The sequence below is a fragment of the Emys orbicularis genome, chromosome 12 (genome assembly GCF_028017835.1).
Source record: "Emys orbicularis isolate rEmyOrb1 chromosome 12, rEmyOrb1.hap1, whole genome shotgun sequence".
NCBI lineage: Eukaryota > Metazoa > Chordata > Testudines > Emydidae > Emys > Emys orbicularis.
The window spans coordinates 11153382-11297560 of NC_088694.1; the positions used below are offsets into that span (position 1 = coordinate 11153382).

The 144179-nt window shown below is 43.0% G+C and overlaps 3 protein-coding genes across 7 annotated transcripts; 1 reads left to right on the top strand and 2 right to left on the bottom strand.

The window, feature by feature from the left end:
• Window positions 1-12145: 12145 nt before the first annotated feature.
• On the top strand, window positions 12146-71784 carry LOC135886927 (piezo-type mechanosensitive ion channel component 2-like). The gene is made up of 49 exons (XM_065414702.1): window positions 12146-12342; window positions 13451-13637; window positions 14170-14368; window positions 14937-15150; window positions 15864-16026; window positions 16394-16486; window positions 17492-17606; window positions 18269-18384; window positions 19527-19790; window positions 21189-21294; window positions 21804-21985; window positions 22467-22615; window positions 25165-25338; window positions 26714-26755; window positions 27342-27374; window positions 28037-28140; window positions 28963-29126; window positions 30527-30736; window positions 32081-32179; window positions 32951-33151; window positions 34328-34532; window positions 36552-36653; window positions 36796-36961; window positions 38013-38256; window positions 39704-39804; window positions 40935-40938; window positions 41403-41554; window positions 42840-42929; window positions 45427-45542; window positions 47655-47815; window positions 48386-48497; window positions 48943-49014; window positions 51311-51477; window positions 53203-53390; window positions 55572-55796; window positions 56913-57171; window positions 57592-57780; window positions 58380-58578; window positions 59019-59148; window positions 59343-59490; window positions 61168-61382; window positions 62146-62304; window positions 64007-64154; window positions 65705-65893; window positions 66263-66355; window positions 67484-67653; window positions 69493-69572; window positions 69953-70181; window positions 71529-71784. Exons 1-49 carry the CDS (start codon window positions 12146-12148, stop codon window positions 71782-71784), a joined length of 7581 nt encoding a protein of 2526 aa, XP_065270774.1.
• Window positions 71785-73266: 1482 nt separating this feature from the next.
• Window positions 73267-94119, bottom strand: NPEPL1 (aminopeptidase like 1). The gene is made up of 12 exons (XM_065414442.1): window positions 93934-94119; window positions 91142-91327; window positions 89215-89385; window positions 86643-86732; window positions 85716-85797; window positions 85400-85542; window positions 84302-84379; window positions 80089-80189; window positions 78368-78491; window positions 76450-76626; window positions 75341-75451; window positions 73267-74097 (listed from the first exon to the last, which is right to left on the bottom strand). Exons 1-12 carry the CDS (start codon window positions 94081-94083, stop codon window positions 73939-73941), a joined length of 1572 nt encoding a protein of 523 aa, XP_065270514.1. The 5' UTR covers window positions 94084-94119; the 3' UTR covers window positions 73267-73938.
• Window positions 94120-101780: 7661 nt separating this feature from the next.
• On the bottom strand, window positions 101781-119777 carry STX16 (syntaxin 16). Of its 5 annotated transcripts, none has more exons than XM_065414591.1 (9): window positions 119697-119777; window positions 115154-115165; window positions 111114-111221; window positions 110156-110296; window positions 109189-109351; window positions 107879-107970; window positions 106237-106380; window positions 105381-105461; window positions 101781-102297 (listed from the first exon to the last, which is right to left on the bottom strand). In XM_065414591.1, exons 1-9 carry the CDS (start codon window positions 119775-119777, stop codon window positions 102193-102195), a joined length of 927 nt encoding a protein of 308 aa, XP_065270663.1. In that variant the 3' UTR covers window positions 101781-102192. The 5 variants fall into 5 exon arrangements, with proteins under 5 accessions (XP_065270663.1, XP_065270662.1, XP_065270661.1 ...); XM_065414590.1 differs by having other exon boundaries at window positions 119646-119777; XM_065414589.1 differs by having other exon boundaries at window positions 119643-119777.
• Window positions 119778-144179: the final 24402 nt, after the last annotated feature.

A 144179-nucleotide genomic window follows, 5' to 3' on the forward strand; every position in this document is an offset into this window, starting at 1 on the left:
GGGGTTGCATAGATAAAAAATGAAGGCAATAGTTTTTAGAAACTGCAGGGCACGTAAGGGCTGACATCTATATTTTAGACTATATTATCCGGTCATCAGTTTAGCTGTCTCTTTATCTCTACATAATACGAGATCCTTTATTTTCCATGCCATTTTAAAATTTGCTTTCCTTTCTATGATGTCAATTACATCTTAAGTGCTGAGTTTCCTGTGCTGGCAAAGGAGGACTTGATGAGCTTTACTGTTTTGCTGATAGTCATTTACCTCCACTGCCATTATCAAAATGTTTCTTCCGACAGCTGGTGCCAAGGAGCTATCCCCATGTAATGATCTTTCCAGAAGGATTTAAAGGTAGAACACTGTTAACTACTAGGCAGTCTCCATGTGAAACAGACAAGTTTATAGGATTGAATATAGTCTTTAGAGTAGAGCAACTTTGGAGTTAAAGTACATAAACAGATACGTGCATTCAGTTTGGAAATAGTCTCCTAACTGACACATTCATGCAAATAGAACTTCAGAAATACCTGAAAGGGATTGATGCCCTGCAGAGACACTGACAACAAATGGAAGAGGGGAGGGATCAGCAAGGAAACCTACCTTATTGAGGTCAGAGCATGTAGGGATGCAGTGAGAAAGGCCAAAAGCCGTGTAGAGTTGGACCTCGCGAGGGGAATTAAATCCAATAGTAAGAGGTTTTATAGCCATATAAATAGGAAGAAAACAAAGAAAGAGGAAGTGGGACCCCTGAAGAATGTAGATGGAGTGGAGATTAAGGATAATCTAGGCATGGCACAATATCTAAATGAATATTTTGCGTCGGTCTTTAATAAGGCTAATGAAGGGCTTAGGAATAGAGGGAGCAGGACAGAGGGGAATAAAGGAGGGGCGATTGACATTACAGTATCAGAGGTGGAAGCCAAACTTGACCAGCTAAATGGGACTAAATCGGGCGGACCGGATGATCTTCATCCTAGAATATTGAAGGAACTGGCGCGAGAAATAGCAAGCCCCTTAGCGATAATTTTTAATGAATCTGTAAACTCGGGGGTGGTACCGTTGGACTGGAAAATAGCTAATGTGGTTCCTATTTTCAAGAAGGGGGAAAAAAGTGACCCGGGTAACTACAGGCCTGTTAGTTTAACTTCTGTAGTATGCAAGGTCTTGGAAAAAATTTTGAAGGAGAAAGTAGTTAAGGACCTTGAGGTGAATGGCAATTGGGACAAATTACAACATGGGTTTACAAAAGGCAGATCGTGCCAAACCAACCTGATCTCCTTCTTTGAGAAAGTAACAGACCTTCTAGATAAAGGAAATGCGGTGGATCTAATATACCTCGATTTTAGTAAAGCGTTTGATACTGTGCCGCATGAGGAATTATTGGTTAAATTAGAAAAGATGGGGATCGATATGAAAATCCAGAGGTGGATAAAGAACTGGTTAAAGGGGAGACTGCAGCGGGTAGTACTGAAAGGAGAACTGTCAGGTTGGAGGGAGGTCACCAGTGGGGTTCCTCAAGGTTCGGTTTTGGGTCCGATTTTATTTAATCTCTTCATTACTGACCTCGGAACCGAATGTAGGAGTGGGCTGATAAAGTTTGCGGATGACACAAAGTTGGGAGGTATTGCCAATTCGGCGAAGGATCGGGATATTCTGCAGGGAGACTTGGATGACCTTGTAAATTGGAGTAATATTAATAGGATGAGATTTAATAGTGAGAAGTGTAAGGTGATGCATTTAGGGATGACTAACAAGAATTTTAGTTATAAGCTGGGGACGCATCGGTTGGAAGTGACGGAGGAGGAGAAGGACCTCGGAGTCCTGGTTGATCGCAGGATGACTATGAGTCGGCAATGTGACGTGGCTGTGAAAAAAGCTAATGCGGTCTTGGGATGCGTTAGGCGAGGTATTTCTAGTAGGGACAAGGAGGTGCTGCTTCCGTTATACAAGGCGCTGGTGAGACCTCATTTGGAGTACTGTGTGCAGTTCTGGTCTCCTATGTTTAAAAAGGATGAACTCAAACTGGAACGGGTACAGAGAAGGGCCACTAGGATGATCCGAGGAATGGAAAACCTTTCCTATGAAAGGAGACTCGAGGAGCTCGGTTTGTTTAGCCTAACCAAAAGAAGGCTGAGGGGGGATATGATTGCTCTCTTTAAATATATCAAAGGGATAAATACCAAGGAGGGAGAGGAATTATTTCAGCTCAGTACTAATGTGGACACGAGAACAAATGGATATAAACTGTCCGTGGGGAAGTTTAGGCTTGAAATTAGACGAAGGTTTCTAACCGTCAGAGGGGTGAAATTTTGGAACAGCCTTCCGAGGGAAACGGTGGGGGCGAAAGAGCTCTCTGGCTTCAAGATTAGGCTAGATAAGTTTATGGAGGGAATGGTTTGATGGGATAACGTGATTTTAGTCAATTAGGCATTAACGTGCCATCGCTGGTAAAATGAGGGTCCGGCTGTAGAATCTTGCCTGTATGCTCGGGGTTCTACTGATCGCCATATTTGGGGTCGGGAAGGAATTTTCCTCCAGGGTAGATTGGCAGAGGCCCTGGAGGTTTTTTGCCTTCCTCCGCAGCATAGGGCAGGGGTCGCAGCCTGGAGGATTCTCTGCGTCTTGAAGTCTTTAAATCACGATCTGGAGACTTCAACAGCTGAGTTAAGGGAAAGTGGGTGGGTCAGCTTTTGTGGCCTGCATCATGCGGGAGGTCAGACTAGATGACCATATTGGTCCCTTCTGACCTTAAAGTCTATGAGTCTATGAGTCTATGAACCCCCACCCCCCAGCCTAGATTATGCAATTAAGGCACCAGTCCCTTATCTAAAGCCATTAGAGAGTGGGGATAATGTGCATATGCAGAGCACTGGAAGGAACTCCGGGTGGCTTTGTGACTCAGGGTACAATCTGGCCACCTGTATTATTTGCTGACTAGTACAAACACGTCACAGCCTTCTGGATGGTCTCTGTAAAGGGAGTTCTGTTTTACCATGTGATTAATTCTCTTTTTAAGCTAAATATAATGTTAATGTCCTATAAAGGGGCCATGCACACCCAGTGCCAATCTCAAAATGGCTTATAATTGCTTTTTTGGTGGAAGCGTGAATTATCTTTAGCAGCTTTGAGGCCACAGAAGAATTCTTCAGTTGACTTAGCTGCCACCTCTTGAGGAAGTGGATTACCTACGAGAACCCCTCCTGTCACTGAAGTGTCACAGTGGTGCAGGGGCAGCACTGCAGCTGCACTGCTGTAGTGTTTTAAGTGTAGACAAGTCTTCAGAGTCTACGCCAGGGGTAGTCAATTATTTTTTGTGAAGGTCCACATTTCTGGGTCAAGATCTAATCAAGGTCCAGACTCCAGAGAAAATAAACAACAACAACAACAATAATGATAATAATAAGTAAATAAAAAGATTTCAGGGTCTGTTCAAAAGCATCTGGTGATCTGGATTTGGCCCATAGTCTGCCTATTGACTACCCCTTGTCTAAGCGATGCAAATTGGCATAGCTCCATTGAAGTCAATGGAGGAATGCCAAATGCTAGTAAGTGAGGATCTGGATCATTGCATTGTGCACCTATTTCTCACAAGGGTGTGTGTTATTTTTAGGGCTGTCGGTTAATCACAGTTAACTCACGCGATTAATTCAAAAAAATTAATTGCGATTAATCGCCGTTTTAATCGCACTGTGAATCAATAGAATACCAATTGAAATGTATTAAATATTTTGGATGTTTTTCTACATTTTCATATGTATTGTATTCTGTGTTGTAATTGAAATCAAAGTGTATATTCTTTTTTATTACAAATATTTGCAGTGTAAAAATGATAAACAAAAGATATAGTATTTTTCAATTCATACAAGTACTGTAGGGCAATCTCTTTGTCGTGAAAGTGCAACTTACAAATGTAGATTTTTTTGTTACATAACTGCACTCAAAAACAAAACAATGTAAAACTTCAGAGCCTACAAGTCCACTCAGTCCTACTTCTTGTTCACCCAATCGCTAAGACAAACAAGTTTGCTTACATTTACAGGAGATAATGCTGCCCTTTTCTTATTTACAATGTCACCAGAAAGGGAGAACAGGCATTTGATTGGCACTTTTGTAGCTGGCATTGCAAGGTATTTACGTGCCAGATATGCTAAACATTCGTATGCCCCTTCGTGCTTCGGCCACCATTCCAGAGGACATGCTTCCATGCTGATGATGCTCGTTAAAAAAATAATGCATTAATTAAATTTTTGACTGAACTCATTGGGGGAGAATTGTATATCCCCTGCTCTGTTTTACCCACATTCTGCCGTATATTTCATGTTATAGCAGTCTCGGATGACCACCCAGCACATGTTGTTCATTTTAAGAACACTTTCACTGCAGATTTGACAAAACGCAAAGAAGGTACCAATGTGAGATTTCTAAAGATAGCTACAGCACTCGACCCGAGGTTTAAGAATCTGAAGTGCCTTCCGAAATCTGAGAGGGACGAGGTGTGGAGCATGCTTTCAGAAATCTTAAAAGAGCAACATTCTGATGCGGAAATTACAGAACCCGAACCACCAAAAAAGATAATCAATCTTCTGCTGGTGGCATCTGACGCAGATAATGAAAATGAACATGCATCAGTCCGCAATGCTTTGGATTGTTATCAAGCAGAATCTGTCATCAGCATGGACGCATGTCCTCTGGAATGGTGGTTGAAGCATGAAGGGACATACGAATCTGCAGCACATCTGGCACGTAAATATCTTGCGATGCCGGCTACACCACTGCCATGAGAACGCCTGTTCTCACTTTCAGGTGACATTGTAAACAAGAAGCGGGCAGCATTATCTCCTGCAAATGTAAACAAACTTGTTTTCTGATCCATTGGCTGAATAAGAAGTAGGACTGAGTGGACTTGCAGGCTCTAAAATGTTACATTGTTTTATTTTTGAATGCTGGTTTTTTTGTACATAATTCTACATTTGTAAATTCAACTTTCATGATAAAGAGATTGCACTACAGTACTTGTATTAGGTGAACTGAAAAATACTATTTCTTTTGTTTTTTTACTGTGCAAATAATTGTAATCAAAAATAAATATAAAGTGAGCACTGTACACTTTTATTTGAAAATGTAGAAAACATCCAAAATATTTAAATAAATGGTATTCTAGTATTGTTTAACAGTGTGATTAATCACGATTAATTTTTTTTATCGCTTGATAGCCCTAGTTATTTTCACAGCCTATGAAGCAATACATCAAAGTTAGAGAATAATCTAGTGTTAAATCAATGGAACAACAGCAAAGCTAGAGAAGCAGGAAGAAATGCTGACTGAAAATTGCTATCATATAAAATTAATGTCATCATATTTACTAAACTATTGTGATTTTCAAAGAAAACGATGGCCAAAACACACAGATCTCACCCAAACCTAAGACATACGTTAGTCCAGATACACTGACTGCTTTTTATAAATATTGCTAATGATTCGCTTATGTTGTCTTCTTTCTTGGATATTCTTCAACATTTGAGGAAGATGTAGAGATTGACATCAAGATCAAGACAATGTCAGCACCATATTCATAGAAAAGTAGGGCTAGAAGGCACCTTGAGAGGTCATCAAGTCCAGTCCCCTGCACTGAGGCAGGACCAAGAAAACCTAGATTATTCCTAACAGGTGTTTGTCCAACCCTGTTCTTAAAAAACTCCAATGATGGGGATTCCACAACCTCCCTGGGAAGCCTATTCCAGAGCTTAACTACACTTATAGTTAAAAAGTTTTTCCTAATATCTAAACGAAATCTCCTTTACTGCAGATTAAGCCCATATTGTAACCACAGACATGGGTGGCTCATGAACCAGTGGCTGGGGGAGGCTAGCCCCAGCCCGGCCTCTTCTGCATGCCCTGGAACCCAGAGCCCCCCCACCGCAGCTGCTGGCTCCCACCCCAGGCTGGCTAGCGCCCTCAGCGCCCCCCCCCCCCCCCCCGCAGCCCCAGAGTACCAGAAGGGAGAGCGCACAGCAGCAGCACTACAGGCTCCCCAGCACTGGGAAGGCGGGTGGCATGGCCCCAGTCCCTGGAGCCCAGTGGCACCGTCGAAGCGGGGTCCTGGGGATGGAGTGTGGGTGGGGCAGTGGCACCGCCTCCCCCAGCCTCCCCTACCGGCTGCCCGTGACCACAGAGCATGAGCATTAGAGAGGATCAGTCCTATACAAACATACAGGAGGAGACAATCCTTACCTTGAAGAGCTTGTAATCTAAATAGACAAGACAAACCGTAAGAGAGAAGCAATGTATAAGGAGAACAGAGATATTTCTCTTCTCCACTGACCGGGTGCTACAGCTGATCACATCATCACTCTTCCTCACCTCACAGAATAGATCAGATGATGCTCTAGATACTGAAAGTATTTTTTTTTATCATAGAAACCTTTAATGAAGCAAAATTCTCCAATGTTACATGATGAGGGTTCATATTCTTCAACTTTTAGTATGCCTTTTCAGTTTTCTCTCTGCTGGCTTCTTATCTTCTGTTCCTGACTCTTGGACAGGTAGCCATTTCAGAGGATTGGCAGCTTCTTTGCTCACCAGATGAGAAGTATGTTTTCAACTGTGGATTCTTCTGGAGATGACAAGCTGGAATAAGGAGGTCAAACAAGCATGACACTGAGGCCTTTCCAAGGAGTACTGTATTTTCTGAAACAGATGCATTATGGGGCTGTTCTGAGACAGACAGTGTATCACACCAAGCTCCGGTAAGGGAGTTCATATATTGTTAGTGAATATGACAAGAGCATTTTGGACAGCCCAGTGGCAGCTTCTTCATTGCCATGTGGAGACTTGGATTGCATTTCCATCTACTTGTCTCACTTCCCAAGAATCCCATGCAGGCAGCGAACTCAGTCCCTGGGGAGGGGCAGGTGTTGTTCAGTAGCAACTCCTCTGCATGATTAAAGAAGCCACATTGACAGAGATGGTTGGAAGATGGGGGCGCAGCGGAAAAGAGAAAGAAGGCTGGGGAGAGGGATGCTAAGGGCTGCAAAGGGCTCTTGGGAGGGAAGAGTTCTAATCTTTAAAATAAGCGGAAAAAGTCCTGGGAAATCACCTGCAATGTAATTACTCCAAAGCCTTTTATTTCTAGAGCAACTATGAGAGCCCAAATCACTTTACCCAGAGCTCACAAAGTAACCCCTCATTGAAATACAGTCATGTCTTGCAGCCATCTTAGGCCAGCAACACTCTATTTCAATCTTTAGGCTTGGAAGTGACAAATAAATTCCGCAAGTGAAACTGCAGGGGAATTTAGGTCTCCTGAACAAATGAGTGTTAGCTAAGTGTTTGTGAGATAATTAGCCCTTTAGTCACTGGGCATGTATGCCCATGACCTAAGTTAAGATCCATGGACCAAATACTATCCTGCTGAAAACTCAGACTGAAATCACTGGAGCTTAATTTCTGCTCAAAGACCTGATCTTTGATCTCAAAGACTCCCACTGACTTTAATGGGCATTGGATCAGGCTCCAAGTGAATTGCTGCGTTCCCGATGTCTAGAAATGTACAGCCTCAGTGAAAAATGTTACAATGTTGCAACTAATATTGTAATTTATACTTGTTTTTAAACAAACCGGAGATAGAGCTGTATAAAAAAATATGTGCTGTATTGTAAAACATTTGGATTTCTGCTTAGACCTCTCTGTACCTTTGAAATCTCTTTCCTTGACTAACTACGCTTTTTGCTAAGCATATACAAGGAGGTACTTTATTCTACAATATACAATTGGTTGTATTTGGCTTGTAATCCAGGTTAAACTTTCAATGGCTACTGGCAATTCAGCAGGTTTGGGGGAAAAATTCCTAATTGCAGTTTAGAGGATAGTTTCTAGTCTGACTACCTATTAGGACCTGGAAAGCAACAAGCAAGGAGACTTTGGAAAGAAAGATCAATGTAGCTCTGACAGCCAAGTTTAAGAATACTTGTTCAGCACTAAAGAGAAAAAGGCCAGATTAAAGTGGGAAAGAAAGAAGGGATCAATAGTTCCCATCTCAGAGAAAAATGAGGATTACTGGACAAGTCCCTGATCTTAGCCTTCTGGTTGCTGTAACAATTTCTTACTCAGAAATCGATTGCCTCGCTGATCACATTTTTAATGCAGTTTTGTAAGGTTTTGGGTTTACATTTAAAAAGGACAAACAGAAAGGGATAGAAGTCAGAAAAGGCTTATTGTAAGGTCACTCCTTTTCTCAGACAACATAGGCCACCAGTGTTGAACCAGAGTTTGTGGATGCCTCCCAGTTCCCGGCAACACCCTGAGGAGAGAAGAGCATGGCGAATAATTTAGCCTGTGGGCTGCTTTTTAGATTAGTTTTGCCATTTTCCTTGATAGCAGGTAAGAAAATTTCCATTCATGTTTAAAGAGTAATGTATCAAGATGGTATGAAAAGTGGGCAAAATTTATCTTTGATGTAATTCCATGGAGGACATTAAATCTAGACCAGGGATGAAACTGGCCAAATTCATTTAAAATTCAACCAAAAACAGTATGAGAACTAAAAGAAAGAAGTTTTAACAAGTTGGTTTTAGAGAACTCATTTGGCTATAATTTGAACGAGAGATACTATATAAAATACAATTGTATTGTATTGGATAGAACATCACATACTTCAGGTGGGGAAGAATACTAGGCAACCACTTATTTATAGTGTGGGATTATTAATTTACAGAAGATGGAAAACACATTACATTTTCCTGCATCTTGTATTCAAGTGCTATGGTGGTAAGTAATACATGTGTGTATGTTTCGGGACATCTTGGAAGATGTTCTCTCTATTCTCCAAAATATCTTCCTGATGGATAATACTTTTAGAGAAAATTGTTTTGCAATGAAGGATCACTACCAAAATATCATGGCCCCTGCTTTGAGGGGCACTCGGATTAAATCCTGTTTTGCTCAGTTGATAGGTCTGCTTTTTTAGTGAAGGTCTGCTTAGTGTATTCTTCTAATGAAGGCCCTGATTATAAAATGTGAATTGATAAAATTGCAGTATATTATTATAATTTAATTTATCCATTTATAATTTAATTTATCCTCCTGAGATCTTATTGTTTTTGTACAGCTACTATATCTCTTAAGTTTTAATCATATAACACTATCCTGGCAAAAACGCATGGACAAAATATTTTCTTTCATTGTTCTACTCTACTAGTCAATTTCATACACAGGTTCCAATTCAGATAGCTTTGTCTTTACGGCATGAGGCAAACCTGCTCTCCTAAATTCATATTTTCTTATCGTGGCTTGATTTCTTATTGTTGTACATTTTTGTTTTAAAAAACACTTTGTATTTAATGTACTCAGTAATATTTTACACTTACAGCGAGAGAGACTACATTTAGGAAATTTAGCGTATAATAGTACAAGTTTATATTAGAGTTAACTGATCATAAAAATATATCAGCTAAAGATTAATTGCAGCTTTATCCTACTTCCTCTATAAGTAAGCAATCCTGGAAAATAGAAGCCTGCAACTACATTACTGTTTTTATAATATTTACTACATATAAAATTTGTCTGGATTATACATTTCTTTGTAGGGTTTATAATCTAGGTTTCTTTTCCAAATACAATGCTTGAAAGGTGAATTTCCATAGCAAAAATATTTTGCATTGCAAAGCTGGCCAATTTGTTGTTGTTGTTTTTTAATCTGGTAATATTAGTTTTATAGCTGATTAAATGAATTGCACATTTTCAATGGTTTGCATGTGTTATTGACAATTTACTTGAAATAGAGGTTTGAGGTCAATACAGATTTTAAAGTTTAGTGGTCCATTCCCAAACTCTTTCATAAGACAAGGGTCCCTTTGATTTCAGTGCAAGCTGTTATAAGAAGTGCAGGATTATATGCTGTGTTTCTAGACAGAGGGGTACATGGGAATAGTTATAGCTCCTCTCCTCAAAAAAACCCTTCATTAAAGTCAAGCATGCTTCAAGCCCATTTCTCATCAATACAATCACAATACAATACAAAAATCTTAAAAATCCCTAGCAAAGGAAAAATTTGCATCCAAACCACCCCTAACTCTAGATTCACAACCACATACTCATCCATATTCCCCTCCTACTTGCCACCACAACATATTCCCTGCCAATACAAACCTATACCTACCCACAGTTCATACATCTGATTACTTATGATTAAATCTTTATCCTAAGAGTGACTGCTGTAAGTGTGGTAAGGATAATCATTTTTCATACATTATAAAGACATTTAATCTGCACTATGACAACAGGCCACAACAGAGCCTTAATTACGGAATGGTACTGATTCATGTGATAATTCAAGTGATCATCACTTTGATCGTAGAGCATGTTTTATCCCTTTCCAGGACCCTTCATATCTACCACGAATACTCATATGGCTTCCATTAGCAAGCTATCTGAGCAACAAACAGTCTTGAATGTATTTATCCTCACAATACCCCTGTTAGGTAGGGCAGTGTTATTATGCCCATTTTACAGATAAGGAATTAAAGCAGAGACTAAGTGAGTTGCTCAAGGTCACACAGGAAGTCTGTGGCAGAGTAGGGAACTGCTGAGTCCCAGGCTAGTGTCCTAGCCACTGGAACATCCTCTATCTTTCCCCCTGTGTTTGTCTCTTTACACTGTAAGCACTTTAGGAATGGGAGTGTATCTTGCTATATGTCTGCAGAGCACCTAGGATATTGTGGGTCCACGAGAATAGTAATAAAGAAGAAAAATGAATCTGAGAATGATTCACTGAAGAGATAACAAGGGGTAAAAAATAAAATCAAAGCAGCAAGAGGCAGAGCAAAATAGCAGAATACATAGTCATGGCTCTTGTACCGAAGAATGGAGTAGTCTTATGGTTAGAAGTTAGAGGGAATGAGCGATAGCTTTGAAATAAAATATCGAAATTCCGCTACTGATCCAGTGTTAATGACACATACATACATAGTCTTCGTTTTTATTCCCAATTTTGTCTCAGTTAAAGTCACGTTTGATTATTTCACAGCGATATCATTCAGATACAATGGATTGTCTCTGGCCTATCTCATCTTTCTACTGCTTATTCCACTGTTCCCCAAGCCTACAGCTGTCACAATGAAAGGTAGGGGACCGCCTTCAAATTCTAGACTATGAATATTGTGTTCAGACAAATTAAATTAACTGAATAAGTAAATTCCACTATGTAGAATTCTATAGAGGCACATTGTGCTAAGATCTTATTTACTTCCTTTATTTGATGTAGAAAGAGCGTAGCTGCAGTTGTACATCTTTCTATTTGTTAGCCCTGCGGGCTGGCCCCAATCACTGGCCTTGGGCTGGCGGATGTTTGGTCTTTCTGTGGGTGGAACTGTTTTTGTCAGTGCAGTTGGGAAGGGCAGGGAGCTGTTGCCCCATGCATTGTATCCATCTGATTTAGTCTGTTAGCTCTTACGGCAGGGACCTTGGCTTGTCACCTGTTTTGTAGGATACTTGGTGCGCTATTGTAACAAAGCCAGCATTTTATTTTTCAGGAGGCACACGGCAGCTCCTTAGAGCGATAAATTACACCAGCTTCACTTTCCTTGTGATCCAAGTGGCGTTTCAAATTGCATTCTACTACCTGCCACCTAATGGTAAATTTGATTCCACTGCAATAATTTATCCTATGGTAAAGAGCCCAAGGAATTCATCTACGGGAGCAGAATGCCACCATTAGAGATGGACCTGCATCCAATTACCCGTGAGCTATAAAGGATTTTGATTGATCTCAACTTCTCCTCTGACTGCATTTCTACTCTGGGCTGAAACAAACCCTGGGTTCAAAGGTTGCCGTTCAGATACCGCTCGCATTGCTCCTAAAGCTGCCCCTAATGCATTTAAACATTCGCTTCAATCCCACTGAAATCCCACAATTGCTAGTCCCCTTCGGAAATCTTGGCCCACATGCTTTACATGTGCAGACGAAGCATTTTGCAGGAATGTTCTTTGGAAGTATTTTGAAACTCTTTAAATGTAAAATAGATTAGATTCCTGTCACCCCAGTTTTGTTGCCGTATAAAGTGATCCATATCAATGAATCTTGGTTTGGGGTGTTATACTGCACTCACTGAAGACAATAGCAAAAGCCCTCCCTATTTTAGTGTTCTGCATGGTATGCAGTATTTCCGCCGTCTATAGATTTACTTTCCAGAAGGATGCAGGCAGGAAAGTGAGACACAAGCCTATTGATGAGAATGAATGTTTGGGTTTGGAAACATTAGGGAATCAGTTTATAAACAGGCCTCTTTGTTCTTTTCTAGTAGGCTATGGATGGGAGGACGTGCTTGGTCATTTTGGAATTCTAAGGTAGGATATCAGTTGCTGTCTCTTCTTTTAAGATATAGACACTGAAAATTGAATGCTTAATAATAATATCACAGATTTGTTTAGGTCTGTAAGAAAGCGCCAAATTATACATGAGAACACCTGGTATTGCAGGGAATTACAATCCTTCTGCAAGCTATGTGAGTACATCTTGAAGGGGAGAATTAATTCTTTAGGGTAAGGACCGTGTATTTATCACATGTTTGTACAGTACCTAGCACACAGAGGACCTGAGTCTGACTGAGGCCTTTAAGTCCTATTGTATTATAATTAAAAATAAGAGCAATATCTATTTTAGTGGTTGATTTAGCAAGTATGGTCAATTAAATATACACTTAGATGTTGCAGATGGGGTTGTCTGTTAATATGGGAGATCTCTCTTTTTTTGCTGATCTGAAAGAGCTGTAAAAACCTTTCTATCCTATTGGTGTGGGAAAAAAATCCATTAAATTTTTTTTAGAGGTCTCCACTTTGCCAGGCTTGACAGTTTGCTCTGAAAAAAATACACTACAAATTCTAAAGCCATTTGAACCAGAGATGCAGACTAAATGAACATGAAACACACATCACCGGAGCTGGTAATTTTGACAGTGTTCTAAAGCTGATTGTTCAGTGACCTGTTGACTTTGTATTTAAAATTGTTTTTATTGATTTTTGTTATCAGAGTATCAACAATTCTTTTCTTAACATTACAAACGTTATAAGCTGTGTTTATAATAAAACTCTTACTTTGCTCACATTCTGTTAAATATTAAGAGATTTGAAGATTATATTTTTTCATTTCAGCAGATGTTCAATGCCAATCGTGGGAAAAAAGACATCTTAAAAAATTCTGCTCAGTATCTGAGTGTAATATTACCTGCTATTTAATAATGTGGTATTGTTCTCTGCTGTGGAATACAGAAACTACAATAAAGCAAATTGCAATAGGATAACCAAGTGCACTTCATTCTTAGGTCATTTTTTTAATGCACAGATGCATTTCTGGGATTAGTTTTCCGGTTAATTATTACAGGAACATTTGGAAAAATTAGACTGTCATTTCTGAGCACTAGCCTTATGTTTCACTCGTGTGCTTTCCACTCTGCAGGCTCAGCAAAGTTGATGCTGGAAATATCATCCGCCTCCTGGTTCCTGACATTGGAATGCTTTTCATTGGCTTCATGGTTATAAGGCTTTGTAAAAAACAGGTGAAACCTCATCTTCCCAAAATGCGGCTTCATTCTGAAGACCAGGAGCAGGATGAGGACGAGGACGATGATGATGAGGAGGAGATGGTATGTTCAGCATCCTCTTACATGAATTAAGACTTCAGCAGGCTAAACCATTGGACATTTTCAGATGGGGCAAAATGAATTGGGCTGTGTGTGTGGGAGCCACATGGGCACTGGATTACATTCACTTACAGAAACAAAACCCGATGACTGCTCCATAGTGGGACCGCTGTGCAGGAAACTAAAGAAACAATTCCACTCCCTAAGCCAGTGGAGTGAGTCCTACCTTATGTACACAGACATGAGATTTGCTTTCTCCCTATTCATGACTGTCTGTCTAGTCTGATGAGATCACAGGAACAAGTGTTCACACCTCAGACTGTATGGTTTCAGTGAAGTATTTAGGGACTTAAATGTGCCATGATCATTATTTTTTCAATAGGATTTTGTGCCTAATTCTGCACTGCAGCAGATCCATGCTGTAAAACATAATCGTCTTAATGACTGAGATGGCGCAGTCAAGGAGTTTCGGATCCGTCTAGCAACAGCTTGGTTTTCATGCTCAGATCTTGCTTAGTCATTCTTGTTTCCACAGGACTATGAAACAGAAACAGGGGACAGTGACGAGGAAGAGACCGACTGTTTATCTGAAGAGGATTTGGGAAAAGAAGGTGACCGAAAACCAGATTTCATTCAGAAAGTCACTGCGTTCCTAGCAGGCTTGAAAATCATATTTGAAGCCATCCTGACAAGTGCTGGAAAGGTGGTAGCAACTCTTCTATTAGGCTTAGCAGGTAAGAAAGTTAAAGCAGGAGGTTAAAAGGAGGTAAGAGTCTCCATCCCATAAACAAAGCATGAAAAACAAGACAAGCAGCTAGAAGCAATCCTCTTCATCACCCAACTGTTCTTGCTGGTTATTTGCTGTTGCCCAATTATTTTTTGTTTGATCTATGCCTTGTTGTGTTGTTGTCAGCCTTTATTGTCATAGGTTATTGTTGCAAAATTGTAATCACTTATGGGGCAGAATTTCCTTTTCAGAGCTGCAGGGAGACCTTTACACAGCTGTTCATTGGAGGTTGGAGAGGGGAATTTGTCTGCAATGGGCAAGTCCCTTGGCCCACGGAAAACTGTGAGGGTCTCACTTTCTTTTCTAGTTAGTTAAGATGGTTGAAGGCATCACCTAAGACTGTGTTCTGGTTGCTTAATTTTTATTCATATGGAAATTAATCAATGGCACTTTCACAGTGGCTTCTCTTACTAGTTGGGGTCACTGTCCATCAATTGAGGAGCCACTTTGGCCTGATCTGTGTATCCTGTTTGCTGTGGAACAGAAGCCCTTTCATGGCCTGTTTCCCCCCCTAGGTATAATTTTGCCTTCTGTGACTTCTGCAATCTACTTTTTCACCTTCCTGGGCCTGTGCTCCTGGTGGGCTTGTCATCGTCCCATTACCGTGGTCACCTTCAGCAGTTTGTGTGTGATGATGGCTATCTTCAGTGCAGGTCACCTTGCTGCCCTTTACCTGTACCAGTTGCCATACTTTCAGGACCTGGTTCCTCCTGATGACATTTATGCCAGGTAAAGACGTCAACTTCCATACAGAAAAGGATAGGGTTAATACTTTAAAATAAACTGATTTAAAGGCAGAATTGAAATATATACATATGATCCTAAGTTGACCCATTGAGACAGTATAAAAACAAGTAATATATCAACATTTCCCAAGAAGAGAGATTTGTAGGGAACACATTTGCTTTTAAGCTTTTAGGACTTCCATTACTTTGTTGTTGCCTAGTACCTTTTATCGGAGGAGTTCATGGCAATTTATAAACATTAAGCCACAAGTCTTCTGTGCTTTATCATCATCTCCATTTTATAAATGGAGGAGTTGAGGCTAAATAACTTTCTCAAAGTCACACAGGAAAACTGTGGCCGGAGAATAGAATCGAATCCAGAAAAATCCTGGCCCAACTGAAGTCAAAATGGGAGTTTTGCTATTGACCTCAATGGGCCAGGAGGTCACCCAAGGACTCATGCCCAGTCGCCTTCTCTAACCCCTAGAGTGCATCAGGAATTTGTCATTGTCTCTTTAATAATTACTGTGAGTTGCAAATAAAGGCAGTTTGACAGAACAATAAAAATGAGGATGATCAGTGAGATCTTATTTTTAGTAGTAAAGTATTTAGTATTATTTGACACTGTTCTGAAAAATTCTTAATATAAAAACAGCAATAGTAAAAATTATAGATGACAACCAGTGCTAGCACTGTCTCCAACTTTTGTTTCTCCAGGCTCCTGGGGATGGTGGCGCTCATCAAGACAAACAGCACAGAAACCTGGAAGCTGCAGATTCATTCTGGATTAAGCTGGCCTGTGTTTTTAAATCCTCTTTTGCTGCTTGTATTATATTATTCACTGGTCATGTTGCTTCAGCAGTGGGCTCTGAGTCCTAAGGTAATGCATGGGTCAAAGTGCAGAATGGATAAGACAGATCACAAATGGCACCATAATTAAATACAGCCACATTCAGGAGAGAAATCAAGAAAAAAATCTGTCTTTCCACATGATTTCTCCATTTCCCCCCTGGAATTTATGAGGGAGGCCTGGCAGGAAGTTCTTTAAATATTCATCGCTCTTGTCCTGTGCATTGCACAAACGTGAAAATAGGCCATGTCTGCTGTTCCAGTTCCCACCTGGATCGTGTCCATGGAATATTATAAGGGTGATGGCCTGTAACAGTGCAGTAACAATTGTATTGGATGGTATATAGCTGTGTTCGGAGGTGGTGTGACAGCTGTGTGTTATATTTCCTTTAATACAGGAATGTAAAGAGGGCATCCAGTCGCCACTGGAAAAGCAGAGTAAGTTGGAGCTGGACACCATGCTCTGGATGGCAAAGAATGAGAAGAAAAAGGTAATGGCTATCTTAAGAAGGTTCCTGCAACTGCAACTGTTACAGGGGATATTAACGGTTCAGAACAGGCCCATCATTTGGGTTTTGTAGGAAGGGCCAACATTTTCATGAGTGAATGCTTAAAGGTAGGCCCTTAATTCCGTAATTAGGCACCTAAATAAGTGGCTGGATTTCTGAAACCCAAGAGGTCCCATAGACACCACATTCAGTGCAGTCACTCCACTTCACTGTTTTCTTGGTGCACTCTGGAAACCAGCTGTGACATTTACAAGGCTAGCTGCATCTCTGTCCCCTTTCTGGTCTCTGAGTACATTCCCACAGGTGTCAGGCCTTGTGCCTTTTCCTAACCCAGCATGGAATATTGCAATTCTTCCACTCTGAGGCTGGGCCCTGGGATACAGTACCCTATGTATCAACTGTGCTTACATGGTTACGTGAATTCTGACTGAATTTGGGCCCCTGCGGTTCTTCCCTTTGGGAGTTTGACTAGTGGTGAACACTGTGCTCAGACAGCCTTCTGAAAACCACGTATTGTTTATTCTAACAACAGGAACAAAGGATTTTAACCAAACAAACAGTCCACATTCATCTCTTACTTAAAAACGTATCTCCCCCAATGGTAATCTATGCAGGTGTAACTTCTTCAGATACCTCACTGTGCCTCCATCTTATTCTGGTTCTCCCAAATAGCCTCCCACTTTTGACCTCCTATGTTTGCAGGACTTTTCCTGTCCTGGCTTTTTCTCTTAAAAACTCTCAGCTGTTTGCTGCGAAGTGGCTTATCTTGAGCCATTCTTTCCCTTCTTGCTTGTTTACCCCCTGCCAATCTCCTGTTAGTCCCCAATATAGTCATACAATAAACATCCCAATAGCCAGGTCAACATACAGTATTCATCAATTACAGAGCAGCTCCAAATCTGTCACACCAGCATCCTAGACTCATGCATGGCACAGTGTCTGTAGAAAAGCGAGGCAGGAGAGACACTATTCTATTTCCTTTTCTAGGTGGCTTATTTTTCAAATGGAAGCTGGCAGGACACGCCCCTTTTACAGTGTGAACATGGCAGGAGCCTCACAGCCAGTGCTGACCCCAGTGAAGGACACAGCACTCCTGTATCAGGTACTGTACATCTGAGAGTGATGTTTGCATCATTGCATGAAAAAGCATGACACACAAACCACAAAGTGTAGTAGGCATCTAGCATCTTGGAAAGCAGGCAGCACCAAGAAGAACAGGAAAGAAAGAATTTGATGTCATTTTGCATTTGTCATATGCACAGCATCTCCCAGTACATTTTTCTGATCAAGGTTATACAGGTAGACCAGGCTCCTCCTTCTATGGTTGGCTCTGTCACTGCCATCTTGGAAAACTAGCTAATTTTTGAATGAGGTGTGGAACGCAGCATCCTCGGTGGGTGAGGCCAAGGAATCTTGTGCATTATATGATACCTGCAGCAAGGCAAAACCTGCAGGTAAATGAGTTTGAGTTACAGGGAGTTATATTTACATATGTAAAGCAAGAAATTATCTCCATCCATTTAACATTGATCATTTCGGAGGTATATTTTCTACACAGTATCTATGGAGGTATGGTCAACTCCTTCCAAAGTTCAGGGGAGTTGCGCACATACCCCCTTAAGTGCAGTCACAAAACACACACGCCTAAGACAAAACTTCTAATGGATACAGAATAGCATCAATTCTCAATGTAAGGGCTCAGCTGTGTACTAGAGACCCTTCAATCACCTTCATCTGTATCTATACACTTTACATTTCTTACAGACGATAGCACCTGCCCTGAAAACGCAGACGCTGATGGGGATGGCACTAGCAGTATGGCAGTACTGGGGCAGTTCATTATGAATCAAAGTTATGTCAGTGCACTGATTGCCATGATGGTAAGATATGGAGTTGATGGGACTCTTTTTTGTACCTTCGTGTCATTTTCTGGTTTCCATTAGCCTTCCTAAAGAGTTTGTTATAGCGTGGAATACATTCATTGGTGTGGGGAGGAAAACGTTGTATAGTGCCTCAAAACCTTGTAAGAAACGGATTCACTGCTTTTTTCTAGGGCAGTGGTTCCCAAACTTGTTCCGCCGCTTGTGCAGGGAAAGCCCCTGGTGGGCCCGGCCGGTTTGTTTACCTGCCGCGTCCGCAGGTCCGGCCGATCGCGGCTCCCACTGGCCGCGGTTCGCTGCTCCAGGCCAATGGGAACTGCTGGAAGTGGCGGCCAGTACGTCCTCGACCCGCGCAGTTTCCAGCAGCTCCCATTGGCCTGGAGCAGCGAACTGCGGCCATTGGGAGCTGCGATCGACCGAACCTGCGGATGCGGCAGGTAAACAAACTGGCCCGGCCCACCAGGGCTTTCCCTGTACAAGCGGTGGAACAAGTTTGGGAACCACTGCTCTAGGGCAAGACTTCATATTCTGCACTACTTTCATGAGGTCCAACAAAATTCTGCATATATTGTGGAATGTGTTGTAGAATGAGAAATGGTGAATAGATCAGAACTGCCCATTGCAGAGTAAAATGTTAGCAAGGAGTGATCAGAATCCAGTCATTGCTGTATCTGCTACATAGTAAATCCACAGCAAGTTCACTTTTAGAGCAAGCTCTGAGAATATGCTCCCCTTGCCATTGCAATGAAGAACACTAATAGAAAAAGCATATCTGGTAATAAGAAATCCTATCTACTCTGATTTTGTAATGGACAGCGCACTTTGGGCTATATTTTCAGCTAATCTCAAACTGGCCTACAGTTTTGTGTCTACTTTTGCACAGATGGGAGCATGTGCCTGTGTTATGCATAGAGAACCTGCACCTGGGTGTAAATCAGGCTGTTGGTTGTCCAGCTGCTTGATAGAGGGACATGAAATAGAAATATGTTCACTGTTGTGGCCATAGGTGCATGTGCCAAAGTGGAGGTCAAAATTAAAGACTGAAGCTGGTAATATGGCTCTTGCTTTTCAGCTATCCCTGATTTTGGCTTCATTAAGATTTAAACAGCAGCATTCTTTCACTTAGACGTATCTGTTTGCAGGTTTGGAGCATCACCCACAACAGCTGGCTGACTTTTGTTCTGCTGATTTGGTCTTGTATCATTTGGATGGTTCGTGACCGGCGTCGTTATGCCATGCGTAGCTCTCCGTTCCTTGCCATCTATGGGAATATCCTGGTGATCCTCAATTTCTTTGTAGGCTTCAATATTTCACAAGAAGAACTGTTTCCTGAAATTCCAACCTCCGTGCTCACTGACTTTGATTTAAAACCATACTCTTTGCCATGTGTGCACCTTGGTGTTAAGGTACGGACTTAGTGTTTTCTCATTTAATTGCGAGGCTAGTAACACAGAGGACACAGGAAAGAATCAAGAAAATACATATTTATAAGTTGCACTTCCATTTTGGGGAAAAAATTAGAGATCATGATCAGGGACCAAATGAGAAAGACTCACAGCCTGGACAGAGATAGTCACAAGAGATTTATCCAGTGTGGTCATCATATACTTATCAAACCCAATTCATTTCTTTGAAAGAATGGCAATGAAAGCAGAGGCCTAATGAAGTTGACTTAATTTGCTTGGACTTTTATGAGGCTTTGATTCAGCACAGTGTGCCTGGTTACCAAGAGATGGGTCGGAGCCACAAAATTTGGAACCAGATATATATCTGAAGTTGCTGAAAGGTTCAGGGTGTTCAGATTTGGGGTTTGGGTTCAGTGCATTATACAGATTGAGGCCAGCTGCAAAATTCAGATCTGGGTCCAAACTCTCCCAGAGTTTAGGGGTTTGAACCAGGCTCATCTCTAGCCTGTGGAGATGGGTTAATATTCAGTTGGTTAAAAATGGACTTTGTAAGAGAGGCCAAGAAGTGATGGCAAATAGTTAAGATCAAGTACGTGTAAGAGAAAACAGAGGTGAACCAGAATCCTCATGAATTAATAAATCTTCACAGGGAGGTTTTATTTTCTCTTTATATACTTCACCTCAGGAATTGTGTAGTTTTTATACCAGAGTTGGGGAGGAAGAACATTTGGGCAGGGCTGGCTCCAGGGTTTTTGCCGCCCCAAGCAGGAAAAAAAAACAAAAAACCCCCGCAGCAATCGCGATCAGCTCTACCGCTGCCACTTCAGTCTTCGGCGGCAATTTGGTGGCCGGTCCTTCGCTCCGAGAGGGAGTGAGGGACCCGCCACGGAATTGCCGCCGAAGAGCCGGACGTGCCACCCCCCTCTGTTGGCCGCCCCAAGCACCTGCTTGCTGAGCTGGTGCCTGGAGCTGGCCCTGCATTTGGGATAGTGTCACACAAGCCACATTTTGCCTTCTGCCTAAGCCAAACTCATTAAGTTGGCAACAAATAAACCAACAATGTTTTCACTACAAAAGTTGGTTTGCAAAGGATTATTCTCAGTTTGTACTGCAATAGTGCCTGGGATCATCCCCACTGTGCGAGGCGCTGAACAAACACATAATAAAAGATAGGTGTGGCCCCTAAGACCTTGCAACCTAGACTCTGCTCCTTAGTTATAATTTAAACATATGGAAAATTTAAGCACCGGGCCAGCCTTTCTTTTCATTGTGCTACTATTTTTCCACCTCATTTGGACAGAGAATTAGGAATCCATACTCCTAGGGAGAGGAGTTATTTGCATTTCTATGTGGGTTCTTTCCATGAAAAAGTAAGGCACAGCTGTGGTTTAATTGCAGATCTTTTATGCATTCACATTCTGGCTATTGCTAAGGCAGCATATGATCAAAAGACATATGGAGCAGAAGCAAGAAACTCTCACAGAAGTGACAGTGGATGCGAACGGTAAGAAAACGTAACACTATATCATCAGACCACCCTGATACTCCATCTGCCTGTTGTGGTTCTTGCTCCCCATCACCATTGTTCCTATGAGTCACCATTATAGGGGATACCAAATCTCTCAATGTATTAGGTCATTTAACAAGAACGCTTAAGGCCAGGAAGCCATTGCAATATTATTACTATATTAGCAATATATGATATTGCTATATTATTTATTTGTCTTACTTTAGCATCTTTGCTTACTTTAGCCCAAGTCCTGCGCCAGGACCCCACAGTGCTAGGTGCTGTACAAACACAGAACAAAAAGACGGTCCCTGTCCCAAAAATCTAAGTATATGACACAGTTACAATCTAAGTCTGTGACATAGTTTAACATGGGACATTAAACACATTAGGATCGATATTTGCTAGCCGAGGAATGGGAAAAGATAATAGAGGTATTAGAATGTTACAATAACCAAGCACATTCTAGTGTCACACCTGACAGATTTGCATTGCTCTTATTACAGAAAGGGAAATCCCGCACAATCCTCTGCTGGAAATCTTTGGCTCTCTGATTAAAGGAATGCTGGTTAAATACTGGATCTATTTCTGCGCTGCCATGTTTTTCATTGTCAGTTTCAATGGCAAAGTAGTGATCTACAAAATACTGTACATTGTGCTCTTTCTGTTCTGTGTAGCTTTATATCAGGTAAGCAAACTGGAATTTAAAGTGCTCACACTCTCCACTTTGTTTCCTTCAGGGCAGATCCACAGCTGGTGCAAATTGTCATAGCTCGATTGACTTCAATGCAGCTATGACAATTTGCACCAGCTATGGATTTGCCCTTTTGTATCCTGCTTTGCCATCTGTATGGTTATCTTGATACAGCTGCTGGCCTATATTTTATCCTTAGTCTATGAAGCTTCTCATTTGCTATGGCTACCATTCAATTTGAATTGAAGTGACTGTCTCAGATAGAATAAGATATCCAAGCTGCTCACTTTGTTGGGAAACCTCTCTCTCACACACACACACTCTCTCTCTCTGTCAAATGTTCCAGACTCATCAACAGAAGTTCTCAGTTTGGCATTTTGGATAGGAGAGGGGATTTGACCTAGCTGTCAGTGGGCCGTCTTCAGTTTACTTAACAAACTGAGGTTCATCTAACCTGAGATGCATTTGGTTTCAGGTTCACTATGAGTGGTGGAGACGAATTCTGAAGTATTTTTGGCTCACTGTTGTCTCTTATTCAATGGTGGTCCTCATTGCTGTGTATGCCTACCAGTTTAAAACCATTTCTGGGTTCTTGCTCCTGACTTTGGGACTGTCAGAGGAGGGGTAAGGACTCTGATTATATTTTAAAGAAATGAAACAAAAGTATCCTCCTGGAAATCCTATTTCACTTGTTTTATCTAGGAATCTATGTTATTATTTATATGTATCATGGCAGCACTTTGAGGCATCAACCCTAGATTAGGGCCCACTGTACTAGGTAGTATACAAACATACCAAGCAACAGTCCCTGCCCCAAAGACCTTACAGTCCAATAGACAAGACAGAGATTATAGACCAGACTGTGATATGCTCACCCACCCTGAATAGTGCCCTATACCACAAGTAGTGCTATTGACATTAATGGACTTTTGCCAATGAGGATCTGACTCAGAATCTGCTCACCTGCATTAAGCATGACGATGACCATGATGGGGAAAAATGATAATTTGTTGGTTCATCCAAAAATTACTCACCCCAGGTAAGATGAGAAGAGGAATTTTTCAAGGCTGAAGGAATCATTGTCACAGTGTAGACTGGTTATTCAGGTACCCTTATTCCAAATGCCACCTTACTCCATAAGGATAGCTACTGATTTCAATGGAACTCAAAGTAAGTGTGAGTCACACAACATGAGTAAAGATATCAGTATCTGGCTCTTGAATCACTGTAGACACACTATGTGTCCCCCACCACAACAGTTACATGAAGCCACTAAAAGCTATTGCTAACAGTGGCTGGTTCTTAACTCTCCATCATCAGGTGTAGCTGCTGCCTTAGTTTCCCTTCAGGATCAGTACCTGATGGGTGTGGACATTTTAGCCATTTGGCCAAGCTTACAAGGCCACCCCTTGCAGGATATCCAAAGTCCCAAGTAAACAACTGGGCAGCCTGGCCGCAAGAGTTCACTATACACACTGCCTCCTCATCAAGTTTCTTCACCCAGGCATTTCCACCCTAGAGACTGATGTACAAAGCCATAAACAAAGAAAAGAAGGCCCAAAATACACAGTCCCTGGGTGGATCCCTGGCTACTTGGTCACAGGCTCCCTCAGCTGACGTGGGGAATGTGGGGCTTCCTTCCTCCCCCTCCCCCCCAGCAGGAAGACACAACACAGGTCACTTCACCCAGGAGAAGAAAACTCTAGGCAAAGCCCTAAATTAACTCCTTTGCCCAAGGTTTTCATCTTTACCCAGCCCCAAGACCTCTTTCTCGGATACCTTTGCTCACTTCCTAGGTCTCTCCTGGAGAAATCCACCAGCAGCTACCACTCTTCTCAAAACCTCTCTGGGACGAGGGACAAAAGGGTTTATAAACCAGGTCCTCTTTCCCAGCATGCCTTGCAGGCGCGTAGGCCTGTTTTTAAAGGGCTCATATACGCTGTTGCACTGATCACCCTTTCAATCATCATTCCCACCCCATCACTCCTTTATAGCGCAATTAAATTACAACCTCCCCCCTCACATCCTGTGAGCCCATCCCATCCCCATCGGCCTGATTCCAAAGCCTATGGAAAGACTCCCTTTGACTTCAGCAAGCTTTGGATTAGGGCCTAAATGCCTGTGAAGGTTAGTAAGTGTGTGCCTGGAATGTCAGTAAGTTTGGGCTGTGTTGTATTAGTTAATGATTGTAGCCACACTGAAGTGCATGGATGAAAGGATTAGTATGGATCCAGTCCTACAAGGTGCTGAGTGCCTCCTCTGATTTCAGTGTGAGCTGGGGTACCTCAGCACTTCCCTTGATAAAGCCCAATAAATTCACAGCATTATTATGAAGTTAATAGTGCAGTGAGGGTGCGTTACCCTATTCCCCTTGTAGGGCTGTGCAAGAGCTCCCAGTGGTTTCTGTATTTTCAATGATGTGGCTAAGGCAGCAGGATGTGGGATATAACCCAAACAAACCACAACGGGTGACTTGCCGAAATACAGACCCCAGGCTTGCTTGAGGGACTCATCAGCTTTTTTTCTTTTGGGAATTATCGCTGATGTTAGATTGAAAATATTGTAGCCAGCGTTTCTGGAAAGACTCTGTACTTTGTTTAGTTAAATATTTTGAGGGTTTTCATAGTAATTGTAGCCACATGGTGGTAGATTTTCTAAGATCAATGGAGTTTATTCCCCCCCCCCCCCAAAAAGTGGGCCTTGGATCTTTCCTGAGGTTAGAGAAAGAGAGAGAGCAGGAAGGAAATTTGGGAATAACGTTCTGTGCTTGAAAAAAGACAACGGGGTTCTTTATGTGATCTCAAGATAACATTGAAAATAAAGGGGTGTATCTCTGTAAATGAAGTGTAGTCAGTAGCCCCTGCCATGACTTCAGAGTCCAGGGCAGAATTTAGGGAGACCATGACTGGTAGCACAAGGCTCCATCAATCATCTGGAATCTTGAGAGAACGATATGGTCTCTCTGCATCCAAAAAGCCTCAATGAAGAATCCCCTTGATGCTCATTAAAACTGAGCTCAGTCTATTCTCTACAGTGAGGGACACTACAGTAGCTCCATATAACTAGCTACCTCACTATATTCTAGAGTAACCTTTTTCAGTATCCTTACTAGAAATTTGTCCCTTAGTTTATAAGGGTGACCTGTGAAAGGCTTTTTCCTTTTTCCTTGACAGGTTAAAAGACCTGGGTCTTGACCAGTATGACACGGTAGAACTGTTTGCTAAGATTCTGCTTCCTTCCACTTTTCTCCTGGCCTGCATCCTTCAGCTTCGTTACTTTAGTGAGGATTTTCTGAAGATCACTGACCTGAGTAATATTCCCATCAAGCATGAATGTACTTCTGGCAGGTATGTGAACAGACCTGCACATTGGTAAACGGCAAAGCATGTCCCTACCGAAGAGTTATCAGCTAGAAAATGAGACTTGAAAGTGCTTTACATTTTATATATTTACAAGAATTTGTATTGGTTTTCTGATGCACATGGAGGAACAAAGGCACTTTTATAGAGAAGTTCGGCCTGCAATTACAGCATGTCTAATTGGTGCATAAATTTATTATGGCTGCACATATAAAATGGCACCTCCAGAAACAAATACTTAATTGTGATAATTTGTCCTGCACTTACTCAGCTGGGGGAATTTCACATACAAACTAGTCACATATATGCATGTGCAATTACTATGCCTTGCTTATTTGAAATCTGGTCTTTTAAACATAATAGGCCAAATTTTCAAAGCCAGGCAAAATGGTTGTGCTCATAAACAGGTGTGCAAATAGTGCACCAGTAATCCCACTTTTGCATTCAAAAATTCCTCTTTCCATACAAAATTGTGAGGCTTTCTGGGTGCATTGGTATGGAAACGTTGTGTTTTGGTTTGAAAATTTGCCTCAAAATAAGAGTCAGAAAGAACAGAACAACATAACTTTTCCTTAATTTCCAAAATATTAGCAGGAAAGGATTTAAATTGCTTAATATTTACAAGGCATTTTAATGGAAATCTTATTACTTGTGGAAATCCATGAATATGTTACTTTCCCTTAATGAATTGTAATGACTTCTATTATACCTAAAACATTCCATTTTGATTTTGCTGATTTTCTTTGGATAATATATATTGTATTGGGTTTTTTCCCTGAACGGAGGGGATGGGGATAATAGAAATATGCCAATATATATGATAAATATATAAAGAGCCTGCTCCTGCTCCCACTGAAATCCCTGTTAGTTTTGTTATTGATTTCAATGGGAGCAACACTAATCACATAAACTCATCTTCAGTAGAGGACACACTGAACCATTACCATGTAGCATGCAACATAGTAAATGTTCCTAATAGAGAAAGGGCCCAATTTTCAATCTTGGGTGCCTAAAACCCTAATCCTGCATTAGGCCATGCCGGCATGGAGCCCCATGCCCATGGAGGATTCCCATAAATGCAAAAAAGATCCTTGAAACACATGTGTTAGGTGCCTATGTGTTAGTTTGAGCACCCAGAAGCACAAATGCATTCCCTGATTTAGCAACCCAGCTTTGAAAATTGGACTCTGTATAATGCCGGAAATATTGGTCTGATCTTATTTTTGGAGGGGTTTTTGGAAAGGAAGGTACTAGCACTGAACCTCATTGTGATGCAGAAGATAATGTGGGAGGATGAGGCACATCCTGTCAGCCATGTGCTAAAGAGAACATATGTTGACATTATGCTATATTTTTTCCCTAGTAAAAAGAAAACGGAAACTCAGGTGTATCTCCTGGCCGACATGTGAGTTCATTTAATTTCTTCACCCTTTTCCAAACATTTTCTTTTTAACTATATCCAACACCATTATTTTGATTGTACTTCGTTTTGCTGTAGGACAACACACAATGGAGCTCAGCAAGGATAGTAAAATATGGCACTGATGGAGAGGAGAAGGAGAAATAGGGAGGAGGCCACCAATAACCTTCCCATACATGTCCTGGACAACATTTTCTTTCCTGGATTGTAGGGTAGTATTCTGTGTGCAAGTTAGCTGCTTTCCTCACTCAAGGTGGATGCATTGTAGTTAGTGCAGTGTAGGTGCAAAACACTTGTTTAGTGTGTCAAATTCTCTCTAATGGTTCTCCCCAGCAAGGATAATCACTTGCTGCTCTCTGTTAGCTGCTTACTGATAGCTTGAGTGGTAGCTGCGGAAGGTGTTGGGTTTGATTCCTATTAATAACCAGGGATGCTGTATGAACATGGCCATATATTGTGAATTGCTTTGGGCCTGTTGGGATGAAAGGCTCCATAAATCTGTAAGTTGTAGAAAACTAGACAGATACAATCCAATATTTGACGTTATATTTTTCCTGCTTTTAATTTTCAGGCTTAAAGAAAATATTTGGAAACTGCAAAACAGGTGAGAATGAAATGACATTGAGGAATGCATTTCTCTGTATGCTTCATTGGAGTCTACTCTGCTCTTGATGCCTGGATGACACATAGGCGTAACTCGGATTAGGAGTAAATGGATTTACTCATGTTACTTCTCCATGAATTTATAGTAGAACCAACTAGTATATTTTGTACTTAGAAATCGGACATTGGGAACACTTGTTTTAGATATGCAGCACTGTCATAGCATGTCTAAGAAAATATTGGAGACAGATTAAAAAAAAAAAATGGATTTACATGAAATTTGTTTGCTTTACTTTAGACCCCAGGCTCACAACACAGTCGTATTCTTTACAAACATAATAGGGTGGGATTTTCAAACTCGCTCAGCTTTGGTCCAATTCTGCTCCTGTTAAATTCAGTGGGAGATCTACCACTGATTTTAATCAGAGCAGAGCCAGGCAAACCATGAGCTCATTTGAAAATCCCACCCGTAAATTATACATATATCACAGGTGTATACCTCCACTTTGTATTCTGTTCCCTTTCAGTCTAGTTGCAGGCAATTAAATAATGGATCACAAACTGTGTAATATCAGAATATGTCTAACTCTCTTTAACACCACAAGGTAAAGGGATCAATGTCTAAGTTGTCTGGCATTAGCAACTTTCTTGTGTTCCCAACAGGCTGGCAGCCAATGAACTGCATGGTGAAAATCAAACCACCTCGGACAAGATAGAGAATACAACAGTGTATGAAACCATGGGAGCGGCTCAGCAGGAGAAATCAGGTGATGATATGTAGCTCCTTGCAGCATTGGTTGAATGATTTTTTTTTTTTTTACATGGAGCAAAGCCAATACTATGTAGTTTACAGAAGCTCCTCGAATTACGCAAGCGTTATGTTCCGGAACATTTTGCGTAAGTCAGGAACGTATCTCCGACAATTACGCAAAAAAAAAAAAAAAAAAAAAAAGCTTACGGAACTTTTTCCGTAAGTCCGGATTTCTGTAAATCAGGTTTGCGTAACCGGGGAGCATCTGTACTGGCAAGTGCTTGAGTATTCTTATTCTAGGGGTTGATGTCAGGCACTGTAGGTGTATAGCAGTGGGAATCTTGCCCAAGGGCTGACCATACTTGCAGTCCTTGTCCTCCCTAAACACAAAGGTGGTAGGAATCAATAATGATTAGTAAGTATGGAGATATAAAGCATGGTGGATATATAGTTTTTTTTGGATCTACGCCCCAAATACAATTTTGCTTTATTCTTTATTCCTAACCTGACTTTGCTCTAGCAGGAACTGTGAGGCAGTGGAATTCACAGCTTATTTCTTAAAGCTTAATTATGCCAATACAAAATAGTCACCAAAGCCGGAGGAAGGAATAGCACTCCATGTATGAGCTATTGTTGACCTCTTTAATCCCATATTTCTCCACCACAATACTGGCGCCCCTGAACTCTTCCTTCCTTCCGCTGATGTGGAGGATGAAGACATAGCTGACAAGTTATTTGACAAAGCAGTAAAAATAGCTAAGGATTTCTATTTCTCTGTCTCCGAAATAATCTCTAAAAGTTATTTTAAAGCACTAATCCAGCACTTTTCTTTTCTTAGTGGGAGAGCCTAATAAATGGTGCCTGGTCATCGACAAGTTGACTTCTCTTCTCCTGCAGCTTTTGGAAAAGTTTCATAAAACTCAGGTGTTAGCCTGGAGAGTCCTAGAGCTGCACATCCTTAAAATTGTCTCCACTTGGGTCATCTGGATCACTCTCCAGGAGGTGGGTGAATAGTATGAAGAACCTGAAAATATCATTTGTTTTCTGCAAACTCCTTTCCTGGTGCTACAAGAGACTCAGATCTCCGCCATGGCCAGTTATGTTCGTATTTTAGGCCAGTAACTGTAATCCTCTAAGTACATAGAAATGTATATTAGTGGGCGTTCCCGCTTTTAATGAGGTTTACACACTCTGCATGTTGTCCAAACTGAGCAGCTTCCTGGGGTTTTGTTTTATTGTTAAGTCAAGCAACCAAACAAACATAAACCTCAATCTAAACGATCTCTGCAAGCTGGCTTTGTTTAGGGTTTTCCATCCAACACCTCTCCCCCATTCCCTAGTTTCCTCTGCTTTTTGAAAGGCTCTAAACACTTTTATATATTCTGGATGGACCTGGCTGAATCGACTTGCTGCTATAATTCCAATGCACCTTCATAAAGGCTTCATATATATGTAGAGTCCTAGAGTCTGCCAACCTGCTACAAGGTTAATGCACCAGCCTGCACACTGCCTCCAAGATCTCCTGGGGAGTGCAGCCAGCATGCCACCTTAAAGAAGGTGTAGCATGAACTCTCATCTGACAACGAACAGCTCTGCTAATTGCTTTGGTGGATGATGCAGAACCATGGCCTCACTTCGACCCTATTCTTCCCTGCCCTTTAGTTAAGCTGTGTAGTCCTTGAATTCAGGAAAGCACAGGGACTGCTATTGTGCCTAGATGTGGGGCAGCATCGGACTTGTTTTAGAAATTTTATCATGATGTGATATGGCATAATAGAGCCTACTTGGTTTTCTTCTCAGTTTGCTAAGCAAAGTTTCCTTTCCTCCCTGCAGCCATCAGAATAAACCTTAGTTGAAACTTAGGTGGCGCATGTAATTCAGACCCAAGATTTCATAATTAAATACATGTGCAAATGGCTAGTTAGACAGGGCTTCACCAGAACCCAAATTGTTCCTGTTTGTTGCTGTTAAGATTCAGGTTTTCATAAATGTTTTTCATGAATCTATCTGCGCAAACTGTAGACATCTAATTTTACAGAGCGAGGAAACTACATAACAGTGACCTAAATGTCACTTAGTCTCTTGCAAGGTAAAAAGTCATCCTTAAATATCAGGAAGAGAAAAATGTAAATAAAATCATATCACTTACTACATTTATAATAGGTCCTTTCCTGATGGGCAGAAAAGACAAGATTTTCTAATCAGCAGCGTTACTTGCCATCCCAAACCATCAGGGCATATTTTTTCCTCAAATAGTCTTTTGCTTTATCTAATAGTTTATCTGTTATTCTGTACTGTGTTGTTGCAAATACCACAAGCTGAACTCCTCAACCCACAAACACACCAGCAAAGAGGTAAGTTACAGTGAAACAACTCTGATTTTTTTCCTGCAATGACTTTAGGTATCTTTGATGAATTACCCTTTCTTCGTCCTTTGGGTGTTTGCCCTGCCCTATCCCAAGCTCCGCCCTCATGCATCAAAGATCTGCACAGTTTGGTCCTGTGTGATGGTTATCTGTAAAATGATGTACCAGCTGAAATTCGTCAGGCCGCATGACTACTCCTCAAACTGTATGCAGGTGAGCACTCTAGAGCACTCAGGTCCTGATTCTGCAAACACTCAGGACATATCTTGAGTGAGCAAAAGCGAACCTCCCAGCCTGGGTCGACAGACTCACTCTGGCCCTCTAAAAATAGCTGTATAGATGGTGCTTTGATGTTGCATCTCAGACTAGAGTTCGGGCTCTGAAGCCTAGGGAGGGGGTGGGACTCTTAGTGCATCACACTCAGCAAAGTTCTGTGAACAGCCAGCAAGCAGTGTCCTTCCTCTGGAAATTTCCACTACATTCATCTGATGAAGTGGGTATTCACCCATGAAAGCTTATGCTCCAATATGTCTGTTAGTCTATAAGGTGCCACAGGACTCTTTGTCGCTTTTTACAGATCCAGACTAACACGGCTACCCCTCTGATATTTGAATAATGTGCAACTTCCACATCAAGACAAGATTTAACATAGACCTGGGAATGCAATTCTCTCAGCCAAAGCTTTCCCGAGAAGCTTTTGTAGGTTTGCATTTGATAAACACCTGTGCAATGTGAAAGGGAATGGAAAGTTTTGAAACTTGCTTGTTGAAAGATAGTAAAGAACGGGGGCTATTGCAGATAAACAGAGACCTTCCTTTTGTGGGCACAATTCATACCTACAGTTTTCACATCCGCAAAATTGGTGGGTTAAATTTTTGTGCTGGCAAAAGAATTAGGGTCTCCAATATTACAGCAGGATGGATAGCTACCTGATTTGTATTTGAGCTTCAAACTGATGGCAAATTGAGGCAAAAAGAAGTTACTTGCCCATGGCCACACAGCAAGTAGCAGACCCAGGATTCATGAGTCCTGACTGAGGGCATGTCTACATGAATATTTCATGTGTGGCAACCTGGGATGTAAATCTACTGTGCTCCAATGTGCCATGCACAGACGGCGCATGTGGAACCTGCTGCATATTAAACATACCCTGTTTCATTACCAGGTCAAAGTACTCTAGGGAACTTGATTTCCTTTACTCAATTACTTCTCTCATGTTACTTATTGGGCACAAAGAAATGAATTGTCAGTAGGCTTATAAAATTAAAAGATGGCTATGCATATAGGAGCGTTGCCAAGCAAGAAATATACCAAGCACTCTTGAGTGAAATTTCTGGCATAGAAAATCATCAATGCCTACCACAAAAAAGTAAATTAGACGGCATTTGTTCTATTTGTGTGCACATTACATTCTGGATATAAATTGGTAGAAATAAAAAATTTTTTAAACACAGTAGGGGAGCTACTAGGACTTGCGCTTACCCCTATTATTGAAGGAGTTAGTTTCTGAGAGTGTATTTCAGACAAACATGCTTCATTCCATAGGGGCTGTACCAGAACAGAACCTACTATCATGACAGCCTGGATGAGCTGTTGCAGAAATCAGTGTTGTACGTCGCTCCTGTTGATCCCGCCGATTGGTGTGGAGGGTTACGGAAGTGCGGTGACAATGTTTTACCCTGCCTGAAGGTAGGATTCTTATTGTGCTGTCTTCTGACACTATTACTAAATAGAGTAACAGGGGTAGTCAGCAGCTTCACTCAGCACAAACCCTCTGCTGCTATGTCAGATTTTGACATGCACAAGCAGAAAGAGGAGCTTGAAATAGGAAGAGGGAGCAACACGGGGATTTGAAAATTTCTTTAAAATAAATCTTGGTTAGATCTTAATGAGAAGATGTGATTAAAAAACGGTGACAGGGTAAATGGAAGAGAGAGAAGATCTACCAAAGAAAATTAGAAGGTTTTCTCAGCCATTCTTCTGTACTTGGTTTTCTTCTCATTCTGCTTCAGCAGCTTATGAGACACCAGTAAACATTCTCCATACCGTCAAGCGTCATTATTGTTTGTCTCAAGGAACATCTTATCCCTTGAAATTGCCACTGGTCTGAATCCAGTATAGCTACTACTCCAGTATTATGGGAGAGAAGTCCATGGGAGAATCTTTCCCAAGTCACCAGGTTGCAATGTTCCAGGAGAGAAAAGAAGCATTTATCATTCATTTCTCATAGCCTTATTATTCTCATGAGACACTTTTATAGTGCTGTAAATGTACATGGCACTTCACAGAACATAGCAAAGGCAGAACCCTTTGCATCCAATGTAACAGACAAGACACAGCTCAGAACAACAGTTTAGTAAGCTTCATTTGTCCTGCCGTTTGCCTTTCTCAGTGCGGGTTGCTCAATATTGCATTTAGGATGCCATTAACATCTGGTGCCATTTCATTCTGCCCTTGCAGAACCATCTCACCATCTTGGCATTAATGGTGATAGAAGTGACTGTGTATCACCACCAGCTCTTTTACCGGACTCAAAACCAGCTGATGCCACCTGTTACAGGGATCATTTCTGATACCATCACCCGAGAGCACCTGGATGATGGGTTACTCAGCTGCATCAAATACTTTATCAACTATAGTTTCTACAAGTTTGGACTAGAGGTGAGCAAATATCGGGGAGAACAATCCTCTTTGGACTTGGTCCCCAGCAATAGCTCATTGAGGCATTAAGAAGCCTGTGGAAAACACACACAAACAGAGAATCTAAATTCCCTTCTGGTGTAAACAAGCACAACTCCATTGACTCCCCCTAGAAAATGTGTTCCCATACAGCTATGGGCAGCAATGATCAGTGAGATCAGATTTGCGCAGATGCTGAGCTCTTAGGGGTTGATTCATTTCCCTGGTTGAAGTGGGTTGCAGTTTGAAGCCTCCCCTGCCCAGGTCGCCACACCAGAGAGCAGATTACAGTATCAGGGATTCAGTTTGGGGAGGGCAGCTTTAAAATCCAGGCTGCCTGCCACTTATGGCCTGGTCTTCATGGGCTTATCATGCTCCCTTTCGGGGTGGCAGCGGCTGGCTCTTGTGCCCTGGTGGAGTGCTGTGCTCCCTCTCCCAGAGGATAAGGAGGGGGAAGTTCAGCAGAAAGTTTTTATTGCTGCCATAAGCAGGTCCTTTTTTTTTTGCCTGCTGATGATGTAGCATGATGTAGCACTGTAGCATGAGGTGAATGCATTGTTTTGTGGGTACGTCCCCTTCCCCAGCCTTTGAAAATCTGGCCCTTGTAGTCAGAGTCATTCTCTTCACTACATGAGATTCTCTCAGTGTTTCCCGTCATAGCATTGGTTCAGGGGAAGTCACCCTTGTGGAAGGAAAGGCAGAATTTTCCTCTTCGTATTTTATTCCCTAGCAACCAACTCTCCTTTCTTTAATCTATTAACTTTGACTATGGCCTGGTCTACATGGGAAAGTTTTACTAGTACAGTTAAACCGCTATAGTTATATGGGTATAACTCTCATGTAGACACTCTTATTCTGGAATGAGTGCCCTTTTCAGATTAGTTTAAACTCCTTCTCAAGCGACGTAAGAAACTGAAAAAAGCCTCTCTTATCCCAGAGTAAGAGTGTCCACATGGCAGGGCTATACTGCTAAAATTATATTGGTTTAAATTCACATCTTAGCTGATACCAGTACGACTTTCCCACACAGCCAAGAGCTAATGCTCCCCGCAGTGGTGACCTTTGAAAAATTAAGCGGTCAGGAGGGCTTTCCGAGCAACCCTGGGCTTTGACGGACAGCGTCGCCACCCGGCTCACTGGAACATTCCATTCTTTCAGGTGTGTCTCATCATGGCCGTGAATGTCATTAAGCAGCGTATGGATTTCTATGCCCTTCTCCACGGCTGCTGGCTGATCTACCTGCTGCACCGCCGCCGAAGGAAAGCAGTGGCTGAGGTCTGGCTGAGATACTGCTCTTTCCTTGCCAGTGTCATGACCTTTCAGTATTTGCTATGCATTGGCCTCCCTCCTGCTTTCTGCAAAGGTAAATGCAACACAGTGCCTTGTCTGAGTGGGGGTTTGAGTGAACACATAGAAAAGCCCCCAGCAGTCACTGTTAACCTGGAAGAGGACTGGCCAAAACATGACTGGTGAGGGCTGTTGAGCCATATCCCATCCAGCTCTGCAAGGAGAAGAGAACATACCGGGACACCGAAAGGGGAAAGTCCCTGATGATGGTGTGTAAGCTAGTGGGGATGTTCTACCAACCCGGGAATGGAAATAACACTCCAAGCCTCAGTCCTCTAAAGTCCTTTCCTCAGGGCTTGTTTATTATCTGCCCCCAAAACAACAGCAAATCAACTGAAAACCACTGGGCAATAATCCCTGGAGGCTACCGCCCACTCGGAGGGGAGACCCATCCTTTCCTCTTAGTTCTCTTGTGGTCCAGCTTACCTTTTCTTTTAGGCTCCACCACAAGCATCCAGTGACCAGACTTTTTAAACCTATGTAAGCTGAAGCACCTTTACCTGGTCAGGTGACCCCAAAAAACTTACCCAAACATTGTATTAGTATTATGATGATTATTAATACATCCCTGTAAAATTGTGTCTCTTGTCTGTAGCTTTTCTCTCTCGCTCTTTTCCTCTCTATGGTTTTTCCCTTCAAAAGGCTACAGTCACATTAGGATGACTGGCTTGGTTTCACCTCCTAGCATAGGTGACACCCCATGTGCTCTCCCTGCACTATGAGAATCAGAAGAGCCAAGTCATTCCATGATTCCAGAGACACCAGGTACAGCCAAGGGACTGGAGGGGAGGGGGCAGCCAGGAAACGGCAGAGAAACAGATGAGGTGAGGTATTTCAGGAGGACCAAATAGCTGTAAATCACTGGCTGGGTTCAGCTGGCTCTGAGCTACAACAAGCATAGGTCAGAGAACACACTGGAATAGACCAGGACAATTCCATCTCTATTCAATCCCAAGCCCAATTGCTATGTGGTAAACTGCATGCCAGTAATAACACTACAAAGATGTTAGGTTCTGGTCCAGCTCCCATTAAAGTCAGTTGAAAGATTCTCTCACGGGATGCATTACTCACCACCAGGCTGTCGCCTCCTCATGATCATTCTGGGGATTAGCTCGAGGCTGATCCACCCTGTCCACAGCTTGCACACCATCACTCCATCCCTGCTTCCACCTACAACCCCTCCCTCAACTGCCGGAACTGCAGTATCCTCTTCATGGCTCAGCCCTTTGGCCATGTCACTATCCATGTTCCCCCCTTCCGGGGGTTAGTGTCTCAGTTCAATGATCATGCCACTTCCCCAGTGGCGACTGGGGGGGACACGGGCCCACCCACTACTCCGGGTCCCAGCCCAAGGACCCTGTATATAGCAGCTTCCTGCAGCACCTCTAGTTCTTCTAATCGCTGCTACGATCCCCTGGACCACTTCTCCGTGGCCCCAGCATCTTCTTTGCCCTTACTGCAGGGCACTCAGCTGTTCAGTCCCTGTAGCCAATCAGGAGCTGTCTCTTGCTCCCTCAGTTCCCTGCCAGCAACTGACCTGTCCGTGGTGCTGGCTTTCTTTCAGCCTGTTAGGGACACAGTCCTCATCCTTTGGGCTCCCAGCAGCAACTGACCTTTATTCTGCCCTGCAGCTCCTTTTATGTGACCCTGCTGGGCCCTGATTGGCTGTTCCTTGCAGCCTCTCTCCTATTGACTGTGCCCCATGCAGTCTCTCTAGGCCTCTTTTAACACTTCACATGCCGGTGTGGGGTGGACACCCTGTCACAGATTCCCACTGAATTCTTCAGAGGGTTGATTCAACTCACATTGGAGAACTCACGGCATCAACACTAGTTGTTTCAGCACTGACGAGAGCTTGCTTTTATTGGTAGCAATAGTGCCAACCCTGTGCTATCAGGAGGATGTGCTGTTATCCAGACATGTGCCATTTCCCTTGAGAAATGCCGGTGCGCTTCAACTTGAACATTTCTAGGCTGTAAACTCAGAAATTAGCTTAAAATGTTTTGTGTGATGAAAAGAACCCCTTTGCCAACAGATTATCCGTGGAGAACCTCTCGCTGGACAATCCATTCCAATCTGATTAAGTGGCTCTATCTGCCTGATTTTGCCAAGAAACCTGATGCCAGTTTTCTCCTGTGTAAGTATCAATCATCCAGGGCAGTATTTTACTGTCTGAAATTCCTACTGCTAACTACTAATCATTGTCACCATAATATTAAACATAATCAGAATAGTTTTGTCTGAAGCTGCTAAGAAGCTGTTTTCCTGTCTCCTCCCAGATGACTTCCTGCTTCTGCTTTTTGCCTCCCTGCAATGGCAGGTATTCAAAGATGAGAATAAGGCTTGTGTGCGAATAGAGGCAGGAGATAATGTGGAGATCAGCCGTGAATTAGACCCAGCTGCTCTCAGCCAGTACAGCCCTGTGCCAAACTTTATCCACTGCAGGTAGGAACCAGCAAGATTCGCTTTGGCCAAATATAGCAGGTGGAAACGTGGAATCTGGATTTTGAAGGTGTTTGGATGTAAGATTTTATCAGGCCTTTAAGAGAAGTAGAGGGCAGCTGTGCAGTTTGGATCTGGAGCCAGGTTTGTGCTCAGGTCCCCATCCAATCCAAAGTTTGTGAGTGTTTGTAGGCGGGGCTCATCTTTAGTTACAAACCCTTTAATAATTAATCGATTTCAAAGCCAGAAGGGACCACTAGATCACCCAGTCTGGCTTTCTGTGCAACCCAGGGCAGAGAATTTCACCCACTTACCCCTGTCTTGAGCCCAGTGACTTGTGTTTGACTAAATCATAGCTTCAAAATGGGCATCCAGTCTTTATCTGAAGACATCAAGAGATGGGGAATCCATCACTTCTTTAGGTAGCTTGTTCCAACAGTTCATCACCATCACCCTTAAAAATTATAAGCTAACCCACATGCTGCTAAACTCTATCACTCTGTTGGAATTCACTATGTCTTATATAGTACAGTAACTGGCCTTTAGTATCCTCAATGCATCCAAATAAAATGTCATTTCATTACAAGGAGGAATAATATCAGAGAATGGACTGCTATAATATCCTAGGATAAAGATCAAAATAGATTTACAGTTAACTTTATCAGCTCATTAGCAAAAGATCTTGAGTGGGTCTATGCAAAGTTCATACTGCATGGAAAATTTTTGCAAGTGGCATCTTTTCTCTTCTCTGTATGAACCAGCAACCTATTGATGAACCACTTTAATTTTTAGTGTAATAGGCAGATAAAATAACTGTTTGCAAAGAGAGTGGGCAATCCTGTAATCTCAGTTCACCTGGTGGAACTTCTACCTAGGGAACACAAAGTTCACTGATCTAGTCTCGACTGAGCTGGTGTATAATGGGTAGGTGCAATGGGGTGCTGCCATAAGTCCAGGGGCACTGTTGGTTTAAATATTTAAGTGCATGGCCACCAGTTGGCAGACACAAGAGTCACCCTGATACTGTTCTGACACTTCATTTCCACTCCCGCAGGTCCTATTTGGATATGGCTAAAGTGGTTGTGTTCGGCTATCACTTCTGGTTTGTGCTCTGCCTGATTTTTATCACTGGGACAACTCGAATCAACATATTCTGTCTGGGCTATCTGATGGCCTGTTTCTACTTTATGATCTTTGGAAGCAGTCTCCTTCTAAAGCCGGTCAAGAATATTCTCAGATTGTGGGACTATTTGATTGCGTACACTGCCTTAGTTATAGTGATGAAGAATCTTCTGGCTGTATGTATTGTCTTTCACAGAATTAGGGAAATATCTGTCCTCTTGTTGTTTTTTATATTACAGTAGGACCTAGAGTCACCAGTCGAGATCTGGGACCCAGTGGGCTAGGGAATTTACATATGCGTGGTGAAAAATGTCCCTGCCCCAAGAGCTTACTATCTAAGGCCCTGATCCTACGATGACCTCCTCATGGTCAGATCCTTGAAGTCAGTGAGGTTCTTGACAGACAAAAGGTAGAAGAAAGGGAAGTATTACTGTCCCCACTTTTCAGATGGGGCGACTGAGGGACACAGGGTTCATGTGACTTTCCCAAGGTCACACAGGTAGCGTGTGGCAGAGTGGGGAACATCACCCAGAACTCATGAGTCCCAGTCCAGTGCTTGAACCTCAAGACCATCCATCCTCTCTATTCCCACCGCTAAGTAATAGCCAGCTGGTGGTGGAATCAGTGGGCTTCTGCTGTGTGTGGGGAAAGCAGGATGTGGAGAGCATGGTAAAGGGGGCCCACACTTTCTGCAACTGCAGAGCTGTGGGTGAGGTTGGTTTCAGGCGCTGTGGTGTGCAGGGGGAGGTGAGTTTCAGGGCAAGACGGGGGAGTTACAAGGGCATGACCAGGACCTCTGCAATGAAGTGGCTTCACTGGCTAAAGCCTTTCTCTCCATGCATGAAGGGGTGGGGACACAGCCGCTATGAAGGCTAATGAGTCCTGAGGCCACACAGTGGCTCTGTTACTGCCCTATGGCCTTCTGGGGCAGGATTCTGCCACCCATTTGTGGAACTCCCCTGGGCACAGCCCACTTACGCTCTCTGTGACAGTGATTGGAATATGGCCCTGTTTGATTTTTCCAGGTCAGTTGATTTAAGCCCTTCTATAGTATGATAAATGTTACATAATAAAATTATGACATTTCCAAAAAATAATCTGGCCCTATAGCTCTTTCCCCTAGAGGGTGGGGAAGCATTCACAGCTGTGGTCTGTGCCGGAGCTGGTCTGTGGATGAAAGGAAGACGTCTTTCTCCAGGCTGCTCATGCAGCACCTTTAATGAAAACTAAATTCACTGAAAAAGGAAAAAAAAAAGAGTTTTCAGAAATAGCTTCCTGCTCATGAAAATCAATCAGTCCATCCATTAGAGACGTGTGGCCTGGCTCGGCCCCAGCTTTCCACGTGCGTGCCCTCCCAAGAGCAAACAGAGAGCAAAGCACTTTTCCGCAATTACAGGCCTTTCCTGCATGCTGCCTATCTTCTCTGTTTCTTAGGCATGGAAAGTGGGATACCCGAGAATCCTCTTCTCTAGCTAATTCAGGAACAGCAGCTAGAAAGGCTCACTAAACTGACCCATCAGACTAGTTTGGATAAAAACAGCAAGTCCAGTTAGAGCTTAGATAAATGAATACAAAGGAACAGAATGCTGCTGAGCCTTTTCACTGTCTCCTTTTTGATTGTAGATTGGAGCGTGTGCCTATCTTGATAAGTTACTGAGAAACCATTGCTGGCTAATACAGACCTTTGGCATGTTCTGTACTATACCGGGGTATGACTTGGGTAAGTAGCAAATAATGAACAGGCAGAGAGGACGTACCATGTGACTGTAATTTCAGGAAAACATTTTCTTACTGAAGGATAAGCAAAAGTCTAGTCCACTTTTTCTACAAAGCCAATAAAACACTATCACTAGCAGTGCAAGCAGAGACCTGTTTATTGAAGTGGAGGCCACAACTGAGTATGGCATGTAACAATTCCGTGTGGAAACCTACCAATGGCCCAGCTAGTGTGGGAAACAGACAGAAGCAAGTGCTAGATGCTCCAGAGAAATGTAGAAAGCCACCATAACGCACCCTAGTCATTCCAATGTGTTATTCCATGTGGGCTGTGTTTATGTGAGAGAGACGGTGACCACAAAAGAGCCCAGCGGCCTCTAGTGGAATTGTATAATGGCTTACATAGGGTCTGATCCAAAGGCCATTGAAGCCAATGAGAGTCTTTTCATTGACTTCACTGGGCTTTGGATCACACCACAGGGAATGAAAACAGGAGCTGAACCTGTAGCAGTAGCATAGCTAGGCGGGGAGCGGGGCAGCGGCCGCTCCCCCACCGAGCACAAGTGGCACCTTTTTAATTTTACTCACCCGGGAGCGAAAAAATAAAAAGGCGCCACCCGCTGCAGTGCTTTTACTGATGGGGCGGCGCTCCGGGTCTTCGGCGGCACTTGGGAGGCAGGACCTTCACTCGCTCCGGGTGTCTTCGGCGGTACTTCAGCGGCGGGCCCTTCACTAACTCCGGGTGTCTTCGGCGGTACTTCGGCGGCGGGCCCTTCACTAGCTCTGGGTGTCTTCGGCAGTATTTCGGCAGCGGGCCTTTCACTCGCTTCAGGTGTCTTCGGCGGCACTGAAGCTTCATCACCGAAATGCCGCCCAAGACCCGCGGAGCGAGTGACGGTCCTGCCGCCGAAGTATCGCCAAAGACCCGGAGCGCTGCCCCGTCAGTAAAAGCGCCGCAGCCGGTGGCACCTTTTTTTTTTTTTCCTGCTCCCCCTGTTCCCTCCACCTGGCTACACCCCTGACCTGTAGTTCTGACTTGCTCCCTTCCTATTCCCGATTGCCTGTTTCATGATGTCTATAGCAGAACCTGAGGGTTCTTTATGGGCTGCAAATTGCTGCACGTTAAGCATATGTCCAGAGAAGTGTGACAAAAAATGATTAAAGCTCTAGAAAACATGATCTATGAGGGAAGATTGAAAAAATTGGGTTTGTTTAGTCTGGAAAAGAGAAGACTGAGAGGGGACATGATAACAGTTTTCAAGTACATAAAGGGTTGTTACAAGGAGGAAGGAGAATTTTTTTTTCTTAACCTCTGAGGATAGGACAAGAAGCAATGGGCTAAAATTGCTGCAAGGGAGATTTAGGTTGGACATTAGGAAAAGCTTCCTAACTGTCAGGGTGGTTAAGCACTAAAATAAATTGCCTAGGGAGATTGTGGAATCTCCATCATTGGAGATTTTTAAGAGCAGGTTAGACTAACACCTGTCAGGGATGGTCTAGATAATACTTAGTCCTGCCCTGAGTGCAGGGGACTGGACTAGATGACCTCTCGAGGTCCCTTCCAGTCCTACGATTCTATGATTTCTCCTGTGTAGCTCTTCCCGAGGATGAGAAATGCGAGCTGCCTGAAAATGAAGCCGGGATTGTTTGGGACGCGATAAGTTTCACTTTCTTGCTGGTCCAGCGGAGAGTCTTTATGAGCTATTACTTCCTCTACGTAGTGGCAGATCTGAAGGCTGCCAAGATCTTAGCTTCCAGGTACATGCATTGGATGTAACAAGTTTAAACCAATAGTCCTCAGTGGTGCAGAGAGGAGTTGGAGGCCCCCTCCTCTCTGTAAAGAAATCCGGTCTCTCTGGGATTTGGATTTCTGGGGAGAGTGATGGGGAGCCTCCCAAGGTTTGTGTTCCAAAAACAAGGGATCCAATCAGACAATTATTATTACTTGCTGAGCACTGGTCATGTGCTCTGTGCTGTAAAAGTAAACAAGACATGGCGCCTGCCCCAAGAAGCTTACAACCCGACTCAGGCCTCTATAGTGCCCTGGGTGATGATGCAAACTCAAGGTGGGGCAGAAAACTTGCAAAGGTTTCATGTCAGGAGAGTGAGTTAAGGAGGCAGATGCTTTAAGTGCTCGAGGCTCCATTGCAATGATCATGCCTTAGCAAACTGGTCAGTGAGGCAAGAGATGAGGATGGGCCTATGGTAAGCCTGGCTTTAGATCCTAACTTTCATGACCACGTACTTCACACAATGGGCAGGGTGGGGAAGATAGACCTTTTGTGACAGTTATAGCATTCATCTGTAGTTCTGAGGATTTCAGTGGAAATCCTGAAGGGTTTGACAAGCAGATCGCCATGTGTTTAGGAGCTATGTTTGGGCAGTACCAGAAAGTGGCAGAGACAGAAAATATGGCATGTGCCATAAAAAAATGTCACCGAGAATAAATAATGTGCAACTCTGAACTGGGGGGTTATAATTCCATTGGGAAGTTCGTGGGACACCGTAGTCCATGAAAGAGAAACTTCTTGAGGTGGAGAGGATTCCCTTTACCCTTTCTACATTCCTATCCCACTTTAAGTTTCTCTCTCGTTGTCCCTTATCCATTATCTATATCTGCTTGTCTGTTTCTGCACTTATATTACACCCCTTACTATGGTATTTAATATCTATCAAGCCCTCTCTCTGTTCAAATTGCTACTGGAGTGATTTACCCTGAATCATCCATCTCACTGCCAGAGTGACTCTTCACTGAAATCTTCTGAAACTGCTGTTTTTATTGGTGGAATCAGAGGTCTGATGTCAAACTCTTTTTTACCGGAACCCACCAATCAGAGCCCGGAAAATGATGTAATTGTTGTCAATTACCTTAATCCACCAATAAGAACTGGGACAGAAGTGTCACTCCAGTGATTTACCAGATTGATAATGCTCTGGTTAGCTGGGTATATTTAACATGGTCTACCCCTTTGTGGTGTGAAGATAGTTGCATGCTGCCCAGTGAAGTGTTTATCGAATGATCTGGCTTGTTTCACACACGCAGAGGAGCTGAACTGTTCGAAGTGAAGCTGAAAAAAGTTGTGGCGCTCAGATTGGAGGAAGAGAAAAAATCATTGCAAGCCATGAGAAGACAGTAAGTTTGCTGTTCATTTAAAATCACATACTACTTATACACCACATATCTAACTGGTGAATACAGGGATGTGTCACCTTTTCACTTCTCTCTGTATTCAGGATATTATATTTTCCATCCTCTGATTCCCCCTCCCCCACCCTTCTTAGTGACTCATAACTCAAACCCTTTCCCACCACTACAAGGAAGAGTTAGGGATAATGCTACAAACAACAACAACAACAATGGCTATCAAATGAAAATAGTTATTGACGAGCTTCAAATGGAGGGGCTCAAATTACGGACTCAGTGCCCAACACACAGTAACAACTCCCTGTCCTTATTCTTCTGTGGGATTTTAGGATCCTGACAGAGAGAGTTCTAGGAGAGTTTTGGACTCTCGACTGCAAGACCAGAAAGCTATTGACTCCGCTCCATGGTTGATACTACAGAGGAATTGTAACACAGGACAGCTGTTTGGCTGGTACAAGATCCCTTGTGCTGGACGACAATCAGCTGTTCTGTCCCATGGAATTTTAGGCTTTTCACTCTTTGAGAACAAATTGCTAATAGGATCAATGATGGTATCCAATCAGAATGATTGTCTACATTAGGGCTTTAGCCAGTGGTGTAGCTACACTGGTACAAACCAGACCATATTGCACTGGGGTAAACTGGGGCTGGCACTAGTACAATATATCCCAGTTTGAAACCTGGGTAAGTGGCATTGGTACAAATCCCCATTAACTCATCACATCTACAAAAGGGACTGGCACCGGTACAACTATACCAGTGCAGCTATAACAGTGGCTAAAGCCCTGTTGTACACAAGGCTTTATTAAAGAGTCCCTCACTGGAGATGCCCCCATTCAGACAAAGAAAAATCAACCTAGAGACATATTAAACTTCCCTTGAAGACTGAAAGGATGTGTTAAATGGGGACCTGCACTGTGCCTATAATCATTGGCCCCACAGGTGTGATAAATCTGATTGTACAGTGTCAATTCCCAGGTGCTACATGATTACTGACATGGTATAGGCGACAGCACTGTAAGAAACAATATCATCTGCCTGGCGCTGTCAGCACTGGAATAATGAGACCCACATTCCATCTTGCAGTGGGGACTGGATGAAACCTCGATTACTCGTTAGATAAGCAAAGCTTGATCAAACATTTCATGTCATCTGCTGCAGAATTTCACAGATGTTTCCTTGCAAAACTCTTAAGCAAAATGCCAAACATTTCCTCACCACATGCAAAGTTGGCCAAAAGCCAAACATTGGCGGAGTTTATTTCGGGTTGGCCTATAGTATTACATGCATATATCAAACTGCTTCTTGTTTTGAATATCAGATCTTGGAATGGATAGCTTCCAAATCTTAGCCAGGTCCAAAGTAAGCTGTGCTCAGTAAAAAAAATAAAATAATACTAGCAACAGTATACATAGTCAGATGAATAATTATGCTTTTATTATTTCCTGGCTGGCTAGCTTGCATGTGTTCTTATGGAGGTGGCCAGCCTTCTCAGAGACATATGCTGAGCCCATTCTGGCCAAAGGGTATGAAAGTCTCTGTTATTATCACAACCCTCATATCTTAGCTGTCAAAGGAGTGCTCCTCAACATCTGTATTCAGAGCCGAAGCCAATTCCCACTGAAGTCCATGCAAAGATTCCCCTTGACTTCAGTGGGCTTTGGATTAGCCCTGTTAGAATGTTAATACTCCCGAGTTAATTTAAGCCCAATGAAGACACAGGCCTCCTGTTTTAGTATCAGTTATAATATTTTAGATAGATATGCGCTGGGGCTAGTGGTAGTGCTTGTGATAAAAGCTTCAGAATGGAGCGTATTGGTGACACTTCGGGTGTTAGGAGGAGATGGGGAACGAGATTGAAAGAGAGAGAGAGAGAGAGAGAGAGAGAGAGAAAGAAAAAGAAGTGTCTAGTTTGGGTACAGGACTGGGAGCCAAAAACTCCTGAGATCCAGACCCAGCTCTGACAAGGCCTCTGCGCCATCTGTGTCGTTGGACAAATTGTTTCCACAGTTACCAGCTGGTGCTAGTAACTAGGGCTGTTCCAAATTTTTCTGTCAAAACTTTTTTTTGATGAAAAATTGGGTTTTTGAGAGAACACAGTGTGTAGAAAGTGTGGGTTTCCTTGAAAATTTTTTACTTTCTTCAAAAAACCAAATCCCAAACATTTTTAGCTGAAAACAAAATGTTTGGATTTTGGTAGTTTTTGGCCAAAAATGTTCATTTTGGGTTTTGTTTTGTTGGGGTTTTTTTTGACAAAAAGTCAAAATTTTACATGAGGGGAAAAATCCATTTTTTGATCACCTCTATTACTAATACTATGTTGGGGATAACAACGACCAAGTTGAGGCTCAGACGTAATGGGGATATTTTTGAGGATCACTATGTAATGTTTGTAAGGCACTTTGAAGTGAAGACAGAAAGCACTTACTTATCTAAATGCTAGTGATTTTTATACTCCTGTCTGTGTTCGGTCTTAAACCTACAGAATGGAACTAATCAAATTGAAGCAGGAGAAACTTGACAGTTTGAAGCAAAAGACACCAAGCCCAGAAGAAACAGCTGTGGATCAATCTGCCAAAGAGCAGCAGCTGCTAGATCCAGGTGAAATGACCTTGTCACGTTAAATAGCCTGTGTAGTGACAACAACATGGAGAGTGATCACGGTGCCCGCCCTTCCTCTGCTTTCCGTTTTCGCACGGCTGTGTTCCACAGTACACAGTAAATTGCCTTTTCACAACCCCAGTGCCGCTGAGGGTGACATTCACATTCAGCCTTCACATCCAAAGCCAAAGTAATTGGGCTTTGTTCAGGCCTTGTCTGTAGGATGAATTTAATCCCTGAAACCCACAGTTAGGCCACTGGTCTTTGATATAAACTCCCTCGGCTGCTCATCATGATGGGGTGTCTAGGCAGTGGAATCCTGGGATATGAGATCCAGGGCACACAAAGAAGGAAGAGATCTACCTGTACATAGAGCCAACCCACAGGCTCCAATGCAGCCCCCCCAGCCTTGTGCATTGAGAAATTTAATTCTTTTAAGTTGTGGAGGGGGAGGGGGAAATCTGTCCATCTGTTTCACTACGTACATTTTACAACCACCTTTGCAGAGGAGGGTGGCAAGAAAGAAAACAAGGACAAGAAGATATGGTGGCAACCCTGGATGACCCACGCCTCCAGTAAGTTTTCTGTGTACGCTAAAGGTCTGTGAGCCACAACTAACTGGAAAAATGACATGTATAAGCTAGGGCAATGTAGCCTGCTAGAAACAGTGTCGTTGCACACAGTTGCTGGGATTGTACACAACAAGAACCGGCAGAAACTTTTTGTTTTGTTGGATGGTTGCGTTTTAACCCTACACTCCAACCCCCCCTCTCCCCCCCCCAAAAAACAAAAAACAAAACCAAAAACACAAGCATGGGACTTCCATTGAATACTGCATACAGATGTGGTCTCCTCATCCCCCCAAAAATATACTGGCACTAGAAAAGATTCAGAGAAGGGCAACTAAAATGATTAGGGGTTTGGAACGGGTCCCATATGAGGAGAGATTAAAGAGGCTAGGAGTTTTCAGCTTGGAAAAGAGGAGACTAAGGGGGGATATGATAGAGGTATATAAAATCATGAGTGCTGTGGAGAAAGTAGATAAGGAAAAGTTATTTACTTATTCCCATAATACAAGAACTAGGGGCCACCAAATGAAATTAATGGGCAGCAGGTTTAAAACAAATAAAAGGAAGTTCTTCTTCACACAGCGCACAGTCAACTTGTGGAACTCCTTGCCTGAGGAGGTTGTGAAGGCTAGGACTATAACAGCGTTTAAAAGAGAACTGGATAAATTCATGGAGGTTAAGTCCATTAATGGCTATTAGTCAGGATGGGAAAGGAATGGTGTCCCTAGCCTCTGTTTGTCAGAGGGTGGAGATGGATGGCAGGAGAGAGATCACTTGATCATTACCTGTTAGGTTCACTCCCTCTGGGGCACCTGGCATTGGCCACTGTCGGCAGACAGGATACTGGGCTAGATGGACCTTTGGTCTGACCCAGTACGGCCATTCTTATGTTCTTATGTAGAAGTCAATGGGAGTTTTGCCATTAACTCCAGTGGGAGCAGGCCTATGATTCTGCTGTAAACCTAAGGCCAGATTCTGCTGTTGGCAGCAGTCCCTCCCCTCCTGCACACACAGCAGGCTGGCAGGAAAAAGGAAACATCATGGGGGGGGGGGGGAAACCCATAGAGGACAATTGTCATCATTTAATTCGGGGACAGCTGACAATTACATGATTTATAAAACACCATTTCTAATGCAACCAAACTGTTCTTCAATAGCTGTCCTAACAATCACCCCTATTTAGGAAGAATGGTGTGTGTATCTTAGCAAAAACTATACAATTTGTCTACTCTGTCCCTTCCAAGCCCTCTCCTAGCCCTACATATTTCAGTGCTGTTGAAATGTGGTTTTCTCTCCCAATGTCCCTATTTATAGCCTAAGGGCTGTTCTAAAGTATATTAAGCATAAAGATACTAATCAAGAGAGTGAAAAATAGTAACAGTAAAAATACTCGCATGTGCCACTCTGCTAGTTAATATTTACTAAAACGTGTCCTGTTAAAACAGCTAGACTAGGGTTTTCAAAGCCACGTAGATAGGCAGCTCCGATTTAGATGTGCAACTCCTATTGATTTCAAGGGGAATTGTGCATCTAAATCCCCTAGGTAGCTCTGAAAAAGCTCAGCCACATCTCTTTCTGGAACTGATTTTAGTGATTCGAGCTGGGAGCTACTACCTCTTTGAGACAGACAGTGAGGAAGAAGAGGAACAAGGGCACACAGAAAAGAGGGAGGAAGAATCACCAAAGAAGAAAACAGCATTCCAGGTGCAGGACTTATTTTTGATAATATTAAGCAGTGTTGCCTAGTGGATAGAGCACTGGATTGGGACTCAGGAGATTTGGGATCTATTTCCAACTCTGCCACTGGATTGCTGTGTGAGCTTGAACAAGTCACCCGATTTCCCGGTGTCTCAGTTTCACCTTCTGTAAAATGGCAATGATGATGCTTATGTCTTTTGTAAAATGCTTTGAGACTTACGGGTGAAAAGAGTGAGGTAGAGATTTACTGGAAACCAAAATATTTTCCCAACGTTGCTTTTCCACATAAGCAATCGCTGTTGTTACTAGGGGGGCATTAGGTGACTGTAAAGGGAAGTGGAGGGGGTCAGTGAATTCCCAGTGGGAGGGAAAGGGGTCTGTAGAACCATGAATGGGAGGAGAGGAAAGGGGGGGCCATGTGAATGGAAGTGGGAGTGGGGGACACACCACATATTTGATCCACTCTATTAAAAAGTTTGGGAAGCCCCAGCATCCCGGAGTATATCAAACGAAACACAGCTTAGGCTTGATCAGCCGGATGGAAGCACCAAAGACTAATGGGGTTTCTCCATGCAGCTTGTGTATGAAGCCTGGATGTCTAGCTCTAAATCAGCTCTGAGAACAAGAAAACAAGATGAAACCAGAGAGCAGAGGAAGAAAGAGGAGGAGGAGCAACAGCGACTGGCAGGTAATGGGAAGAATGCACCGACACCTGCGCAAAGGGGCTGCTTGGCCAAATTAGACAAAAAAAGAACTGTTTGAATGAGAGAGGCTGTAATTCCTACAGCAAGAATCAGCTAACACAATGTTAAGGGTACTCATTTACATGTGGCCAGGTCAGGAAATGCTGACACCGGCTTTAATTACCATCCATATCGCCTGCCCCCAGCACGTCCCACATGCTGGATGAAGACTTCCCTTTTCCATAGCCACAATGCCCTTAACTCGGCCCCACGTACATGTGCATTTCAATACAGTGTCTTGTTATCTGATTATGTAACCTTCAGCTGGAGTCATAATCCCATTGATTTCACTGGGCATTGGGCTGGGCTCATAATTCCTGAATAGCTGGAAAGATGTCTAGGCGAAGTTTATCTTCTCTATAGCTCTGCTTATGTTCCTATATGATACAGGGGAGGTAAAGTTGGAATTCCATGAAGAGAAAGGGGAGATATCAATCACTGAAGAGAACCTAGATGAGTCAGGTGAGTAGCTCCATACAGTAGCAGCAAACCAGAAGCCCTTGCTCAGATGATTTCATAGACTCATAGACTTTAAGACCATAAGGGACCATCATGATCTAGTGTGACCTTCTGCACATTCCAGGCCATAGAACCTCACCCACCCACTCCTGTAATAGATCCAAAGCCTCTGGCTGAGTCATTGAAGTCTCAAGATTTGAAGACTTCAGGTTACAGCAAATCCACCATTTACTCTAGTTCAAACCAGCAAGTGACCTGAGCCCACACTGCAGAGGAAGGCAAAAAAACAACAACAACCCAAGTTCTCTGCCAGTCTGACTTGTGGGAAAATTCCTTCCCATCCCCCAAAATGGTGATCAGTTAGACCCTGAACATGTGGGCGAGACCCACTAGCCAGAAACCCGTGAAAGAATTCTCTGTAGTAACTCAGAGCCCTCCCCATCCAGTGTCCCATCTCTGGCTGTTGGAGATATTTGCTACCAGCAGATGTGGGATGGGCCATATGCCATTGTAGGCAACCTCATCATATCATCCCCTCCATAAACTTACCAAGCTCAGTTTATTTCCCCAATTACTCCCCTTGGAAGGCTGATCCAGAACTTCATTCCTCTGATGGTTAGAAACCTTTATCTAATTTCAAGTCTAAATTTATGGATGGCCAGTTTATAGTTTATCCATTTGTTCTTGTGCCAACATTGGCCCTTTATTTAAATAATTCCTCTCCATCCCTGGTGTTTATCCCTCTGCTGTATTCATAGAGAACAATCATATCTCCTGTCAGCCTTCATTTTGTTAGGCTAATCAAGCCAAGCTCCTTAAGGAGGGGTTGCAAGTGCTTTGGAGGATAGGATTATAATTCAAAATTATGTGGACAAACTGGAGAAATGGTCTGAAGTAAATAGGATGAAATTCAATAAGGACAAATGCAAAGTACTTCATTTAGGAAGGAACAATCAGTTGCACACATACAAAATGGGAAATGACTGCCTAGGAAGGTGTACTGCGGAAAGGGATCTAAATATGCTAAATATGAGTCAACAATGTACCGCTGTTGCAAAAAAAGCGAACATCATTCTGGGATATACTAGCAGGAGTCTTGTAAGCAAGACATGAGAAGTAATTACTCTACTCTGCCCTGATTAGGCCTCAACTGGAGTATCGTGTCCAGTTCTGGGCACCATATTTCAGGAAAGATGTGGACAAATTGGAGAAAGTCCAGAGAAGAGCAACAAAAATGATTAAACGTCTAGAAAACATGACCTATGAGGGAAGATTGGAAAAATTGGGTTTGTTTAGTCTGGAAAAGAGAAGACTGAGAGGGGACGTGATAATAGTTTTCAAGTACATAAAAGGTTGTTACAAGGAGGAGGGAGAAAAATTGTTTTTCTCAACCTCTGAAGATAGGACAAGAAGCAATGGGTTTAAATTGCAGGAAGGGAGGTTTAGGTTGGACATTAGGAAAAGCTTTCTAACTGTCAGAGTGGTTAAGCACTGGAATAAATTGCCTAGGGAGGTTATGGAATCTCCGTCATTGGAGATTTTTAAGAGCAGGTTGGAAAAACACCTGTCAGGGATGATCTAGATACTACTTAGTCCTGTCATGAGTGCAGGGGACTGGACTAGATGACCTCTCAAGGTCCCTTCTAGTCCTATGATTCTAAGTCCCCTCTTGTAAAGTAGGTTCTCCACTCTCTGACCATCCTAGTAGCCCTTCTCTGCACCTGTTCCAGTTTGAATTAATCTTTCTTAAACATAAGAAACCAGAATGCCACACAGTATTCCAGATGAGGTCTCACCAGTGCCTTGTATAATGGTACTAACACTTCCCTATCTCTAGTGGAAATACCTTGCCTGATGCATCCTATGATTGCATTAGCCTTTTTCATGGCTGCATCATATTGGTGGCTCATAGTCATCCTGTGATCAACCAATACATCCAGGTCTTTCTCCGCCTTTGTCACTTCCAACTGATATGTCCCCATTTTATAGGGATTAACAAGAATTTTTCTTAAGTGCATGACCTGGCACTTTACACTATTAAATTTCATCCCATTTCTATTACTCCCGTTTTCAAGGTCATTCAAATCTTAATGTATGATATTCTGGTCCACCTCCGTATTGGCAATACCCACTTCAGTAAGATGGATCAGGTTTGGATGGGAATGAAGATGACCTAAACTGACCTTTGAAATCCTTTATCACAGTATCTCAGCCAGTGCTGAGGGGCTGGTTGAAATAGAATAGTATGTAGAACCATTTCCTGTTTGTAACTGTACATGTTTTTTTCCCCTTTTGACAGAAAGTATAATTGAAAGAATAATCAACACAATCAAGTTTACTTGGGTTTTTGTTCAAGCATTGCTAGATGATACTACAGAAGCACTAAACTCACTCTGTAAAAATAACCTGGACATAGCAAACGTACTGAGAATTGAAAGGTACATGCTATGGCGAGAAATTAATAAGGTAAGATCACTGTCGTTTTACACAATGTCCTGGGTTTTTTTGTTTATGTAACAGGATGTCTGACTATATTAAACTGTAACAAGCTGGAAATTCTGGGCTGTGTCCTGAAATCTTTATATACACAAAATTCCCATTGAATTAGATGTACATAAAAATGCCCCATTGAGCACAAGCTCATTGATAGAAGTGTCTTGAAAAGAGAAAAGTCACAGAAAATTTTCATTGGTCACTTCAATTTCAGTCCAAGACTCCATTTCAAGTCACTTTTAATTTCCTTTTTCATTTTCAAAATATAATTTCCAGGTTTTTTATTGACGTTTTCCAACCAGTTTCTCTGATTATTTATGCATTACAATAGCAACTAGAAATATGGTTTATTCATGTTTATTTGTGGACCAATCTTTCTGCATTAGGCCGTGTTCTGAAACCCATTGTTACTCCCCTTAAAGAGATGATGTCAGTATAAATTCTGAACACTGCTTACATCACTGAACAAAAGTATTCCAGGCGCCTGAAAGACTGACTTGCAAGGAAAGATTAAAAGAGCGAATATTTAGAGCTGGTTGAACAATTTTCATTGAATATATTTTCCAATTAAAAATGGCTTTTTGGCTAAATGGGAACTTTCATGAAAAAAAATCCTGTTGTAAAAAAAAAATTGGGGTTTTCTTTTAAAAAATAAAACGGGGTGTTTTTTAGTTTTCAGCAATAAAAACAACAAATTGAAAAAAATTGTTTACATTTTTTGTTTTTTCAACAAGAACCAGGAAAATTTTTGAAGAAATTTTTTGATGAAACTGAAAATCTTTCATCTAAATTTTTCATGGAGAAAAACCCCAATAATTTTATAGGAACATAGGAATTGGTGTATTGCAGCGGTTCTCAAACTGTGGGTCGGGACCCCAAAGTGGGTCACGACCCCCTTTTAATGGGGTCGCCAGAGCTGAAGCCCGAGTCCAACCGCCTGGGGTCAAAGCCTGAGGGCTTCTGCCCTGGGTGGAGGGGCTCAGGTTACAGGCCCCCCACCTGGGGCTGAAGCCCTTGGGCTTGGGCACCCCCCCCCCCCACCCAGGGCAGTGGGGCTTGGGCTTTGGCCTGCCCTGCCCGGGGCAGTGGGGCTCGGGTGGGCTCAGGCTTCGGTCCCCCCTTCGGGGGTCGTGTAGTAATTTTCATTGTCAGAAGGGGGTCGCGGTGCAATGAAGTTTGAGAACCCCTGGTGTATTGGATCAGAACCAAGGTGCAGTTAGTCCAGTGTCCTGTCTCTGGCAGTGGCCAGCACCAGATTCTTCAGAAGAAGATGTAAGAAACTCCACAGTAGGGAGAAAGGGGTCTCCTCTTGGTCTCTAATAGACATTGGCTTAAATCACAAAACATGAGATTTAATATTCCTTTCAAAATCTGTGCTATTATTAATTATGATAATGCTGGATATTCTTGAGATCCATATAAATGTCCATTCCCACATGTTTCTACGAACTATGTTTAGTGATGACTAAGAGCTGTCATGCTTATATTCTGAAAGGCATTAACAGCAAGGAAGGGAACGTCTTATTTAGCGTGGGACACAAGGATATACAATGAGCACCAGCCATCTGTTTTAAAGGTGGGAATTCCCCCTGGGACTGTAGGGGTCTCAAAGGGTAGTATGGGATTACAATCGCTTCCATTGACAGAAATGAGGACAGCATTTTTACCATCTGACTGATTTTGTATTAATTTTTTAAGGGAAAAGAAGCCTCACCAGACACAATTCTCCAATATTACAACCTGAAGAAGAGTCAGCAAATGCAAGCAAGTCTTTATGGGGGAAATAAAATGAAAGGCACACAGGAGGATCAGCATGAAGACACATTAGAGTGCCAGCAGATACCCACGAGGGGAACCCAGCTACCGCACGAGAGCAGTGCATCCAGGTGAATAGACAGTGGGGACATTATCCTTGTCAGAACTTCTCATAAGAGCTGTGCAAACCTGTAGTAAGGTAATGTGCAGCTAGGTAATATTTGCTGAATTTGTTACAAATCTAAGGTGTTTATCTGCCCCCCCCCCCGCCACAAGCCATAGTATCTGAGCAGCTAACAATCCTTTAATGTATGTATCCTCAACTCCCTGGAAGGTGCTGTTATCCCCATTCTACAGCTGGGAACTGAGGCACAGGGAGGCTAAATGATGTGCCCAAGGTCACACAGAAAGTCTGTGGCGGAGCAGGGACTTGAAGGCAGGTTTCCTAAACCCTAGGTTAGTGCTCTGATCATTGAACCATCCTTCCTCTCAAGCCTCCAAGCCTGAGTTATGGAGTGAACCTGGTCCCAGTTCAGAGTGAGTCTGGGATAACTGATGGTTTGAGTGGAAACTGGGTGAAGCTTGGCAGCTCTGCTTTGCTTCACTTTGAGATTTTTAAATTCATTTGAGCTCAAAGCAAAAAAAATAAATAAAAAAAACAGGAGTAATCCCAAGAGTGGGGTAGCAGTGTCATCAGTTAGCAGCACCTGGAGTCAACCAATGAATGGTTACAGTGAGATGGCATGCAGCAAAACTCAGAACTGGTAGGTAAGGTCCCAGGAAGAAAATCTAAGGGAAAAAAGGAGGTCAGGAGAACTGGTGGTTTCTCAAGGGGACAATATGAAAGGCAGAACTGCATGCTATCCTGACACAAAGGAAAGACAGGAAGAATAGTAAGACGCCAATATGGCTCCATCAGGAGCTCTTTAATGACTTGAAAATCAAAAAGGAATCCTAAAAAAAAGTGGAATCATGGACAAATTTCTAAGGAGGAGTACAAATGAATAGCACAAGCATGTAAGGGCAAAATCAGAATGGGTAAGGCACACAATGAGTTACACTTAGCAAGGGACATAAAAAGCAGTAAGAAGAGGTTCTTCAAATACATTAGGAGCAAGAGAAAGATGAAGGAAAGTCTGCTTAGCAGGGAAGGAGGGCTAATAACTGATGACATAAAAAGAAAGCTGAGATGTTTAATGCCTAGTGGATCACACATTGAATATAAGTTAACGATGTGATGCAGCTGCGAAAAAGTCTAATATCATTGAGGGATGTTTTAGCAGGAGTGTCATATGTAAGACATGGTAGGTATTTGTCCTGCTCTACTTGACACTGGTAAAGTCTCAGCTAGAAAGCTGTGTCCAATTCTGGGTGCCACACTTTAGGAAAGATGGGAACAAATTGGAGAGAATCTAGAGGAGAGCAACAAACATTTAGAAAACCTGACTTATAAGGAATGGTTAAAAAAAACTGGGCATGTTTAGTCTTGAGAAAAGATGACTGAGGAAGGATCTGATAACAGTCTTCAACTGTGTTAAGGGTGGTTATAAAGAGGATGGTGATCAATTGTTCTCCATGTCCACTGAAGGTGGGACAAGAAGTAATGGGCTTAATCTGCAGCAAGGGAGATTTAGGTTAGATATTAGGAAAAACTTTCTAACGATAACGATAGTTAAGCTCTGGAATAGGTTTCCATGGGAGGTTGTGGAATCCATATCACTGGAGGTTTTTCAGAACAGATTGGACAAACACCTGTCAGGGATAGTCTAGGTTTACTTGGTCCTCTACAGACCAGGGGGCTTGACGTGGTGACTTCTCGAATCCCTTCCAGACTAATATTTCTATGATTCTATGAAAAATAGCCCCTAGGGAGTGGCTACAGGGAGGTCAGTTAGCAGCAGCTAAACTCAGGGGAATGATTACAGTGGAATTAGCTGGCATGCAGCTGGAGTAACCCATGTGTAATATTGCAGAGAGATCAATAAGCATGCCGCTCATGCAATGACTGCTGGGAGGCTGGCTAGCCTGCAACGAGTGTGATGCAACGTGAAATATTTTGAATACTTTAAAAGAACAAGCTTGTATGGAAATAACATTAAATTCTGTGTGAATCCTTTCTAATCGCTGTCACTGTGACCTTAGATGTTGGAATTCTTAGCTGGATTCTGACTTTTTGGTGAGTGAGCCCCTTCTCGCTTTGGCATGAGCCAGGAGGTTTCATATTAGTACCATTATTTCAATGTCTATTAAGAAACTTAATTTGTGATTGTCAGTGATTTTTTTTTAAAAAAGAAACTCCATTCTGGATCTAGGACATCTGATGAAGTTGCTGAGGAAATTAATGGAGATGAGGCCGGAGAGAAGATGGAAGATGAAGACCGTGTCAAAGAAGCTGCCCCAGAAATGACCACTCCACTTCCTTCCAGTGAAACAAAAGATGATGCTGTTTCCCCATCAGCTGAGAGGAACAAAGAAGCAGGCAGGCCATTAAAGGAAGTTCCTGTTATCATGACTGCCAGTGAGCTCCTTCTGAACAGGCAAGAAAGACCTAAAGTCAAACCCAGCTGCAGAGAAACCCACAATGTGTTCATGGAACGATGATGTGCCTTAAACAGCATGGCATCACTTAATTGTGTCTAGTTTTTTCACTTGCACAAGCTGACATTTGACGTTGTGTTTGATGTCAGACTAAAAAGAGACTTTATGGAGCAGATGCTCAGCTGATGTAAGTCAGTGTAGCTCCAAGCTATGCCGGTTTTCACCAGCTGGGGGATATGGAACTATGGATTATATTCTCCATGAGACTAATACTACTACATGGTCCAACTGGTCAAAAATTTTAAAAGCCACCCCTCCCCCCCCATGGCTTTTTTTTTTCCAAAATGAAACTTTTCATACAAAGTTGTTGAAATTCTCATTTTTCGCAATTTTTTCCCATGATTTTTACTGAAATTTTTACCAAAATAGATTTTTTTTGCTTACCACAAACTGTTACTTATTGAAAATGGTGGTTGTGGTAAATGAAAAAATATTTAAAAAACAAATTAAAATGTCAGTAAAAAAAACAACAACCCACCCCCACAGAACATTTCAGGCCCAGTTTGAACCCTATGAGATGGAAACAACTCCGAAATTTCAAAAATGTCAGGAAGGTGGTTTTTTGTTGTTGTTTTGACCCCACTCCCCCCGACCAGCTCTACTATTAGGGTTAGATTTAAAGAACTGTGCCCACGCAGCACAGGCATTTGTGTTCATACGAGCACTACGGTCGTCATGCACTAATGCTACTGAATTGGTAAATTAAGGGCTAAGGTCAACAAAAATGGAGAGTGCTCAGCAGCACCTCCGGGAGTTACTTTGTACTTGGAGGTTTAAATGTGCAAACACACCCGTGTTTTGTGGGGGCCGTTCAGAATGAGGGGTGGGGGACTATGAGTGTATGTGAGTTAGATCACTAACAGCTTTCACAGAAGATTTGGTTGACAAATTATCACAGCTTTAGGCATGCAGTTCTGAAGAGATTATATTATGCCATACATCTGGTCTCATTTATATAACCTTCTGTATTAAAAATACTAGCTTGTAGCCTTGCACCAATTCTGTGAGGAAATATAATTCATCTATTTTTATATTTTTTTTGTTCTGTGGTTCAGGATGTTTCATGACAATGAACTGGAGCAGTCAGACAAGTTTTACCAGAGTCTGCCTCGATCCCTGAAGTTGGGCTTTGCTTTGTACAATGCGATGGTATCCAAGTCAGAAATGCTCTGTTATTTTGTGATCATTCTCAACCACATGGTCTCTGCTTCAGTCCTCACTTTGGTTCTGCCTATCCTTATATTTCTGTGGGCCATGTTATCCATTCCAAGGCCTACTAAATTCTTCTGGATGATGGCTATCGTTTATACAGAGGTATGCAACAGCCAGAAAATTGCCTTGCTGCAGACATGTGTCTCTCTGCAAACAAGTACTATTCTTTTTCTTTACATTAAAGTGCAATAAACTTCTGTTAGAATTGATGTTAATGGGGTAGACTAGATGGCGGATGTGACTAAAGGACGTTGGTAGGTCTGAAGGTAGCTCACAAACGGCAGGTAATTTATTGAACATAAAACCAGAAATAAACAAAATTAGAGAACATCTATACGTGATAAAATGCCACTGGATCCCAAAGCAAGGCTAGCTCTCCAGAATCTCAAGCCAGCAGAAATGCTGGCTGAAATCTTTCCCTGTATTTGGAAGATCTAGAAACTCTTCTGAAAATGTTTAAGGCTAGCTGTTGCCCCGCCAGGCCATGTCTTCCAACTAATTTAGTATTTTTTTTCTCTTTAGATAACAGTAGTTGTCAAATATTTTGCTCAGTTTGGATTCTTTCCCTGGACCACTAAGTTATACTGCGGCATCAATGCAGAAGAGCCATTTGTTCTGCCAAACATTGTCGGGATTGAGAAGAAGGATGGCTATGTGCATTTTGATCTTGTGCAGCTGCTGGCTTTGTTCTTTCACAGGTCTGTCTTGAAGGTAAGTTGTTCTTGAAGAGAAGGAGAAGGAGAAGAAATGGCTAATTTCTTAGACCTCTGCTGAATGTTTGCAGAGAAAAACTGAAAACTCTGCTAAACTTGCCAGATCTTCATTTCTGTTATAAATTCAAAACTCATCCCATCCTTTGGGGGCAGGGACTCAGACTCCAAACCCAAGTTTGGATTTAAACTTAGCATTTGGCCCTCAACTCCAACAAAATCCCAGATTTGAACACTTATGGGCCTAATTCTTTACAAATAAATGCCATTTGCTTTAATGTGAGATACTCACGTGCTGTGATGGGAGATTAGAGTCCTTGGGGTGAAATCCTAGCCCCGCTGAAGTCAATAAGAGGTTTGCCCCTGGATTTTAGAGGCTTTGAAGTGTGGATCCAAATTTGGGGACTTGTGCCCATTCCCTACCCATCATGAAACCAACCTTTCATCTCAAGTGTAAACTCACCGTTTCTCTCTCCCCCATTCTGTGCCTGCCTCTGTCTCTGCCTGTAGAGTAAATCATGGTTACTGCGAATTAAAGATGCTGTGCTGAGGATACAGTGTATCAAACTGTATTAATCATTCTTTAAATGTTCCCATTAGTGCCATGGACTATGGGATTCCAAAGGCGTCAATGTGTCTGATACCAAGAAAAGGAGATGTTCTAGGAGTCCAAAGAACCAGGAGTCCAGAGGAGGTCTGCAGGAAGATGAGCCTGGATCGGGGGCATGGCACCTTTTCAGACATCACAATCCCTCAGGGAGCGTCTTCAGAGGAAGGAAGACAGCCTCCGTTAACAGAGGTAGTCAGAGCCACACTGAGCTAGTTTTAGACACTAAGGGGGCTTTCATTTTAAAATTCAGGTGGAGAAAATACTAGGAGACAAATTTTCTCTGGATGCACCTGAAAATAGGGAGATTGTGCCTAGATTGTTGTAGTCTCTACCCACCCATACTAGAGTATTACTGTGATTTTTTTTCCTAATGTGCCCATTAGCATGGTATATAGATGCCAAATAATTCCTTCTGAGTAACTTAGTGTATTTGCTAGCCCAAGAAAATATATTCATAGGGCCTTCTCAAACATTGATTTCTTGCGAGATAACCCTACTGGCTGAATTAGTGCCTTATTGGAACACCTACGGTTAAACAGAATTGTAAACCTTTGTGACAAAATTAGGACATGGCTGTTAAGAAAAGAATGCCCCACAGACAAAACTGTGATTTGTCTTCCCTTTTGTAGGCAGGACTCAGAAGAAGGAAGCCAGGAAGAAATGGAAGCTTTTTAGAAAGAGTCCCATCAGCAAGAAGAAACTTCTTAAGCAAAAGATGAAACAACTGATATTGAAAGCAAAGAAGCTGGTGATTAAAATGTAATTGGGGTATTATTTGTAACATCTCTTAAGAAAATGAGACATTGTTGCACTTCAGTTCAGTAGAGTAATTATAATTCCAGTTTATATGGGTCTTCTATGGAAGACGTGCACTGGATACATTCATCTGATCATTCTGAGGATGCATTGTTACAATTTCCATTGAACTAGATTATACTTGTTTTTACCCCTAGTGCCCTTCAAATCTATCGACCTATCAGGCAGTTCTTCTACGACATTATTCATCCGGAGTACAGCCCTGTCTGTGACGTCTATGCACTGATGTTCCTGGTTGACGTGATCAATTTTATAATTGTTATCTTTGGATACTGGGCCTTTGGCGTAAGCACAAATGCACTTTCTTTATACAGACTGCAAAGCAAATACCTTGATTATTAACTTCGAGACTGTGGTATATAGTCAGCAGTCCCTTCCATAACTGCATACGCCAGGATTTAGGGGGACAGGAGGAGGCACAGGCTAAGTTAGTCAGTCTGGGAGCCAGGAGGAACGAGAGAGAGAGAGAGAGAGAGAGAGAGAGTGTGTGTGTGTGTGTGTGTGTGTAAAGAACACATTTTGTATTCACTACAGTTGATTCCTCTCTCTTCTCTACCACCAGGAACATGATGGAAATTTCCCCTGAATTACAGCCACTCTTTTCATTTGTTTTTTTTATTCAACCTTAAATTCTCTTGAGCAAGGAGTCTCCATAGACTAGAGAAGAGACTATCCACAAAAGACAGGCTAACTGATACAGATAACACAGTGACTAATGATGACAATGGAGAAGGGAGAGGCTGTACAGCAGACACTGGGCAGGGAGTACCATTGTGTCCCAAAGAAAGCAAATGTTTCACTTTGTTTGATCATGAATTCTTTGTTTGTTCCATTCCCCCCCTCCCTTCTCTAGACATTGCTTTGTTTTATAGAGAGTAGATCACCTCAGTGCAGAGATTTGAGATGGGAAACTAGTCAAAAGAAAGGAGAAAGGGAGGGTTACGTAGGGCCTTGATCCTGTGAGGTACTGAACCCCTCCTGCAAGGTGAAGAACACTATAGACATTAATGGGAGTGGAGGGCGGCTCAATATCTCATGAGAGATGCTCAGCCTCTTTCAGGAGAGGGTCCTCATGCACAGAGAGCAGGAGACTTTCATTTCCAGAAGGGCTATAACTCCAAACCGACGGCAAAGCGGCAGAGCGATGTAGGCTTCTGGAACAGAAGCACAACCCAGTCAGCGCTATGCTTATGCTCTCAGCATTACTGCTTGCACATTGTGCTTGGCTGCCGTAGCACTTGCTTGTCCTTTCCACATCTGGATGTTGTTGTTATGTCTCAAAAGAATGTGATTCTGCTTCCAAGTGGGGGAATGAGCAGTAATAACAACAGATGAGTCTATCAAGATCCTTAAAAGCTTGGTTTCATGCAAAATAGTCTTAGTTATAAAAACTTAGGGCGGAGAAAGAGAAACCACAGCTCTGAAGCCCTGATATTTTTATAATGGGTCTAGTTAAAACTCCATATCTGAACCCTCCCAAGCGTGGGGCTTTGAAATCTGGATCTGAATATTTTCAAAACACGGGGTGTTTTATTTTGCGAGGTTCAAGCTACAAACATGGACCTGGCTCTGGATGCAGGGTAGATGCCCATTGCTCTATAAAACAAAGGAACAGAATTGTTTAAAAACCAGTTGTTCTTCAGAATCCTCCATGAGGCATCAGCAGCTGCTCACTGTCATTTTATCTGCGTCTTTATTTAAGATGCTTCTACTTAGTGCCTGCAGAGTAGGGATTTGCTTGTAGAGAGGAGGGATTAGAGCCTTGCCTTTCCAACCCGTAACAGAAAACGCCACACTTGCTTACAGCTGTAAGTCCCCTTACACGCAGGGGAGATACTTGCCTGAATAGGGACTACTCACATGAGTAACGGTTTGGAATTTCCCCACTATCCTATGGGTTATATAAAATCATTGGATAAATCCTGAGTGGTATTGCTTTGTAACTAGAGTTTCCCCTTTCAGAAACACTCAGCAGCTGCTGACATAACTGAATCCCTGTCGGAAGACCAGGTCCCTGAAGCCTTCCTGGTGATGCTCCTGATTCAGTTTGGCACCATGATAGTGGACCGGGCCATTTACTTGAGGAAGACTATGTTTGGGAAGTGTGTATTCCAGGTTGTCCTTGTCTTTGGCATTCACTTCTGGATGTTCTTCATCTTGCCAGGCGTTACCGAAAGGTACAACTGTGGCCAGTGTCACATGAAAATCTCACTCTCTCTCTCATGAGCAGGACTTGCTTTCAATGGGAAAACAGACAGAAGCTGTGGTGGCTTTGAAATCTGACATTTCTTCATGCTTTCAGCAGCAATTTAATTTGTGCTCTTAGCACTTATGCTGCGATGGGTGGGTTTGGAAATGGATAGATGGACAACTTAATTGCCTACTGCAGTCTTCACATTGAAAGTGCAGCATGCTTTGGGTAAAGAGAACAAAAGAGAGTGCAATTATGTGTGCAAAATGCTACTGCGTTGCACGCCTAGTATATTTGAGCAAATAGCCAGGTACGTGGCTTATATGCAAGCTCAGTTATGGGAACTGTGCATCTGACTCTTTGAAAATGAGATCTCAGGAAAAAGAGACATCTGCAGGCTTATGAAGTATGGCAAGGGGGAAAAACCCTGGCAGAAATATTCTCCCAACTTTAGACATATCCTACTTTGATGCTGCTCACTATTGGTCAACACCCTCCTTTCATGGATGGACATTTATTATTCAAGCTGCAAGGAAAAGAAGCTCCATTTAATAGGACCCATAGCCTCAGGTGACGACATATGGCCACTCACTTTGCATCTCATTTTCACTAGGTTCCAATCCAGTCTGAGGAGGTGATAGTAACATGAAGGTCAAACTAGTGATTGAGGAACTATCACATTAAAAAAATATATTAAAGGACTTTGGTGACAAAAATAGTGTAATGAAATCTGTTTTATTCACTTACAGGAGATTCAACAGAAACCATGTGGCTCAGCTTTGGTACTTCGTCAAATGTGTTTATTTTGGCCTGTCTGCGTATCAGATCAAATGTGGTTATCCGAATCGGGTCCTAGGCAACTTTCTGACAAAGAGTTACAATTTCGTAAACCTTTTCCTATTCCAAGGGTAAGCAGAGAGGGGATGTTCAGCTTTTATAATAGAGGCTAAAAACCATGGGCCAAGTCCTAGTCTCATTAAAGCCAATGGTACAATCCTCACTCAATTCAGAGGGACCAGTATTTAGCTCTGTGACTGGTCTGGTGACTGTTCTTTTTTGGGGTATGTGTGATTTATGGCAAGTATATCAGAAATTAAACTTAAGCCCCAAGTTTGCACTGTAGAGGAAAGGACAGCAGGGTCTAAATGCCATCATTTGACTCTTGAGTACAACCCACATTTCTTGTTGCTGTAGCTTAGTGTTTCCCCTAGCCTGATTGCTACTTTTCTACATAATCGCTCAATAAACTTTTCAGACAAATCATCTCACTTCCTGGCAGTCTCCCCTTAGCTAGATCCTCTCGGATTGCCTAGAATAGATGCTTATTCCTCCAGCATGGGTCTCTGGAATGTACGTGCTGTGATCCAGTATCAAGAGGCAAGGAAATATTAGCAGAATTCAATGTAAATATTGTATAAATCACCCTGAAATAGCATGGTTGTGAGATGAGCCTAACTGAAAGTTAAATAGACTAAGTAAATATAGACTAAATATATTCCATGCCTGGAATTGCCACTGGAATGGATCCAGACAGGAAATATGTTGATATACAGTCTTGTGGCAGAGATATTAAAAAGCCATTGGCCAGTTTGGTCATATTTGGGATGAATTTTATGTACTCAATGCATTTTTAAATACATGCTGAGTTACATATTATTAACCTAAAAAACCCTATGGAAAAAATATCCGTTTCCCATATGGGCTAACATTGCATGGAACAATCTGTGGGTTTTGTATAAAGGAAGAGGCTCTGAAAGGAACTTTAAGGGAGAAATCTCTCTCCTGCATACTTGTGGCCTAGTTTTCAAGCATTGGCCTCCAGTGGGCCATGCACTGCAGTTTTGAGTGCTATTACCTGCCAACTCAGGGGATAGAAACAATGATTTGTGCACAAAGAGACACACCCTCAGGATCAGTGGATGTTCCATGAATAAACTCCATCTCTTACATCTGCAGGTGAGAGAATCTATCAGTTGGGGGCAGAAACGATACTTCTCTGTACAGCATCCAGCACAACGAGACCCCATTCTTGGGCGGTCTTTTGTACACTGGTGCTGACATCTGAGAAGGGTGCACACAGGTATTTGCACAGGAACAACAGGAGGCCAAGTCAAAGCCCCACTGGAAATTTGGCTTTTAAAAAAGATCTTCCAAATTTGAATAATTCCCTGGTGGGTGAATAGGTTTATAGGAACTGCCAGATGGGGTCAGATGAATGATCCATCCAATCCAGTACCCTGCCTCCGATAGTCGCCAGTACCAGATGCCTCAGACTTCCCCTAATGGACAATTGTGGGATAATTTGCCCATAGGGGAAGTTTCTTCCTACCCCCAGGCAGTTAGCATTTGGCTTCTGCCCTGAAGCATGAAGGTTTCTGTGATTTCTGAAATCCCTGGGCACTCTGTACAGTCTCAGTACTATACAACACACTGGAAACTGTTTTTCAGGAGCTGATAAAGGAAAAGTCCCTCAAAATCAAGGAAGATTGTGCCAAGGAAAAAGATTTCAATAAATGCCTGACAATTATCTGCTAGGACTCCAGGCTCTGGTATTTAACAAAGGTGTCACTCTAAGAGGTTAATAACATTCTTTCTTTCTTCAACTGGTAGGTTTCGTATGGTGCCTTTCCTTACCGAGCTGAGAGCTGTCATGGACTGGGTTTGGACTGACACCACACTGAGTCTTTCCAGCTGGATCTGTGTGGAGGATTTATATGCAAATATTTTCATTATGAAATGCCTGAGAGAGTCTGAGAAGGCAAGTGATTCCAGTTAGAGAATTTTATGAGATGGGATTGTACAACAGACATTTGTGAGGCCAGTTTAGGCTGGGGGTGGGGGGGAAATAATGCACCCTTCAGAAAAAACCGGACTTGGGAAGATAGAGAGATTTATGTTTGAGCAGAACCTTCCCTTGTTCACTGTGCACCGCAATGCTGCAGATAAACGGAGATGCCCATAGCATTCTGACTGTATAGTTAAACAAGGCAGCCGTAATTACGCACTCAGCAATGTCTCAGGCATAGACCTGTTTTACTCAGAGTGGGGATTTTGGTGGGGACTCCAAGATTACGGGATCTTTTGCCTTTAGTCAAACAGACACTAGAGATGGGAGTTTGGTTTTCGCCTAGCAGCACATCACCATTCCAGTACCACTTCAGCATCAGCATTGGTCTGAGCCCACCTGCGGGATCTTCTATGTTATCAAAAGCTACTTTTGCACTTACAGAATAGTCACTGTGGGTGGCATCCTGGCCCCACTGAAGTCAGTGTCAAAGCTCCTTTTGACTTCAATGGAGCCAGGATTTCACTCTCTCTGTAAGATGAGGGGAAGAATTCCTTGCCCACATCTAAAAAAGACTCTCCCTTAAAGGGGTTTCCAGCTATAGACAGTTCTTCCTTATTTATAAGTACAATTCATATCTCATGGTGGGTATGAGGGAATATATTAAAAGTCACACAAGTTAGAGCTGGAAAAGAACCATTCGGAGGTCTGCTCCACCCCTCTGGCCCATGCAGGACTGTTCCCTACAGTACATTTTGTAGAATTTTGTCCAGTCTAATTTTAGCTCCTCTAAGCAATGGGGCTTCCACCAGTTGTTTTGGAATCAAACCTGGGAGCCAGCTCCATCTCAGATTTGTCCTTGATATCTGAATGCCATGTTCTGCCGCCAGCTGCTGCTGCTTTCTGTGGAGAGCAGCACCCTTTCAATGGAAGGAGCTGGGGGACATCTCATTTCTACCAAGACTTTAGGCTCCTGGCCCTTCTTCCTCTAGATGCTGCTTCCTAGCCCTGTAGCCTTTTCACAGCTTTGCCCCAGTCTATTTCACTAGTGCTGTTTCCTCAAAGAGCTGTTCCACTGCAGTAGCTACTCAGTCCTGAGAGGGAGCAATGGGCTACCTCTAAGAACATCATATAGACATTATACTGATAATTTCTACTGAATTATAAGTGTGTACAGTGCATTTCAACCCCAACCCTCACAAATAAAATAACGAGCATTTACAGCATCTTAAAAGCTTTGTAATTTTTAAATAGTTCATTAAAAGTGAATAGATAAGTTACAAGTGGAATAACTCACTTGAGGTTGTGTGTTTGCCAGTCAGTCTACACATGTCGTGTGTGTGTGTGTGTGTGTGCACGCTGATTGAGTAATCTGCCACTCAGTGTGCATGCAAAACAGTTGGGTTATTTTCCAAATGTTCTCATTATCTCATAGCCTCAAAATGGTCACCAAGTTCCTTTCTGCCTGGTTTCCCTGCCATGCTACAATTGCATCATGCTCAATTATATCTTTTTCTTTGCAGAAATATCCTCAGCCTTCTGGCCAGAAGAAAAAAATGATTGTGAAGTATGGAATAGGAGGCTGCATTGTCTTTATATTGGTCTGCATCGTGTGGTTCCCACTGCTTCTTATGTCACTGGTTAAATCTGTGGCAGGAGTAACCAATCAGCCCCTGGATGTCTCAGTCAAAATTACCATTAGCGGTTATGAGGTAAGGGTAGTATTCTTACAGGAGCGTGACTGACACTGACACACACACATGGGCTAAGTGGATTTACACTAGGGTCAGGATCTTTTCACCTTATTGTTCACTGGTGTGCACATGGCCCATGCTGTGGCGATTGAAGGCTGCTGTCACCGGAAGGCTGCTCAGTGCCCTGTGTGAAATGGCAGTGGAAGCAAAAGAAAAGGGAAAGGTATTAAGAAGAAAGAAAAGGGGAGGTGGCAAATTCTATTTGGTTTCATGCTTCATACCAATGGTATGGATTTTCTCTGTATTGCGACAATGCCTGGAGGCACAGCGGTCCCTGGCTGCACTGAGAATGCCAAATCTGTGATTTGCCCTCTTTTTCTTGCCTAGTCATTATTCACCATGAGCGCTCAGCAGTGGAATCTGATCCCTTTCTCTCCAGCAGCATATAACGAGCTGGCTAATCAATATGCCCTTCACCCGGTAAGTGTCACTCGAACAGCTCGTTTCCTCAGAGAGCCCAGATTCCCTTCGGTCATCCCTCAGTGTTAGCGCTGCTCGGTTAGAGTTCTCCAGCAGGTGCCCGGTGCTTTGGTGGGCGTATCTTCCCTTTCTTGGGGTGAGCCCTTCATAAAACTGCAGTGATTTTTTTAGCCCAAGTCTTGTCTACAGAGGGATTTCAGCAGGGCTTAGAAGTCATGGCACATGCTGGCAGGGTGACTCAGCAGAAACAAATCACAGATGTGGTCAGCAAAGGTCTTTCCTCAAGGGGGAATGTTTGCAACTTAAAGTCAAAGCAAAAAATAAACTCACCAAATATTTCCCCAGTCTAGAGCCTGACAGTCCCTAAAGTAACTCCTTTCCTCACTGCCTTAAGTGGCCAATTTATAGCCCTTCCCCATAGCACCTGTGCAAGGGGGGAGGGAACGCTGAGCTGGTATTAACCCCTTGCTCACCAAGAACCAGGTAGTGCCCCTGCACCCTGTCACACCTGGTTTAAATCTGGCTGCAGGTTAAACTGATTTCTAACCCTACTCTAGTGTACACCCCTGCTTCTATTAGGGTTAGTAGGCCAGATCCTCAGTCCAGTTATGGCCCCTGTGTTACACTCAGGAAGTGCAAAGGAGCCATAATTCAGCTCCAAATGCCCAGCAGGGGAATTTCCCTGCTGGAGGAGAGTCCCTATCAGCAATCAGTGCAGGTCCTGTCCTCCCAGCCAAGGGCAGAAGGGGGCATAGACGGGGGGGGGGGGGGGGGAAGAAAGGTGAGGGGAGATGGCAAAGCTCTATTCCATTATGCCAGTCTTTCCTGGCAGCAGCTTTGTGCGGGCTGTTCCCTGGTGACCCCATTCCTGTCCCTCCTGGAGCTCTGGGAGCTTGGCCGTGAGGCAGGATTGGGCCCAGCACTAGGTTTTTGAGCAGTGTCTCACACAGCCTGGCCCTGCTCTCAGCAGTTGAGCGACCTGAGTTAAACTCCGCAGTTTGGCCGCTGTTAAGTTTAACCCGTTTTAAATGTGTTGGTTCCCTGTTGCAAAGCCTGTGTAGATGAGGCCCTAACGAGAAGCCAACAGGTTCCTGTCTTGATGTTTTACCCCTTCTATCCCTTCCCAAGTCTGCCATGCAGTTTATAGTGAACTACAGCCCAGAGGACATCGTCACTGCTAAAATAAAGAGCAATGCCAGCTTGCTGTGGAGCATCAGTCCCGCCAGCCGAGAGGCCATGATGGACGAGCTCTCCAGCTCAACTGCTGTCTACATCAACTTTCACTGGACAATTCTCAGGTAAATGCAGCATCGTGGTTAACACTGCAATCGATTAAAAAGGATGCAGCTCAAGTTCTGTATTCATTTTAAAAGCACTTTTCAGAGGAGTTACAAGTCAGTTTTAACTACATCAATTAATGAATTATGTAGCGGTTATAATCATTAATTCAGACTTCACTATGGTTAGCCTGCTGGTGTGCTGAGGTCACTGCCAGTCATGCTGACCAATGCTGTTGTATTGTTTCCTGGGCTTCCCCTGCCTTATACAGAGTGTGAGCTCTTTGGGGCAGGGACCATCTTTGTGTTCTGTGTTTGTACAGCACCTAGCACAAAGGGGTCCTGGTCCATGACAGGGGCTCCTAGGAACTACCATAATACAAATACATAATAATAATAATTAGTTAATTAATGGCTTCCATTCAGAGATCTCAAAGCCCATTACAAACATTCATTCATGACTTGAGCCTCACACCTACCTCCACCGAGAGACTGGTGTAATTATCCTCTGCAGCACTCTGTGTTGCAGCTTCACCTCCAACATGTCTCCTTCTAAAGGGCTTGCAAAGGACCCTCATAAGACAGCCCACAGCTGTCTTATAGAGTGCCTGCACCAGAGGAATTCTTTCCTCACCAGTTAAGTGTCTTCTACTGCCCCTGTACACAGCAGCGCATCTGGCCCACAGCGGGAAGAAGAATCCCTCCCAGTAAGTCTTATCTTGAACTGCATTTGTGTACCACACCTGAATATACCTCGCTTGATTTCCTTTGGGCAGGAATGCTTCTCTGGTGAAGAATGTGGAAGCGTCTGGCAAGCACACAGTGCGGTACGAAGAGAAGGAGATAAGAGAACAAATTGTTCAAATGCTAAATGGGACCAGGAAAGAGCCAATGTCAGTATTTTTCTTCTGTTCGATCCGCGTTTTCAAAATGCGCCATGGCAAAGAATTGTTGTTGATGAACACAGTAGAGGGGATTGTTCACATGTTAAATGGGAGGGTCATTCCTTTTACAAACATTAGAACCACGCTGTGTTAGGACTTCTTCCTGTTTGATGACAAGGAAGGGCAGGGGTGTTAGTCACTCCTAGAAGTATTTTAGCTCCCATTTATGGTCATCCTTTTCTAAAATACGTTGCATATCAACACTGGTGTCTGTACAGCCCTAGAGCCTGAAGCCCTGGATTCCACAAAGCAGCTACAAGCCAGGCAGCAGCTGCCCTGCATACATGCCTGGAGGGATCATCTCTGTGGTTTTGGGTTGGTTGGTTTCCAGAGCCCAGTCGACCCCGGGACTCTTTCCTGAGGCTGCCAAAAATGGGCAACTAATGAGGAAGACTGGAAGGATGATCTGGTTGTTACGGTGCTAGCCTAGAACTCCAGAGATCTGGGTTCAATTCCTGACTTTGCCACAGACTTCCTGCAGGACCTTGGGCAGGTCACTCAGATGTAGATGCACAAAGTTATTTAGACACCTAACTCCTGTTGATTTCAATAGGGGGTTAGGCATCTAAATACCTTTGAGGGGCTAGGCCTCATTTTCCCATCTGTATAATGGGGATAATGTCACTGCCCTGTCTCACAAGGGTCTTGTGAGATTAAATGTGTGAATAATTTGAGGTGCTCACATACTATAGCAATGGGGGGCAATACAGGTACCTTAGCTAGTTTCTCTGATATGCTCCTTGAGAGCTAGATAGGCTCTATCTGTTAACAGATATGGGTGGGAGTTGCAAAGTTCAGATTCACTCTGGGGGGTTGGTCCAAGCACATTTCTAAGTGGTAACGATCCAGAAGATTAATGCATAGCACTGAAGTATTTGATAACTCCAAGGCAATTTTGGCTTCCACTTGTTTCTAGACTGCTTCCCGGCGTGGTACCAAGATACCTCAGGGCTACTACTGGAGCAGAAGCTAGAACTGCACATCGCTTGCAAGTTGGTAAGCCGTTGCAATAAAGCTGCAATAAAGGTTTTGGTCTCAGGGTTCCTTGGTGGAAACCGAAGTGGTACCCACTGTGGGCTAAGAGGGGAAATATTGTGAGCCTCACACACACTTCCAAGTATCTCAAAGATTCTGCACCAAACAACTGGCTGAAATGGAAATATTCCCCCAGTAACAAATTCTCATAAATTTGTGAGCACATCAGTTTTTACATGTGCAAAGCAGATCCACTGCACTACTCTACAGAGCAGATTCTCTTCTCTGAAGAGGAGTACATGGAGAAGGAAATAGCATGCAGGGAAGGGAAGCATAGTACTGAAAGGTATTAGACACGTAGGGAAAAAGCTCCTAACTTTATCTTTGCATTTGGGAACCAGCTCATTCTCAGAAACCACAAGACGTAGACAAAATGGCTTTCTTCCGAAATATAACCATAAAACTACAGCAGCTGGCCCTCAACTCATCTTCCGGCCAAGTTACCGAGTGGTGGGTTATTCAAGAGTGGAATCCTACCTGCTCTGGTAATGCTTGCAGCAAGAATATGGAGCTTATCATCTACAATGACAAAGTCAGCCCTTCCAGTCTGGGATTCCTGGCAGGCTACGGGTAAGGATGGCATGCTACGCTACAAAAAATACTCCCCATTGCTCTTCTTATGTGGGGGAATACTTTATTCGGGTTTATTAGGTAGTTATTTAGTCTTGGCATTTTCCTACACAACCAGGCAGAATATAGATCTATTCTGCCTGCTTGTGTATTGTATTTGACAGGTTGGTTCTTTCATAATTTTTCAATATTTTGTATTTGGTTTCTATCCTTCCTTGGTCAGATATGGCTCAAAAGCTGAGCCAGTCAAACCTGACTCAGGCACTGGACTGAAAGATAGGCCCCCAGCTGGGTTATTAGCAACTGAAATGGAAGTGTAGGGTTATCACCAACCAGATTTGACCTTTGATTACTCCTCTTTGACCCTGCTGTAGTCAATGAAGTTGCACAAGCGTAACTGAGAGCAGAATTTAGCCTGCTGTGCACAAAACTGCCTGCAGGCTAACGTTTGATCCAAGTCAGTCTAATTGTTGCAAAGTGCTACAGCTTTCAAAATTAGCGGTGATTCTGAGGGAAAATAGTCACATAAAGCAATTCCATTTCCATGTCCCCCACAGTAGGTTTTATGCACCACCTAGCAATTTACTGAAGTCCTAGGTCTGTGTTCCGAAAGGGCTTGAAGGCACCGGTGCTTTATTCTCCTTCAAAATCATGAACAAATTCCTGGGGTTTTTGCCAGTGAGGAGTCCTTATATCCCTTTTTAGATTTATCTAAAAATCACACGCCTTTCAGTAAAACCAAATGTGAAAACAAAGAGGAGGAAAAAAGTCCCCTTCCCAGAGCACTAGGCTGGGAGCTACTTTGGACCCAGTTTCCAATCCCTGGGTTAGGAGATTATCAGACTAGAAATAAAAGCAGAAATGTAATAGTGAAGGTAATTAGCCATCGGCACACCTTAGCTAAGGAGGTGGTGATTTAAAGAATACATGTGATGGAAAATCCAAGGTTGGATTTCTTTCTAAAAAGACATGCTGAAGCTCAAGCACAAGTTAGGGTTTAAGGCAGACAGCACCAGAGGAGGCAATTCTATGGCCTGTGTTATGCAGGAGATCAGAATAGCTGATCACAATGGTCTCTCCTTCTGGCCTATTAATCTACCTTAATCTGCACTGGTAGTCTCACTGAAATCAGTGGAATCCTGTATAACTATTCAAGGTAAGGATGGTAAAGTTGGGCCCCTTGGGAAAAGCTAAATTGCACATTAATGAATGGATACCTGAATAGCTTATTATAGACATTTATGCACAACTCCCATACAGTGGGCGGATAGCTTGACCATATTAGGGAACAGATATGGTCCCTTGTTTCGCCCAGTTCTGATCAACTCTGTACTCCCTTCTCCTCAGCATCGTTGGCCTCTATATGTCTGTTGTCCTCGTCATTGGGAAGTTTATCCGAGAGTTCTTCAATGGCATCTCCCGTTCAATAATGTTTGAAGAGCTGCCCAACGTGGACCGCATCCTGAAACTCTGCACGGACATCTTCCTGGTGAGGGAGATTGGGGAGCTGGAGTTGGAGGAACAACTCTTTGCCAAACTCATCTTTTTGTACAGATCTCCTGAAACTATGATCATGTGGACCAGAGAATCAAAGGAACAATGACAGGACAAAGGTTTGTTTAGTGAAGATCAGGCTTAGGAAGCAAGCTATTGTCATGGGCTGCTTTAGAAGCAAATTTAACATTCAGGAATGGGAGATGCTACGAGCGTCTCCTCTCCATTGGCATATTTTCACCTTAAGCTTTTCCACACGTTCCTCACCAAAATGTGTCATGTTTAGGCAGTAAGTGTACTTTTCAGGCCAGTGACTTCCCTTTGCTCAACCTGAGAAGACCTTGTATTGATCCCCTATAGACTTCATCCCACAATCATGGGTGCAAAAAGCTCGGCCCAAGTCCACCTGATTTTATCTGCAAAGCAGCTAAAAACTTCCTCACAGCAGGAGGGGTTCTAATCAGCCTCCGAGCAACTACAGCATGGGCTAACCAAGCTGAGCGCCGTTAATGGCTGAAGGTAAATTATAGGGAGGAAATTTTAATAGGGCTAATTTACAAGAGTCCAGGTTCAAATGTAAGATTTTAAAGAAACACTTAAAGGGGTGCTCTTGACATGGGTGATGAGGCTTCCAGTACTCATTGGACAAAATGCCGACTCAAGGTGTGCAAACTTTCAATTTAGAAAATAAAAACAAACCGTTCAAAGACAAAATAAAAGAACAGAATGGGGCACTTGCATAATCAGAGCAAGATCTCTCTAGCTAGGCCTAAGGTCCCTTCAATTCTTAAGAGGTCTCTACCACAGCCTTTACGCAACTAATATTCTACTTTATAGTTTGGAGAGGTTTCCCATCTTACTCTGCTTTTAAGGGGGTACTCATTCCTTCCAAGTCAGAGTTCATCCACTTTTTCCTCGCTGCAGCATCACTGAAAAATGGGCTGGAAGCAGAGAACAGGCGTATTGGGCAGTGCTTTGTTAGGTTAAAATAGAGGAGTTACCTGAATGGCATCCAGGATGGTAACCCAGCATAGGGACAAGGGGATGGAGTAGGGCAGTTCTTTTACAAATAAAAATGTCTGAGGAGGCAGCATGTATCCAGTGGACTGAGCATCAGGAACCCCAGGATTTCTATTTCCAGTTCCGCCAGGCTGTGAAACTCTGGGAAAGTCTCTTCCCTCCTTAGTGCCTGGTTCCCGTCCCATCCTGTCTGTTTAGACTAGAAGCTCCTCAGAACAGGGTCTGTCTCTCACTATGTGTGTGCACAGCACGGGCCCTTAATCTCTGTTCAGTGAATTGAGTGAGAGAATTTGGTATTCTCATTCTAGCCATTAGTGGAAGCTCCTATGCACTGCAAAGCCACCTAGTCATTCAGCACAAGTGGCAGCAGCTCCTTGGAGGAAAAGGGTGCTGTGAGTCTGATTTGAAGTCAGCAGTAGAGCTGGGCGTGAGAACTTGCACAGCGCAGTCCAGTCAGACTCTCATTTTAGGAGCACCCAGTATTTTCAGAAATGCAAATAATGCCATGAAGTTCCATGATGGGATATACAAATGGCTTTAATAAACTCAGACCATGCATGTGCAAAGTAGACAGAAGCAAGCAGCCACTTTGTTTTGTAAACCAAGTTTATTCATAGTCCCACCATTTCTTCTTATCTTTCCAAGTGAATATGTTCTGTTATCTGAAAGAGTAAGAGTGTTTTGGCCCACTCTTTTGTTGATTGTAATGGTCAGCGAAAGCTTAGCATGCAGGTACTGCACCTTACTAAAATAAAAAGCCTTTTCCCATTAGACCTTCTTTGCTGCTAAGCTGAATTGCCATGGAATAAGCTGAGCCTACAGTGGTTTCTTCTTCCTCACATAACTCTGTTGTGAGAAGTAGTGGGGGCTGTGAGAATCAATAAAACCTCATGGAAAGTAACAAAGTAAATCAGAAGGCCTGGTAAGCAAGAGCGGCAGTGGCTTATTCATGCATTAATGCACTCAGCAAGTTTTGTGAGGTGCTTTAAGGGGGACATTTCCCTCCCTTCACTAAAGCTAGTGGAGATCGGAGATTGCAAGGTCAATGTTGTTCAGCAACTGTGGGCACCAATAATTTAAAAAACAAAAGAATAGGCCGTTTCATCAGAAATGAGCAATCAATCTCATCATGACAGTAAAAAAAAAAATGGCAGTTTCCCATGTATGGTATCTTCTCTGCTTCAGAACAGATCGGTGCAAAGTGAGGTAATATAGGCGCCCCGTTGGTAAGGGCTGGGGAACATTAAACAAGGCGCCGCCTTTTAGAATCTCTCTCCATCTCCTCATCTGGAGAGTCTCCATTGCATCCCAGAGGGGACACCATGTTCAGCAGAGGATCTTCAGATGCACGGCCAAACAGGGACAGCAACAAAGCCACTCCATAACCAGTAGCTCGTTCGCCCTAGAAACAAATGGTTACACTTCAGATTTTAATATCACTTGGGTGTTGCACTCATCCTCACTCTTTTCCAAGCAGGATGTAAGTGGCACATCCAGGCAGAGAGCTGCGCACGTTCTTGGGGTGGCATTTTCCAAAGTGCCTATGGGAGTGAGACGTCCAACTCCCTTGGCTGCTTTGGAAAATCCCACCTTTTATGCCGCCCTTGGCAGAAGAACTCTGAAGAAGCTGGCCGCGTGCTCACAGGCAGGCATTTCTGACGGATCCTGCTGAAAAAAGTGCTAAATAAGCAGGCACCACACACAAAGGAGAAAAATGGAGAATCCTACTAATACTTTAAGATATGCAGATGTCTAGAAACATGCACACTACTAATGCAGAAATCCCAGTCTGCTCTGTAATGATACAAATAAACACAGCACAACATCCTTTACAATGATCTTTAACATGAAAGCAAGAACGTATTCTATGAAACTGATCTACAGATGAGTTGGAAGTAGTACATGGTTGCTCTGTAAGAGAAGCCTCCTCTCTTTCTCTGGAACTGTACTCTGTGGGTTAAGTTACGGCTGACATCGGTGAGTGGGTGAAGTTTGCACTTTACTGTAGTTTAGTAGGAGGCAGAGTGCAGTTGATTTGCAACAGAGACAGACTGACAATTACTGTGTTGTATTTATCCTAACCCCTCTCACAGCAGAGAATCCACAATTCAATACCAGAGAGGAAAATCCAGCTGCACAATTTTGCTTTTTTTAAAAAGCAAAGCAGCTAGTTGGTTAGCAAGAAAAGAACGAGCATGCAAATATCTGCTGAGGCACTGGGGGAGCAGATAGAGCCCCACAGAAATTTGACAGGCAGCCCAGACAAGCCAATCGGGAAGAGACACAACAAAGCAAACGCTGTACAACCACCATGAAAGGATATTGGGCTAAATCACTTATCCCCATGGCACATTTTATGTACTCATTTCTTAAATCTGTAGAAGGCTCTTAGTTGGGTTAAGAATGCACATGTTGCTGCAAATCAGAAATTAGACTAAGTTTTTTAGAGATTTTTTTAAAAATAAAAAACCCAAATAATTTACCAGAATGAAGCAGGTATCTTTCTAAAATCTAGATCTCTTTGTACAGTCATTACTTCCTACAAGAAAGCTTTGCTGTCTAATTCCCCCACCCCACATCAGAGAGCTCTGCAAAAGCAGCAAGCAGGAAAGGTGACAATTCACACGACAAATGAACACACTCACCGCATGGACAGGTGCTGCAATGTCTATATGGACCCAGACACCAGACCAATCGAAACCAATGTGAGAAGCAATAAAGAGCCCAGCACAGGAGCTCGGAGTATTGTCTCTGTCCTGGAGAAACAGTAAAAAGTTTGGTTTTGTGAGATAATTTGTCTTTAAAAATATTGCTTGTCTAAAAATAACTCGTAACAATTTCTTTACATTACCCAGCATTTTAGAAGAGGGGTTCTCAACCTTTTTCTTTCTGAGGCCCCCCAACATGCTATAAAAATTCCACAGCCCACCTGTGCCACAACAATTGTTTTTCTGCATATAAAGGGCAGGGCCAACGTCAGGGGGTAGCAAGCAGGGCAATTGCTTGGGGCCCGTTGACACAGGGGGCCCTGTGAAGCTAAGTTGCTCAGGCTTCAACTTCAGCCCCGGGTGGCAGGGCTTGGAGCCAGCCCCAGGTGGTGGGGCTTTGGCTTTCTATCCAGGGTCCCAGCAAGTCTAATGCTGATCCTGCTTGGCGGGTACCCTGAAACCTGCTCACGGCCCCCCAGTGGGCCCCGGACTCCTGGTTGAGAACCATTGTTTTAGAAGACAAGGTACAAATCCATCTCTCATAAGGCCAGCAAGTTCCCGGGTATGCAAGAGTGAGCTAATGCCTGCTGCTCCTTTTTGGAGTTACCTCCCCACTCAGCTGTGTTTTCTCCTTACCTCCGTTCCCCTTACTAAACAGAACCACTGTACTTTTACTGGGACAGAAGGAGTGGGTTACACAGCCATGATGCACGTGGCAGTTAAGGAAATGCAGAATCCTCCATCACACCAATTCCAACCCCAAAAACACTTTGGCACTTGTTTAGCTTAGATATACCAAGGTCAACAGCTGAAGTCACCACAGCCAGACCTGAGGCCAGGCCTGGCTCCCTTTGTCAAAAACAGAGTTGTTTGCAAGTGTCAATGGCAGGCAGGTTTCTAAAAGCTTTTATCAACTACCCATATATCATCTTTGTCTCTTCTAGCCCCTCCTCCGACTGGTGCATTAAGCAGAACATGCACAGGGAGTCTGGCCTGAACAATTCTGATTAAATAAGGGAATTTAAAAACAAAAACAAAAAACCTACTGCCACAGAGTTCTTCATATCGGCTACAGCAGAGGTAAATTCACTAAAATGGAGCTCAGGACAATACACAAGAGGATGGACCAGGTCTCCGCAGTTCCTGCCAGCTATAACACAGGCCTTCTCCCAATCTTCATTGTTGGTGAGGACAGCAGCATGGTATTTCCCTGTGGCAATTCCCTAGTGAGGGATAAGACACAACCAGGTAGGATTAATATGGGTTTAGTCCCAAACGCTTTAGCAGACGTGCTGGATAGAACAATTTTCTTCTCCCTACTTGGCGCTAGCAGTTGCCTGCCCCGCAACATGGCTATCAATGACATGCCCACTGAGAAAACATATCTGAAAACTAAAGAAAAAGACTGAGGTGTTATAAATAAACAGAGGGGTTCTGGGCATCATCAAAACATTTTACATTTCAGAAATCCATTTCACAGTGAAATATTCCACCTTCATCTGGGCTAACACAACGGCAGACACACAAAGTTCTCCCTGGGGTATCATAGCCAACAAACTATATGGCTGTATGACTACACGCCCATGTTTGTTGGTCCAGCAATGAATTATAAATAAGATAGCTCACATGCACAGACAACCCACCTAGCATTTTGTGTCAACCACAGATAACATGGACATTGTGAATGCAGGACCCTTCATTGGAAAGGTCATTTCACCCTAGATCTGCAGTTAGGTCTTGGATTTGACCTGAGACCTAGAAGCCATATGTTGTTAGTGTTTTCCAGACAGGTACCATAGGGCAGACAGGCAGACATAAGGCAGGTTTTCAAAAGGACACGGTTACACTGGCATGCACAATCCCTGATGTATGCAAAAAGCATGCTTCCAGGAACTACCCAATTTTTAAATGAAGACTAATTCTAACCCCAGACATCCAGGCCAGATCTCATCACAGGAACTACTGCCTCTCCACACCATCTTCTATAAAAATGTTATAGTGGTTTGCAAAAGTGGTATTTCAATGTCAGTTTTTACTTTTTTGCTAATATTATATACTGTGTGTAACATACGCCCTACATTATATAACATACCTTGTAAATCAAGCCTTTGCCAAATAATTAACTGCAGACACCGGGCCAGATACTCAACTGATGGAAATCAGCATAGCTCCACTAACTTCAAAGGAACTAGTGTGATTTACATCAGTTGAAGGTCTGGCCCACTAATTTCAATCTTGTATAGAACTTCCAGCTCTTGCAACTGCTAAAAAATATCCAGCTATAGTTACATCATCAGATAAAAATGTGCTAGGCCAAGCACAAGTTCTCTTACCCATCCCTGTGGTGATGATAAAGCCTAACAACATTTCAGTCCTTCATACAACACATGTCTTGTGCCTAAGCAAAGGGGATGAGTCAAATTTACTAGGCTGAATTTAGAAACACCCATGTGTTCATTATTGATGGTTATTACCTCCAGCTTAGTAAACCCCGCAGGGACTTCAATGGGAACAGGATCAGACCATGGAAACTGAAAACAGCATCTTAAACACTGGTTCAAGTTCTCTCAAGGAGAAATTGATAAAACTGTCAACTTTTGAATAATACTGGAGCATTTACATGAGTTTCATTTTGTCTCTGAATAAATTCAATTTTTTACTCAATTATGTATGAGATATAAAAGCTCATAAGGTACACAAACCATGTCTGACTAATGTAGTTATAAATATAACACGCTGGCAAAGTGTGTTGTATTTCCCTCTGTTGGCTGGTCCATGTAGAGGATAACAGCCTATTACTGCTGCTAGCTAACAGAGTTACTTTTCCAGCTCAAGTTGTAGAAACCTGTGGTTTGTAGCCTAAAGTGCAGCATGCTGTCGCCACGGACAACCTACAGTGGTGGCACGGGGCCGTTACAATAAAAAGCTGCCCTCCAGCAACCCAGAGACTTTGCAAACAAGTACCTGAGCTCCGGTGAGAGTGGCCATGTCAAGAATGATATCAGCGCCGAGATCCTTGCACGCGTACGCTACTCCATCAGCCAACACCAGCCTGCCCTCTGCATCAGTATTGTTGATTTCCACAGTTCTAGGAAGAAGACGTTATTTAATGCAACAACGTTTCAGGTTGGGAATTACATATGCAAAGAGATCCTGCTATGCAGCTCTAAGATGCAACACTGCTGCAAAGCGAAAAATATAAAGAAAATGCATTTACTTCTTATTTGAAGCAAGAGACCCTTTCCTTTAAAGTTCCAAAACAGAGCGTACCTGAGCGTCTAGTGCTGGCTTTATCATAGATCCTACAGTCTGCAGGGCAGGGACCAGCTTTTTATTGGGTTTGTACAGTCTCTCGCACAATGGGGCTGGGATTTCTAGGCACTACTGCAATATAAATAAGAATATATACGAACAGCAACAGCTACCTATCTTCAGCTTAAAGAGCCCTAAACGCTCAGGCAATGCTAATCTATTACTGGAACTGGGACTCTACAAAGCAAAGATGAAAATGGACAAAATCTGATGCTCTTCTGCTCAGATGGGAATCAGAGTAGAAGGATATTTTACAACGTGCTAGCAAGAAGAAAGCATCCACTTCTAAACACACAGGAAACTCACAACTATGGCTATGTGAAATAGCAGCATCAGGATTTGAGTACAAGATTTGAGAGGTTTTTGCATTTTGGTTTGTACTCGGAATAATTGTCATTTTTCAGGGCACTTGTAAAACTTTGAGGTCCCCCCCACCCGCCCCCCAGCTGCATCTCAGAAAAAAAAAAAAAGTTAACTCTTCTGTGAAAATGTTCTTGTTTTCAGTCAAAATGGGGAGATTTCACGCAAACAGCTCCAAACTTTCAGCCAAGGACACAGGTTGTGATGTTCTATTTCATACTTTTAGGGTAGTCACTTTCCCAATGTCATTTCCATGAAAAAGGTGATTTTTGCTCTCCCATCCAATGCTAAAAAGTAAGCAGTGAATTAGCGTAGCTGATTCTTTATACAGATCCTTCAATGACTCAGAACAGTTGTCTGGGAATCAGGTAAGAATCCTTTATTATCTGAGCCCGTTTCAGGACTTAATGAGCAGATTGTCAAGATACCGATAAAGATTTTGTTGCAAAGATTTGTCAAAGACCTGGTTTCATTTTTTCAGATTTTGAAATTTCAAAAGGAAAAACGAGGACGAAAATTTTGTCATTTTCCATCCCCATCCCATTTTCCAACCAGCTCTAGTTGACAATAGAGATGTAACGTGAGATTTTTACAGCAATATATTGCGTAAAATAAACAATTTATAACCATCTCTTGTTTCTTTATATTCTCCAATTTAAAACTTGCTGCAGATGTTAATATTGTTTGATTTATTCTCAGTTACTTGGCTAAGGTATCGTGGACTTCATTTGGCACGGTGGCTATTGCTGGGAAATGTATGAATGATATGAGGGTTTATTATTTGTACTGCGGTAGCATCTACAAGCCTAGTGATGGATCAGCACCCCGTTATGTTAGCTGCTGTACAAACACAGAATGATAACAATAGAAGGTCCTTGCCCCTCTAAGAGCTTACAATAAAAGAAAATAGATTCTACAGCTATACCCTTTGTTCACTTGAACTGGAGCCATTAAATAAAGTGGAGAGACAAAGCACTACTAAATACATCTATGAAAGGGACAGACAATCTTACTTTCCCGAGTAAAGGACATGGATGTCATCAGGTCTTGTTGAATTAGGCCCAACAGAATTTTCAGCCAAGCAAAAAACAGCATGAAGATTGTCTTTAAAGCCCTGTAACAATAAGAGGAGAGATGCAATTCAACATAATGTACATAGTTTAGTGGGACTGAAATTAATGAGGGGTTCTGGCTTTTAGATACGACTATTACCATGAAATGCATTTATCACATGCAAAATCTGTGACCCGTGGCTTCTAGTCTGGAGCTGATGTCAAGATATGTAAACTCATTGGGGCAGGGATTATCTTTTTGTTCTGTGTTTTGTACAGTGCCTAGCACAATGGAGTCCTGATCCATGACTGGGGCTCCCAGGTGCTTTGGTAATACAAATAATAAAAAAAGACAGCGTAGAGATTCATTGACTGTAGCTTCTGAGTTTTCAGTGGAGCGATAATAAGGAACCTAACAAAAAGAAAGCAGCACGTGCTGAGAAGAGAGCATGTGTATGTGTGTGTTAGGGTGGGGAACTAAAGCTTTTGCCAGCTGCTTAAATCACTGAATTCAGCCTCTTTCACTCTCTGGCACATAAGTCTAGTCTCCGTAGGTCTCATTTATTTTGTTCTCATTTCTGTTGTCAGGTTCAGTGGGCGGCGCTGGTGGGCGGTGATATACAGGAAGTCACACTAGATGTTGTAGCGGTCTCTTCTGGCCTTAAACTCTGTGACATCAGAATTAAAAAGTGTCTCTGTTCAAGATGTCTGCATCAACAGAGCTGGTTGAAACTTTGTGAAATTTGATTCTTTGATAAAAATAATCTAGAAGTTTTCGTAAATTATTTTTGCTCTTTTTGACCAGCTCTAATAGGGTCAATCCAATCCAAAGCCTAATAATGTTGACAGGTGTCTTCTAACTGACTTCAATGAGCTCTGGATCAGGCCCCTTCTAAGTACAAGCTCCTTATACATAAAACCAGAGTATTACTATATGAATAACAGTGGTGCAGATTTTCAGAAATGTGCTGCTGCACATGTTCAACCTCAAGACAGCCCTAAAAGCATGCTCAAAACACAGAGACTGGGCCAATATTTCTAGCTACTTAATCATCTCTAGCCACAAATAAAAGATTCAGATAATAAATCCTTTCAACATGACAATTATAAAGACTTGTGACAGCATGTTACAAAGTAGTTCATGATGAATGGGCTTTTATTTTCCAATGCTTGTGTTTTCTATTACTTCTATTTTAGTTTCGAGTGATGCCTTGGGGGCCTTTGATAAATTGCTCCCATCCCTATCACTTCCGGCAATCTCAGGGAAAAGCCTGTAGTAGTTATGAAGAAGGCTAGATACAACAACAGTTGGTCTACAGCCATTTGTGAACTGTAAGCCTTCTAAAGAGGAACCCTGAAAGAACAACTGCCAGGCCATGTGGACCCCAACTGGATTAAACCAGATGCCAGAAGAGATCTGATGGAAGGTCGATTCTCCAGACAACAAGCTGAGTGACCTTATTGCCTATTATCATTGCCCCGCAGGGCCTAGTTATAATTAGCATTCTCCCTGTAGAGGACATGCCAATGCCTCCTGACTTTCCGAAATTCCACTATGGAGACTTCATTTGGAAGATGACTGGCAGTCCTAGAGTATGGTATTCACATGTGTATCAATGCATCACTTCCCATCCCATACCGGTCTACTGCAGGATTTCTCACACCTCGACGTCCATAAGAGACAAGATACTAGTCCATCCAGTCCACGGGTCCGATCCAATACAGCATTTCCTAGGGTTGCCCCACTTCTAAATGGTACCATAAGGTGTCTCACAACGAAAAAGAATGATCACTGTGTGGTCTCCTATTTTGCTGTGAGCTACACTGCGTGCTCTTAACAGCTGGCAAATAATTCGTATTTTCCCTTCCCTCTTTTTCTCTCTTTCTGATTAACTCTCACTCTGTTTTTTTCTGGTTTATAACCAGTTTATATTTGTATTTTGTTTGATGACATTTTAAAATATATCACTGTTTTCATGTGTACAACATGCCGAGTGCCCTGGGATGGGGGGGGCCTCTTTTTTGTGGGGGAGAAGAAGGAAAGAGTGGCAGCTGGGTCTTAATAAATAAATAAATCTGCTTTGATCCCCTTTCACAATTTTCAACAGCAGCAGTTGCTTTTAAAAGAAGCAAACTCTTGGTTGTGTCAGAGGTCAGTTTCACTAGGGATCTTTTGATAAGCTTCACCTGCTAGAGATGCCAGGACTTGCTGAGCCAGCTCATGGTCTTAAGTCCAAAGGGCTAACCCAAGAGTTAGATTGGCTCTTTGTACTTTGTAAAGTAAAGCCAACAACCATTCCTATAAAAGGACAGCAGTAGGGAACCATCAAATAACTTCACACACAAGAGCTGGGGTACTTTACAAATAAAGGGATACAAGAGACACTGTGCCAACCAGAACCCCCTGCTGGGCAAAGTTGATCTGCATGACAAAAAGCTGTTCTATTCATGTTCCATAAAAGGAATTCCACCAAGCGCGTGTATATTTACTCCTCTAAATAGGAAATGCAGCTAAACTAATGCTTAGAAAGGTGGACATTCCATCCCATCCCATTATCAAATGTCCCCAGACAGATGATTGAATCCTGTTGGTTTCTCTTGCAGGTTCTACACGTTGCTTTTAAAATACCTTAAATCAGTAACAAAAATGAATACTCCCCTACTGTCCAAATTACAACTTTGAAGATAACTTCTTTTTGGACTTATTTACCTGGCATTTATTCTAGAGATTTTAAAACTAAGCAATAGGATCCTGGTGTTTACAAATACGTAGCCTGGATTTTCTCAGAAATACAACAGCCTTTGCAGGCTTAATTTGCCCAGACTAATTTTACTGCCATATTGCACAGTCATAGGAATGGTGTGTGAAAATGACCAGTCATTTACATGCACATTTATCAGGACTGTGAACAATAATTGCACACAATAGGTTCACATGCACTTGTAAAACTTTGGTGCACAATCGCTGAGGGATAATTAGTATAAAACGAAGTCAAGTTGTCATGTTGATGGCATACATGGCTTTTGTAGTCCCATCAGAGTGCTGTGAAAATTCTGTCTTGTCCTTTGGAATTGTGTGTGTGTGTGTGTGATTTAAATTATTTGAGGCATGAGGGTTACAGAGCTAGCAGCTTCCCTTAAGCTGCTCCTTGCAAATTTGCTTCCAACTGCAAGACTGTGCAGATAACTATGAGGTTTATAGTCCTTCAACATCAAACACTCCTGTTATAGCCAAGAACATAGCTAAGGTCATAATAAACTGCTGGGAAATGGAAGTTTGGCATCTGACCATCTCCTGGACAGATCTTCTCTCAGACTTGTATGTTAATCCACAGCAGCAAATGTTCTTTGAACCCTGGATATTTCTTGGAGGCAATGGTTGCTCCATCAGCAAGACTTATAGTGATTGGATTTATGGTGAAAGCTGAATCCCTCTGGCAGCGGTGACACTAGGTTTATTGTTGTTATTATTATTATTATTATTATTATTATTCAGAATGGTTCCCAACATTTCAAGGTTTGGCTTTATGCTGGTCTCCTTCTACCTTCTGTCCACAGGAGCAAACCAAAAGCCAGCTCCTTGCAAGACCATAAACTGTTGATGGGGAAAGATAAGCCTGTTTTCCCAGTGTTCATACCTTATCTACCTGTTTGCTGACAATAAAGAAAACACTCAATGCCCTCACCTGAGGCAGCTGATTAACAGCGTATGACAACACTACATAACAATAGCGCAGGAAGAGAAGAGCAACACTCTTGCATGGTTATGTACTGCTAACACAAAGATATTCTTCTCAGCAACCGCAGCTACCGACAATTCTGCAGAATGGATGTGACCCAAGAACTAGCATCAATGAAATTCTCAGGATATGAGCATACTTAGCACTTACACATATAGGCTCCGGTTTGGGAAAGTGATTTCCCGAATTGGGGCCCTAGTGCTTTACAAACATTAATTCCCAAGACCCCAGTGATGTATGTAAACCTCCCCATTTCACAGAGAGACAGGCACTGATGGGTAGCAAGTTGTCCAAGGCCACTCAGAGTTAGAACTCTGAAGCTCCTAGGCCCCAGTCCAGGGAACACAGTACTAGACAAGACTGCATCTTCTTGGCAATACGTGAACTTAGGCAAGAATTCTGATCTAAGTTATGCTGACTAAGATTTCACTTACTTGCTTTACCGTGGCTTTGAAGGCACCCAAAACAGCAGCCGCTCCACCACAATCACGTTTCATGCCAGGCATAGTGGTCTATTTAAAACAGAAATATATATATTTATTTGCGTGTGTGTGTATGTATGTGTGTATTCAAAAACATAAGGGAGAGTCACAGTTTTATTCCCTGTTAAAACTAGAATCTCTGATGCAACCTTAACTCTCAAAGCTTTTGCTTTGCACCTTAAACTCTGAAGACAGAAAACGTATAAATGCTATTGCTAACCCACTGAAAATGAACAGCTTGCACTTTTTTGCTACACAAGGGAAGCTTTCACAACATGATCTGCATACTGGACAAGCCAATTTTATGTTAAATACAGTCAATTCTCCAGACATTGTTTCTGTCTGGCTCTTACTGGATCCTGTTTTAAAGCTGAAAATACTAAACTTCTGTTGCTATTTCAGCATATAAAGTCAACAGGCTGCAGTGTTCTCTATGGGCCTGACAACATGAGTTAAAGTCGATGGGTGTCTTTCCATTGACTTGGAGGGGTTTAGGATCATGCTTTAGGTTCAGGAACGAAGGCCCTTCAATTCTAGCTTTCTTCTAATGCTGCAAGCTACTGCAGGAGGAAAATATCAGCAATTTAACTGCTTTGCCACATGTTCCCAGAATCTTATTTGCCACTTTCACCCTTATAGCTTGTTTACAGATATGCACCCACGAAGGATCTCACGTATAAGTGTTTAACTCAAAGAAAAACATCTCATTTTCCATGGACATTTCCGACATAAATTATCCACTTCGACTTTATCACAAGCAAAGATGGAAGTAGGACACTGGGTATGTCTACACTGCAATCAGAGCTGTGACTGCAGCTAGCTTTGACCCAGCTATCCCAAACAACAGTAGTTAAGCCATGGGCTATACGTTCCTGCCCTGGATTCTGGGTATGTAGTGGAGACATGCTGCGGAACGTGCTGCCGTAGCTTAACTGCTCGTCATTTGACATAGCTAGAAGAAAGCTAGTTCGAATACATCTACATGTGCTGACTGAAGTGTAGACATTCCCCCAGCCACCTATTCTATCTACAGATACAGCATTTACATACCTTTCCCTTAATGCTGAGGCCTCCGGTGTCATACACAATACCTTTCCCAACCCAGGCAATGGTTTGTGTAGCACCATCCGGGGTGTGACTGAGTACTGCTAGGGCAGGTGGATGCACAGCTGCTTTGCCAACTCCATAGATACCTGGAAAAGAAAGATTGAAAAACCTGAGTTGTTAGGGAAAAGAGAGAGAGAGAGAGAGAGAGAGAGAGAGAGAGTGTGTGTGTGTGTGTGTGCGCGTACCAAAAGTCATAACGAAGTGGGCACTCTCCTGAAGTAAACTGAAAATGAAAGACTGAGCTTTCAGCAAGACATACCTCCAAATCCCTTCTCATTCAGCTCCTCATCACGAAAAATGGTTGGAACAATCCCAAGATCCTTGCCAACTTTTTTGATTTCCTTTAAGGTTATCATAAAAAAAAATATATATATATAAAATTAAAAAATAATAATTAGCCAACGTTGATTAGAATGTGCATGTGTCTTTCCAAAGCTAAAGATGCCCACCCACACATCCGCTGCGTGCAAAGCCACAAAACGTTCAAGATCTTGGGCCTGATGCTGACCTCTTGATCGTATCATTCTTTTGACTTCAGTGGAGATACCACTGATTTATGACAGCGCGAGGGCTGACTCTGGCCTTTAAGTTCTGATAGAGAGAGGAGCTTTTAAATAGGAAGGCCAGCCAGCCTCCACAGAAGGCAGTTTCCTATATCAGACCACGATGAAATAGAGAAGGAAAGTTCATGCTCTCAAAAACTTTGCATAATAGTAAAATAATTTGCACATATGGCTCCCTTCACCTCATGGTCCCAGAAACACTCGACAGTGATAACTGAACAGCATTCCCTTTTCATGGATGGGGAACAAGTGGCGAAGGGACTCGTTTCCAAAAGGGGGCAGCACCCTAGAACCAGTAGGAACTGTGAGCATCCAGTACCTCTGAAATATCAGCCTTAAGTGACCTGTCCAAAAATCATGGAGCCAGCCAGTGGCACCGTCAGAAAGAGAATCCAGCTCTCCGGACTCGTGATCTGTTTAACTGGGCTTCCCTCAAACTCGCCAGTGCTCTTGAGCTGTGAAAGGGTCAGACACTACGGACAAGCCTGTAACAGCTTCTTGGGGATGCCTGCCATCATTCACACTGCCCAAGATTTCGCTAAGAGATGCCAGCATTAATTCTAGACCACGACATTCAAGACAGACTTCCAATAAGCAACCCTGTTGCAAGGTGGATCACCAACCTCCAGGAAGCTGTTAGTGTTCATCTCATTGCATGGGGTGTCCACAATGCGAGCAGCCAGCCTCACCCCTTCTGTAGCACTTGCCAAACACTGGAAATAAAAGAAATGGAAGGCACAGACAATCGAGAGTTGGCGGACTAATTGCACAATGCTGCACAGAAATTGGGTTCAACGTAAAGGCACAAGACGTGCAGTTCCCCGATTCTCAACTGCAACAGATCCTTGTTCAAGTCCAACACTTTTGCACTGCCTATTCTTCAGCTCCAATTAATTAGCTGTGCCTTAAGGAAACGGAATTCCTTTCCAGCGTGAATTGACAGCACAATGTAACAGTCCTTTTCACTGTCCTACTGAACAATCACACAGCGCAAAGTCAAGTTATGAATGCAAAGGAGAGGGCATGAAACCAATTCATATAATGAAGGGCTCCCATAAACGGTGGGCTGCTTATGCTGGAAGCCTGTGGAAATGATATAGTCCTTTGGAGGGGAGGCTGTAGAGCTGATTAACTCTGGAGGCTTCAATGCTGAAGTTTACTATTGCAATACATTTTACATGGGTCTCCATCTTAAACTGGCCCAGACAAGGAAGATGGTGCAGAATAGAGCAGCCTGCCTGGTGAGTGGTGTATCCAAAAGGAAGCACGTGACATCAGTGCACTGGGGTCTGCAAGAGCCATCTCATATTTTCTGGGTTGAATTTATGGAGTGAAATCCTAGTCTCACTGAAGTCAATGGGAGTTTTTTCACTGAATTCAGTTGGGGAAAGGGTGTCAGGATTTCACTCTAGAGCCGTGGTTCTCAAACTGATTTGATCACGCCCCTTTCTTTGTGTCTGCAGTAGTTACCACCCCTCGCCACCCAAGTACATATACTGATAAAAAAAATCCACTTGCAACTCACTAAATATCAAAAACAGTAAGGTACTGATTCAAACAGAGCCATTTAAGTATATAGCAATACCATACCATGCCACCCGTACTGCTGCCGCAGCGCTACCTTCAGACCTGGGGGCCAGAGAGCAGTAGCTGCTGGCCGGATGCCCAACTTTGAAGGCAGCGCTGCTACCAGTAGCTTCTCATGCCCCCCCAGAATATATTCTGCGCCTCCACAGGGAGGAGGCCATATCCCAGTTTGAGAACCTAGAATCTAGGGGTTGGTTTTGAGCCATAAAGCCTTAAGTGGGGTCCGTTTTCATTACTCATAGGATGGGGTCCGTTTTCATTACTCATAGGATAATACTTAGTCCTGCCATGAGTGCAGGGCACTGGACTAGATGACCTCTCGAGGTCCCTTCCTGTCTTATGATTCTATGATTTTCTCGTTTGGGGTGAGGAGCAGCTGCTGTTACGCGACTGCCCTATATTGTACTATACGGTCATAACAAAGATGCTTAGAGCTTGGGAAAGCCATTTTAAAAAAGAAATAAAACACAACTATATCCTGCCCTTAGCCAATCTATGAATACTTCCCTGCCACCCTCACGAAAACTGATTAGCTGGGCTGGCATCATTTTGTGTTGTGTAGCTAATCCAGCTCGCAAGCCAGGGCAGAAGCAAAGGCATAAACTAGAAAAATTTGTAACTGCTCTTCTGACAGGGACAAGCGTCAGCTCAGTGACACTAGTCAACCTAGGCCTCTTCAGCTCCATCACAGCCAAAAACATGGTTGAGGGGTTCCTGCAACTAATCAAGTGATATGCTAAGTTCATGCTGTATAATACAGACTTGCAGCTCAACTCTGACTGATTATTTCCCTAGTGCAGAGGTTCTCAAACTGGGGGGTCACAAGGTTATTACATGGGGGGGGTTGCGAGCTGTCAGACTCCACCCCCAACCCCACTTTGCCTCCAGCATTTATAACAGTGTTAAATACAAAAAAAGTGTTTTTAATTTATAAAGGGGGGGGTCGCATTCATAGGTTTGTTGTGTGAAAGGGATCACCAATACAAATGTTTGAGAAACACTGCCCTAGTGTCTCATTTCTGGCTACAAAGTTTCACTAGGAGAATAAAACATTGAGGTGATGTAATGTCACATATAAATATTATAGGCCATATTCTGGCCCCAGAACATTCAGCTACTGGTGACTTCAACGAGAGATGCACATATGTAACAAATGGTAGAATTCAGCCTCATAAAAGCAGGATAAACTTACTGTAACTTCCTTTGGCTGGAAACATATACACATGCCTGATTCAATGCAATATTAGGCCATATGTTAAAATCTATTAATTGCACTTAAGACAAATATTATAGAAGTGACGTCTCCATGTGATGTGTCTGTACAGTTCTCCGAGGACACAGGAGTCTGACCCCTGTTTGAGATCTTTAAGTACCTCTGCAAAAATATCTTCAGCATTACCAATTCTGAATGCTATAAAGTTATATTCACATAAGTGGTAATAAAACTGAGTTGATCTGTGACCATTTCTTATCTTGGGTGCAGTAGATATTCTACATTCATTAGCTACTGAATGGTAATTCATATCAGTGTCACAGTTCTGAAAGAAAACTGGGCTGGATATACAAGGAGCAATGTGACAGCTAACTGAGGGAAAATCTGTAACTTACTTTAAGCGTTTCCACTTCTATAGGTCCATTGTTCTGTCCAACCAGGAAAAACTCCACAATTACAGTTTTCTTCTCTGTGCGCCTAGATGCACTGGACCGGTGCGTGAACAGTGGGAATGCCCTGGCTAGCGCACAAGCCGAGGCAAAGACTTCAGAGCGCTCACAGACCATCTGAAATACCAGCAGGAAGACAAATGGGTCACAAAGTGTTAGAAGTGGATGAAACTGGATTATAGGGTCTGTTATCCTTGATGAGTGCGCCAGGGACAGAAAAGAGAAGGAGCTCAGGCCTGGCCTATACACAGACTTTAAACTGGTTAAACTATTTCAATTAGGGAGTGATTTTTTTCCTGAAATAGTTATACTGGTATAACCCCTCGTGTGGACACAGTTATACCGGGATGAAGGGGCCTTAGACCAGAATTGCTTCTTCCACTTCCCATACGGGGATAAGCTCTTCTGAAGGACCTGTAGCACTTTTATCCAGGTGCAAGTATGTCCACACTGGGGTGTGTGTACTAATTTAATTACACTGATATAGTCAAAGCGTTTCAACTTTAGTGCATAGTCAAGGCCTAAGAAGCGTGGGAATTGCCTGTCTATATTCCAAGCACATTGAAAGGAAATTACTACTATGAGAAAGGCTAAATATTAACTTCGGGCTCTTGATACATGCAGTAGATTCTTGAAGTTTACAATAGGAATGAGAAATGGAAAACTGTTTTAGAGAAACGTTATAAATGTTAACTCAGAAGGAACAGACTTAGATCAACTGGCCTCCCAACTAATTTTTCATGTGACGAGTGTTGTAGATAGCCTAATAGTTTATCTAGAGAAATGTTTCATTACTGACAGTAACCTGAAAGTCACCATTCAAACTGGTCTGCAGGAGATTCTTGTCAAATTAAAAAGTCTCTCCAGTTGCAGCAGTTTAACTAAATCCTTCTCTAGACTAGGATTCAAAGTGTGACATTAGCAGGTGTTAGCTAACACGTTTTCAGAGTCTAGTGTAGACAAGGCACATTGCCTCTAATATGTCCTAAACTGGTTGTGTAGCATGTATTAAAGGCAGGAGGCTGCTTCTACATTATACTTTTAAAACACGCTTGCTAGTATGTGTTAATGTCACACCTTAGATCTCATCTAGACAAGGCATCTACTGCTGCAAACCCTTTGTTTGGACTCTTATTCCAGATGAAGAGTGCATTACATCAATCTAGTTTAAATCTGTTTAAAAAACACAATAAAAACAATTCTTAAAAGTGATTTAGTTAAACTGGTGCTCACCTTGTGCAGACTAGCTCTTCCACTTAGTCCTTGGCTATGCTAGAAAGTTGTACCACATTATGGGTATGTCTACACTGCAGCTGGAAGCATGCCAACAGCAGAGTAGCATGCCAACAACAGGTCCAGGGCATCCAAGTGGGTTTTTACTCGGGTGGCTAGCCTGAGCCACTGCCCGTGCTACCCCCAGATACGCTGCTTTTTGGCGCATTAGCTAGAGCAGAGCTACTGTGTCTGTCTACCTGCACCTGGAAACACCTTCCCAGCTGCAGTGTAGACAAACCCTGTGACTATACCAGTAGAGTTATACCTATGCAACCAACCCCCCTAGCATAGATGCAGTCATATTGCTATAAAGTGCTATATACAGTATAGCTAGCACAACATGGAAAAGGGAATAAGCTTTATCAGTATAAATCTTCTTTATGGTGGTATAATTGTGTTCACACTAGGGCTTTTATTGCTTTAACTGTTTTGGTAAAAACAAAAACAAAACAATCCCATCCCTCTCGAACTGAAATAATTTTACTGATAAAACTTTCAAGTATAGACGAAGGCCTTATTCTACAGATCAGACTTCCTCGAATACAAGAAAATGCTTAACTTGGCTTTTTAACAAAGGTACTTTCTAATTGTCACTTACAACAATACATCTGTTGATGCCTCCTGGAAGACAGTTTCGAACAAGGCGGGTGATGAAGTGAGCTGCAGATGGGCTATTGTGTCTGCTAACCTTGGAAGGTAAAGCAGCTACGGTGGCATAGTTCAGGTAGAGGGGACAGTTGTCGGTGGGATTTGGATTCAGAGTGCTTAATGCAGCCTGCCATATCTGAGAGGAGGAGAAAGGGAAAGAGATTAAAAGCAAAGAACAGTACAACACTTTTCTATCAGTCTCACTCTTGGTATTTCTGATGGATTGCCCAACTGTAATATTTAGGTGCGGAAAGTGTAGAATGATGCACCTGAGTTTAAATACAGTGTCCGCTAGAATCCACATGCAGGCAACTTTTTTTATGATGTTTTTATACACACAACTTAAATATGGATACATACTTCCATAGGCAGTGCAAGTTATGTTTGATACTAGATTAAACATGGAAACAGGCCATTTTATGTAATAGCTATTCAAAGCCTTTATAATTAAAACTGTTTTAATAGCGATAAAAAGCTGGTTTGATTTATTAGCATAGAATATACAGCTGTTTCACATGGCCATTTAATTAAAAAAGGAGATGAGAGCCAATTGTTCTTCACTAGAGACGCACAGTCCAATCAAGAACTGCCACACATCTAGCAAGCTAAAAACCATAATGCAAAAATATTTGTGATTGTCCTGTAATTTTTAAAAAGTCATTAGGAGCATCAAAATAAAAACAGATCTACACATTCCATCCAAACAGCTGGGAGAGGGGGGAAAAACCCAACATGATATGTTTCACCCTTTTCTGAAAATCCAATTTAGGTCTCAAGCTTGCCATTTGGCATGCAAGAATGTATATTTCAATAATTACATTAATTACAATATCCTCACCTGGCATTGCTAGAACACCTGTGACCTCAAAGGAACATAAAGCACTTTACACCCATCAAAGCACAGGGAAGGTAAGATCAGTTCTACATTTTAAGTTGCAACGGTCCCCTCGATGGGCACATGGCAAATCCCACAGATCTTCCAGAACAGCAACAGGCTCCTGCCAGACGTTGCTATCTTAACTGCTATGCCTGGAAGCCCTACCGGACCCCCCTCTACCGGGAAAAAGACCTGCCAAGTGTCTCTCAGCTGGGAAGGGGGATTCCTTTGGGGAGGAGCCATTTTAAGGTTCATTTATAGCAGGGGTTCTCAAACTGGGGGTCGGGACCCTCAGGGGTTGCGAGGTTATTACATGGGGAGGAGGGTCGCAAGCTGTCAGCCTCCACCCCAAACCCCGCTTTGCATCCAGCATTTATAATGGTGTTAAATATATAAAAAGGTGTTTTTAATTTATAAGGGAGCCGCACTCAGAGACTTGCTATGTGAAAGGGGTCACCAGTACAAAAGCTCGAGAACCACTGATTTAAAGCATCATTCATTGAGAGGCAAAGGATTTTGCTTTGTGGGTTTCAAGGAGACATTTAAAATCTCATTTCGCTTGAGAGGGCCCTGCTAAGCCCTCCTTCCCCACAACACTTTGCCCCCAATCCCCTGAACTGGGGCTCCCCTCACAGGGCTGCAAGAAGCAAGGCAACCACACCATGGTCTCAGGCAGGGCTCTGAGGCCCCCATTCACCAGAAACTGCTCTGCTAGGACAGGCAATCAGAGCTAGTGGCTTCCAGCCACAGCAACTGTATTTCTGCTCAGAAAACACAGGAAGGTGATTTGCTGACTTCCCCTGTGATTTCCCTCCCAGTCCCCACCTGCAGTGGCAGGCTCACCCAGCAGCAGAGCTAGGAGATTAGAGCTGAGCTGAGCGCAACCCACCCAGCCTGGAAGAGGAAGGATGCTCTGGTGGGGCCCAGGCACAGAGGCATTAGGTAGAGACTACTCCTAGAAGGATGCTCGTTCAAATGACAAGCCCCCCAGGGATTTTAGCCCAGGGGGGATTAAACACCCCCCCAAAGGGGGACTATGCATCCTGCACCCCCAGGACTCCCAAGCCAAACCCCACTCCAGGAGGGAATCATGCACCTTAAGCCCTCCAGAGTTTCCCTCCACACACACGCAGGGGCCCAATCATGCACCTGGCAGCCCGGTGGGATGAGTAACCCAGGGGAAGGAGCAGGGGGAAAAAATCATCCTTGACCCTAAAGAAGCCCAATTTGTAGAGTGGGGGTGCGGAGAGGCACTGAATCAAATTGCAAACCCTGTATGCGATGGAAACCACTTGAAGCCAGGGGCTGCGGCAGCACCCCCAGTCCCAGCACCTATGGCCCTGGGGAGGATCATACACCCTGCAGCCCTGGAAAAAAGGGGCCCTAGAGCGGAGCGGGAACGTGCGCCCTGGCGCCCAGGGAGCCAGCATGCATCCCGCAGCCCCGCCCGGGGGAGGGGAGAGGAGATCAGGCACCCTGAAGCCCGGGCTAGGGGATGGGGCACCCCACAGCCCCGGGGAGAAGTCGGGGGGTGGGGTGGCACGTCCCGCAGCCCCAGGGTGGGGAATATCGTGCACCCCGCAGGGAAGTCGGGCGGGAGGGGGGAAGGGGGTCGCGCATCCGGCAGGGAAGTCGGGGGGGGATGGCGCACCCCGCAGCGGGGAGTATCGTGCACCCCGCAGGGAAGTCGGGCGAGGGGGGAGGGGGGTCGCGCATCCGGCAGGGAAGTCGGGGGGGATGGCGCACCCCGCAGCCCCGGGGTGGGGAGTATCGTGCACCCCGCAGGGAAGTCGGGGGGGATCGCGAGGGATACCGAGCAGCAGTCAGCGAGCTGCGGAAGACTCGTGCCCCCGGCCCGGCCTCACCTCCTCGCTGACCCGTGGCTGCAGCTTGCCCCGCAGCTGGGCCCAGGGCAGGCGATGCAGGTTGTGCAGCTGGCCCAGCACGAGCAGCGGGCGGCTCTGCGGATCCGCCTCCCCGGCGCTGGCCTGGAACTCCAGCTGCACGTTCGCCATCTTCCTGCCCGCAGCCCCGGCCCTGCCCGGCCGCCTCCCCGCGCAGCGCCGCCGCGGGCGCCCCATGCGGCCGCGCCGGGCACAGCCGCGCTCCGTGAGGCACGTCCCTCCTGTGCATTCTGGCTCGCAGAGAGCTCAGCAGTTCGCAACACCCTCGCCTGGAGGGAGGCGGCTGGTTGGGAACAAATAAACTCATCCCCCCACCCCCACCCCCTTTTTTTTTGGCTGAAAAATTGTGACATTCAAAATGACAAAGCCCTGGGTGGGATGATTTAGTTGGGGTTGGTCCTGCTTTGAGCAGGGGGTTGGACTAGATGACCTCCTGAGGTCCCTTCCAACCCTAATCTTCTATGATTCTATGAAATGTTTCAAGCTGCCCCTAGGCCAAGCGACAGGCAGCAGCTCAGGATTTCGACTCCACCTGTATGAGGGGGAGAACGAGGGGAGAGGGAGAATATCCTGCTGGGATGGGTTTGGAAAGCAAGAGAAATGTGTGACCCGCAGCTGACTGGGGCGTGGTTGAGCTTTTGCACCCTTTGATCACAGGGTTAAAGAGGGGCCTTTCTCTGGAGAGAGAGGAGCACCGGTCAAGAAGGGGAAACGCTGTGGATGGTTTGACCATAAAGACAAACATCTATGGCAGCCTGCGACCACAACCAGTGATCAGTTGGCACATTTGGGCTAAGGGCAGCTGGTGGCTCCAAGAACACCCAGCCCAGAGGGTAGCTTGGGGGTGTGTGGTCTGAGAGTGGATAGGACGCTGCCCAGGAACTGGGGGGCTTTGCTAGCAGGACCTAGGCCAGTTTAGTAAGTGAAGATAGAGTGATGGGGGAAGAAGAGAAACACATATCTATAGTGTACCTTCAAAGAAAGAGAGGAATCATTTAGAGAGGAAGAAGGGTAACAAGACGGAAGCTAATATAAAGGAACATTTGGGCTAAATACACATTAAAACATTTCAGAGTAAAAACAGATTGTGGACTAGTTTCCTAAAGAAAGTGGGAAAGCTTCATTGCTTGGGATATTTAAATACAGGCTTGATAAAGCAATAGGAAACATAGCCTAGCAGAGGATGGCCTACATCTGGGGGGCTTCAGTTTTTCTATAGGGGGAGGGGATCTCCCTCCTGTTGAGCTGGGACACTCTTCCAACACTATCTTAAGGGCAGAGTGGTCCTGATTGTGGCCCCAGGCTGAGAAATCCTGAGCTAGATGATCTAACATGTTTTTGCATTGAATATAACTTTCAATAAATATACTAAGATATTTTTTAATGGTTTACTTATACATTACAAACAGTTCACAGAGTGAAATGGAAGAAAATATACTGTACATAGTTGTTCAAAACATGAGATCCCTTGTGTTACACTCCACAGATTAAGGTAGTAATTCATATTTTGGAGAAATGAATGGAAGTTGTTAGCATTGATTCCAGCTACCATCCACCTACAATTAAAAATACACACCCTTTATAAAAGGAAGAGCTCAAGTTACACATTCTTGATGAGTTTTTTGATATCTTCTAACTGATGGAAACTGTAAACGGGGGGAGGGATAGCTGAGTGGTTTGAGCATTGGCCTGCTAAACCCAGGGTTGTGAATTCACTCCTTGAGGGGACCATTTAGGGATCTGGAGCAAAAATCTGTCTGGGGATTGGTCCTGCTTTGAGCAGGGGGTTGGACCAGATGACCTCCTGAGGTCCCTTCCAACCCTGATATTCTATGATTCTAAAAGTGTTAATTTCATAGGTGACTAATTATTAAATCTAAATGGAAAGCTGAATTTTCTTCTTTGCATTCACAAAACCATAACTAAGTATCAGACCTAAATTATGTTTATACAGGAGCATGCCAAAAACCACAGGAAATGGCCAAACTGTGCTTTAAGTTACAGCATGTGGATTCACTAACAAGAAACAATGTTTTCCAAACTCCACTTTTAGTAGTAAACTAAAATATGTTTAAACCAAACATATTGGGGTATATTTTCATCTCTGCATGTTTGGTCAGCCGGAGATAGACACGATAATCTACAAATGGGTGGAGGGTCTACATATCAAAGAGGGAGTGGATTTATTTATGGTGGCAAAGCGAAATGTAAGTGCAAGTAAAGAGAAGCCATTTAAAAAGGAAAAATTTAGGCTGAATACCAGGAAAAACTTCCTTGATCTTATTAGGCTGTGGGACAGCCTCCCAAAAGGAAATGGTGAAAGCCTCACTGTCTGAATCATTTAAAACTAGTCCGGATACAGAAAGTATATTGTAGAGAACAATCCTGCATTGCTAGGGAACGGACAGGATAACCTAATACACAGGTTCCATCTTTAGCGAGATTACTGACCCAGAGAACATACTCCATTAGGGATTCGATTCTATTCCAATACACATGGACAAACTATGGTGGGAGATAGGAGAAATAGGAATAAACAGCAGTATTTTGGATTTAGACATTAAAACAATCTACAATTGGAAAAGAACATTAGGTCATCTAATCCAAATCCCAGGATGTTAACATGCTCAGTAGGTAAGATCTGGAATGGGTAAAAAGCACTGATACTTAAGGCTCGATCCTATCTTCATTGAAATCAATGGCAAAGCTCGCCTTGACTTTAATAGTGCAGGATCAGGGTCTTAATCAAGGCACTGGACTGGCTGAGAGTCTAATCTCTTTCTGAAGCCTTGTCTATGCTGTGAAAATTTCCTAAAATCCCCCCTCCCCCCCCCCCCATTGGTTGCTAACAGGAATGCATTTGCACTGGTGTTAAAAATGGTGAGAGCCCTAGCACAGACAACTAAATTCCATGGCCACAGCAATTTTTAACCTTGTGCCGGTTCAACAGTGTTTATGGAATCAAGCAACTGCTAAAGACTTAAATGATTACTTACAATTCAACACACAGAAAACTGTACTGGGTTCCTTATTTTGAGTGTGTTTATTTTATAAATCCAAGTTTTGATCAATTTTATCTGGGGACAGGTACTATTTGGAGATCTAAATCAAGAAAACATTTTGATGAATGTGAAAAACATTCTTGGAGTTCAGGAAAATTACTATGCAAAGAAAGAAAAGTTATGTCCCCATGTTTACCCATCTGTCTGGAAAAAGGGGTGCTGAGCAGAAAAAGCCCTGACAATCCCTTAAGCAAGCACTGCTACTTGTCCCAATCTTTTACCAACGTTGTCTTACAATGAAACCATTAGGGATAAACAGAAGAGATCTCAAATTTGCAAACCCCTGTGGAATGTACATATTTTACATTTAGTATAGCTCAAAAACTAGGCTGTTAAACCCAAATTATGTTGTCAAATCATTTGCTTTTTCTTCCTCTCCCCCCAAAACAATGTAATTTCTTCTAATTACAAATGGATAAATTACAATATACACAAAATCCCAGAAGCTTTCCTCAACCACCTCATAAAGCTCTATTTTGATAAATAGAGTGTAACTTTTCATTCTGATGCCTCATGCACTAACAAAGATACACTCTAAGGATCGGTTTGCATTAATACCACTTTGCAGATTACACAGAACATGAGGGGTTTTTTTGGTAGATAAAAGTCTTTTAAAGTTTTCTTTAGCAAAATTGAAATTCTAACTGTTTGTCACCTCTTGTTTCTTAAGGTACTGTGCATGGCTGTACTGAAAGCCAGAAGGTTTGTAAAAGTTAAGCAAAACAGATAAAAATTAAAGTTTCATAACAGAGTGCATACAGCAAGTACCCAACATTTCAGTATGTTATATCCTACATTAAAAAGCCCCAGTGAACACTAAATCATTAGTCATCATTCCACTGCTAATTAGGCCCTGAGGCCTACAAGTGGTATTAATGCTTACATTGTGTGTTTTAAGGAGAACCATTACACATTTTCAGTTTTTAGAGAGGGGTCAAAGTGGCACCTAATATCCTATTGACATTAGCTTACAAGTTTTCAAACATTTAATGAAGTTTGATTCTAGTAAGTTTGACTTACACTTACACGTAGATTTGGTCATTTTTGTAAGCTTGTTTCTATTTTAGTGGAGAATTTTAATACAAGTCACTAGGCTGGCCAAGGAGACCTGTAGGCCAGGGATGTATTCAGGACAGGTAAGGAAAGCCACGCATTCTTGGAGAACACATTCTTGCCATTTTTATTCTGCTGGCTCTTGCAGGTGTCTGCTTTCTCAACTAAATAGCTTTCCACATCAAGGACTGAATCCTAACACGTTCTCCCACTCTGCCCTTTGTGCCCACAGCAGATTCTGAACATATCCTGGGGCTCCACTACAGACAGGGAGGTGTCTCGAGACCAGGAAGAGGTGCACACCCCACGAGCCATCGAGCACATTGCACTGGCTTTCTCCACAGCATGCAAGGGAGGTCAGGGGGAGGTCAATGGCATGGTCAATAGGTTGATGAGATTATGCTGATCCAATGGCCCAAATCCTCTGTGTAGGTGTAGCAGCTGCTGATACAGCTCACGGACTGTTGTGGCTGTACAGATGCTCCACAGCCTAGGTTAGAAGGGTAATACCATCCATTTTTAACGCCAGGGAGATTAAAACCAGATTACTCCAGCCTTGCATAAACGACTATGCTTTGGCCCTGAATAAGTAACTAGGACGAATTATAATGAAATTCAGACATTTGGAATGATATAGGAAATAAAATCGTATCAAAGATCCTCTCTCTCAGATAAACACAGAATCACTATACATCAGCTTCAACAATTTCTAGCTCATCATGAATTATGCTAGACGGTGCATCTGAGCTTAAACTTGTCATTTGCACTGTGTATAAAATGTGCACCTCTATTTAAAATGTTCACATTTGCTAAATATTTTCTATCATTTTAGCACGGTTAGGCCATCCCTTCTATTTCAGCAATACTTATAGATGAATGCTGTTCCTTTCCTAATTTTGGCTACGTAAAGTGTTCACGCTACATGAGATTTAGCATTAGTTAAAAAGAGCACTAATTTTCCAGGATCTTCTATGTCATTACTGCTTCCATTAAATTTGACAGACTACAAACACAAAATTAGTTTTGTTTAAGAACCATCAATGTAAGTGCTTAATTGTTTTATTTTAGTATAAATATGTAAGAAAAATGAGTAACAATTAACCAATTAGTTTGGAAGTGTTGTTGTTTTATTAGGTCTTTAAATTAATCAGCTAGGATAAAACAACAAAAGCACTGGTCAAGACAGAAATAAATAACATCTTAGAGTGAAAGTTGCAAATACAGTAAATTAAATTAAAGCAATGTTTACTGCTTCGCACCGTAGGATGCAGACAGCAGTAACACACTTAGGAGACAGTAGTTTTAGTCACAATCATCAAAAAGATCTATGCCAACACTGGGGAGCTGCACACCAGCTACAAAACTAAAGAATTTTATTCTACCTTTTACAAATTGTGTGTGTGTGAATTTAGTGCTGGTGAAAAGTCTAGACTGGTAGTTTCTGGAGACCAAACTCCTCTTTACCCAGAAAACAAATAGTGGGAGTAGAAGCAGTGCATGGATTCCCACACTGTCCCACATTTCAAGGCCGGAGGATAGTCCAGTTTCATTGGCCTATCAGTTAAGATTTGCAAAGTGTGCCAATTAGTGCCAGTTTGTGAAACTGGCCTGAAACTATCATCTTATTCCACATAGGCCATGAATTATCCATCAGGTGGAAGTAACTAAAGGTTGTTACCAATGGGAACAGATTTCAACCAGTAACCTACAGGTGAATGGCTCCACATATTCCATCACCAATCCAAAAAACCATCCAGCCACCCAACAAATTTATTTTGCCCTATTCCCCATATCAAATAAGCATTTTCCAAGTATGAGCTCAGACCAAGGAATGAGGTATTCTGATGGGACACTTTGATCAGCAAGAACTCCATTAGTCCGCAGTTATCCTAAAAATGTCTGTAGCGTGTAACCCTGTGGGTCGTGGTGCTGCATGCAGGCAAACTACTTGCTCAGAATTCTATCCTATTTCATAAGATACTTTGTATTAGGTAGGGTTCTGCCCACACAAAGTCAGTTACAACACTTAAATGAGCCGCCTCCCCATTAGTTTCCTATCATCTGCCTGATTCATAAAGGACAACAAATGTTTCTCCCAACCGAGGGAGACTATTAATAAAAAGTGAAAATTAATCCAGTTCCAAGAAAGTTCCCTGGCACACTCATCTTGCAAAAGGCAGTAACTTAAGCACACGCTAGGGATTTCTCTCTTTAGCCTGCAATATCTTCAATAGCTTTAATAGAGAAAACATCAATTATCGTGACTAATCATTATGAAGGACCTCCATGTGTCTCCTCTGCCTTGCAGCCACTAACTGCAATTCTTCAGTGGCGGGGGGGGGGGGAGGTTGGTGGGAGAGGGGAGGAGAGAATATCTACTTCATTACTGGACCTCTTTCCATCAGTCAATCTGTCTGGTTTGATTTGCCATACATGACACCTAGAGACTTGGAACTGACACTGAAGTATTCCAGCGAGTAAACAGATACCCTAAACACCCTAATGACTGAGGATCTTGTCAGACAAAGGAAAATCAATAGCTAGATAGCTAGAAATACTTTTTAAAGGGCCATATCTTAATATTATGTCTAAGTATGCCAAGGAAGACCCATGTATACCATCATTACTAGGGAAGTAGGGGTTGGTGGATGGCATACATGGCCCATTACAGGAAGAAAGCTGGCAAGAGTCTGTGCACTGATATGGACAGAGGATCCCAATCCCCCATGTACAATTTTAGAATCATTATATTGTGTACCTGAGCTTCAGTGGCTTTGGGCACATCACTGCAAGAGTATGCAGACCATTGTACAAATCAGAACCGAAAGTGCCATTAGTACAAGCTATAGCCTCTTAGAGAAACCAAATATTCAATACAGAAAAGCCTTGTTAAAAATATTAAGGCAATGCCCCTATAATTGTGCAACACTTTGGACCATATTAAACCAAGATTTCTCTTCTCTCTCTCCCCTGACCGATAGCAAATTGTACTGCTGCAGAATCACTGCAAGCCAGAAATTTTGTACCAGATCTGATGCATGCCCATACTAGTACATCATTTTAGTCATGGACAACACTGCATTTTAAGTTTGTCCCCTTATAAAGGCTGCAATACATATTGTACCCATATTGAAATACTTATTTAGGATGAGTGTATAGATAGATGTACTGTAAATATTTGGGACTACTTGTATGTGAAGACAGCCTACCATCCACTGTTGTGGGACACCTGATGGAGGGAAATAGATGAAGGATACAAGGGGCTAAAAGGAGAATTTCCTTTCTATTTCAGGTTTAGCGCAAACCATTAAAATTATTGTAATGTAGCTGGCTGTGTTTAATATATAACCAAGAAATTTGCAATAGAAAATATCATGCATGATCTTTTTGATGAGGAAAAATTATCCCTATGATTACTTAGGATTAGGAAGCTATTTTAATTAACTAAATGTGTTAAATTATACCAGTGATTAAGTCTTGTTATTTACACTTTTAAGTACTACCTTGATAATTACTAATGATGCAAAATCTAAATTAAGATCACAGGGGTTGAATTATGCTCCGTTTTAAGAGGTTTCTTTTTTAATGGTCAATCCAAATATATATATTTTTTAAAAGTTTGGAGAAAAGTAGGTGAAATCAAACAGTTAGAATTTTGTGCATCTTTTAAGGCATTTAACCTCCAAATCATAGTCCCATAAAAACCTTTATAGTTTACAAAATTGCAACATAAGACTACAAAGAACAGTACACTTTTTTGCATACAGTGAAATACTAATTATTGTACTTTCTTGTAAACGTCTACTCTTATTTTCCATAATTTTTTTTAAATACTGCACAATATTCCAAATATGTTTGGATAAAGAACTGGATGACCAATTTGGTAGCATTATCAAGTGTCCTGACATTTTCTGTACAAGTTTTACAAACACCTCTGGTATCACCGAAGCATGTATTATGAAGAGTTCTACTGAAACATTGCACAGAATTTGTACCACTAGGGCTTATACATTCAAAGGCGACTTTCAGGAGTGCAGGTCCATCCATTCAGATTAGGAAAAATAATTACATACACACAAAAATAAGAAAATCATAGAACTGTTACCTAATGTGACTTTACACCAACAAGAACAACAATAAGTACAATTACTATTACAAATAAAATTAAAATGACAAGCATCTTCCGATTCTTCTTCTGATATTGCTCAGCCTATAGAAACAAAAGAAAGGTAGTTAGTATGTTGATTTCAGCACTGTGCAAAAGCAGATCCTGGCATGATCCATGTTTAGTACCTAGACACCTACAGTGTTTTTATGGTTATAACTTGACATTTCACATTATACTGCAAGGTAGCCATTTTGGGTATGTCTATGCTGCAATTAAACACCCGTGTCTGGCCTGTGTCAGCTGAGTCGGGCTTGGGCTGTGGGGTTGTATAACCGTGGTGCAGATGTTTGGGCTTGGGCTGGAGCCGGGACTCCGGGAACCTTCCCGCTCATGGGCTGCAGCCCGAGCCCAAATGTCTACACAAGTTCACTGCCCCACAGACTGAGCCCTACAAACCCAACTTAGCTGACATGGTCCAGCCACGGGTGCTTAATTGCAATGTAGACATGGCTTTATAACTCAATAACTCATGTCAGCATTGTACAGACTTCTTTGACTTGGTATCGATGTACTGAAGACAAGTATATGCTGAAGCCCCATTTATCCACATTAGATTAATTCAGGTAAGAGGGAAACTTCATGTCACAGAATTTGATCTCTTGTCAATTAAACGAAGTTTGGCTGTGCTTATCTTTAGTTCCTGGAAAAGCTGTATACCCTATAGGGTGCCGTGTAAAATATTACTTTACCTAAAATAGAGGTGGCACATCTGAAGTGTAAATGATAACTAAAATCAGAATTTTAGATTGTTTAGGTGCGGAAATTACCTAAATTGTGGACACAAATCAGGCAATTGTGCATACAAATGTCTCTAAATCAGGGTTTCTCAAACAGGGGTCGCCACTTGTGTGGGGAAAGCCCCTGGCGGGCCGGGCCGGTTTGTTTACCTGCCCCGTCCGCAGGTCCGGCCGATCGCGGCTCCCACTGGCCGCGGATCGCTGCTCCGGGCCAACGGGAGCTGCTGGAAGCAGCGCGGGCCTGGCCGCCGCTTCCAGCAGCTCCCATTGGCCCGGAGCAGCGATCCGCAGCCAGTGGGAGCCGCGATCGGCCGGACCTGCGGACGGGGCAGGTAAACAAACCGGCCCGGCCCGCCAGGGGCTTTCCCTACACAAGCGGCGACCCTTGTTTGAGAAACCCTGCTCTAAGGAATAGAGCTGGTCAAAAATTCTTCAAACTTTTTTTTGGTATTATTTTAACAAAAGTGGTTTTTGAAGGAAATGAAATTAAAAAAAAAAAAAAAGCTTCATTTCCTTTAAACTGTGTTTTTTGATATAACAAATCAAAATGAAAATTTTGTTTTTAGTTTCTGAAATTGGAATTGAAAATTTTTGTTTTGATTTGGTTTTCAGTTTTCTACCCCCTTCTCTCCATTCCCCCACTCAGGGGAATAGAGAGGGGAACCACCCCCACCAAAAGAAGCCAAAACTAAAATTTTAAAATCAAAACCAAACAACGGTTCTTGTTTTGATTTCTTAAATCAAAATAGATAAACACCATGACAATTTTTGAAGAAAATGAAAAATGATGTTAGAAATTTTTCATGAGAAATGCTTAATAGGGCTGGTGAAGAAATGTTAACTAGCCACTTTCATATGCAATTATCTGATGTGCAGTCAACGTAATTGCACACCTAATTAGCCTGTAAATCTGGCCCTTAAAGTATCCCAAAACAATGGCTTGTGTAATTTTCATTTTGTTATGAGGGAGGAATATTTTAATAATATTAATGGCATCAGGTTTCCAAAGTAAATTAATGCAAATCAGTTGGTATACAGAGTTTGAAATAGCTTGATAGTTTGAAATAGATGTGCACATTAAAGCAGAAAAGAAAACTAACATATGCCTTAAAGAAAAAAGAGATACCAATCGTATTGAAAATAGCACTCTCTGTTTTACAGTATCATGATAATTTGCATATATATTTCCTGTGACTGATTAGATTTCTACCAAGTGCTTAGCTACAGCACACATCTACAGAAAACAGTCAGTATAAAATGCATATTGCACTAAGGATCCAAGCTCTAATCAGTATATCACAAGGGACCTGTGGCAGGGTCACGAACATGACTATAGCTTTCCAGTTCTGATCATTTATTTATTTCTAGTCCATTTTGTGCAAACTGCTGGTCATTACTTTAATAATTATAGCCAGGGGATCAATGCCCTGTTTTCAGTGGTCACCAATTCATCTTTATACACAAGCAGAAAAAAGAAACTAGATAGCAATGCATTATGCTTTTCTCCAATGGCACTTTGCTGATGACAATGTATCAGAAATCTGCAATGATATGAGAAGACTGAATTTGCAGTAAATAGACTTCCAAGTTTCCAAAATATAATGGGCCACTGAGATTCTGAGGTTAAGCATAAACCTCTCATTCCATGTTTTTGCCAGCCATGGAAGGATTCAATTCAACAGAACAAAATCCTACATTTTTAAAAAAAGAGGGGAAAAAAAAGCCTTTTTGTATCATTTTGCTGGAATCCAAGCTTTTCAGCTACCTCAAAGCTAAGATGTCCAGAGCAGAAGCATAAGGTTGGACTAAAATCCTAGCTGATGCAGTAGAAAAAAGGAAAATACCCACGGTTAGCTCCACAAAAAGCAATGCCTGCATATTAAACCCAGGCCTCCAGGGACATTTGCAAACTTGGGCACCTAAAGTGAGGGATTTAAGTCCACGATGAGGGACCTAAGGAACTAGTCTTATCTTCTGTGTAAGCTGCATGAGGCTCAGCAATTGGAAGTCAGGCCACCTGTATTTACGTGCTCAACTATGGATTGGGTGCCTACTGCCAGGAACCATGTTTGAAAATGGTTGCATCTGATGAAGTGGGTTTTTTACCCTGAAAACTTATGCCCAAATAAATCTGTTAGTCTTTAAGGTGCCACTAGACTCCTTGTTATGTTTGAAAATGTTACCCAGTAAAGTTCCTGGTAGAGTCAGATCATAGATTTCACTTGCTGTTGCATCCACAATTGCCACAAAACCATTGTACGTGACAGAAGAGGCACCAGTTATTTATTTATTTTTAAATTGGCCATGTTGTTTGATGGATCTACTTAAAAATATTAAAGAGTATCATGTAACAAAGTATATAGTATCTTAAACATCCTCTCTGTTTACCTTATGTAACTGTTTCAATCCCTCTTCGGTTTTTACACACGACTGCTCAACATTGTAGTCAATTCTGTCCAGAACTGTACCCTGAATAACAAACAACAGTTATAATGAGCATGCACCTGAACCTAAATAAATACTACAATTGTAACAATCAGTTACAATTAATAAGAGGGTGATAAATAGGGTTCACGGAAGATAACTGATGAACTATGCAGTCTTCAAAAAAAAGAACAGGTCAAGAAAATAAAATGTTGTCGTTAAAGGAGTTCCTAGCTTGGTTGCCTAAATAATGGGACTGTTATACACCTCAAATTGTGTATGCTTTAACAGTGATCATTTCAGTTTTTAAATTATAAATGCAGATCCAGTTACTTGTAATGACCAAAAGTTTCTTGCAACTTTAACACTTTTTCATGATCCCAGGAAACAATGTTGTACTCTTGGTTAGTTTTCTCAACCCCCAAATTCCTTGCACTATGGAAATGAAAAGAAACAATGGGCATCCAAACCCTTTGGGTATGGGTATAACTACATAGCAACCGAGAGGGTGCTTCCCAGCACTGATACACAGACACACACTAGAAAAGGTTGCCAGAATTTTTTTTTTAACATGGGCAAACATATTTTCCCCTAGTCTGGAAACCATTTTGGTGGCAGGGGGGAAAGAAAGAAGGGAGGAATATGCAAACTAGCTTGAGGCAGACACCAAGCATGGAATATTAGAGCCCAAATGGTTGAAATTTGGCAAAGTTGTAAGAAATTGAAAAGAGGGTCTTAACAGTGAGAAGTGTCAGGCAACCTTAATAACAGGCAGTGCTACCAGCTCTGTCTGTAGTGCTGATACCCTGGGTCCACACACCTGTTCCACTATCATTGATCCAAGGTCCCTAAATATTTCATTGAGATCAGAGATCGATTGTACAATCTGGCGGATTTCTCGTTCCCGCTCTTCCACCATTAATGAGTTTTGTTCCACCAATACTAACTGGTCATCCGTAAAACCCTGTAGAAATAGAAGATTTAAATGATGAGCTAACAGTAATAACATGGAACACTGGTAGTAATAAATATAAAGTATTGTCATCCTAATGCCAGGGTCTCTTTGGAACTCCCATAGCAGCCACAGACATCATTAAGAAAAAAATCTTAGTGTGCAACTGTGCATTAAATATGTAACAGATTTAGGGCTGCCACAAAAATAATTTGGATTGCCATTTGTATTTCTGGTAGAGACGATTTAAATCCAGCTATGCATAATTTAAAAAGAAGAAACTTGCACACCCAAAATAGGCTAGCAGTTAAAATGTCAGCAGGACATAAAAATCTGTCTGAAAGCAAGTTTGCCCGCATGTATAAAACCAAAGAAATGGCAAAACATACACGTCAATGGTAGTAGGTATGGCCTAGCTACTCAATGCTCAGTGTACAGAACATCTCATAAGATCAACTGCTGTTAAAGTGTGTATACTACAGCAATGACTGTGTTTGCAGAATCATTTTGTATTACAGACATTACTATTTTTATCTCCCAAGGCCATTCACTACAAAGCACTGTGCTCATTTTCAGGCTCTCTTGTTTAGAGGTCAAGTGGAACACTACTTTTATTACGCAACTTGAAATACAGTCCACCACCTTTTCCACGAGTTTGCTGCTTAACCCTTTAGCATTTGAGGTTGTGGTGTTTTGCAGTGCCAACAAACAGAGGCATACTGAGAAACACTCACATAGCAGGGGTACGCAGTTCCCTGAAACACTGCTGTGGGTACTTGTAAGGGATGCATCTGGCATGCGTGGTAATGCTAGAGATGTGTATTGTGTAATATACCAAGTAGGTGAGGTAGAGGTGAAGCATTAAATTGGACCCATTCTTCGTATCTATGCTCCATAAGGTCTGTGCAGAAAACTTCAGCTTCTTTGTCAAGAGGAAATAGAGTCACAGGGATCACGCCTAATGATTGCACATTGCCACCATCCAATTGAAGCTACCATCCTGCCAGCGGATGACAATTCTCTTCAGAACCCCTGCATGTGCCCTGGGAAGATGGAGTGAGGGGTGACAATGCTGCCTCTGCAGAGCTCCTAGTCCCTATCAGGGGAATGAGAGTTTGATTCCTGAACTCATGTCTCCCACACGGCAAAAATCAAAGCTAATCCCAACTTCCTAACATTATGAATGACAATCTGTGCTCTTCCTTTCCCCCCAAAATGTATGGCATGGTACGTATTACTGAACACATCTTAGTGATGACATATCAGAGCAGAAAAATACTTTTTTTAAATTAAAGTCTTTAACCCCTCCTCCCCCTCATTTACAATAGTGCTATTAGGAAAACACTAAGACAACTGGCAAGATGGAACTCCCACGTGGTTTGATGCATACATCAGACACAATCTGATTTTTGATTCATTCTCATGATTCTCATATTTAAGACCACAGTAAAAAAAACAAACAAAAAAACCCCACTCTCCAATTAACTTCACTTAATACCTACTAACTTACCCTATCATAAAGAGTACTGTCCTCTCCATCATCCATAAGCGGGACTGACGTATCGAAGAAATGCTTGGATCTTTCTTCTCGATTCTTCATGCCTGTAAAAAAGAGAAAAGCTGTGGTTGAGTATAATATTGGGATACACAAAGCAGAAAGTCACTCAGAGCCACTATTACCATTTTGAAATACAACATTCTGAAAGTTAATGTACTTTAGGTGAAATAAGATTTTTCCAGAAGCTTCAGGAGGACACAAGAGATGTGCAGGAGAGGGAAACTTATTTATGCAGAGCAATATCACGCCATTAGCCAGATTTTCCTAAGTGCCAGGCACTGAATTTTAATCGGCATATACAGATGGCTATTTACAAAGCATGACCAACTTTGACTACACAAGATTCTGGTTAGCTCAACAACTCTTAATCATCATGTTCCATGAACTTCAAGTAATTCAGCATGCTCTAACATTCAGCATATCAAATTTAAAGTAATTTAAAGGTTTGGTTTTTTGTTGCCCCATCTTTAAAAAATTATTTTATTTCTTTTTGCAGAAAAGCACATTATTAGGATTGAGCAAAGCTAGAGGTGATGAGTAAATACAGATACTAAGGTGATGTGGGCTGCAAAGTACCTAGGTAGATACATGCACTATGTCTCTCACAGGGCAGCAGTTTTCAGTATGTCACCCCGGAAGTTATTTTCTAACAAAGAAATCCTCTCAGTTGCATGTCTCCTCCTAGTCATGATCCCAAACCTTACCTGTGGCAACTATAGTGCTGTGCTACAGGGTGAAGAGATATTAGGTCAACATTAAGTGGACAAGATAAAAATAAGTTGGTGAATTTGCGTCGTTACAGAATTTTGGACACTGCACATTATATATGTGGTATATTGCACATAGCATTTTGCATCTGTGTTCTCTCTCCTCTATGGCTATTGGACATTAACATTTATTAGCAATCAATCTCCACTTGTTGCCTGCAGCTCAAACTGTACATAAGACTTCACTCATATATATACCTCATATTTGTACTTGTATCAAGACCACGCTAAGTATATTAACTTATTTTATAAATAAGAACAAAAGAGGCACAGTTAAGTGGTTTGAGCACAGGACTTAGAGCCAGGAATTCCTGAATTCCACTACTAGCTCTTTGTGATCTTGGACAAGTCACTTAACCTCTCTGTGCTTCTGTTTCCCCAACCCAGAAAATGGGGATACCACCTTCACAGCACAAATGGAATAGGGCGATGGTATTTGTTCAATACTTTGCAGACAGAAGGCACTGAGTACTATATGTCTTTGCAGATGCTTACGTTTGAGATAGTCAGACTGTGCATGCCTAAAGTTGGTGGATAGGTCCTGAAGTGACTGTGCTAAGCAAGACACTATGTTTCTGAGAACACGTTCTTCTTGTTCTGTACAATTACGTGACCTGCTCTGCAAGGCCTGGACTGCTCTCTGGCATCTGTGAAATAGCTGAAAAAATAATTCCCATTAGTCAAAGAATAGTAAGACATTTTAATTATCACATGGCTCAAATGCTGAATGAATGACTGTAATACTTTAACATAAGGATTTTTAAAGAAAAGTAAAGTACACTGATGTCCAGGCTGTCATTTAAATGGATATAAAAACACAGCACTCAGATGAAGACTAAAATCCAAACAACTTTGCAGCTAAATGTAAATGAAAGTTTTCTGTAAGCTAGATTTTGTAACTGATTAAAGGATTTGTGATTAAGCAAGTTATATTTACTTTGTGAATAAAAAAGGCATTCAAGAGAGCATGCAGGTTGTTCTGCCGAAGAACAATATTTACTCCATTAGAAAGTAATTACTTCTGTTCAGAATGGAGGTTGCATATTAGTAATACTATTTTATAACTCCTTTACAAACATGAATTACTTGAGCCTCACAATCCTACAGCAAGGGGGTTAACATCTATATTACAGATAGGTAAACTGAGGCACAGAGCAAGTAAGTGACTTGTCATCATAGAGTCAGTCATAGAGTATAAGGCCAGAAGAGACCACCAGATTATCCAGTCTGACTTCCGGTATATCACAGGCCACCACCACCCAGGATCTCAGTGACATAGTGGAAGAACTAGGCACAGAACCCCAAAGTTCTGGCTCCCTGTTCTAACCACAAGAGCACACTGATTATCAAATGTGAACTTTATTTCAAATAAGTCAGTGCCACACCAGGATAGAGCAAAGTAAAACTGTGGCTTCGGAACTGAACATAATTAACATCTTCTCTGAAAATATTTCATCTGCACCTGTGTGATCTCTTGGGTAGTAATTTCTATTGCATGTTCTTCTTCGCTGCTATCATCCAAAGTAGGTCTGTTTAAATATTTGTCGTGAAGACTGGCTAATTCTTTCATCTTCTGTTTAATCCTGCAGATATCATCCTGAATCTAAAAGAAATGGAGAAAGGACAGTAATGCCACAAAGGAAAAGGTTCTGACAAATATCAGATAGATTTAATTTATGTAAAGACATAATTAACAGAAGCGTGTACTGTAGAAAAATAGGCCAAATATTTTAAGCCAAAATGTACAAAGTTGGCCTCTGAGGTTTGGTCTGTGACCTTGTTGCTCTTTTGACATTTTAACTTAGTATAAACCTCCACCAGTACCCACTGGATGGGACTATGGTACTTTCAAAGATATAACTCCACTGGACTGGACCATAATACAGTCAAAGGATCATTCAAATTATATAAAAAACTAATAGTAAAATCAAAAATGTAAATGTAGAAGGGAATATGAAAAATCCAGATGGCACCTTTACCCATATCACATGGTGTTGTAATACAAACCAAGCATAATGGTTTAAATTCAAGGGAATAATTTCAAATTGGCTTCTACCAATACAACTGTAAGGTCATAAGCCAGATGTCTGCAAGCAGCGTCTTGTGCTTGTAAAGGCTGAATAAACATTTTTGTGCACATGAGGTTTTTTGTATACAGAAAAGGACATGATTGTAAATGCTGTGAGTACATTTTTGGAGGCTTTTTTGAAATCTGTACTAGTAGGTTCACTTTTTGTGCCGTGTGTCTTGCATTATGCATGTAAAACAGCATTAGAATTTACAAAAAGACTTTACTTCAACTAACTCCTTTGTAAATTACTATTACAATAAACCTTATTGCATTAGTGTTGTCACAGCTATTTTCCCAATAAAATCCTTGCACGAGAAACTACACCCAACAATAACATGCAAGTACTTACTTCTCCCACTCCATCAACCCATTTGGGAGGTAGCCGCTTTGTTACATAAACTGCTGCTTCGGGATCTAAACTGATCCCTGATACTAGTGCCATGCGATCATCAGCAAGCTATGAAGGGGGAAAGCAACAAATTTAAAGACAGAAACCGATGTCTATTCAGATTATAGACATCCAATTCAGGTATTCGTAATCACTGTAACTGCAACCTCCCTTAAAAAAGGCCATCTTAACAGAGTAGTTAATGCACTCCATGTACAGTTTACTCATTTGTGATGGATGCTCCTCATTTCCTGGCTTGTTTCTCACACATTAATTAGCAATGTCCTTGTGTCCTGCCAGGACTCGGGAGATAGAATCCACTCTGCAACTAGCGGGCAGCCACACATTTTCCTCTCTGCTTCAACGTTGGGACTCAGGAAGCCCTTGAGCTGGAGTAAGGGAAGTGGCCTCATTCTATGTGAGAGCTTGTTGCCACTGGATCCTCATATTGGCCACATTTCTATACAGATCAGGGCTAGCCAAAAGTTTCAAATTTCATTTCAAGGGCTTAATTTAAAAAATATATATATATTGTTTTGTAGTCTCAAACAATAGTATGAGATTTCCAAATAACCAAAGATAATGTTTATTAGCTCCCTTTGAAGCTAAGAAAGCAAAGTTTTCTATATTCTCAGTCTCCAGTGAGTTCTTTCACATAAATACTGTATTTGATTCATTCGGAATCTCAGATACTAGGGGGACACGGGCTAGATAAGTACCTCCTAGACCAATATATTTAATAAATGATCACGTGTAAGGTCTTCTAGAATTGATATGAAGAAAACTTGGAGGATCCAAATTATGATGATCAGCAAGTTGGGGCAGCACACGGAGGGCACGGAGAATAGGAATACTTTTCCAAGAAGCCTTACAGATTCCCAAGAGGTGGAGAGTAGGGCAGAGCCCAGATGTGACTTCCCCCTGGTCCAGAGCAATGTTGGAGGTGGCAGGGGGAGGGAAGAAACCCACTCTTGCTTCCACAGCATAAGAACCCAAGTATGTTCCCCCACTATACGTTCTCAAGAGAGGAGAAGCAAAACCTGCGGGCAGGCTACCCCCTCCGGGAGTCCCAAATGACTCTTATTGGCACCTTCTGAGCCTTGGAAACCAGTGACATCAAGACATCTACTCCATACTTGAACAAAAAATCTTCTGAGGGGAGGAACCTTTGAAGTTTTGGTGGCCTCCCAGCCTCAGATGGGGAGGGACCCCCTCATCTCAGGGTATTGGGGGGGATAGTTTAAAAAAATACTAATAATGGTAGGTAGAGGAGCAGTCTGGAAGAGGCAGGGGAGAAAGCAAAAAGAAATCAAACTGTATACAACTAGGCAGTGTGCCCAGAGTCACCTTATTTGGGGTAGGAGAATTTTAATAAAACCTGAGGGGCTATGTTTTTAGGAGGCATGTTTACAATAACAAAGCTAGTATACATGATCTATACCTGTGCAATAATAAGCCAACGTAAATACATGTTACCCCTATCCTCCCTTCCCTACTCCCTTCTGCATGTTGCACTCACGTGTTGCATCTTGTCTACTTAGGCCCCAATCCTGCAGAGATCTGCAACAGCAAACACCTGAATCCATGCAGGGCCCCACTGACATCAACAAGGGTCTGCCTGCATGGAGCTCACTGCAACATCAGGGGCTTAGATTGTATGTATACTTGTATTTGTACAGCGCCTAGCACAACTGGGCCTTGATCTAATTAAGGCCTCTGGGAGTAACCATAAAATAAGTAAGTAATAATAAGTAGCGACCCTGGCAAGGAAATAAATAACCACACAAGCGAAGCTGCCAACAGAAATGCTTTTAGAAGGAAACAACCTCAAAACCATTTTGTATGTACCGGTAATTACAGTGACTCTCATAGTGAAAGCAAGCCTTTAAAAAGTGGCCCGCTAACATCATAGTATGTTCTCTAGAACAGCACAAATACAAAGAGGAAAAACATCCTGTGTATATCACAATTCATAGGAGTCACATAATTTGAATGATAGAAGATGTTTTAATGGGTGTCATGATATAGAGTTTAATGTTATTGGAAGCTGAAGTACATTGATTTATTTACAGCAGTGTTGTAAGTTTTAAAACGAGGGTGCAGTACATTCTGAGGAGAGTTAGATAGTATACTTGAAAACAGAGCACGGATTTCTATTAAAAGATAGCATGGCTGCAACCAGATTTGAAAAGTTGAAAGGTTTTAAGGGAAAGAGAGAGAGAACTAATCACAAAGATTATCTGCCGAGTTGCAAATGCTTACAGTAAGTGTGCAGGAGCCTTATTTTCCAAATCTTATTGTTAGGGGTAGGTCAAAAAATTTTCACTTCACCCTCAAGAGGCATCTAATAAAGCCTTAAAATAAAACAAAGAAGCTAAAAAGAGCATAACATCTTTGCTCAGTCTGGCAAAGACTAAAGGCCCAGTTCTGATGTCAGATATGCCGATGCATTATATGCTGTTATAGGATTTGACATAATTAATGATGAAATACACTTGTTTATCCTCAATCAGAATTGTGTCCTTAAGGTGTGGAGTGGGTGGAAGGAAGATGTCCATTTATTTCCTTACCCTAGCAATCTCTTAGTGCCCTCCCTGCCACTCCTTTTTACCCCCCAAAGCTAACAACAGAAGAATCTCAAACTGATTTAGACACATAGAACAAGGTAGTTTACCTGGATCTGTTCTTTTTGCTGAGTTAGCTGCTGTAACCTTCAGTATATTTTTTTTTTTTATATGCGATTGAAATAACTTGTAATTAAAAAGGGAAATGAACACAATATGTAGTTACAACAGTAAGGCTCATTACAGCTCTGTACAAACAAGGAAACTCTGAGGTAAGGCCAATAGTACAATAAACAACAACATAAACCACTTAACACTCCTATAGCACTTTCCTTCTGAGTACCTCAGAAAGAAAACTTTAACAAACCCTCACAAATCCCTTGAAGTAGTATCCTAATATAACTGATGGGTAAATAGAGGCACTGAGAGGTTAAATGACTTGTCCACAGAAAATTTATGGCAGAGCTAGAAATGAGACCTAAGTCTCTTGATGCCCAGTCCTGTGATCTAGCCACTAGACCATACTTTCTAACTTAATTCACTCAGCCTCCTCTCATTCCCACTGAAGTACTGCTGCAACGCACTGCTCCAGCTACAAACAGAACCACTCCGCTTCTTTATAGGACATTGAACAAATAATAAAATGGATTTATTTTATAATTAAATAAAGCAGCATGAATGGTCTCTGATGATGTACCGGTACTTTATATTAAGAAAAAGTTACTGAAGTACGTTTTCTTCAGTTCATTTTGTTTGGGTTGCATTTTGAAGTAGGTTGCTGTGCCTATACAGATGGATTATACGTGATTGCGAAGGCAAGATTTTTCAAAATGTCATGTAAACCGAAGATGTCATATTAGAGAAATTCCACTAATACTACTTTGTGTAAGCAGATGGCAACATGTATATTTTGTAGCTGTGCCGACAATCAAAAGCTGTGCAAATTAATTGTTTCTAGTGTATAATGTTTTTCTAATTTAAAAGCTTAAGCTTTGAAGATCTGTTGATAATAAGGATACTCCCCCAAAGGCCCTGTTGCTGCAAACATTACTCGGCACACTGCTTAGTCCATTGAAACCTAAGGGACTACTCTCAGAAATAAGCCCTATGCCTGCTATAGTTTACAAAAGCAGGAATAACATTTAATGGTTTCACTGTATAAAGTTTTTATATATAGTGTGTACAAAGTAAATCTGGACAGTTTTATGTAAGTATATAGTAATACTGTAATGTGACTACCCTGAACATCAAAATGTCTCACAAAAGCTCTCCTTCACATTAATGAAAAAGCTGCCTCATCCTTGTATTGTGAAAAAACCATCAGTGATCTCACACTGTTAAATCTCAAAAATTAACAGTAAAAAGAAATGAGTGTTCTAACTAATCATCATCTATACTGGATGCACCATGGTGGAACAAAACATAAAAAAATAATACCTCATCCAGCTCCTGATATGATTTGTTGATTCCATCAGCCCCATCCATTTAGGGACAGCAAAAGGTAAAAGAGAGAGAGAGAGAGACATAGGACAGAGATAGGGTACAGTCAGTTGAGAAAATACTGAAGCTTTATTTTTTTAAAATTGACAGTTTACCAAAACAAACCAAAGAGGCTCTTAAAACAGTAATGGCTAATAAAATACAGCATTCTCAATGTATCTACATAAGCATTTAGCCTGGTGCACAAAAGCACATTTTTCTTTAAAAGTTATTTCAGTTAAACTGGTAAACAGGAACACAATTTTTGTTTAAAAAAAATAATCAAGAAACAGTCAAGAAATTGATTTAAATACAATATATGATTTCAAATACCAACTATCAGATAGAAGAATTGCTGTGTAAAACATGTTTAATGTGAGCTGTAACAGTTGAATGTAGCAAGGATCATGTGTCCATAATATTCAAAACCCAGCATACATTTTGACACATTCAATTCAAGAAAGAGATTGGAGGACCTGTATGCATTTTGGTTTGATATTTTTATTAGGCAAAGCTTAAAAAATTGACTCAAGACACACATTTACTGATAAGCATCCCACTCACCTTAAGAGGACATAGTGAAAGGCAAAAAAAGCCACACCCAAACACCAAAAGATGCAAGAGCTAGTTTAGTATACTCTATTTATCAAATAATGTTATTGTCCTTATAGTTGAAAAGCATATAAAAGACTAGCAACTACAATATATTTGCAACTTTACCAGTGTAACCACTGTGTTATCTTTGTACTGTATGGTGTATGAATAGGAGGCCAGAAGAATCATTGAAAAATAAAAAAAGCAAACGTTACTTTTAAAGCAAGGACAAAATGCTTCCGAGGTAAAAAGGTGTCTCATGCTACACTTAAATACCTCTTATATTTACATACTCCGCTTTAGAAATAAAAAGTAATTTAAGAATGCTAAGTATTTAAACTTTGCCTGAGTATTTAAAATTTCAGTTGCATTGATTCAATGACTGTCAGTATCAGAAGGCTGAACTATTCTAATGCAGAATAAAAAAAAGTTAACTTTTTACAGCAATTTCTAGTACTCATGAAGGGTGGTAGATCAACAACCCTGGAACCTGTTTATCCCAAAACAAAGTAAGACAAGGTAGTGACAATTAGGCTTTGTCAACCTGCCATTGTGCTTCAACCCTGCTCTGGAGGCACCATGTTAGGGAGGAAAAGGCAATTTGCATAGATGCTACACTGCTAGGTGTAGTGATAGGCACCCCAGACAGATATATGACAGATAGCTCGGTCTATACAGTTTTTGGCTTTCTTGCTGAGACAAACGTGGATTTAACTAAGTCGCAATTATGGAACAGACAGCTGTCCACTAGGAACTAGGTCGAATTAATAATTCATTTCACACAGGGCAACAAGGAGACATGAAGCTTTTCAATCTCTGCCAGTACTGGTTGCATTTACACCAGCACTTGACAAAATAGCTTTTTATTCCATCAATGCTAGTAAAAAGGCTTTGAAAATATAAAGCTGTAAACAAGTGCTAAGTATTACTAACCCATTACCCTTTCAATGGAAACTGAATTTGATTGGCCAGTTGCTTCTATGCCTGTTTTTATGATCAGTAACATTTCTAGGTATATATTAAAACGTTAGAATGTCTAAAAAAAATCCTGGTGATTTAATAACCTCTAATTACAATCTGGACAAATAAAATTTTAGAAAAGCCAAATAGAGTGCCAAAATAAAGTACATTTAAAATATATTACTAGGTGTGACCTTTACTATTCTATAAATGTAATTTCATAAGGAGCTTGTACAAAGATAGGTGGAATAAAGCTAACCATGAACAAAGATTAGTCAACGGCAGCTCCCAGGTTGAAATGGAATTTATAGCATTAAGTACCGTTTCTCCTTACAGAAAATGCACTAATGAAAAGCAACAGAGAAAGAAAGGAGGACCCATATGTTTACTGGAGGCTTTACTAAATAAATGAGAAGATTGACTTAAAAGTGGAAATGGACAGAGACAAATCTATACTAATGTAGTTTCAGTTACCAGCCAGAAATCTACTTGGCTGGGCTGTCAAATGGGTTGCTTCGTTACTTACTGAAATACAATTTTTAAAACTCAATTCAAATTGGGCCTGTTTATATACATTTACAAAAGCCTCTCTCTCTCGATAATTATTTCATAAGTGATTTCAAAGTAACACTGGAATCTGAAGTTTTCCGTCATAGTCTGACCAGACCAAAATTTACAAACAGCCACAGGTATAGAGTTTGTCCTCTTGCACTTGAGGATTATGCTTGGTGGTATCTGCCCTATGTATTATAACCACTTTGCAATAGAATACAAACAACAAAAGCTATAAAAACTGTCAGAGAAGAAAGAGGAAACAAACAATAAGATATTAAGGAGAAAAATGGAAGGGCTTCTCCTTTCATATTTAAAACATCCAAATTAGAACTACAGCATATATATAATAACTTGCTGTATGTTTAAATTACCAATGGAGAGAATACACTCCAAGCCCCAATCCTGCAAACTGATGTACAAGGGTGGACTCCTGTGCCTGCAGAGTCCAATTAGCTTCTACATTTTCTATTATACTATGAAGTATTTTCAAGTAGCTGAAATAATATTTAGCTGAAAAAATGTACAGAGTTTTGTATGCTGGATTTTTGCATACTTAGCTGTATATATAGCAGTGGAATGTGGCTTTATTAAAACAAGCAATTAAATTTCAGAATGGAAAAATAGCAAAGCTAATTCCTACCAGGGAAAGAAAAATTGAATGACTGATACATAACTAAACATGTCAAATCACTTATGGCCCTGATCTCACCTGCAGATGTGCTAATGAGCACATCTGTGCCTGCATGGTGGCCTGCTCTAATTGCATCTTCTTGCAGGAATGGTAGCTATAACATAGACTTCATACAATGGGTCCAATTTTGAGATCCTTCCTTAAGGATTCAACAGGGGCTTTGCCTGTGAGAGTCAGTATTGGACCCTGTATGCATATGTACATGTTCTTTAAAACAAGGAAGAATCAAACTATGAACTAAAAGTGTACCTGGATTCAGACTGACATGAAGATATAAAAAACTGAGTGGCCGCAAATGGTTTTAAAACTAGAACATTTTTATTTCATTATTGCTTTTGCTTAAATTGTTTCCTTGCTTTTTTCATCACTCTATGTACAACTGGAAAATAGATGTTTGCATTCACTAAGATAACAGAGCTAGTTGCTTTGGAAGTTCAAAGTCCTAATAAAATTCAGCTTCTAGATTGCTTCTGGGTGGCAAATTCCCTAAAGGGAATGGTGTAATTTTTTGGAGGTAGGTTAAAAGAGAGGCAAACAAGCACTGGCTGTGTGGACAATTATAAGCCATCCTACTTTCTTTTTTCCTACACTTTCACTAAGTGTCATTATGTGATGGTATTTTCAGAATTTGGAGATTGAATCATGGTAAATTTGGAATGCATCTATTGATTGAACAACTTCTACAACAAGAAACAACAAAAAGATCCGTCAGTTCTAGGATGCCATGTTACATGAGCTTCAAAAGGCATTCATGCATTGCATTTCAACAAATTTATGACACCATACTACCGATGGGATAGCTCAGTGGTTTGAGCATTGGCCTGCTAAACCCAGGGTTCTGAGTTCAATCCTTGAAGGGGCCATTTAGGGATCTGGGGCAAAAATCTGTCTGGGGATTGGTCCTGCTTTGAGCAGGGGGTTGCACTAGATGACCTCCTGAGGTCCCTTCCAACCCTTGTATTCTATATGCCTCTTTTTTCCTTAAAATATCAGATACACATTGAAGAGAGCACAGTCATTCATTTTACTTCAGAAAAGGGAACAAAAAGAGATACCAGCAACTTGTCTCAAAATAAGAAAAGGTTAAAACAATGGTGGTAAACTGCATTATAAGTTTTAACAGTGCCCACAACAAAGTGAGAAGAAGAGATCAGAATGAAAAGATAGCTTTGTTCCTTTCACCTGGGAAGGGAGGTGGGGTTGGGAGAAAAAGGAGAGACAACAACTTAATGTCTAATAATAATGTGAAGATATTTAAATAATAATAAAGATTATTATTTATGGAGCAAACAGACAAGATCAGTATGATAGGACAGATCTATTCTATTCATTTTACATGGGGAAAGGACAATGGGAGGGAGAGGCGGTGTTAGAAGTGTGGGACAAATGGAAGGTGAGAGATGGGGAGAAAAGTGTAAGGGGGAAGGAAATAGTAAGAGGAAAGGAGATAGGGAGGAGGGGAAATATAGGGTGAGGAGAAGGGTGGCAGGGGGAGAAGGTGAGGGAAAGGGGTTTACTAGGGGCAGAGGAGATGGGGTGAAGAGAGGAGGAAGGAGGAGACAAGGACACTTGCTGTCTGACTGTCCTAAGCACATGGCATTAGAGCAGCAAGTGTGGGATACAGTAGGATGAAGGGAGGAGACTCACCGCAGCAGCCATGCTACGTGAATTCAGAGGGCTGGAGGAGCTGTAACTACTCACTTGCTCGGCCAGCAGCTGCCGGTTTTGAATCGCGTTGTTCCGCAACAACAAGAACGCGTCTGTTAAACGCCGGGTGGCCATGGCTCTACTTCTAGGGCCCCCCTGGACTCCCCGCAGAGCTGTCACGGGACCCCTCGGCACCCCCAGGGGTCCCAGCCCCGAGCCTTCAAGGGCCCTCCCTGCACTGCCAGGGGTCCCAGCCCCGCGCCTTCAAGGGCCCTCCCTGCACTGCCAGGGGTCCCCGGATTCCTCGACTCCCCTTCGGCCTGCACGGGACACCCCGAACCCCCCAATGGCTTCTCTATCTAAGGACTCCCAGGTCAGGCTTGTGCCCTGAGCATCCCCCCCCCGCACCGCCAGGGAGCCCCTGAGCCTCCCCCGCTGTCCCAAGGCGCCCAAGGGGCCTGGCTCTCCTAGGCCTGGGGCGCCCGCTCTAGCTCAGCCCAGACACCCCAGGGCGGTTACAGCGCGAGTCCCCGGCGGCTCCTTCCCGCCGCTCACAGGGACCAAGGAGCGGGAACGAGCCCCGACTCCCTGCGGCAGCCCCCGGCTTCATCCAGCCTTCCTCCCCGGATCTGACTGCGGCCCGGCTCACTTCCGCGTTGTGCATCGCTAGTACTCCTTCCCCCGGCCCGCGCGCCGCGGCACCAACGTTCCGGCCCCGGGGCGGCCTGGGCACCCGCCCAGAATGGGAGGGGATGAGCGGGGTGAGGGAAGACTTTCAGCCTGAGACTGAGATCTTGAGGGATTCCTCAGGCCTGCCCCACTGCCCCCAGCATCACTGGGCAGCGCCATGGGGGTTGCCCCCAGTGCCAAGCCTGTGGGTGCTCAGCAAGTGTCATGGGGCCTTTGCTAGGGTTGCCAACATTGTATTTCAAAAACAAGGGACTGTTTTCTTAGCACCTCTGCCCCACCCCTCCTCTGGGTACTACACATGATACTCATCTATATTCACCAGCGGTATTTTTTGCTGCTTTTTGCAGCACTCAGCAATTCCCGAGCTTGTTGTACAGAGATGAAAAAATAAGGGATGGATGTCCCTTGTAATAAGGGACTGTTGCCGGGGCCATCCCAAGTTTGTAACAATGTCCTCGAGGGGTCACTGTCTGCAGGGACCAAACTCCCTGAAAGCTTAAACCGGTACTGATCAGGGCCGGCTCCAGGGTTTTTGCCGCCCCAAGCAGCGCAAAAAAAAAAAAAAAAAAAAAAAAGCCGCGATCGCAATCTGTAGCTCTACCGCCGCCGCTTCAGTCTTCGGCGGCAATTCGGCGGCTGGTCCTTCCCTCCGAGAGGGAGTGAGGAACCCGCCACCGAATTGCCGCCGTAGAGCCAGACGTGCTGCCCCTCACCGTTGGCTGCCCCAAGCACCTGCATGCTGGGTTGGTGCCTGGAGCCGGCCCTGGTACTGATTGGGGAAAGGGCCAAGTCCAGTGCCTTAGCTTGAGGGCAGTAGCTGACTCATTAACCTCTTTACAGGACTAATCTCCAAAAGGGGTACAAAGAGCCAAACTGTTAGTAGGATCACCAACCCCAAGCATTCAGAAACCATTAGTCAGGCCCCAAAATCATGAGGTTGTTGTAAAAATCATGAGCTATTAAAACTAATAAACGTTGGGTTCTGCTGATTTGCCTTCTGGCTTCCCAGCATTTACGGTTTAGATGTTCCAGCTTTTCTCTGCAACCAGGAGGGCTGAAAATGAGCTTCTCACATAATCACAAGACTCCAGAAGGTGGGGCTTTAAGAAAAGCACTGGCCATTGCAAGATTCTGGGTAAAATCATGATAGCTAGCAACACAGTACATAAGCATCAGAGTAACACGGAATAGAGGAACAGAAAGGTGACCTCTCTCCAGGCAGGCTGCAGCCAGTACAGTTCTGGAATTCTTGTCTGCATTCATTTAAAGTGTGGGAGATGTTATTTACTAATTAAAACAAAAATGCATATTGAAACCTTAATTTATTTGAATTTTTCAAATGGCAGAAAAAAACGTAGAGAACTGGGGTTGACTCAGAGAAGAATCTCAGGCTTTCACGGTTTCCTTTGTTGCTGGATTGTTCTATTGCACTGGGCATTCTGTATGCTGTGCTGCTTCCTGGAGCTGCCAGGGAGCCTCCTTTTGGTATGGAGAGGGATCTATGCTTCTGCTGTCTGCCCAGTGATCTACACATTCTTTCTTGTCTCACCAGGTCCCCAAAGCTTACTTTTGAAACAGCAAGAAACTGAAGCCAATGTACAGTGGCAGGCAGCAGAGCAATTGTCCCACTGTGCACCTCTCTTGTCCTTCAAGAGATTCAGTGGCCTAAATTCTCAGAAAAAGACGTGGCATTTGTACATATGGTTCAGGCAATTACCATAATCACAGATACCTTTTCCAGAAAAGTCATTCCATTGTGTCTAGCCACCTGGGTCAGCATCTATAGTGAGCAGTGGCTTTTGCCCTTATCAGACATTTTAGGACCCATTCTTGAACAGCTCTACTGCCTCAATGGAAGAGTCTAGAAATTTGGAATTTGAGAGGGATATAGGCCTCAGTCCTGCAAAGACTTAGCCATGTGCTTCATTTTCAGTGGTCTGGTGAAAATCTGTTTTGAGTTTGGCTGAATTAGAAAGGTTTAAATATATACTTCACTCCTCGAAGTGATTTTTTTAATCTACTATAAAAAAATTTTATTCTGTGAGGACAGGTTTTTGCTAATGATCTTCCAACACTTTCTTGGCACTGCGCATGCATGTGTATGTAAGCTGAGTTGAATTCTTCATTCAACAGGCAATCTCTCAATGTTCCTTTAGTTCTGGACATGTGTATATAAGAAAGCTGGTTGGAATTTCTCTGAATCTGATGAAGGTGCATATGAAATAAGCCCTCGTTCCGTACCATATTGCAAGGGGCAGATGGTACCTTAACTTTTACATTTCATGACTTCATTTTTGCAAACGTTGATGTTCTTTTAGCATAGTTTTTTCTTCCTTTCTTGTCTCCATTTAAAGATGTTTTTGGATTCCCAGATCTCTGGCCTCTTTTTGTATTATAACTTACTTGGTATTTTGTTGTTGTGCTATTTCTTCTGCTTGCTTCCCCACTATTTCTTAGCATCTTTTCCTTGCTGCCCTACTTAGTGAACAATGGTACAGTACATGCTCTATGGACTCTCACATTCCTCCACTCACATTCTCGCCCACAACCAGGACCTAATCCAAAGCTCATTGAACTTGATGGTAGTCTTTCCATTTACCACAGTGGGCTTTAGATCAGGCTCTCAAAGAAAGACAAAAGTACGCCTTATTTCATCTAAAAATTCTATTTTGAGGCAAACTGCTAAGTAAAATTTTTAAAAAATGGTTAGATAACTAGAGCCATATTTTCAAAAGATGACTTTAAAATTGTGCCCACATGTTTTGACATCTCAGTTTAGTTCCTAATAGTCACCAGCATTGTGTAACTATTCAGACTATTTAGACAAGGGTGATTAGATTTCATGTTCAGGGCTCAAAACAAGGGTCAAGAAGGAACGTCTTCTCCCTCCCCCATTGGTACATTTCATATGGGGGTAGCAGAGGGAACATTGCAATCCTCTGATGCTACAGGCCAGTGCCAGTGGCAGGATATTGGGCTAAATAGACCAATAAGTCCAACTCAGCATGACAAACCCTACAGTCCTTTCACAACTGGGATCTTTGTTGGCAATCTCAGCAGAGATGTTAAAGAATACAGTATGCCAACGTTTTTATGGCTGACTTAGAACAACGCTTCCTCAGCTCTCTTCCCCTAACGCCCCTACTCTACTTGTGCTACATTGATGACATCTTCATCATCTGGACCCATGGAAAAGAAGCCCTTGAGAAATTCCACCATGATTTCAACAATTTCCATCCCACCATCAACCTCAGCCTGGACCAGTCCACACAAGAGATCTACTTCCTGGACACTATAGTGCTAATAAGCGATGGTCACATAAACACCACCCTATACCGGAAAACTACTGACCGCTATACTTACCTACATGCCTCCAGCTTTCATCCAGACCACATCATACAATCCATAGTCTACAGCCAAGCTCTAAGATACAACCGCATTTGCTCCAATCCCTCAGACAGAGACAAACCCCCTCAAGATCTCTATCAAGCGTTCTTAAAACTACAATACCCACCTGCGGAAGTGAAGAAACAGATTGACAGAGCCAGAAGAATATCCAGAAGTCAGCTACTCCAGGACACAGGGCCAGCTTCAGGCACCAGCCGAGCAAGCTGGTGCTTGGGGCGGCAGATTGAACGAGGCGACATTTGGCCCAATCCTAGGGCGGCACGGCCGCTTTTTTTGTTGTTGTTCCGCTCCGGCCATCCTTTAGGGGCGGCGGCGCGGAGGACGGGAGCGCCCTGCAGCAAGCCTGGCAGGGCAGTCCTCGTCCTTCCCTCCCTGCCGACCGGAGCGGAGGGCAGGCGGCGCAGCGCGGCGGGAGGGGCCGCATGGCAGCGCCCCGCTGTAGCCCTGGCCGCCCCCCTTCTCTCTCTCTCCCGCCCGCTCCCTCCTCCTCCCCCCCGCTAGCCGGTTCCCCTGCACCCGCGCTCCGGCCGCGCCGCAGGTTTTTTTTTTTTTTTTTTTGCTTTGCTGTTCTGGCTGCCCCGTTTTTTGTGTGTGTGTGTGTGTGCTTGGGGCGGCCAAAAAGCCAGAGCCGGCCCTGCCAGGACAGGCCCAACAAAGAAAGTAACAGAACGCCACTAGCCGTCACCTTTAGCCCCCAACTAAAACCTCTCCAGCGCATCATCAAGGATCTACAACCTATCCTGAAGGACGATCCCTCATTCTCACAGATCTTGGGAGACAGGCCAGTCCTCGCTTACAGACAGCCCCCCAACCTGAAGCAAATACTCACCAGCAACCACACACCACACAACAAAAACACTAACCCAGAAACCTATCCTTGCAACAAAGCCCGTGGCCAACTCTGTCCACATATCTATCCAAAGGACAACATCATAGGACCTAATCACCTCAGCCACACCATCAGAGGCTCGTTCACCTGCACATCTACCAATGTGATATATGCCATCATGTGCCAGCAATGCCCCTCTGCCATTTACATTGGCCAAACCGGACAGTCTCTATGCAAAAGAATAAATGGACACAAATCAGACGTCAAGAATTATAACATTCAAAAACCAGTCGGAGAACACTTCAACCTCCCTGGTCACTCAATTACAGACCTAAAACTGGCAATTCTTCAAAAAAAAAACTTCAAAAACAGACTCCAACGAGAAACTGCAGACCTGGAATTAATTTGCAAACTGGACACCATTAAATTAGGCTTGAATAAAGACTGGGAGTGGATGGGTCATTACACAAAGTAAAAACTATTTCCCCATGCTAATTTTCCCCCTACTGTTACCCACACCTTCTTGTCAACTGTTTTTTTTCTCCTGCTGATAATAGCCCACCTTAATTCATTAGTCTTGTTAGAGTTGGTATGGCAACACCCATTTTTTCATGTTCTCTGTGCATATATATCTTCCTACTGTATTTTCCACTGCATGCATCCAATGAAGTGGGTTTTAGCCCACGAAAGCTTATGCCTAATAAATTTGTTAGTCTCTACGGTGCCACAAGTACTCCTTGTTCTTTTTGCTGATACAGACTAACACGGCTACCACTCTGTAAATTGACTTTGTCACTGCTAGTCGTGATCCCTCTGGATCAGTGTTCAGGCACTTTGGAGGAAACTTGCACTGCCCTTGCACCTGTTCAGTGGATAAATAGATGGTTTCAGACTCCAGGGGTGTCAGTGTACCAGCTTTCATAAGTACTTCATTCATTTTAAAATTGAAACAGCGCACTGCTTTGACAGTGGATTGAGGTCCTGCCTTTTGCAGGTCGATGTGATTCTTGCAGGCTTTCTATAGGTGGTGCTATAGGGTAGCAAAATGAGAGTGGAAACATTCTAGACATTTTTTTTTTTTTTTTGGTAAATGAAGTCTCCTTTGTTTCTACTAGTCCTTGGTATTTCAACTTTCTTAAAGAAAACTGGAGGTAATTGCCTATAATTTCTTTATTTTGCTGAACCATAATTAAAATGCACCCATTGGAAACTTGTATAAACAGAAGAGAACTATTATTGCCTCTGTGTTACAAATGTGTGCCTATTACTTTTCTTTTCCTGGAAACCCACTGATTGAACAAGCTGTCTTTTCATATGATCTAAGTTAACTCAAATTTTAACCGAAGATTTGTTGGAGTTAGAGATTAAGAATATCACTAGGGAGAGACCCTGAATAGTAGGCATTTAAAATACAGTAATGCTAGGAATTCATCTTCCAAAGTGGGGCCGGTTGTGCCTCAATCCACACTCAAAAGTCCTGTTGATTTCAGCAGCACTCCTGCACACAGAACAATTGCAGAATTAGGCCATAGGAGTATACAGGTATCACTTACTCTACCATTGAAATGCAGTCAGATTCAGGGTGGAATGTAGCATCTGTTTAACGGCATGTAGGAAATGAACAAGAATTATGTATCCAGGTGGAAATGCATGGGGAGTTTAGTGAATCAGAATTTAATAGCCAGAGTTGGTGTATACATCTAGAAATGACGTTAAAGTACCTCTGGTTCACATACCTGAGTAGAAGGGGTATCCTGCCCAAAAGCAGATGTGAGATTTATAGTATATGATCTCCAGAAATCTCTCACATTCAGATGCCAACCTAATGATGCAGATGGTACCATACCTAAACAAACACCCTTGTCATTTTATTTGGGGAACCCCCCTTTCCCTCCCCTTTGTAGGATGTTAAGTCTCCAGTGTGATGTCATGTATCTATAACACAGATTGTAAATTACACAGCATTAATCTGGAGTAACTCTGCTGAAGTCATTTGGAGATACTCTGGATTTAAACTGGTGTAGCAGATGTCATAATTTGTTGCTGGGTCTTTATTCTTTTTGTAAAGAGCCATGAACACTTGTGCCACTATATACAGATGAATAGGAATAATGGATAATAACTAATGTAACACAAACCCAGTACTGCTCACACTGAAGTCAACAGCAAAGCTCTCATTGACTTCATTGGGAACTGGACCATATGGGACTGTGATGAACAAAAAGGGTCAAGTTATAGTATTATTATTATTTACGTAATAAGGTGGATGGACCTGGTGCTAGACAAAATAAAAACATGGATGGACGGTACTAGACAAAATAAAATATAGAGAGATCCTGATTCCCATCTCACACCATTGAAAACCAGGAACAATGTCACTGAAGTAAAAGGAGTTAAACTGCTGTGAAAACTGTACAAATGAGATCAGAATCAAGCCAGATTATCTGCCATAAAGAGCCCACCTCCTCCCTGATGTGAATCAAACCGATACACCTGAGATGGTTTTGTAAAGCTCCAGGACGAGATGCCAGTTCTGGCACAGGAAAAGTGAGGAGAGATCATTATTATTATTTGCATTGCAGTAGCACCTAGAGGCCCCAACTGTGATCGGAGCCCCATTGTGCTAGGTGCGGTACAAACCCATAATAGAAGACAGTCCCTGCCCTGAAGAGCTTATCATCTAAATGCCCAAAACATAAAAGGAAGTACCACTATCTATACTTTACAAATGGGGAATCAAAGCATCAAGAGATTTATTAAGTGATTCAGCCACGGTCACATAGGATGTGAGAGCTAGGAATTGAATCCAGAAAGCAGACTTATCTCCATTTTACAGATGAGGAAACAGGCACAGAATGATTAAGTGACTTTTCCAAGGATACACACAGGATGTCTGGGGCAGAGTCAGGAGCTGAGCTAGATCTTTTGAGTTCCAATCTGGTGTCTTAACCTAAGTTCCTTCTAAGCTGCACGGCAGCAGCCTATTAAGTGCCATGCAGGCGCTCAGGGCTGCGGCGGGGAGAGATGCCTCTTCCCCAGCCCCGGACCCGCCACGGCGGGGGGAGGCAGCTCTCCGCACTGGCCCCAGCCCAACCCCAGACCTGTTGCGGCTGGGGGAGAGGCGCCTCTCCCCTGGCCCCGCCCAGCCCCCGGCCTGGACCTGCTGCAGCCGGGGGAGAGGCGCCTATCCCGGGGCCCCAGCTCTGGAGCTGCCGCGGCGGGGAGAGGTGCCTCTCCCCCGCAGCCTAGGTGCTGCTGCGGGGAGAGAGAGCGGCGGGGAATCCTCTCTCCCCACTGTAGGCCTGGGGCAACCTGCCCCCCAAACCCCTCATCCCAGCCCCACCCCAGAGCCCGCACCCCCAGCTGGAGCCCTCACCTCCAGCCCTGAGCCCCTCATCCTCAGCCCCACCCCAGAGCCTGCACCCCCAGCTGGAGTCCTCAACCCCTCCACCCCAACCCTCTGCCCCAGCCCTGAGCCCCCTCCTACCCTCCGAACCCCTCAACCCCACCTCTGCCACATGAATTTTGTTATATGCACCAATATGGAGATGATGTGTCACACATCAACTCCATATTGGTGCACATAATAAAATTAATTCTGCACATGCGTGGGAAAAATTAGAGGGAACACTGGTTAACCCCTAGACGATCTTTCTTCCCAGAGAAATCTCTGGTGAGGAGACCAATGTGAGAAATTTCCCCAGGAGCTATGGGATTTAAGGAAAAAGAGGAAGATTGTTCCAGATGAACAAGAAGCCTGCCCTTGTTCAGAAAGGGAACCATGGACTGCCTTGTCCCCAGTCCCCAGCTTCTGCTTGTGTTCACCCTCTGAAAGACTTTATCTCTTCAAATTAGAAGGGTTTTTATCTGCTAATAAAATTTAGTAGAGTGATTCAGAAAGCAGCAACACAGTAGATCATGGCCTGACATTCATTCCAGCAATAACAATTCTGATCAAGGAAGAATCTCTTTCATACACTTAGGAAACAGGCCAAAATATCTTTTCAAATAAATTAATAGCTTTTGCACACTGAAATATACATTTGTAAACAGCAGAGGGCAAGCAGGAGCAGGCTCTAGTTAGTAAATATAAACTCTCTTGGTCTAGATTTTCCTACAGAATTAGGAACTCTGAATAGTGACTTTCTTAACGAATTGGTGCCCAGTGGCTAGAAAATTTCTTAAATGGGTATCCTCAAAACAGAGAGTCTTAGGTTTCCAAACTGGCTTTCTGTCACTCACGATAGCTGCTTGCAGCTGACACACCACTGGCAAGATGCGGCTTTGCATGGTGTTTATTGCTATTCTCAGAAGTCCTTAGAAGTGGGAAATGCAAGAATCTGAGACAAATACAGGGATGATGTAAGATACCAGACCATGCAAAAAAATGCTCATTAGACCAAGTGAAGTGAGGGGGCAGAGGTGCAGCTCTGAGTAGCTGAGGAGAGAAGATGAAAACCCTTTTCTGCCTGAAATAGCCTCATACATATATATATTAAAAAAGCAAACCACACTTCCTAAAACAAAACAGGGGGCTTGTAAGAATCCGCAGCAGGTCTAGGAGAGGACCTGCTGTCTCACTAGCTTTTCCTCTTTTCTTTATGTTCAGAAAACACAGAAACAGTGTTTCTATGAACACATATGGGCACTTCTATAGTGCCTGTCAAAGAACTTTTAATAACATGAATCAAAGCCTCCCAAACTCCTTGTGAAGTAGGTGAGTCTTATTGTCACCATTTTACAGATGAGGAAACTAATGCACAGAGAGCTTGAGACTCTTTTAGGGCCAAGGTTTGCACTTTGTTATTCCTGTGCAATCCCACTGAAGGCACAGACTTCCTGTGTGACCTTGGACAAGTCACTTAGTCTCTCTGGGCCTCAGTTTCCTATCTGTACAATGGGAGTCACAGCACTGCCCTACCTCACAGGGGTGTTGTGAGGATAAACACATTAAGGAGACTGCAATGATGGAGGCCATATAAACAATATAGATAGATAACGATTCAAATTCTGCCCGGATTTTATCTTATAAGACAAGGACACTGAAGGGGGTAACTGGGACAGAATTTGGCCTGGTGTGGGTTTTTTGAGGCCTTCGGTCTAAGTGAAACTCAGCATATTTACCCAACTCCAGCTAGGATTCCTGACCAAAGGCAAGATACTAGGAACTGAACTACAGTTCCTGAGAGGAGCCTTTGGAGTCTCCGCTGCTTTTCCTTCTCCTCCTCCGGTGCTTCAAAGCAAAACAGTTGCCAACTCCTTGAGACTGAGGATGTGCTGACTGGTCTGGCAGACATTCAGGGAGAGGCAAACAAGCCCCACCCATCACTAGCAAGGGCTCTGTATCACGAGCTGCCTGTATGTCCCCTACACACTGACTCCCCATTAATTGCTATCTCCATAAACCTCAGGCTGGAGAGATGGCTGATCATTGCACCATCTTGTGTCATGTGAAATACGAGGTGATGAACCATACTCTGACCTTAGGCAAAGGACTTGTCCACTGATGGGGAGACACTCTCGAGGCAAGGCTGGAAAATGTGCACTTTTCCAATTCGTGGTCTCGTGTGCACTGGGGTAGCACGTGCTTGACTTAGTTTGCTTGTGGGTATTAGGGAAATGGGGAAAGGAAGCATGCAGGTCAGAGACATCTTCAGTTTATGAGCTCAGATGTGTCAGATTGGCAGGTGGCCCCCAAGGCCTTTCAATGGAAGGCCACTTAGTTTCTAAAGATCAGTTCTTATTGCAGCTGGATTTTTGGGGATAAACATAGCAGACCAAATTCATCCTTGGGGTAACTCTGTGGAAGATGAAGAGTGCTGAGCTGATTTCAGTGAAGCTACATCAGGGATGAACTGGACCAATTGTAAGTCTGGCTCCAAATCCAGTTAAAAATTTCTTCTTGCTGCACTAGATGTGACTTACTATCTCCTCCTGTGTGACTGGAAGTAGTTTTTCTATGTCTAGCTGAGGCAAAGAATGACTTGGTCCTACTTGTGTTTGTTTCTATTTGCCATTAGATTAGGCTGACCAGATAGCAAGTGTCAAAAATCGGGACAGGAGGTGGGGGGTAATAGGTGCCTATGTGAGAAAAAGATCCAAAAATCGGGACTGTCCCTATAAAATTGGGACCTCTGGTTATCCTACATTAGATCAAGGAGCTAGAGAGATCTAGGAATACCTTTCTGTGCTCTCCTGCGTCCATTTGCTTCTCCAGACATGATGGCAGCCACAAACTCTGCACATTTTCTGTTTCCAGCTTACTTTTCACTCTTTTGAGCAAGCCATCAGTCACTATAACCATCTGTAGACCAGAACACTATGATCCTAATGTCTACACAGCAAAGAAAAACCTGCAGCTGGCCCATGCCAGCTGGCTAGGGCTGTGGGGCTGTTTCATTGCTGGGTAGATTTCTTTTGAAAATCTGGCCATAAGCCATGGGTGTCATTTGGGGGAGGAGGGGCAGAAGGGGCATTGCCCCCCCCCAACTGTAAGCCTTGGGCAGGCGCAGAATTTGACCCCCACAAGCGTGGCCCCGTTGGCCTGACTGGAGTTCCCCTCCCCGCTTATGTAGAAGTCAAACTACGCCTAGGCCGTAAGTGTCACAATAGGAGCGGCTGAGTACTGAGCACCACTGACAATCTGGCCCCACATATCTCCCTTTGTCATGTTCCATCTCTTTTCAGCCTGCTGTTCTTTATGTCTAACTCGGAAGCTTTATTATTTACCTCTGCAAAGCATTCTGAGCTGTAGTTTTTATCCGTGGTTAGGCTACGGTTTGCATGAAAGACTGTACAAAATAAAGTTTTACTGTCTTGTAATTTCCAATACATTTAAGTCTATGCATAGCAATAGGGCATTTGAATTGTATTCATTTGGCCACCCACTTGTGTGATCTATTTTTTTTTAGGGGAAAGCTGGAGAGTGAGAAAAGTACCCCAGGGAGAAAACTATAAAGAAGGAACCCCGAGGAAGCCAGTATGTTCACGATTAGACCAGGGAATGGCAAATTCCGCATGGGAGAAGAGCTTTCTGAACCACAGCTCTCATGGCCTAGGTCTGATTATGATCTTAGGGCCTGATCCAACTCCCACTGATACAGGAAATCTTCCCTTTGCCTTTGGGAGGTGCTGGATTGGGCTCTGAATAAGTGAAATTAATGCTGTTTATGAGAGGAAAATGAAGAGTGCTGAGCTGCATAGAAAATGGCAGCTTTAAATAACAAGTATGATGGATAAAGCAGTGTGAATGCAGTCATCTATCAGTCAATCTATCTATCTATCCCTCTAGTATTTGAGCATGAGAATTGGTGTTCCTGCTGTTCGGGAATATTTTGAATGGGAAGGGAAGGAAAGACAATTCTTTGCTAGGATGCCTCCTGCCAACCATCTCATCACTGTGATGCACAAAATGTATCTTTCCTGTGGATTTCTCATTAGCTAAATGTGAAAACTGCCCAACAGGCACAGTGTGCCCGGCGGGCGTGTGCTACAGCCAGCCCTGCGGACGTGAGGGGACAGCCACATGGCAGTATCTTAGGGAATGGCTGCTTGTGCCGCTAGCAGTTTGCAGGCACACCATGTCGTTGTTGCCCCTTTATCATGCTTTCCTGCAGGTGGTGCTGCTTACACTGTAGAGCAGAGGTGGGCAAACTACGGCCCCTGAGCTCCTGGCCTGGGAGGCTCGCCCCAGCCACTCCCCTGCGGTTTCCCCTCCCCCGCAGCCTCAGCTCACCCCGCCGCTGGCGCAATGCTCTGGGCGGTGGGGCTGCGAGCTCCAAGGGCAGCATCGCTGCAGAGCCCGGCCTGACCTGGTGTTCTGTGCTGCGCAGTGCGTGGCTGTAGCGCCACCAGTGGGGGGAGGGATAGCTCAGTGGTTTGAGCATTGGCCTGCTAAACCCAGGATTGTGAGTTCAATCCTTGAGGGGGCCACTTAGGGATCTGGGGCAAAATCAGTACTTGGTCCTGCTAGTGAAGGCAGGGGGCTGGACTCGATGACCTTTCAAGGTCCCTTCCAGCTCTAGGAGATAGGATATCTCCATTAATTTTAATTACTATTACAGTGCTCCAGGCAGTGTGGTAAGGGGGCAGGGAGCAGGGGGGTTGGATAGAGGGCAGGGGAGTTCAGGGTGGTGGTCAGGGGGCGGAGGTGTGGATAGGGGTCGGGGCGGTCAGGGGTCCGGGGGGGGCAGTCAGGAAGGAGGGGGAGGGTTGGATGGGGCAGCGGGGGGCAGTCAGGGGCGAGGGTTCCGGGGGCAGTCAGGGAACGGGGGGGTTGGATGGGACAGGAGTCCCGGGGGTGGGCCGTCAGGGGACGAGAAGCAGGGGGGGAATGATGGGGGTTGGGGCCGGGCCACGCCCCCCTCCCCTAACTGGCTCTCCATACAATTTCCAAAACCCGATGCGGCCCTCAGGCCAAAAAGTTTGCCCGCCCCTGCTGTAGAGGTAGGTTAACAGGCAGCCACCAAACCTCCCCACGCCAAGAAGGTCTGTTCTGGAATACAGAGTCACGCAACTCCACAGAGAAATGTGGCTACTGAACCTGAACCTGGACTCTGCCAATGCTCTTTGCTTTGGCAACCTTGGCATTGGAGGTTGTAGCTATTTCGCTCTGAATTTTCGGTGCCGGCTCTTTCGTAGTCTTGCTCTTTCAGCCTTGTTCTACATATTGGACACTCCTCCCGTTTACACATCAGATTTTTGAACAAGTGTGTGTCACTTGCACACACAGTTGCCCGGTGTGGTCCCATTGTGCAGCTGCACTGACTCCTGAGGCACCTTGGCCATTTCGCTTCCACACCTCTCCACCTGATTTGCAGACACAATTCCTTGCAACTGAGCACATACTTAGGAGTAAGAGTGCTCACAAATAACCATTTATGGTCCTTTTGTGTGTGCTGCTGCATTCCTCATTTCTTGAACTGCCAGGCCCCAGGTGACTCAGTTTGGTTTCCATGTGGACTTTGTGAAGCTAATCTGAAAAAAATCCCTAATGCAGTGATAACTCCTTGTTCTTTTAATGCAGGAGCTGAACAGCAAAACCAGAGTGTTTGGTGTGAGTACAACATTCCTCTGTGTGTGAATGTGTATGTGTGAGTGCGTGCATGCACACGCCTCTAGAAAGGTTTCTGGTTGTTTATATAACAGAAGTGTCACGTAACAGAGCTGTTTGCTTTGAAGAGCAAAGGCTTAATGAGTAATGTTCAATTAAAGTCTGCAGAGGAGAAAAGGCAAGTGAGAACGCTCTACTCTGTTCCTTCTATCTGGTTTGTTTCACATGCATTTTTTGGAGTGTTTCTTTTTAAACACATATGTTTCATTTCATGCTTTGAGGCCAGATTTTCTAATGGCCCCCTGAAAATGCCACCGCAAAATGTGCTTGCACATCCATTTGCCATCTGCAAAATGGGGTGACGTGTATGGATATACAAAACAATAGCAGTTGCCCACAAAGGGCTCTGATTTGGCTTTTACAGTCAGCAGGTGCTTAGAGAGGAAGGTTAGTCTAGTGGTTAGAGAGGTTGCATAAGACCCAAGTTCAATTCCCTCCTGTGACAGAGTTTCTGTGTAACCTTGAGCAAGTCACTTTGGGAATAACATGCGGCTCACAGTTCTTCCCTATCTCACAGAGTGTTATGAGGATAAATACATTAAAACTCAGAGGTGCTCAGATCCTATAAGGATAGGAGTCGTATGAGTACCTGATATATATATATATATATATATATATATAGGTTGAGAGAGGGTGCAGAAGTCCTCTGGACCAGCTGGGGCATTCTGGTTGCCTCTGAGGCCAGGACTGTTGGGCCAGTGCAGGCCAAAGCTAAAGCTATATAGTTTCTCTCACCCCCATACTAGCCCTAGGGAGAGAGGGGCCAGTCCCATGTTGTCCCTGTGCAGTAACCACTGCTGGGAGTGCCTGGAAAATGTTGAACTTTCAAGCTATGAAAATAAACTGTTACTGAATTTTCAAATGTTACCACAATGCAAAAAATAGACTGGATGTAAATGGTAGAGGAGACAAAGAATAGGCTGGATTTTAATGAATAGAGGAGGGAGACTTCCCTATGGCTAGTTAAAAGTTTCCATTCTATGAGCACTGATAGTATATTCAGTCCCATGTATGCTCCAACACACTTTTATCACTGGGGAATGCTGCAGCATGGGTGTGGAGTTAGCAATTCCTTTACATTCCCCTTAACATGGAAAGTTTGGAGGCAGATGTTTTGCTTGGGAGGGGCACAGCAGCAAGAGCTCCTTTGGTGAAGCCAGTATTGCCTCTTTTCAAAGTGACTCAGACATCAAAGGTACAAGAGTTTGAGAATGTTTTTCTCAGAGTGAAAAAAGTAGCAAGGATAGTTCTATGGAAGACTAAATCCAGACACCTACCATGTGCAGGGATAGGCATATGGCATGCCTCAAATATGAACAAGCTCAGAGGAGTCCAGATCCAGGGCCTTGATTCAGCCTGTTATGCAGGTGGTGACCATACTAAGTGGGGTAGGTAGAATAAGTATTATTCCCATTTTGCAGAAGGGAAGACTGAGCCACAGAGTGGGTAAGTGACTCAGCTAGGGTCATGCAGCAAGTCAGAGGCAGAGTCAGGAATAGAATCCATGTCTCCTACTTCCATGCCATATCCAGGGGCCCAAATTGCCTCAGTCTCCCCAGCTGTAAAGTCGATAATAAATTGTACAATGGGCTATCTCACAGGGTTTTTGTGAGGATTAACTAATGGCTGTGAAGCGCTTTATAAACTTATAGGTCTGTAGCATGTGTAGGTACCCTATTATCCTCATCTCTCTAGAGAGTGCTAGGGTAGGGGCACCAGATCCTTCCCTAGATGGCACACTATGACCTCACATGAGGGCAAGTTCTGCCAGGTCCCCAGCTGGCTAGAACATAGGTTGCAGTGTTCAGTGAACACTATCAGAGGGCACATGCTGCTCTTTCCTAAAGGAGCATCAGTGCGCTCCTCACCAAGTGCAGCTGCTGCCCAGCTGAGCCATTCTGCCCTGCTCCAGCAACATGGCTCTGATGCCGAATGTGTGGCCAGCACCCTTTCCCACCTCCAGCTTTCTGTATCTAAGGACAGGATTTTGCCCAGTAAATATAGGCATCACTTCACCACCGCACTGAAATGCAACCACTTCTGGGCTAGAACATGGCACAGGATTTACCCGCACTATACAATAGCTTAAGACAGCAAGTAAAGAGAGGTTTCAGAGTAGCAGCCGTGTTAGTCTGTATCCGCAAAAAGAACAGGAGTACTTGTGGCACCTTAGAGACTAACAAATTTATTAGAGCATAAGCTTTCGTGGGCTAGAGGCATTTGCTTAGACATCGTGGGCCAAATTTATCCCTGGTGTAAGTGACTACAGTGGACTTATACCAGTAATGAATTAGGTCCCATGAGTCAGGTCCCATACTTAAAGATTGAAAGATTTCTGGAACTGGGACTGACAGTTTTGTTTTGTGTTTGTACGCCACCTAGCACAATAGGGTCCTGGGCATGACTGGGCATTACCTCAACAGAAATAATAACTGCTCACTCCAAAACATGGAGAAAACCCCTTTTTTGCCTAGATTTGCAAAAAAATGTCTTGGTTGTTTCTCTGATATTGTCTATGTCTGAGCAGCCTACTCAGAGGAAATCTTGTTCTTTTCATCCCAGCATGCCTGCTGCTTTCTATCTATCTATCTTCTTGCATTGCACCCATCACCAGGGTATCAGAGCACGTGAAGCCTGACGGGCTTACGTCTCACCCGGAAAATCAGCCTTCCTGAGGTTGAGGAATTTCGTTCTGGGCCTCTGATAAAACCATTACACGGAGATGAATAACTCGTGTGGTTTTATGTTTCCTGTCCCTGAAATGCCATTAGGAACATCAAACACTTCTGTGTTTATTCAAGAAAATTTCCTACCCAGGTTGTGCATGCGGGGGGGGGGGGGGGGGGGAAGGGAAGGGAGGAAGGGAGGGACGGAGAAGGGAGCTGGGCCCAAATTATGCTGCTCACTTACAGTGTCTGAGTGAGAGTTGCAGAGTCAGGCTTTTTGCCTCATGTAAATCCATTGGTGGTACCATGAGGTGCACCCAGGATAAATTACATTGTTGGGGGAGAGGGAAGGGGTTGAAAGACCACATCAAAGCCTCATGCAGATCAAAGGTGAAGTGACAAGCATCCCTTTGCCCCCGCCCCCCAGGGTCGTCTGTCAGACCTTCCCTTCCCTTTAGTTTCCACTTTGAATTTGATGCTGCAACCTGAACTCAGCCTTTCATGCTGCTGCATTCCACAGGGTGCAGGTGGTGTGCAGCAAGTATCTCATCATCATGCCACATGGGGCATAGGGTTTCCAGAGCTTAGCTCTCAGGGTCAGGAGCTATTGAAAAGATCTATAGTTCTGAATGAATCAATGCAGGATTGATCGAGTCAATGCAAGGATGCAGCTGCCCTCAGAACTGGGGTGCAGAAAGGTGGCGAAAAGCCCCCAAGGATCCGGTCCATAGTGAATAGTGTATTACAGTAAAACTTAAGGGGCCAGTCAGGATCATGGCCCCGTTGTGCTAGGTGCTGTACAAACAGTAGATTTTCTGGAGAGAATTCAGCGTGTGAAGGAATGGATTCCTGGAGGGATAAAAGAGACATGAGTGGAGTGAGGTTGGACACGTAATCTCATGGAATGACTCCACAAAGAGTACAAATGCTGCCAACGAGGGCCTTTCCCCCAAGAGACAACTTTTACATCAAGATGTGAATGTAAGTGGAAAAGGAAAACAGCAAACTCCGGCCTCTGGGTCCGCCCTGGTGCCATGAGCCTGGATGTGGAGCCCAAATCATTCTGAGGGAAATATTCTCTCCCCTAGCTCTCAAGCTGCTAGCTGAGCTCCTATGAGCACCTTTTGCTGGGACCTAGGCAGTGCCCATGAACCCACTCCCAGAATATTACTGAATCCAGGCCATGACCCCTCTTCAGTATTTTTCTTCTGATAAATATGAGCAAAGTTCTCTAGGAATACAGGCGAGGCCCCCATTATGTCTGTGCAGCTCCCTCCCAGGCATGCCAGTGGGTGCCCTTATTATCAAGGGGAGAAGAGAGCCTGTGATTGTTTCACGTGCAGTTCAGGAAGCTCAGCCTTACAATTTAAAAACACTTTTAAACAATCAAGGCCAATACATAAGCATTTGCAGGCAGTATAAACATTTTCATAGTTGCGATGTGACTGCCAGCGGTAAGCAGACCCATGTGTATGAAACTGCTTTTCACAGCTCCCTCTTCTCCTCATGAAATGAGAAGCACATGTAGATGACCCTGTCTCTGAAACTCCAGTAGGATGGCCATGCAGTCAGCATAAGCCTCATTTCTGTTCCTAACTGCAGCATGTTGTAAACTTGATTGATCTATCGATCTATGTACAGTTCTTATATGACCCCTGTTACCATAGTATTTAAGCACCTCACAATCATTAAAATATCTCTACAACACCCCTGGGAGGTAGGGGTGCTACTGAATTGTCCCCATTTTACAGATGGAGAACTGAGGCACAGAGAGATTCAGTGACACACAAGAAGTCTGTGGCAGAACAGGGAATTGAATCCAGGTCTTGAGTTCATCTCCCTGGCTCAGCTCACAAGTGAAAAAAGGTTTGGTGGTTTCATTCTATTATGCTCAGGACTGGAATAACAGAGAGTGCTGCATTAGACTGCAAGCTCTTTGGGGCAGAAACTATTCTGTTCATACAGTGCCTAGCACAATGGGGGCCCTGGTCCATGACTGGGGCTCCTAGGTATTACCACATGACAATTAATACATAATGAGAAGAAGAAGATCAGAATTCATGGTGCTTTGGCAGAGTGGAGTGTGGGGGCTCACACAGTGACTTCCTGTACTAGGCCCCAGTTTAAATCAGTGCAATTAGCTCCTAATTTAATGAGCGTAGAATTAACTCACATATCAGGAAGGAAGGAGGGAAGTGTATAGTAGGTGTTTAGCAAAGAAGTTTCACAGGAATGCCTTTTTCCTTTGCAGAAGTTCTTGGAATCCAAATGATGGCAGCTGGGATACCCCATGGGGCATGATTCACTGCAGGATCTGTACAGGCAAAAGCTAGTGCAGGTTCCTTGGTTAGAAAGTCTGCCCTGAGGCAGTTGCTACAGCACAGGAAATCTGCAACCTTCTCTTCACCAGGGAGCCTGCATGTGGCTTACACATCTCCAAAGGTGAGGGGGAATGTGGTCAGGATGCCCTGATTCAGCCCTCTCTTAGCTGACCGGCATGTGATGGAGATTAAAACTGCCATCCCCCATTGAAAGCCTGGAGGAGAGCTGCAGTGGCGAAGCAAGCTGTTGTGCTCAGGATGTCTAAAAACCAGGCTATGCACCTCACTGCACCTCAGCTTCTCCCTTTGCAAAGTGGGGTTAATCACTGTTACCTGCCTAACAAGGGTGTTGTGCTGGTAATGGTGGCAAAGCACTTTGGCATGGAAAGTACTGTAGGTGTGTGGTTAGTCCATGAAACAAACCTCTGCTGACCTGGGTATAAACACTGCAGTTGTTTAGCTCCACAAAGAGCATTTGAGATCTACCTGAACCCAGCTCTCTCTGGTGTAGCTACAATAGTGCAAGTGGTGCAGTACAAGGTTATGGGGGCCCAGCCAGCAGATGCTTCTCTACCTTAGGCACCACTACTTAAAGGCAGACTAGGCAGATCCCTGCCAGCCAGGACTCCAAGGAGCAGGAAGTGGCCCTGTGTCAGACTTCCCGGGAAGCGCTCCTGCCCCCTGCTCAGCTGCTCTGCTAGAATGTGTTTCTCCTAACTAGGCTAGATTCACTGGTGCACTCTAGCTCCTATGTAAGATTTTGATCAGCCAGTTAAATTGAGTTTTTGGGGTGGCCGCAAAGAAGCTGGAGCATACCAGTGAATCTTGCCCTATATGGAGTAGGATCAGACCCTGTCCGAATAGTGTGTGCACCTTCGAGGTACTTAGAAGATATTACAGATGTTGGGGAGGGCTGTCTTTTTATCTAGGTCAGATAACGTTTCTATGATATGAAAGCAGACATACCATAAGTGCCTGACTTAGATAGTAATATAAAATGGACTACGTGTGATTTTGAGAAGTGCTGAGGATGTAGATTTTTAATAGTGGATTTTTTTTTAAAATGTCATGGCAGAATGGATCCTTCTGTTTGGTTTCTCTGACAAAGAGACCACATTTTCGAGAGTGGTCTGTATATCTGTGACAATACTTGTTTGCATTTTGTGCCCAGTCACATGACTGTGCTCAAATTGCAAGCTTTTCCGTTGGCAAAACTGTGGGTTCAGGTATTAACTTGGGCTTGATTCCCCATTGCATTACTCCTCTTTTACAGTGGTGTAACTCTATTAAGGTAGTGCCAATAGAGTTGCCCCAGTTTGAAACTGGAGTAACACAATGATGACTCAAGCCCTTGGGCCTTTGATTAACCACTTGTGTGCTGTGGATGTGCCTTGCCACATGGTTTTAGGTGTGGCTTGTAAAAGGTGAGTTACGTGTGTTTTATGTTGATGTGATATGTGTATTTAATATGAATATGTAGAAAATTCATAATTGCTGTTGCACAGATTTTTAATGAGAAAAAAATAACGGATAAAATGTTAGTTAGGTTTGGAATATGGGTGCTTTACCTTACGATGATGTCTCACACACAAGATAGATTTTGGAGACTTTTGGAGATAGATATATGACAGAATCATTGAGATAATTTCCCCAGGGCTCCTGCTCTAAAAAATGTAGTACTACATCACGGCCAGTGAGCGATTTCTATCAATGTGCAAAGAGCCTGCAAAAATACATAGGCATAACCTGCATAGTGTGTTTGTGTACTTGTGGATAAGATGGCTATGCTCTGATTTTCCAAGAGGGTAAAGGTAAGTAACGTTTTAGATTTCAGAATCGGGAAGGGGGCTTCTAACCTATTCCTGCACCGGAGCCTCTAGGACCTTGCTATGCCCCATCTCTCCCCATGCAATGTTGCCACGGAGTGCTCAGACTAGCAGGACCATGGTTTAATAGTGAGAGGGCTGGTAGCAGATTGTTTCCATCAAGGCTCCTTGACTCTGGAGTTCATTTGCCACTCCTGGATCCAACAGAGTCTGGGTTTATTGGCTTTCAGGCCAGGCATAAAGCTCATATATTTCCAGGGGGCTGTGGGGTATGGGATGGTATGATAGGGGAAGCTACCATTTATACTGGATTACTCAAATGGGTGATTTCTATTTGGAGGGGAGGGAGGTTGGCTTTGAGGAGAGCAGGCAGGTCTTGTATTGTGGATATTTCTTTGTTTGTTTTGCGTATGCAAATATCTGTATAAGAATCCAGGGTCTTGGTCAGGGTCAAATCTAACTAGCTCCATTAACAACACATTTAATGCAAAGTCGCACTTGCTCTCATAGCTGACCTGGGTTCTCTCATCACAGGTTTGATTTCAAAGGGTTACCAAGCTACCCTGGCAGTAAGAGGGACAAGATAAGGCAGTGGGTCTTCCCCATCTCTAATTCCTGATTGAATCTGAAAAGAAAAACACTATGCCTCTCACCCAAAGAAGTTTCGTTTTCTCCAGCAGAAAGCTTTGCAAACCATCTGCTCCCAGTTCTCTTGGTCTCCCCAACCACTCTAGCATTCTGTAACAGCCTCCCACAGAAAGACGGTGGAATGTTTCAAGCTAGAAATGGTCCTTATTTCCATTAGCAACAGCTGCTTTCTTTTTAATTTAATTCTACATTCTGGAGTCTGTTTATGAAAGCTGCCATTAATTATGTTTTTCATCAGTCAATGTTCAGAGATGGCTAATGGCCCAGCACACCTAATTAGTCCTTCATGTATGATAAAGTTTCAGCAAATCTATAGTTAGCCATGCGGGGCTGATATCTCCTGCGTGGTGGAGTTGTGACTGGGGCTGTACAAACTCTCCTGGTGTGTGTCAGAGAGTGTTACAGATCTGTTCCACTGCTGTTTCCAACATCTGGGCAGCTGTGGGCTGCAATTACTGGGATGTGATGATAATAGCGAGTGCCAAAAACGGCTTCTAATGTCACTCATAACATGCTAACGAAAGGGTGAAACATTCAAGATGCCTTTTGAAATCTCTTTGAAGACCATTAGTGTATAGACTAGACTTAGAGCTACTTTTTTTTTTTTAAGTGATGCACTTGGGATATATAGTAAAGCACTAACTGTGGCTTCCAGCTCTACACAATTGTCCATAGAAGCATTAACATATGTTTAAAAGGATTTATCTGGATCCAGACAGCAGCTCTGGAGTAACAAGTAGTCTCCTCTTTGTTCAAACGTATTTAAAACTATATTGACTGAAAAACTAGCCAGTACTAGAGATGGGCATAAGCTATCGAGTTTGAATGTCAGTCAGAATCCGAAGGTTGAAGGTATCTGTGTCTAGGGATTTGGTTTGGTGGCCCTTGTCTTGAAAATGTACTGCAGAGAACGCTCTTGCATTGGGTATGTAATGGAGCTTATGGGCTGAATGACCGAATGCAAGTGATTTTTAAAATGGTTGAGTGCACAGGGAAGAAAAAAATGTTCATATTTACCATAATTGATAATTGCACATGAAAATCCAGTAAGTGTGCATGCATGTAGTTGGCTCTGGTCATTTGCCCATGCTGTTATCTGATCTGCTCATGCCACCACAGTAATTGCATGCAAAAATTAGGAGCACGTGTTGCTCACTGTTGTTGAAAACTGACAGAAGCCCCAATCACGAGTTGCAGTGCATTGTATAAGGCATGTTCAGACATTCCTGCTTTAGGAAAGAGGCCAACACTTGCACAGGCTACACGTATGATATGCGTGACAGTAGGATCTACTGTGATTATTGCAGAGTAGGACTCACTGTGCTCTGATCCCTCTCCCTTCCCTGAAAAGACCCCACCACCTCATAATCCTGATCCCTCTAGAGCAGTGGTTCCCAAACTTGTTCCGCCGCTTGTGCAGGGAAAGCCCCTGGTGGGCCGGGCCGGTTTGTTTACCTGCCCCGTCCACAGGTTCGGCTGATCGCGGCTCCCACTGGCTGCGGTTCGCTGCTCCAGGCTAATGGGAGCTGCTGGAAGCGGCGCGGGCCGAGGGACTTACTGGCCGCCGCTTCCAGCAGCTCCCATTGGCCTGGAGCAGCGATCCGCGGCCACTGGGAGCCGCGATCGGCCGAACCTGCGGACGCGGCAGGTAAACAAACCGGCCCGGCCCACCAGGGGCTTTCCCTGCACAAGCGGCGGAACAAGTTTGGGAACCACTGCTCTAGAGCAGACTCACTGCCTTGTGCTTTATTCACATGACCTTTGTTTGCCGTAGGTCCCGCTTGGAAAGGGAAACAAGTGAAATAAAACTAACCATATTTGCTTATAATAAGAAAAAAATCCTCTATTGACTATTTCAGCATGTTTGGGTTTGAATAATGTTAGAAAGCTCTGGTACGTTCTTTAATGTTGGAAATAATTTTATGTTCTTTAGGCATTGGAAGTAGATCAGCACAGGGAGGTGTCCTTAGGTCATTATCCCAATGGGCCAAATTCTACCTATGCTTCCTCAGTGAAGTCAAAACCAGTTGACTTCTGCCGAACTTCCCAATTACCTCCAGGTAGAATGAACCTGCCATGTTGCTGAATGGATCAGGTGCTGTCCAGAACACATCTGTACTGCAGAATGTATCAGATACACCCTAACATTGCTTTGATTTCATTGGTCTTATTGGATGAGAGCAGCACAGCAGGTGCAGTGCAGGACTGGTACTGAAAGAGTTAAATAGGAACAGAAGTAAGAGCATCCCAGGGTTGTTTTTAAAGAAGACCAGAAAATAAAAGTGACCCATCCAGGCACATATGTACCTACTGAAGCCTCACATCTCAAACTGCAGTGAACTTCTAGTGAACTGTATTGTTATTTTAGCATAACACCGTTCTAAGTGGCTAGCAGGACAAGTGTCATATTATTACTGTTATCCCAAGTTTGGTTTCTTTCCTTGTCAGTTCTTTAATTACCTTAGCTATGAGCTGCTCCTCTGAAATTTCTCACTTGGAAAATACCAGATTCATAGCGCCTTTGGAATGATAGTATAAAAATAATGTATTAGCGGTATCAAGATCTGGCTGTTCGCTATATCAGTGTAAATCCAGAGTTACTCCAGTGGAGTTGATGGAGTTACTCTGATGTAACTGAGGGTGGAATTCATTTTTCTGTGCTTACATTTTGGGCTCTTCTTTTGGCATATGAACCTGATGTAATATTGCAAAAACACATCATTTGAGTGAAAGTGATAAGAAAGACAAATGTTTGGCTTTTGCCAGAGAATTTAAAGAGGCTACAAACTCGGTGTCCTTTGAAGACTGCCGAGTTCTGCGCTGTGTTAGTTGTACATGTCTATCTTAAGAAAACACTCATTTCATCACAGCCAATACCATAAATTCAGACTTGCAAGCAAATGGCAAGATTGAGTTAAATCACCTTTCTATCTGCTAATGGCATTTATGCCTTTACTTGATGATGAAGGTTATCTTGCTGTTTGGAAGTTATAACCTACAACTGTTAGACGACATTATCTTCAGACCTGGGTGAGAT

Coding starts and splice junctions, on each gene's coding strand:
- LOC135886927 (XM_065414702.1), top strand. CDS start 12,146: ATGGTATGCAGTATTTCCGCCGTCTATAGATTTACTTTCCAGAAGGAT. Junction 13,638..14,169: donor ATGATGATGAGGAGGAGATG/GTATGTTCAGCA, acceptor TTGTTTCCACAG/GACTATGAAACAGAAACAGG. Junction 28,141..28,962: donor GGCTCAGCAGGAGAAATCAG/GTGATGATATGT, acceptor TTCTTTTCTTAG/TGGGAGAGCCTAATAAATGG.
- NPEPL1 (XM_065414442.1), bottom strand. CDS start 94,083: ATGGCGAACGTGCAGCTGGAGTTCCAGGCCAGCGCCGGGGAGGCGGAT. Junction 89,386..91,141: donor GCATCAACAGATGTATTGTT/GTAAGTGACAAT, acceptor CTGGTATTTCAG/ATGGTCTGTGAGCGCTCTGA. Junction 80,190..84,301: donor TCAAAGCCACGGTAAAGCAA/GTAAGTGAAATC, acceptor TTATTGTTACAG/GGCTTTAAAGACAATCTTCA.
- STX16 (XM_065414589.1), bottom strand. CDS start 119,777: ATGGCCACCCGGCGTTTAACAGACGCGTTCTTGTTGTTGCGGAACAAC. Junction 109,352..110,155: donor CTACCCAAGAGATCACACAG/GTGCAGATGAAA, acceptor TTATTTTTTCAG/CTATTTCACAGATGCCAGAG. Junction 107,971..109,188: donor ACAGTCTGACTATCTCAAAC/GTAAGCATCTGC, acceptor TCTTTTTTACAG/GCATGAAGAATCGAGAAGAA.